Here is a 142,175-nt window from a genome sequence, read left to right on the forward strand (position 1 = left end):
AAATAACTAGAGGCCTGGTGCATGACATTGGTACACTTCGGGGGCTAGGGGGCCCCTTCAGCCCGGCCTGCACCCTTTGCCAGTCCGGAAGCCCTTGGTGGATGTCCTACTGACAGCTTAGGCCAGCTTGGAGGCAGTTGAGTATCTGCCCCCTGATGGTCAGTGCATGTCATAGAGACCAGTCATTCTGCCCTCAGGTCAATTTGCATATTAGCCTTTTATGATATAGGATAGTATTCTGTCAATTTCCTGAAATTGATCATTGTATGGGGACTAAACAAGAACATCAACATCTTTGTTTCTAGTTAGTCATATGTGTAATCTACTCTCAAAAGATTCAACAACAGAAAATAGTAGGAATATTATGTGATATCTTATGTAATATATGTAAAGAAAGATAAAACTAGTGTTGCCGGGAACCTGGAACCAGGAACCAGGAACAGGGAACCAAAACCTAGCATTGTCATTGGAGATAAAATGTAAAAAGAGCTATGCGACCTTGATGGCTCTGAATGGTCAGAGGCATTAACTCTTTGTATAGTTGAGATAGTAGTGCTTGAGGCAACTTTAATCTGTTAATCATATGTAAATGTAAGTTGATTTTCTGCTGTTATAACTTCCTCCTTAAGAGATATCTTTGTTTCAGAATCTCAATAAAAGGAATGGTAAAAGGCCAAAGAGCGGTTAGTCTTCCCACTAGAGGTAGACTTCCCGCCTGGCCCCCATTTTCCCAAATTAACTCTTTTCCAGTCTCTCTCTTCATTTTAGTGTGCGGCCTTCTCCACATAGTGTGACAAAACATTAACGATGGCTGAATCTAGAGTTCCTGTAACTTTTCTAAGAATCTATTTCTTTTTCAAAATAAAAAGTTTAATTAAAATTTTCTTTTGGCTGAAATATCAGAAACTCGATTTCAGGATTTTGGTGGCATCCAGTGGCATAGGCCTATTATTTAGCAACACTGAGGTACCAGTAGGAATGTGTAAACTGGTTCCCTCTGGGAAAAAAGGATAGGTTCAGTAAATGTTGGGAAGAGAGTGTTTATATTTTTTTAAAACACATTTTAAAGACAAATTAAGTAGTGAATCACTGATGAATCCTAAAGCAATGTGGCTGATTTCCAGGGACATGGGGAAGGCAGCCATTACAGGGACGCAACATTAGACTCATGGATTCCAGCCTTCAGACCACCAGGTGGGGGGAGAATGAAGTGAAATAAGAGTACGAGTTAATTCATTATGATCAGAATAGTAGTAAAAGGCCTACGTAAATGCAACTTAATTTCTAAAACCTTGTCTTGCCTCCTCGCCCATAAAGTTTTCCTGTGCCCCAGGTAACAGGCCCTGCGTTTGCAGGCCTGGGCTCTGAACTAGGCTCAGAATCAGAGGTTCCTGCGGTGTAGGGTCAGCGGGAAATGGAGTCTCCCAGCACCCCAGCTCCGGGTGGCGGCTGGAGGGCCTGGCTCCTTCTCATTCCCTGGGCATCTGTCTGCCCAGGACCCTGCACCGTGTGCCTCTCCGGGGCAGCAGAGCTGGGAATACAAGCTCTGTCTTCGTTTTCCGACCTCCCAATTCTGTTCCGATGCCCCAGCTCCGCGTCCAACCCTTACAGACCCACCGACCCAGGGCACGATGGAGCCGAGGGCGGAAGGACTCTCACGGCCAGTGCCATCGCGCAGGCGCGGAAGCCGCTCAGTCCCACCCACTCGGGCAAGCCCCGCCCACAAGCCCGGGAGCGGGGGGGTCCCAGACCGGAAGTGGTGCGCCGGAAGAAGAGCTGGCGGGCGAGTGCGCAGCTCCCCTGCCGGGTCGCCCTAGGAGGTGATGGTGCTGGCCGCGCGCCTCTGGCGCTTTGTACCCGCGAGGCGGGCCCCGGGCCCCTGGCCCTCGGCGGGCGCCGCCGGCGGGCGCGGCGGGCGCGGGCCGGGGCCTGGCCGCGGCCCGGAGGTAGGCGCCGCCCTGCCCGCGCCCGGCTTTGCCAGCCGCTCTGCGCCCGGGAAGGGGCCCCGCGGCCCCGGGGCTGCAGCGGCGCGTTTTGCCGGCAGAAAGTGGAGGACGATGGGGGGCGGATGTTGGGGTGGCCGGTTCTGGCGTTTCTTGGTTTATTTCTGGAGGCGGATTGGTGAGGGGCGCCCTGGTGAACGTGACACTGAGTTTTATTTTAAGCTCTAAGAGCCCCCTGTGAGTGCCCCTGAGCTCGGGCCCTCAGGGTTGCCGGTAATGAGCGGGAGGGGTGGTGTGGGGACGGGAGCCTCAGCCAGGCGGGCCGGGTGCCCGGCAGGCGGAGGGGTTGCCCCGAGCGGAACCGCCGGCCTCAGTGTTGGAGGCAGAGCTGGAAGGTAAACTGCTAGATTACAGTGATGTCTGACATTGACCGAAGGCTTGTTCTAAGCGTGCATTGTCTTCAGGGTTTCCTCATTTAATCTTCATTCCCATCCTACGGAGCAAGTAGGAATGTTACTTAACCATTTTTTTTTAAAGAGGAAACTGAGTCCAGCCAGAGTTGCTCAGTGGTGGAGCCTTGACCTATGGACCCGGAGGTCACAGGCAGGGCACCTGCCAGGTTGCACTGGGTCCCCAGAAGGGGGCCGTGCAGGAGGCAGTCCATGATGATGTTTCTCATTGATGTTTCTATCTTTCCATCCCTCTCTAAAAAACTAAATAAAAACTTTGATTTTTAAAGAGGAAACCGCCGTGCGGTTGGGCATTGTGCCCTGTCGCACAGCTGGACAGATGTGGGTCTGGAGGCAGGCAGCCCTCCGGAGCCCCCGAGCTGCTGTGGCCCCGGTGCTGGCTGCTGGCAGTGAACTCCACGCCAAGCCAAAGGCAGTAATGAAAGTTCTTCCTTCCCTCCTCATCTGTTGGAGTTGTAGGGAGTTGGACCTTTGTATGATGGCCAGTTTTCCAGGTATTCATGTGTTTTCAAGCCTTTATAATTTCAGTTTTTCTTTTATTAGTGTTTTTCTCTAAGCATAATATCAGTAAGTTGAATGGAGCTATTTATTTCCCAGAAGTTTGCAGAGAGTGGAGGCTACTTCTGAGGAGACATTTCTTTTGTCTTCTCTTTAAGTAATTTCTATCTCTTTTTAAATATATATTTTTATTGATTTCGAGAGAAAGATCAATGATGAGAGGATCATTGATTAGCTCTTGCTTGCACGCCCCCCACTTGGGATCGAACCCATAACTTGGGCATATGCCCTTGACGGGTTTCGAACCTGGGACCCTTCAGTCCTCAGGCTGAGGTTCTATCCACTGAGCCAAACCATTGAGGGCTTCTGTTTCTGTCTATAGTACAAAACACCCATTTTGGACACATTTAATTTTCAACAAATTTGTACTGAGTGTGCAGCATGGCTCAGTTCTAAGCTGAGGGTATAGGAACATGAGACAAACCACTTCCGTTTATCTTACAGGTTAGCAGGATGGTGGCCCTTGAGTAAATGCAATGGGTGTTGGGCATTGGGAACAGGCAGCAGAGTTAACCTAACCTGATCGTGAAGGGAGGAAGGGAAGGTGTGAGCACTGAGAGATGGGAGCTCAGAGGATGAGGGGTTAAGCAGGTGAAGGGAAGGTGAGGACAACAGTATTTCAGGAGAGAGCATGCGATAAGGCCTTGAGGTGGGAGAAAAGGGTCTTGTAGGACCTGAGAAGGACTGAAGTCCGGAGTGGGACAGTGAACTGAAATGAATCAAGGCTGAAAAGTCAGCACGTGCGGTTTGTACAGAAGTCACAGGACCTAATGGCTGAACTGAAGCAACAGGTGGCAAGGCGTAGCTGGGCTTGGAGCTGAAGGTCTGTGAGGTCAAATCAAGCTGTTCAGCTGCGGAATCTCATCTGCAGGCTCATCTTGTGCTTCCCTGTGCTGAGCCCTCGGTGTGTGTGTGTGTGTGTGTGGGGGGGGGGGTTTGATTGTTAGGACTGTTCCATTGGTCCTTGGGAACCATGAACATAGGCCTTGTTCTCCACCAGAACCAGATCAAGGGGTGTCCCCTGGCAGCAGATGTGACCCTGGTGACACGGAGCCCAGTGGCTGCCCACCTCTGCAGTGCCGCGAGAGGGTCGGTGTTGGCCCTTCGCCGTGAGATGCCTGCCCTGCAGGCTGAAGCTTCAAGCTAAGCCAATTAACCTTTCAGGCCCTTTTCAGTTGTTGGCTCGGACTGGGCTCTGGGGCGGATGGATCTTCGAAAGTCTTTTTTCTTTCTTTCTTGAAAGAGAGAAAGAAACATCGGGTTGTCATTTCACTTATTTATGCATGCACTGATTGATTCTTGTATAGTGCCTCGACCAGGGATCAAACCCACAATCCTGGTGCATCGGGATGGCGCGCTCATGAGCTGAGCTACCCCGCAGGCTGGGAAAATCTCAGATCGGTTTCTCAGTTTGCTGTGGCCTTGAGGGTCTCGTGGCTGCACGCCTCCTTGGCTTTCTAAGCAGATGTTTTGGGGGCTCGTCTCTCGGGTGTGGGTCTAAGAGTTGCTGTGCCCGGTGTGGGGTTCGAACCCTTTGCCCCTCGGGGAGAAGGCTGTGTGCCAAGGGTGGGATTCCGGGAAGACCGTCTCGGCCTCCAGTGTGGGCTTTTCCTCGCTTCCCCGATGAGAGGAGTCACTTGCCTCGAAGGTGGTTTCTTTGGAGGAAACCATGGTCTGCAGCGGAGGTTTGGTGTGTCTGGCAGGGTCCTCCTCCATTGCCCTCTTGACTGGAGCCTGTGGGGCTGCCAGCCGCAGCGGGTTCTGAACACCTTGTCCACTGGTTCCTTTCTGAGGCAGCGAACCATGGAGAGTTCGGAACAGTTTTTAATGAGATGGGCCAGTGGGTGCCGAGGACCAGTAGGAGATTGTTGCTGTGGGGCAGGCGGGCGGTGCGGGAAACAGGCGGGCGGTGCGGGGACAGGCGGAGGGGGGGGGGCAGGGGGGCGGTGCTGTGGGGCAGGTGGGCGGTGCGGGGGGCAGATGGGCGGTGTGGAAAGGGGGAGGGGGAAGGGCGGGCAGTTCGGGGGTTGGGGTGGAGACAGGCAGGGAGGGACAGGCTGGGGGGGACAGGTGGGGAGGCGGGGGTCGGGGGTGACAGGCGGGGGGCGGGGTGGGGAACAGGCAGGGGGGACAGGTGAGGAGGCGGGGAGGGGGGCAGGCGGGGTGGCGGGGGGGGGGGCAGGCGGGGGCGACAGGTGAGGAGGCGGGGGGCGGGGACCGGTGGGGGGCGGGGGCGGAGGGGACGGGCGGGGGAGGGGGACAGGCGGGGGGGGGGGGGGACAGGCGGGGGGGGGGGGGGGGATGACAGGTGAGCAGTGTGGTCCTTTGTGCCGTGATGGTGGAGGCGGTGGACCTGGAAATCAGTGGGCACTCGGAGGCGGTCACGGAGGTGAACTTAGGAATCCAAAGACAGGTTTGGTGTGGGGGCGGGGAAGGGGCCCAGGAAGAGTTAGGTTGTTGGCTGTCTCAGTGAGTGTGATGGTGGCCACGGGGGTGGAATAGACAGTAGTGGGGGGGTCTGGCGGTCACCTCGGGGGCCTGGCTGCAGATAGGATTCGGGAGACATCAGTCAGGTTCGCCGGGTCACAGCGAGCCCTGAAGGAGGGAAGCAGGCCTGGGACCAGCACACTGAGGAGGAGGCGGCACAGGCGGGCCACTGTCCTTTTCAATCTAGTGATGAGTTTGCGTTTTTGAGGTCTTTATAGCTAGAAGTTAGTGTAAGTAACGGTGAAGGGAACACGTGTCTAAGAGGCTTCTTGCTTCTATTATCCAGAGAACTTCTTTTGAGAATTCATTCGTGCGAGGCGTTGTGCTGGGGGCCCGAGGGGAGAGGCATACTTTGCTGTCTTAGGCTCTTATGTTTTCAGCTCTTGGAATGTCAGAGTCCTGGTTCTCTTAATTGGTTTTAGTTCCAGAAACAAGATTGTATCTACTTTCCCAGGGAGAGCAGGCGGAACCACTGTGGTTTGCCGGAACGTGCCTGCCAGAGATGAGCGGAAAGGTGCTTTGCATTAACCACGCTGCGTTAATAAGACGGTGAATACCAGCTGCCAGCCTGCCTTTCTCTCGTGAGAAAGCCAGTGTGGTCTGCTGGGCATGGCGGCAGCAGGAAGCCCGGCACCTAAGGTAGTTTCCTCAGTCCTCAGCCTTTTCTGCCTGTGATCCCAGCCAGAGCTGGGCTCAGAGACACGGATACAATCTTAGTCTTTTTCCTCTTCTTTTCTAGGGACCACCCCCCTTCCCCCGACACACACACCCTCTGCCCCACCCCATCTTCTCTTTGTTAAATACAAATAAACTCAAAATTTGATTACATCTAATTTAGTTTTCCTGCTCTGCTGCTGATGTGTTTGTTTTGTCAATCCTCACTGAGGATATTTTTTCCATTGCTTGTTGGAGAGAGGGGAAGGGAGGGATAGCGACAGAAACATGCAAATGAGAGAGACACATCCATTGGTTGCCTCCCGCATGTGCCTAGATTGATCTTGCAACCGAGGTACGTGCCCTTGACCCTGCCTTCTGTGGGCTGTAACCACTGCGCCACACCCGCTGGAGTGCTGTTGGTGAGTTTTGAATCCAGTTGTGTGATATCCCAGTAAATACAGCTCTCGACGCTGCAGTGAGCTGGTTCCTCCTGCTGTGGGCGCTCAGGAGAAGCTGTGGGTCCGGTGCGTCCGTGAGAGCAGGCGGAACCACTGCAGGTGTGTGTGGTTTGCCGGAACCTGCTGGCAACGAACAGTACCTGAATGAGGGGGTGAGGATAAGAAAAAGACAAGACAGATGGGGTCCGGAGGGCTGAGACCCGAGGTCTGCCGCCCCGAATTTTATTTTTCCAACCTTTAAATACAATTCTGAAGGAGGAAATATTTATTTCAGGCAATCATGCAGGTGGCCGTTTCTGCTAACATGATGAGTTCCTGTACAGTAAGTTCCTTCAGCACCTGACCTTTTACAACCACCTATCTTCCTCTTAACTCGCAGCTCCTTCTGCGTCAGCAAGTTCCTATCAATTGTTTTACCCTAAAGCAAAGACATCTGCAGTTAGCAGCATTCCTAGGGGTAGTAGTAATTTTCCACTTAGGTTATTGAAAAGGGGGGCACATGGAGAGCTGTGTCCTACACCCACGCCTGCATTCAGGCACATAGGACCCCTGCATTCAGGGCAGCTCCCACAGAACCCCTGCAGGAGTGTGTGGGTAAGCTGCACAGCCAGGAGAATCGGTTGTCAGTTACCATGAAAGGGAAAACAGTGGATTCAGGGACCGTGGCCGCCATGGCTGATGGACGTGAGGTTCCAGTCATCCCCCATGTGCAGAGGCGTGGATTAAGCCGCTGCACTTAGGATTCCGAGGTTTCCAGGAGACATCCTGGCTGGGCCACAGGCAGGGTTTTGGTATGTTGGATGTGGTCAAGTCATGGAAGGAAGTGTGATCGCCCCGGTGAGACAAACGGGGAAAAGGAGGCCGGGCTGCGCTGGGGACACAGCGGCAGCGGGTATTGGAGATGAGGACCCGACAGGGAGGGAGTCCAGGAAGAGTATTTCCAAAGCCATGGAGGGTGTGTCAGGAGCCAGGCTGATGGTTCCAGGGGGGCAGTTCCTGGTCGGACTGATGGTGTGGTGTCTTAACGATACACGTTATGTATGTGCAGTTCATTGTATGTCACGTATCTCGTTTTGAAAGCCTAGCATCCATTCATGCTTTAAGGAAGAAACGGGAGGGAGGGAGCGCTGTCCAGTGCTGTTGCTGGGCAAGTGAGAGGAGACGAGAATGGCACAGGCAGTGTGGGGGCACAGGTGTGTGGGTGTGAGCTCGAGAGAGTGGTGAGGAGGGGGAGGGTCAGAGCGCAGACGACTTTTTGGAGTTTTGAGAAGAGAAGTTGGAAAGCGGGACGGGAGAGGTGACGTCGGGAGGGAGCTGCTTGCTCTTTGCCCTGAGGAGAAGGAGCACCCAGCTCACAGGGGCCAGGGTTTGTCCCACGGGATGGACTGGGCAGCAGGAAGGGCTGTGGGATGTCACTTCCCTGGGACGGGAGACCCACACGTGCCTCCTTTCTTGGGGGTCCTAGGGGTCCTGGCCAGAGTTATGAAAAGTCATTTCTATATCTTGGATATACTCTTCATTTTATTCATTGTTTACTGAAAACTGTGGGTTTATGGATCAGTTTTTTTTAAATGTCATGCCACTTTTATTTTTTTAAATAAAATCTTTTATTTTTTTAATTAAAATCTTTTTATTGATGAGAGAGAGAGAGGAAGGAGAGAGAGAGCATGAGCGTGCAGTCTGCTGGGCACCCCTCAAGCAGGGATTGTACCGCCAGGAATTGAACCGGAGCCTTCGTGCACAGGAAGGCGCTCACCCAGCTGTCACACTGGCCGGGGCTGTGGGTCACCTTTGAAGAATCTTTACTGAAAGCCATTTACACCTTTATGTGCAGAATTATCATATATAAATATATTTCATCTTGTGTGGTCTTAAGACTGATATGATTGCCCTGGCCGAGTAGCTCAGTTGGTTAGATCACTGTTCTGATATGCCAAGGTTGTGAGTTCAATCCCTGGTCAGGGCACATGCAAGAATCAGTGAGTGTATAAGTAAGTGGAACAACAAACTGATGTTTCTCTCTCATTTCCTATCTCTGAAATAAATAAAAAAGAACTAGTTTTTTTTTTTTTCCCCCCCACATAAAAGTTTATAGTTTATTAGTTCTCTCACAAAAAAATCTGCACAACCATCACAGATAGTCACCGAAGAATCTTTACTCCTTCTTTTTGCCAGCACCAACATTGGCCTTAGCAGTCCCCCTGACTTTCTTCATCCTGTTCTCTTGCGTTCCTTTCTCTGTTTTCTTGAGGTCTTCTTCTTCTCATATAGGCCATGTCGTGCAAGTCTGTGTTTGGGTTCATTTTTCTTTGCGTAATCCAAGGAATCATAAATCATGCCAAAGCCAGTGGTCTTGCCACCACCGAAGGGGGTTCTGAATCCAAACACAAAGATGACATCAGGTGTGGTCTTATACATTTTGGCTAGTTTTTCCCGAATTTCTGTCTTGGGTACTGTTGCCTTCCCAGGGTGAAGGACATCGATGACCATTTGCTTCCGCTGAAGTAGTCTGGGTCATGAACTTCCTGGTCCGGATGGTTACCGTGTCGTTCATGATGAAGGTTTAGCTTCCAGCAACCAGAGAGAAAAAGAGAGCCGCTCTTCCTTAGCCAATCATATCAACGCCAAAAAAAGAACTAGTTTTAAAATAAAGACTGACAATTATATGTTGGTGTCTTGTGTATTAAGCCAATACCATTAGAATATCCTGGCTTCCTCACTCCAGCACTTATCAGTGAACGTGACTGAGTTTTAGATAAGCTGCCGCCCTTAGCAGTTGTTTTAAATTTTTCTTTTCTTAACAGGATATGCTCTCCTTATAAAGCAGTAATGTGAAATAGTTGTACTGAAGAATTTGATGAGGCGAATTTTAAGCAGCCAGTACTCTTAGGATTGATTGCTTTGGGTGGGAAAGGGGGATGTAATCTTTGCTTACTGGAGCAGTTGCTTCCCATTTTCTGTTTGATGTTTTCACAGGTGATGGGAAACCCAGGAGCTTGCCAAAGAAGCCTTATGTTCTCAGCCTTGTCTTACTTGGGGTTTGAAACTTATCAGCTCCTTTCTCCAGCTGCTGTGGTTCATGCTGCAGCCAAAGGTAAGTCAGCTAGTTTTTGAGTTAATAACTTAGTTATTTTTTAGTAGATATTGAAACTAATATTATAAGCTAGATTATTTTCTGCTTTCCTCAACGTGTCAGTCTGACATAAATTCTTCTAATAACTATAGTTCCTTCTATGAGAAATATTCTATTAACCTATATCATAAAAGGCCTGCGGTCATGATGCTATCATGTCGTCACAACCAAATACCAGACTCACTAGGAAGTGCATTGAGGGGTCCCGCGGTGGGCGGGTAGGACTTCTGGAGTGTTGCGGGGCAATAGCAGCATCTGTGGAGCGTGCAAGGCTTCGAGGGGCAGAGGACACGGCCCTGATGGTAGATTAGGCCTGGGGGACCCTACATGCACACGACTTAATCCTGAGCTGAGGCTCTGGTATGTTACAATTCTGTAGGATCCTTGGGATAAAAGTGTTTGATATATTTTTAAAGGGCTGAGGGGTTGTGGAGGGAAAGGAGAATATCTCACAGGCCAAATCTGACCCACAAGCTGACAGCGCTTGCTCTCTGGGTCGGTAGAGAAGGTGGTGTCAATCCCTGTTTTATAACAGTGCAGTGATTCATTCGTTCCCTTATGCTGACGTGGCACCCTCTTCCTGGTAAGTTACCAAAGGCCCAGGTACTTCGAGGTGGAAGTATTTAATTTATAAACAGAATGCAATTTGATACTAAATATCAAATAACTGGTTGAAAAGTAAAAAAAAAAAATTACATCAAATTTCTTATTTGGCATATTGTAGATAAGTAAACTTATATTTAGAGTTGCCATATTTTAAAAATTAAATTTAGTTAAGATGTATATGTAGACAGAGCCAACATTTCAGCATATTAGAAAAACTCTTTTAATTGATGGATTAAGCCCTTTTCACAGCCCCACTTTTTAATCGTTAAGAAGGAGGTAGGGAAAGAAGCAGATTTGATTTTGAATAGACATTCTTACTAAAGTTCCAGTAGATACGAAACTTCAGAATATTAGCTAAAAGTTACCAGTTACTGGTTTTATTTACCTGTGACTATTCTTTAAAAAGTAGGTAATTGATAATGCTGTGTTGTTGTTTTTTTTAATCTTTATTTTTCAAATTATTACAGTTGTTCCTCTTTTTTCCCTTTATAGCTCCCCTCCATCCGGTTTCCACTCCACCACATTCCCTTACCCCACCACCCACTGTCCTCATCTATAGGTGTGAGATTTTTGTCCAATCTCTTCCACACTCCTCACACCCCTTCCCCCCTCCCGCCACCCCCAGGATTATCAGTCCACTCCCTTTCTATGCCCCTGATTCTATTATATTCACCAGTTTATTCTGTTCATCAGATTTTTGATTCACTTGATATATATATATATATATATATATATATATATATATATTTATTTATTTATTTTTATTTTTTTAATTGATTTTTTTACAGAGAGGAAGAGAGAGGGACAGAGAGTTAGAAACATCGATGAGAGAGAATCATCAACCAGCTGCCTCCTGCACACCCCCTATTGGGGATGTGCCCGCAACCAATGTACATGCCCTTGACCAGAATCGAACCCGGGATCTTTCAGTCAGCAGGCTGACGCTCTATCCACTGAGCCAAACTGGTCTTGGCGATTCACTTGATGTTTAGATTCATTTGTTGATAGATATTATTTGTTGTTCATAATTTTTATCTTTACCTTTTACTTCTTCTTCCTCTTCCTTTTCTTTTTTTTTTTTTTTTTTTTTTTTTTTTTTTTTTAAATATATTTTATTGATTTTGTACAGTGAAGAAGGGAGAGAGATAGAGAGTCAGAAACATCGATGAGAGAGTCATCGATCAGCTGCCTCTTGCACACCCCCCACCGGGGACATGCCCGCAACCAAGGTACATGCCTTTGACCGGAATCGAACCCCGGACCTTTCAGTCCCCAAGCCGACGCTCTATCCACTGAGCCAAACCGGTTTCGGCCCTCTTCCTTTTCTTAAAGAATACCCTTCAGCATTTCATATAATTCTGGTTTGGCGGTGATGCACTCTTTTAGTAGCTTTTTCTTATTTGTGAAGCTCTTTATCTGACCTTCAATTCTGAATGATAGCTTTGCTGGGTAGAGTAATCATGGTTATAGGTTCTTGCTATTCATCACTTTGAATATTTCTTGCCACTCCCTTGTGGCCTGCATAGTTTCTGTTGAGAAATCAGCTGACAGTCTTATGGGTGCTTCCTTGTAGGTAACTGTTTTTCTCTTGCTGCTTTTAATATTCTCATTGTCTTTTGCTCTTGGCATTTTAATTATGATGTGTGTTGGTGTGGTCCTCTTTGGATTCCTTTTGTTTGGGGTTCTGTGTGCTTCCTGGACTTGTAAATCTTATTTCTTTTACCAGGTGGGGAAAGTTACTTCTTCAAATAGATTTTCAGTATCTTGCTCTCTTCTTCTGGCATCCCCATAATTCAGATGTTGGTATGCTTGAAGTTGTCCCAGAGGCTCCTTACACTACCTTCATATTTTTGGGTTCTTTTTTCTTTTTGCTTTTTCGGTTGGGTGTTTTTTGCTTCTTTGTATTTCAAATCTTTGACTAGATTCTAGCGATCCTCTAGTCCAGTGGTCAGCAAACTCATTAGTCAACAGAGTCAAATATCAACAGTACAATGATTGAAATTTCTTTTGAGAGCCAAATTTTTTATTTATTTATTTATTTATTTTTTACATTTATTTGAAAGCTTTATTGAGATAGAATACACATATTATACAATGCATCCCTTTAATGTATACAATTTGTTGGGTTTTAGTATATTCACAGGTAAGTGCATTAGCACCACAATTAAAAATAATATTTTTATTGATTTTTTTTATAGAGAGGAAGAGAAAGATAGTTAGAAACATCAATGAGAGACATTGATCAGCTGCCTCTTGCACACCCCCTCCTGGGGATGTGCCTGCAACCAAGGTACATGCCCTTGACTGGAATCGAACCCGGGATCTTTCAATCCGCAGGCTGATGGAGAGCCAAATTTTTTATTTTTATTTTTTATATTTATTTATTTATTTATTTATTTATTTATTTTTTTTAGTTTTTATTGTTCATATTATTACAAATGTTCCTCCCCCCCCCACCACCATTGCTCTCCTCCACCAGGTTCCCACCCCACCCTCTGCACTTTCCCCTCTCCCCATTGTCCTCATCCATAGGTGCACAGTTTATGTTCAGTCTCTTTCCACATCCCCCCTCTCCCCTTTTCCCCAAGAATCGTCAGTTCACTCCCCTTCCATACCTCTGATTCTATTATATTCAACAGTTAATAATGTTCATCAGATTTTTTAAATTTCCTTGGTTTTTAGATTCACTTGTTGATAGTTACGAATTTGTTGTTCATAATTTTTATCTTTGTTTACTTTCTCTTCTGAAAGAACCCCCTTCAGCCATTCATATAATTCTGGTTTGGCGGTGATGAACTCCTTTAGCTTTTTTTTATTAGTGAAGCTCTTTATCTGCCCTTCGATTCTGAGTGATAGCTTTGCTGGGTAGATTATTTTTGGCTGTAGGTTCTTGCTATTCATCACCTTGAATATTTCTTGCCATTCCCGTCTGGCCTGCATGGTTTCTGTTAAGAAGTCAGCTGATAATCGTATAGGTGTTCCTTTGTAGGTTACTACCCTCTTTGCTCTTGCTTCTTTTAATATTCTCTCTTTGTCTTTTGCTCTTGGAATTTTAATAATGATGTGTCTCGGTGTGGTCCTCTTTGGATTCCTTTTGTTTGGAGTTCTGTGCGCTTCCTGGACTTGTAAGTCTAATTCTTTCACCAGGTGGGGGAAGTTTTCTGTCACTATTTCTTTCAGTATGTTTTTGATATCTTGCTTTCTCTCATCTTCTGTGACCCCTATAATTCTGATGTTGGTTCGCTTGAAGTTGTCCCAGAGGTTTCTTACATTATCTTCAATTTTCTGGATTCTCTTGCCTTCTAGCTTCTGTGGAGGAGTGTCTTCTGGCTCTTTATGTTCCAAATCTTTGACTTGATTCTTGCGATCCTCCATTTTGTTTTTAGGACTCTGTGAAATATTTTTTATTTCAGACAATGTATTCTTTATTTCTTGTTGATCCCTTATCATTTCTTGTTGACTCCTTATTAATTCTAGTTGATCTCTTTTCATATCCTCATAGGCCTTATCTATCTTTTCTAGGAAATTCTTGAAAAACCTTATAAGCGTAGATTTGAACTCTATATCCAGACGCTTTTTGTCCTCCATTTCTCTCGTTTGTGATCTATTTTGTTGTCGCATTTCGCAGTTACAGATGGGAAGGGGTTTCAGGGTGGAGCCTGCAGCTTTGACTTCCGTCAGCCCTGCCCTATGCGGGTCCTTCAGTGCTCGCTGCAGGCGCCTCTGAGAGAAAGGTGCCCTCGATTTTCGCCTGCTGCCAAACAGTCTATGCTCTCCCCCAATGAACCCGGTATTGGGGTTCAGTTCAGTTGGAAGTGGAGTTGGAGGTGGCGTTCAGAGCAGTCTGGAGCCCCAGTCTCCTTCCAGCCAGGGCAATCCCGCGGCACAGCCGACCGTCCCTTCTCTGCGCGCAGTGTGCGCACCTCCGGGACCTTTTGCCTCTCCCCGGGGTTCCGCCTTACAGCCCGGCTCCCTATGGCTGAGCCTGAGTTCCCGGGGTCTGGCCTAAAACTGGGGTTCAGAGCAGTCGGGGGCCCAGCACAGTCGGAGCTTTTCTCTCCTTTCCGCTCAGGAACGCCCGCCAGGCACTCGGCCTCCCTCCTCTCCGGCTCCGTCCTCTCCGCGCGCTGCGTCTCCGTACCTTGGGCTTTTCCAGCTCCTCCGCGCCTCCTTCTGGTTTTCTCCTTGCTTCTCGCTGTAGAATTTCCAGTCAGTCAACCTTCCTGTAGATCTGGGCAATGTCCGTTTTATATTTTAGTTGTATTTTATTGAAATTGTTGTGTGCGGCTGCGGCTAGGTGTACACCTGGGCGCAGCCATCTTGGATCTCGGAGAGCCAAATTTTTTAAATTTAAACTTCTAATGCCACTTCTTCAAAATAGACTAGCCCAGGCCATGGTATTTTGTGGAAGAGCCACACTCAAGGGGCCAAAGAGCCACATGTGACCGCGAGCCACAGTTTGCCGACCACTGCTCTAGTCTGCTGTTGGATCTCTGTACATTATTTTTTATTTCAATCTGTGTATGCTTAATTTCTAGTTGGTCTTTTTTTATGTCCTCAACTGTCCCACTAAATTTATCAACCTTTTCTAGAAAATTTTTGAAAATTTTCTAGAAAAGATAAAAATGCCGTGGCTTTGAACTTTATATTTAGTAGTTTGCTTTCCTCCATTTCTTTCATTCATAATACATTTCTTTGACTCCAAATTTTGGCTGCTTCCCTGTGTTGATAGAGTGGCTTTGTGTGCTAGGTGTCCTATAGGGCTCGGTGGCTCAGCCTCTCCAGTTACTGAGATGGACACTCTTAGTGAACCCCTTTGTGGGCTGTGTGTATAGTATTGTTGTAGTTAAGCCTTGATTGTTGTTGGTTATCAATGGGAAGAATTGATCTCCAGGCCAATTGGCTTTGAGGATCAGCTGTGTTTATGATGGGAGAACTTCTGTGCTGGAGACACCCTTATGAGGCAAGACTTGCTTCAGTGGGGCTTTGGTGCTCACTGAATCTGTCCCCTGAGTGTGTCCCTTATGGATCTGAGGAGATGTAATCTGGGTGGTCCTACTCTGACCTGTGGGTACACTGGCTCTTGGATCTCCAAGGAGGTGTTAATTTAGCTTCTACCTGAGGCCGCCTAGCAGGAGCTACGGAGGGATCTCCAGATTCCTCTTCTTTGTTTGTGTTTTGGAGGTGCCCAGATGAGGCCCAGCTGTAAAGCAATGCAACTGCTGTGGGGCCTTGGGCCTTCTTTTGGATGTTCTGGTTCTCTCTGACTCAGCTGCAGTTTGTTAGGTATCAATAAGTTTAGATTTCAAAGGAGCAGGCCATTTATATTCAAAAGTCTGTGCACAGCTGGATGGGGTGGAGTCTCAGGTGGAGCAAATAGCAATGGCTTCCTGTCAGCCCTGCCCTAAGAGGCCTCTGGGTCTCAGTGTCCCTTGGTAATCACTGCAAGCACCTCTGAGAGAAAGCCACACTCAAGTTCTGCTGCTGCCAGGCAGTCCAGTTTCTCCCCATATTGATTCTGAGTCCCCAGAATCTTGCCCAAAACTGGAGTTCAGAGCAGTCAAGAGCTTGTGTCTCCCTCCTGCTTCAAAAAGTCAGCCACATACTAAATTGCCAGCCCTCTCTGAGCGCGTGCACCTCCGTACCTCTGCACTTTACTTCCACAGCTCCTCTGAGTCTCAGAGTGCTTTTCTCTTCCCTTCTAGCTGTAGAATTTCCACTCAGCCAGCCTTCCTGTGGTTCTGGATGATGTCCGTTTTGTCTTTTAGTTATAGTTTTGAAGTGGTTGTGTAAGGCAGCAAGTTCAAGTGTTTACTTATGCCTCCTTCTTGGTTTCTCTGCTGTGTGTTTTGTATCTTTTTTGTAAAGTACCTTTTTCATGAAGGACAAAATAGATGACTTGGTTTTGTCTCTGGCTCAAAGACATATTTTGGCAAATACTGGTAGAATAAATTAGTTTTTATTTTTTTTGTTAATCCTCATTCAATGATATTTCCATTGTTTCTAGAGAGAGTGGAAGGGAGAGAGAGATAGAAACATCAATGATGAGAGAGGATCATTGATCAGCTGCCTTCTACATGCCCCCTACTGGGGATCGAGCCTGTAACCCAGGCATATGCCCTTGACTGGAATCAAATCTGGAACCCTTCAGTCCACAAGCTGATCTCTGTCTACTGAGCCAAACTTGCTAGGGCTGCCCCCACTTCCCCAGAGGTTCCTGTCTCCTTTTTAAAAATGCATCATATTTAGGACAGAATAAGTGTTCTAATATTTTTTTCCATGATTTGAGTAAATCACTATGATAGCTGAAACCGGTTTGGCTCAGTGGATAGAGTGTCGGTCTGCGGACTCAAAGGTCCCAGATTTGATTGCGGTCAAGGGCATGAACATTTGTTGCGGGCACATACCCGGTAGGGGTGTGCAAGAGGCAGCTGGTCGATGTTTCTCTCTCATCGACGTTTCTACCTCTCTCCTCCTCTCTAAAAAATCAATAAAATATATTTTTTTTAAAAATCACTACGATAGCTTCATGCCTGTACATTTAGATACAGAGTCTAATTTTCTGTGCTTGTATGTGAAAGTGCTGCTAGCATTGCATGATTTGGGAAGACCTGCTGACTGTTTTGTTTCTAGGCTTCCGAGTCGAAGAAATCCTGCAGCAGGCAGACTACCTGTACGAGAGCGGAGAGACGGAGAAGCTCTATCAGCTGCTGACCGAGTACAAGGAGAGGTGAGCAGTGTGTGGCCTGGGTGGCGGCTGCCTCCCATTCTCCTGTTAAACTCAGCACTCAACGGGAGAAGTTTTCACAGTTCTTTAAAGCTTTTTACTCAGAATAACATTTCTTAGAGTTTCATTTATAGCTATTTCTTTCTTACATTAAATTATTCCAAAATGCTACATTTTGATTTAGAAAAGGTTGCTCAACTTATTCTAGTATAAATTTGAAACACTTTGTCCATTTTATTTTATGATTTTGTTTTGGATCATAAAAGTAAGTAGCTGAATATGTGTTTGTCATCTCTATTGTGTATTTATCATTTCCTTAAGTTAATATCTGATTAGTATAAGATTTAAGTGAATTGGGATAGTTGCATGCCTCCACTGGATGGTATCTGTGTGCCATTTTGGAAGTATGGTTTTTTAGAGAAACTGAAAATACCTCCTTTTTAAAAAAGAGCGTGCTTGTCCTGGCCAGTGTGGCTCAGTTGGCTGTCCCAGGCACCAAAAGGCCACCTGTTGACTTCCTGGTCAGGGCACATACCAGATTGCTGGTTCAGTTCCTGTTGAGGAGTGTACAGAGGCAACTGATAGATGTTTCTCTCTCACATCAATGTTTCTCTCTCTCTCTCTAATAAACTTTTAAAAATACAAAATAAAAAGAAGAGTACATGTTTAGCCCAGAGTATCAGTGTGTGCTTTTTAGGGGGCAGATAGAGGTGGAGTGGGTTCAGACCTAAAGTAAGTCAAGGTATTTCCAGGTCATTGATCAACCTCATATTCTAACTAAAGCTACAACGTCATTTTCTACTGCCGTTCTGCAGTTCCCAAGGCCGATCGCTGTACTTCCTCAGTATCTGCAGGACCCGTCTCCTTCCCTGTCCTGCAGTGACTAAGGTGGCTGGTTTGACATTGCACACTCACTTCAGAAATTACTTGGAAAGTGAGCTGTTAGGTGTTACTCCATAGCCATTGAATTATAAATATGCTATTGCTTCTTGCAGTTTAAAATTTTATTAGTACCATTTTTGTTAACAAATACAGGGTGGGCCCTGGCCTGTGTGGCTCAGTTGGCTGGCCCTTTGCACTAAAACGTTGTGGGTTTGATTCCCAGTCAGACAGGGCACATGCCTGGGTTTGGGCTGGATCCCTGGTAGGAGGCAGCTGCTCCATGTTCTGCTCTCACATCAGTGTTTCTCTCCTTCTCTCTATAAAAATAAATATTTAAAAAGAAGAAATAACACTAGCTGGTTTGGCTCAGTGTAGGGTTGGCACCCATACTGAAGGATCATAGGTTCGATTCTCCTCAAGGGCATGTACCTCGGTTGTAGGCTCAAACCTCGGCCCTGGCTAGGGCCTGTGTGGAAGGCAGCCAGTCGATGTGTCTCTCTCACAATGATGTTTTCTCTGTCTGTCTGTCTCCCTCCCTTCTACTCTGTCTAAATCCATGGAAAAAATATCATTGTGCGAGGATTAACCAAAAAAAACCAAAAAGCACAGGTGGGGCAAAAGTAGGTTTAGAGTTGTTCTTACAGGTAACACAGTTTATTTTATATTATAATTATTACATTATTTACCACATAAGCAACTGTAAGGTAGACTTAAAGGTAGACATTTAATAAAAAAGAATTTAAGGTTTCAAAACTACTTCTGCCTCTTAATTGTGGTTATTCTTTTGTTTAGTGACCATTTCTTAATTTACATCGTTTTATTTAAGTGGCTGTTCTTCAAGGAGTTGAGTGCCCTTCCTTGAGAGGACAACCTCCACATGAACCATCTGAACGAGGCTCCTGGCGGGGACGGCTTGTTCAGATGGTTCATGTGGAGGTTGTCCTCAGTCACTCATTGACAGGCACGTTTCGGTGCCTGTTGATGAGGGACCCTGGGTAGGGCCAGCAGGCTGTGCCGTGACCAGACGCTGTGTCAGGCGCTGTGCCTGTACCGTGTGAGCGCCGGCTGGCAGTTTGGTGGGCAGGTGCTCAGAGGAAGGCGTGTGTTAGGCATGACAGGTAAGTAAATAGCTGTGTGTTATACTGGGCATTTTGTAGGGAATTGTAGCAAATAAAGTCGTGTGAGAGAATAACCAGTGGAATGTGAGAATAATGGCATTGGATGCTGTGCCGCTGGCTGTACCCTCGCTGAACGGAAAGACCAGTGTATTCCTTAGTGATGCCACCTTCGGCCGTTTCCAGAATGCGAGCTGAAACGGTGGTTTTATCCAGGCCGGTGGCTCGGATTCTTGGAGTATCGTCCCAAACTCCAAAAGGTCACTGGCTCTATTCTTAAGTCGGCACATGCCTAGGGGGTGGGTTCGGTCCCCAATTGGGGTGCATAGAGGAAGTAATCGATGTTTCTCTCTAAAATCCATAAAATGGTGGTTTCACGTTTACTTCCAACTAGTGAAGACGCAGAGCTGCTGTGGCGTCTGGCGCGGGCCTCCCGGGACCTGGCCCAGCTCGGCGGGACCTCGGCGGAGGAGAAGAAGGCGCTGGTGTACGAGGCGCTGGGGTACGCCCAGCGAGCGCTGGACAAGGACCACGCGAGCTCTGCGGCTCACAAGGTGAGGCCCTGCGGTCACGGCGGCTGCCTCGTCCTGAGGGCCCGCTGTCTGCTGGCCTGTCCCTGGTCTCCACAGGAGGAGCCGCCTCCCCCGTACATAGAGAGGGACTCCCGGGCTTTTCTTCCCTCTGGAGCACCTCCTCCGAGAGTGCGTGGTGAGGCCTCTGGGTGTGCCCTGTGGGCACCATGGGAGCTGTTCCATGTGTCCCTGGATCTCAGCTCCCAGGAGTGCAAGCACCTGACAGGTCTCCCATTCCCTCACGCTCCGTTTCCGTCTGGGCCGCTTCTCACACGGACCCGCCAGCTCTGCCTCTCGTGCCCGGCCCAGCAGAGGCCCAGTGACGCTGGGACACGGGGCGTTGGTGTTTGCATGAGGATGTCACTCGATCACATCAGGTGTCCCAGTGGAGCCGCAGGCCATTTCTCAGTGCCTCCTTTTGGGGCTGGCCCCTCCTTTTTCCCCATCTCCGCCCTCCAATTCAGGGAAAACAGATATAATTATTTTAAATTTGTCAAGACTTCTTTTGTGGCCCAGAACCAGTCCGTTCATGTTACAAATAACATTCTTTATCCATTTCTGTCTATTGTTGGACACGGGTTGCTTCCATACCTCTTTTTTTAAAATATACATATTTCTTATTGATTTCCTAGAGAGGAAGGGAGAGAGAGAGATAGAAACATCAATGAGGGGAGAGAGCTGAAACCGGTTTGGCTCAGTGGATAGAGCGTCGGCCTGCGGACTGAAGGGTCCCAGGTTTGGTTCCAGTCAAGGCCATGTACCTTGGTTGCAGGCGCATCCCCAGTAGGGGGTGTGCAAGAGGCAGCTGATGGATAATTCTTCTAACTCTCTATCCCTCTCTTTTCCTCTCTGTAAAAAAATCAATAAAATATATATATTTTTAAAAATGAGAGAGAATCATTGACTGTCTCCTGCACACTCCCCACCGGGGACTGAGCCCACAACCTGGGCATGTGCCCTGACCAGGAATTGAACCGTGACCTCCTGGTTCATAATTCGACACTCAACCATGGAGCCATACCGGTCAGGCTTCCATATCTTTTTGATGCTACTGTAATTGGAATTGTTTTCTGAGTTTCACTTTCCTATTCCTTGCTAGTGTATAGGAATGCAGTTGGTGTTTACATATTGATTTTATATCCTGTAGCTTTGCTGAACTCATTTATTGGGGATTCTTTAGGGTTTTGTAAGATCCCGTCATCTATAGAGAGAGAGTTGTGCTTTCTTTCGTTTCTCTGTCCTCCCGGTTCCCTGGCCAGAGCTCCCGCACGGTGTTCCTGATGGGAAGCCACGAGGCTCACTTGTCTCCCAGGTGTCTCTGCTGCCTACTGTGTGGCATCTTGAGAGTCATTATTTCTTATATTTTGTCTGTGTTTTTTTTGTTTTTGTTTTTTTTTTTTTTTAGGCAAGAAAGTAAGTATTACTCCTTCTTGGCTAGAATATCCATTTAAAAGTTTTTTTTTAATTTTTTTAAATAATGTAAACTCAATATAGACAATTGACATTTTGGAAATTAAAAAAAAGAATACAGCCCAGCTGGTGTAGCTTAGTGGTTAAGCATCAACCTATGAACCTGGAAGCCATGGTTCGATTCCCAGGCAGGGCAAGTGCCCAGGTTTTGAGCTTGATCCCCAGGAGAGCTGCACAGGGGCAGCCCATCAGTGACTCTCCTCATCATTGATGTTTCTATTTCTCCCTCTCCCTTCCTCTCTGAAACCAATAAAAAATTTTTAAGAAAAAAGTTCTTGAATGGCCTATCATACATATATCATATACCGTATTTTTCGGACCATAAGACGCTCCGGACCATAAGACGCACCAGTTTTTAGAGAAGGGAAATGAAGAAAAAAAGATTCTGAAACAAATAGTGTCCTAAAATATTTTATGTGCATTAAAACCCAACATCACAGTCATAAACACATGTAATCAACCCTGTAAAGTAAACAGCAGCATTTAGAACCATTTTAGAGCCGGGCAAGCACACAGAGACCACACAGAGCCGGGCAAGTAAAAAAACTTTTTTTTTAAAAGTATATGTGTAGGCTATATTTGGACCATAAGACGCAGGGACTTTTTCCCCCCACTTCTGGGGGAAAAAAAGTGCGTCTTATGGTCCGAAAAATACGGTACATTTATATAATATATGTTATACGTGCTATATGTATTATATATGTTATCTATCTAACATATATGTTATATATGTTAACCAGATCAAATATATACTTTTAAAAAATAAATCTTTATTGTTCATATTAAAAAAGAAAAAGAAAAAGAGTACAAATATAGAAATAAAATCGTCAAGATCACACCTCCTGCCATCATCTCTGGCTAGTTGGTATTCGCTGTGAGTCATAAGACGCAGCCTCACTGGGGGGAGGTCTGCTGTGCGTGTAGGTGACAGTGGGTGCCCGAGAGAAGGGGGTTGTGTTCTGAGCCCTGACATCTGGGAGCAAGTCAGCAGCGTCACCTGGGTTCTTGGGTCTGCCTGGTTTGTGTGTGTGTGTGTGTTTTAACATTACTTGTTTATTGATAATAAGCATTGAAAGATACAAAATATTTTGGTGGAGAGAAATTCTAAACAGAAGTTTGAGCGTTAAAATTATTAAAATCCTACAGAAATAAGCTCAAACAGGAATGGGTATTTATATTGGAACCTGTTGTATTCCACAGACCTGAGGCAGGGCGTTCAGACTGCAGGAAGCCCGGGCTCGGTGGCTCCGAGGCTGCCAGCCCTCGACTTGGTTCACTGCAGGTCGCGTCCGTGACCCCGGGCACTGGGTGTGCGGAGACCCCGAGGCACTGGGAGTGGGGTGTGGGGTCCTGGGTTTCTCTCCTGGGCAGATGCTCTGGTGTTGCGTCCGGTCCTGTTGTCCAAGCCTGACGGGACCCATGGTTGGCAGGAGCGCTGTGCGGACAGGGACCGTGCCGACGGGGGAGGCAGCACCCAGAACAAGGGACGAGGAAGGAAGATGATAGTGGATCTTGGATTTTTCGAAATTCGTAACTCAGACCATTGCCGTGAATCACTACGGTGTTGTGTTGTCGACCATCCCGGGGATTTGCTGTCTCTGCCCTGTGCCTGTCCAGGACACACACGGCCAGTTTCTCCTGGAGCCCCGAGCCCATCCACTTCGCTGCCTGTCCCATGTTCCCAGCCCGGTGCTGACGCGCAGTAACTGTTGTTGAATGAGGAATGAGTACTCAGTTTACCCTGTGTGGCATGGACCAGTATTAAGCGTTGTTATCCTTACACCGCTTTCTGTTTCTAGTGGTGTGCCATCTGCATCAGTGACGTGGGAGATTACGAAGGCATCAAGGCTAAAATCGCAAACGCCTACGTCATCAAGGAGCACTTTGAGGTACCAGTGAGCTGGGCAGGCGTGGGTTTTCTGGGTGGTGGTTCCCTGTGGCAGCTGCTGAGACTAGCGGGCCTCGGAGAGGCGCAGCTGAGGTCTGGCAGCACCGTGCTCTGTGCCGGGTGCGGCGGACTCCCGCGGGCTGTGCTCACCGGCCCCTGCAGGGACGGGTGTGCGGGCGGCCTGTCTCCGATGGTGTTTGTTACTTTACCGCATGGCTGCTGGCTTCCAGGAGTGGGCGGCCCAGGGAGAGTCCGTGTGCAAATCTGCCTCACACCTGGTAATACCCGGCGAGCCACACAAGTCCTGTGGCCAAGGCCAGTCTGGGGGAGTGTGGTCTCTCCTAACAGTCCAGCGTCGCAGCCTCTGCATAGGGACAGCCCCGTGTGCGCTGTGAGCTCTGGGTGTGCTCACATCGCCCTGGCGTTAGTGCAGCATCACCGAGAGTGCTTCCTCGGCTCTCCACGCCTCTCTTCCACGGTGCACGTGCGCGACTCCATCGCCCTCCCGACACGGGCCCTGGTGCAGCATGCTCCTCTCTCCCATGGTATTCCAGACCGTCTCACATACAGAGGAGGCTGGGTGGGGAAACACGTGCAGGGGTAATGGCAGGTAGGCTGGGCAGCAGCTTTCTGAATTTATGGCCATAGACTCAGCTTCTAGGTTTTCTGATGACTAGTTGACAAGAAGGTTGGATGGGAAGTCAGGAGACCTAGCTTCTTCAGGCATCAGTAGTATGTGTGCATGCGTTTCAACTTACTAGGTCTTTTTCACATTTTAAGTCTTTGAAATCAGACTGCATTGTGTAGTCAGTGGTATCTCATACTTGCTTTGTAGTCTTAGTGGGATGTAAGATAGTGTGATGGTGTCTTAGATGCAGTGACTGTGGCATCTTCCTAATGCCACATCTCAGTTACTCTGCCTTGGTGTGTAGAAACACATGACAGGGAACTGCCAATGGAATAGTGAAAAAGCACAGAAAATATATTAATCCTTCACTCTAAACTTCATGAAGGCTATAATTTTTTAAAATTCAGTGTTTTTTATTAGCTTTTTAAATGTATGTTAAGTGTGTTTTAAAATGACAGTGTTTAGTGTTTACTATTTGTACTATTTTTTCAGATTCTGTATTTACCTAAGTCAGAAGGAGTGCCATCATTGGGGTTTTGAAGACACTTAGGTTAACCTGGAGGGCTGCTGGGAGAAGCCGGTGAGAGGTGGGCTCTGGTGCCCAGGGCAGGGGGGGAGGCTGGCTTCTCGCTAGGCCTGCCCGGTTCTGAGCAGGAAGAGAAGACAGTGACTGAGCTGGCTTTTGTAGGGCTCGGTGTTCTGGTGGACTCGGACAGGGAAAGAGCTTGGGGTAGAAGTTGTCTATACGTCAGTTGTGTTTTGCTGGAACGTATCACTGTATTAAGGGAAAGCAGTTTTTAACCACATCAGTGAGCCGGAGCCCTGCCCGCGCACACTGTCCGCCTCGCTCTGGGACCTCTGCCGCTGCCATGCCTGGACCTGAGAAAAGGAAACGGTGGCGACGGGAGACACTCTGTGCCAGCGCCTCTGTGACGGCCATGTCACTGTCACCACAGCCCCAAAGGGAAGTGCACTGTCTCAGTTCTCTGAAAGTAAACCCAGGCGGGAATGTAGAAACATCCCGAGGCCAAGCGGTTAGGAGGCGTGAGCTGCGGTTGGAGCCCGGGAGTCTGGCTCAGAGCCACACCGGCCGCAGTGCAGAGACGTGAATGTGCGTGTCACACCGGCCGCAGTGCAGAGAGGTGGATGTGCGTGTCACACCGGCCGCAGTGCAGAGAGGTGAATGTGCGTGTCACACCGGCCGCAGTGCAGAGAGGTGAATGTGCGTGTCACACCGGCCGGAATGTGCGTGTCACACCGGCCGCAGTGCAGAGAGGTGGATGTGCATGTCACACCGGCCGCAGTGCAGAGAGGTGGATGTGCGTGTCACACCGGCCGCAGTGCAGAGAGGTGGATGTGTGTGTCACACCGGCCGCAGTGCAGAGAGGTGGATGTGCGTGTCACACCGGCCGCAGTGCAGAGACGTGAATGTGCGTGTCTCACACCTGCATGAGCGCAATGGTGCGGGTGTGCACAGAGCGTAGCTAGGCAGTCCCGCTTGTAAAAAGGGTCTTTTGTTTTTAATGGCACTACATCAAACTCTGAAATTTCCTTAGCAGTATTCAACAAAACAATGTATAAAGGAGTAATTTCGTTAAGTCGTTGTCATTTATACTTTACGTTAACTCACACGGAGCTGTCACGTGTAAATAGAAGTGAGGGACACTTTCCTGACATAGTTTACCTGGTGCTTCCGCAGTAAACAAGTAAAGTTCTTATTGCTGCTTAGAAAGCAAGTGATTGATTTTCTCATTTCTTGTTAGAAAGCAATTGAATTGAACCCTAAAGATGCTACCTCGATTCACCTAATGGGCATTTGGTAAGAAAATTTCTTTGAATAAATATTTCAGTGGTATGTAGTATGATCTTATTTTGTAGAGTATAAAAAATCAAGATGTAAGCTATTTTAAAATGTTACTTGGTAGTCAGGAGTGCTTAATCCATTAAATCAACCAGCAGCTGTGCGTGTAGTTAGAAAACATAAGTTTGACTGTGATCCTGTTAGATGTAATTACTTGGATCACTTAGCAACAGGTGCACGGTCCCCCCTCATCCCTGCGCACGTCCGTCCAGCGCCCCAGGGCGGCCTGACACGCAGGAGGTGCCCAGCCCTGAGCATGTGCCTTCTCCTGCCCACGCCTCCCCCAGGAGGCTCCAGGGCTTCCTGTGCTGCTGTCCACCTGTGACCACAAGTTCCCGAGCAGTGTCAGTCACTCCCTGCCTGACTCGTTGTGGATGTGAGCCTGTAGGTTATGTCCAGTACACGCTGCTTAAACAGACAGCACGGGAGTACTTGTGTGTCTGTTAAGATGCTTGATTGTCTTGAAGAGAAAATAGGTGCAGTTCGATTTGTAAACTTTTCCCTGCCCCAGGTGCTACACGTTTGCTGAAATGCCCTGGTACCAGAGGAGAATTGCCAACATGCTGTTTGCAGCCCCTCCCAGCTCCACCTACGAGGAGGTGAGTTCTGACCTCCGGGGGGAGGGGGTATTCGTCAGGGCGGCCACAAGACCTTCACTGTGTCCTTCACTGTGTCCGTGACTCTGGGTTGATTTCTCCAGGGGGCGCTCGTGATGCCCGAGGCAAACAGCTGCCCTGTCTTCTGTTGAAGCTTGTGCCGGCGTGAATCCCAAACAGCGGGAAGCACAGCGCCGGCTCCGCAGCATGCTGTGGGGACAAGGTCTCTGTTCGTCCTTTCCCTGCCAGGCCGGGAAAAAAGAAATTCTTACTGATTTCAGAGAGGAAGGATAGGGAGAGAGAGAGAAACTTCAGTGATGAGAGCGCATCACTGACCGGCTGCCTCCTGTCGGCCCCCCACGGGGATCCAGCCCACAACCTGGGCATGTTCCCTGACCGGGAACCAAACATGACCCACTGAGCAACACTAGCTGGGCTCCATAACGTTTTTGTAAGTGCTGTTGAAAGGATGTTGAGGGGGATTTCTGGGAAAACTTTTTATTAAAAGTTAATGGCATAGCATTCTCAGGTTTCTTTCTTTCTTTTGTGTGTGTGTTTTTAAATATACTTTATTGATTTTTTACAGAGAGGAGGGAGCTGGTGAAGGATAGAGAGTTAGAAACATCGATGAAAAACATTGATCAGCTGCCTCCTGCATGCCCCCTACTGGGGATGTGCCCATAACTAAGGTACATGCCCTTGACCCGAATCAAACCTGGGACCCTTCAGTCCACAGGCTGATGCTCTATCCACTGAGTAGAGCCAGTTAGGGGTGGGCAAACGTTTTGGGTTTGCTTATGAAAAAACGTTCCGAGTGAGTAACAGGCCATGAAATGGCTTTCTGAATCCTCGTCATTGTGAGGGCCGCTGCTTTCCTGACAGCTGTGCTGGTTCCGATGTCAGGTGCACAGAGGTGTGTAATTGCACAACTGGGAAATGCCTATTGTTATTAAAAACTGTGCATTCTGAGAGAAAAGATACTCTGCTCTAGCAGACAGTAGTTTTTAAGAAATCAATTGGCAGGAAGTGTATTATAAAAACTGTGTAAGTGAGTCATAAAGAATTAGCCCTTTTAGACTCACAGTAGCATTTTAGCCCGGATGCCATAACACTACAACTGAACAGCAGGGACCTGAGCAGCTGCAGCTCCCAGTGCCTCCAGCCCAGTGCGCCAGCACACCCACGTGAGCACAGTCACTGGTCAGGGGGCTGCGGATCAGGGGGCGGTGGATGGGGGGTGGGGCTGCGGATCAGGGGGCGGTGGTTGGGGTGGGGCTGCGGATCAGGGGGGCGGTGGTTGGGGGTTGGGGCTGTGGATCAGGGGAGGCGGTGGATGGGGGTTGGGGCTGCGGATCAGGGGGGGCGGTAGATGGGGGGTGGGGCTGTGGATCAGGGGGCGGTGGTTGGGGGTGGGGCTGCGGATCAGGGGGGGCTGTAGATGGGGGGTGGGGCTGTGGATCAGGGGGCGGTGGTTGGGGTGGGGCCGCGGATCAGGGGGCGGTGGTTGGGGGTTGGGGCTGTGGATCAGGGGAGGTGGTGGATGGGGGGTGGGGCTGCGGATCAGGGGGGCGGTGGTTGGGGGTTGGGGCTGTGGATCAGGGGAGGCGGTGGACGGGGGGTGGGGCTGCGGATCAGGGGGGGCGGTAGATGGGGGGGTGGGGCTGTGGATCAGGGGGCGGTGGTTGGGGGTGGGGCTGCGGATCAGGGGGGGGCGGTAGATGGGGGGTGGGGCTGTGGATCAGGGGGCGGTGGTTGGGGTGGGGCCGCGGATCAGGGGGCGGTGGTTGGGGGTGGGGCTGCGGATCAGGGGGCTACAGATCAGCGGGCTACAACACTGGGGACCCAGCTCCAAGCCCAGAGCTTGGCCTCAGGGCTGCAGCTGTGGCTGCGCTGCCCAGCGGGGAGCCCCACAATCTGCTGCACAGACCCAGGAGAGCCAGCAGGCCCTGGGACAGCCTGGGAGAGGCCTGGCTTGGCGCCCTTCACTCTTTGGGGAGGGCCCCGTGGACGGGAGTTGGGGGCCAGGTGTGACAGCGATCAGTGTTTGAAGAGGGAGCCTGCAGCCCCGTGAACGTTCTCGCCCAACGAAGCCCGGCTCCTCCCTGCACTCGGCCCTGCCAGAGGGCCTGCAGGCCTACGTGGCCGCTGCCCACACACCCTGGAGCCTGCAGTCCCACTGGACCATGAGCCATGTCTGAGCCACTCTGAGGCGGAGCCCACGTCCCCTCTTTAAAGTTGTCATTTTTGCTGATCGGACCTTTGCTTTCTGAGGCGTAGAAGCCAGGACAGTGGGCACAGTGGATCCCCTCGGCTCCGAGGGCTTCATTCAGGGAAGGTTTTTCCACACCCCCCACCCCCACCCCCACCCCGGGCACCACTCGCCTTGGCCTGCGGGAGCGGCAGTCACTGCCAGGCATGGCCCCAAAGCTGCTCCTGCCCCTCGCTCTGCCTCCCCCGCTCCCCAAGCCCCGTGCAGCCTGTGGCCAGCCCCGCCGAGGGTTGGCTGGTGCCCCGGCGCCCGCCCCAGGGCCTCCCCAGAACCAGACAGGACCAGGCAGCAAGGAGGTGAGGATCCTGAGCAGCGAGAACTTACCTGTAGGGATGTTTGTGCAGACATTTTACACAACTTCCACTTCAAAACTGAATCGGAAAGCATAGCTTGTGCTCCAGAGAGCAATGCTTCGGCGGACCCCGAGGTCACCGTGGAGGCTAGAACCAAAGCTACATGACAGCAAGTGTAGGCGAGGATGTGGACAAGCCCTCACCCTCACCTGCTGTCGGAATGGAAGTGATGCGGCCGCTCCTCCAGTGATTAATGTCAGCCACATGGGGCCCTGCAACCCGCCTCTCAGAAGTATACACCCAAGTGAGGCAGCCGGTCACCAGACGCCCATTGTGTGTGGTCCCATTCCCATGAAATGTTTGAACAGCAGAGTGCAGATCGGGGGAGGGGAAGGGCGCGCAGGCAGCTAGATGGGTAGGGTGGCATGGGTTTCTTCTAGAAGCAATACAATGTTCTAAAAGTGACTGGTGGTGCCTTGGCTGGTGTGGCTCAGTGGATAGAGCATCAGCCTGCAAACTGCAGGGTCCCGAGTTCAATTCTGGTCAAGGGCACATGCCCGGGTCATGGGCTTGATCCCCAGTAGGGGGCGTGCAGGAGGCAGCTGATCCATGATTCTCTATCACTGATGTTTCTCCCCCTCTCCCTTCCTCTCTGAAATCAATCAATCAATCTATCTACCCGTGCTAATAAAAGGGTAACATGCTAATTAGACCAGGTGACCTTCTGGACAAAGCCATGGTGGCAGGGCAGAGGCATTTAGGGGCGATAAGGCTAGGAGGGGAAGGGCAGTTGGGGGCAAGCAGGTTGGCAGGGGCAATTGGGGGCGAGCAGGTCAGCAAGGGAGATGGCAGTTGGGGGTGAGAAGGCCAGTGGGGGGTGCGATTGGGGTGAGCAGGCTGGCATGCAGAGTGGTTAGGGTTGATCACGCAGGCAGGTGAGCGATTATGAGCCAGCAGTCCCAGATTTTGAGATTGATGTCTGACAGCCAATTTAGGCCCAATCCCTAAACTGGTAATCGGACATCCCTCGAGGGTACAGGTCGGGCTGAGGGACACCCCCCACCTGTGCATGAATTTCGTGCACCAGGCCACTTGTTTCAATAATATACTAATTTAAAAACTCCCTGGTACAACCAGTGTGTCACCAAGAAAATGCAGCTTCGGATTTGTTTAATTTCCAGGGTGCCCTGCTGGGACTGGAGAGAGGAGAGCCAGCTGCCCGCGGCTGCCTTCCCCTGCGCGAGGCTGTGCGGACGCAGGGCTGGCCGGGAACCTGGGGCTCGCGGGCACGCGCTCCGTGCTCAGGGCCTTGAGTGCTATGTGACGCTCACTGTTGATGAATGGGCCATTATTTTAAGGGGTTTTCATTGACTTCCTTGCTTATATGTAATACAGGAATAGAGTTTGAGAAGATTTTTAAATACTGAATCTATTTTAATCCTTACATATGTTTGCATTCTTTGTTTTTACAGGCCTTAGGCTACTTTCAAAAGGCAGAGCAAGGTAAAGTATTTTTTACTTTAGATACTAATACATTTAAAATTATGTGACTGCTTTTATATAAACAGAGGCCTGTGCACTTGGGGGTGTGTGGGTGAGGGGGGAGGAGTTGTCTCTCAGCCCGGCCTGCGTCCCCTTGCGATCCGGGCTCCCCCCGGGGATGTCTGCCCTTTGGCGTAGGCCTGCTCCCCGCCGGGATTGGGCCTCGGCCAGCAGTTGGAAATCCCTCTCGCAGTCCAGGTCCCCTTGTCCTCACCGCCTGCCTGCTTGCTGCTCCTTAGTGATGCCACAGAGGTGGCAGCGGCTCCCGCCACCACTGCTGTGCTCGCCAGCTGTGAGCCCGGCTTCTGGCTGAGCAGCGCTCTCCCTGTGGGAGCGCACTGACCACCAGGGGCAGCTCCATTGAATGTCTGCCCCCTGGTGGTCAGTGCTCATCATAGCAACTGGTCGTTCTGGTTGTTCCGCTGTAACATTCACTGACGCTTTTATTGTATAGACTAGAGGCCTGGTGCGTGAAATTCGTGCACAGGAGGTGGTGTCCCTCAGCATAGACTGCTCCCTCCAATCTGGGACCCCTCAAGGGATGTCCGACTGCCCATTTAGACCCGATCCCAGTGGAATTGAGCCTAAACAGGCAGTCAGACATCCCTCTCACAATTCAGGACTGCTAGCTCCTATTGCTCACATACCTGCCTTCCTGATTGCCCCTAACCACTTCTGCCTGCCAGCCTGATAACCCCCTGCCAGCCTGATTGATGCCAAATTGCTCCCCTGCCTACCTGTTTGCCCCTAACTGCCCTCTCCTGCAGGCCTGGGAGCCTCCAAATGCCTTCCCTGTAGGCCTGGTCACCCCCAACTTCCCTCTTCTGCCAGCCTGGTCACCCCTAATTGCCCTTCTCTGCAGGCTTGATCGCCTCCAACTGCCCTCCCTTACAGGCCTGGGTACCCTCCCCCCCCCCGCTAACTGCACTTTCCTGCAGGCCTGGTCACCCCCAACTTCCCTCCTCTGCCAGCCTGGTCACCCCTAACTGCCCTCCACTACAGGCTTGATCATCCACAACTTCCCTCCCTTGCAGGCCTGGTTCCTCCCAACTGCCCTCTCCTGCTGGCCATCTTGTGTCCACATGGGGGCAGTCATCTTTGACCACATGGGGGCAGCCATCTTGTGTGTTGGAGTGACGGTCACTTTGCATATTACTATTTTATTAGATAGGTTAGAGGCCTAATGCATGGGTAGGGGCCAACTGGTTTGCCCTGAAAGGTGTCCCGGATCCGGGTGGGGGTTCCTGTGTGGTGTGGGGCGGCCTGGGCAAGGGGCCTGTGGTGGTTTGCAGGCTGGCCACACCCCCCGGTGACTGAAGCGGAGGCCCTGGAATTTATTTATCTTCTATAATTGAAACTGTAGCGTTGAGTGGAGCCAAGCCTCCTGCTCACTCTATGCCTGCTGCCATTTCTGTTGGGATTTATTTATCTTCTATAATTGAAACTTTGTAGCCTTAAGCAGAGGCCAAGGCAGGCCAGGGCAGTCAAAAAGCTTGGCTTCCTCCATTGCCGGGGAAACCCAAACCGCCTCCTCTCCTTGGCCGCAGCAGCTTGGTTGGGTTAATTTGCATGCTTGCTCCTGATTGGATGGTGGGTGTGGCTTGTGAGTATGGTCAATTTGCATATTATCTTTTTATTAGATAGGAAGGATAGGCATTTTAAAACAAAAATACTGTATCTTGACACACTTTTGTGCTAGGCATTATCAAACAGTCTAAAGGTTTTATTCTCTTGAGTAAGGAGTAGGCCCTGTGCCCTGGCTGTGTGCTCAGTTGGCTGGAACATGCTCCATGCACCGAAAGGTGGTGGATTGGATTCCTGGTCAGGGCTCTTACTCAGGTTGCCGGTTTAATTCCCTGGTCAGGGCATGTAAGGGAGGTAACGGATCAATGTCCCCTTCTCTCTTCCCCTCCCCTCCTTCCTTTCTCTAAGTCAATCAGAGAAATCCTCGAGTGAGGATTTAAAAATGACGGAGGAGTGGTCCTGCTGCTGTTCAGGCTCCGAGCCGCACGCTGACGTGGCGCCTGGTTAGCGGAGTTTCATCCTGGCCACCCCAGCGTTTCGTGCCTCGATTGCTCTGAGGAAGTACAGCCTTCACACTCGCACTGCCCTCCCGTCCTGTTTTTCCTTTTTGTTACTGGATCTTTTTGTTGAAGGAATTACAGATGTCCCCCTCTCTGTGTCCCCATGGGCCCTCTCCCCACCGCTCTCTTCCCCTCCCCCAGCCTTCTAAGTTTAAACCACAGAAGTCAGCGACATAAGCGTGTTACCAAATACACACAGAAAATGCAAGTGCATTCCTACAAAACTTCCCCAGAAAATGAAGTTTGAGAGCCTGCTCGGCAGGACTCGTCCGAAGGCTTGCATGATAGCAAAGCATCAGGAAGGCGCTGTTTCTGAACAGTTGTCAGAACGTGTCCGTCTCTGGAACCCCGCTACTCCGGCTCGGTTTCCGCCTCCTGTCGATCTCCTCATGGCTTCTCCTTCTCTGCATGGGCGTCTAGGAGGGCAGTTTCCTGAAGGGCGAGAGAGGGGAGGTTTGGGAGAAACCGTGGGCTGGCTCTCCTGGAGCTAAAATACAATAACTCCCGGGAGTGGCTTCTCCGAGTTTTACCCAGAAGCCCGTGCAGGCGGCCTTTCCTCCTGGCCCTGTCTAGGCTGGAAGACCCTCTCTCTGGCACTTGAACTTCCCCTGCCAGGGCCCTGCCCTCAGCAGGCATGCTCCTCCACGGCCTGAGCTACTGCAGGGAAGGGGGCTATCTGGCCTGTTGGGCCACTTGCTGAACGAGAGAGGAAGGAAGAGGAAGGAAGGAGTGCGGGTCCCAGGAGGAAGTTAGCAAAGCCGTCAGCAGATGCCCCTAAGTCTGCAGGGCAGCGGGGTCAGGAGCAGCCGGAGGCCAGCCACCAGGAAGGAGTGGGTGTGCACCGAGGGCCTAGCTGAGAGGGAGCCTGAAGGAAGGAATCCCAGTTCTCGTTGGTAGACGGGGGGTGGGGTTCTCAGCAGGACCGTCTACATTTCCTGCGCAGCCCTGCAGCCTCCAGCCTCCGCCAGGAGTGCTCCTCCTGGGGTCTCCTCGCACCCTGAAACGCACACCTGTTGGAGCCTTCTTCCCTGCTCAAGGCAGCTTCATCGTGCTCACGTTTTTCTTTCCTTTTCCTTATAAATCCCCAAAGAGCAGAGCTTTTGTTTGATCTGTGCTTATGGGTAGCCCCACCCACATGAGCTGGTCCGGCGTGTACTGTGTGTGTGTGTGTGGTGTCATGGCTTCATGCCTGCTGAGTGCATGTTAGGTTGTAGCCTGTAGGGTGAGCAGGGAGCAGGCGCTGGGAAAGGCCTGTGCTGGGCGCCTGGACCCGCGCCTGCGAGGAAAGGCTGCGAGGGAGAGTGCGCAGCGGCAGCCGCACCTGCAGGTGCTCCCGGTTAGCTGTGACGGTCTGGAGGCAGGAACCGGTGGACAGGTGGGTCCCAGTGGGATAGTCATTTATAAACCAGACAGATGATTGGAATTCAGGCCCCAAAAGGAAGCCTTTAAAAATAAGAGCAATACAATTTCACCTGAGATAAATTTTTCTTTCTTTTGAACAGTGGATCCAAACTTCTACAGCAAAAACTTGCTTCTCTTAGGAAAGACATACTTGAAGCTGCAGAACAGAAAGCTTGCCGCGTTCTGGCTGCTGAAGGCCAAGGACTACCCGGCCCGCACCGAGGAGGACAAGCAGGTACGCTGTCTGATGCAGCCTGTTGGGAGCAGCATGCCCGTTTCAGACATGCAGTACTGACATCTGTGCTAAGTTCTGCACAGCAAATGCTCAGTTCTGTGGGCATGTTAGCACTGAGTTACTCAGCGGGTGGGTGTTCTGTGTGGAGTCTGAGCCTCCCCAGGCGCTGCTGAGCCTGTCCCGGCGGCCTGCCGCCCTGGGCGTAGACACGGCGGCTGCCTTCCACGAGCTGATCTCTGCGGTTCCGCCTGTTGTTTCGTTGCAGACACAGAGGGAAGCTGCGCAGCTGCTCGCAGGGTTCAATAGCAGGAACTGAACATTTCAGAGATGCAGCGCACGAAACCTGGGGAGCTGCCCTCCCTGCTGCAGTGTGACCAGGACTGTTCTCGGCTCTCAGTGCCGATGGTGTGACCATGTGACAACTTAAATACACGGAATTCTTCACAACAAGGCAGAAGCAGTGACTGCTGTGAGGTGGTGCGGTGTCCCCGTGGCGGGGGCGTTACTGTGCGTCTGGCTGCCAGCCGCTCCCCGCATGGCATTTGAGAACTGGTCAGTGGGATGGAGGGGAGCAGGAAGCAAAGCCGTGAGGAAGCATGTGGGGCATGTTCCAGTTGGATGGCTCCAGCAGACCCTGCAGAGAAGGGGCAGTGGGGGGAGGAGGTTGGGAGTTGGGGTGCTGGGCATCAGTGGTGTATCGGGAGGGAGCCAGGCTACGGAGAGGGAGCCAGGTCGGTCTGCATGGTGGGAATTTTCTCAAAAGGAGGTGGTCTGTGACGGGCAGAGCTCGAGGGAGGAAGGGGACATGTTTTAAACAGGCGGATGCTGTGTCCTTGGCTGCTGCCCCAGCACCGTTTGTGAAAAGGAGCGTCTTGAGTGCGGGTCCATGAGCAAGTGGACTCCCCAGAGGGCGAGGTGTGGTGTCCCCGTGACCAGCACGCGGTTTCTCATGTGTGTGGTCACACGTAGATTCTGCCTGTGTGTGTGTGTGTGTGTGGTCACACGTAGATTCTGCCTGTGTGTGTGTGTGTGGTCATATATATTCCTGAACCTTGAATTAAGTGCAGACTATGTAGTTCATGCCGAATACTTCATTATCTCAGGACACAGACCCCTTCCCAGTCCATCACCAGCTAGAACCCTAACCCAACCCCCCCTCCTCATCTGATACCCAGCCCTTTGTTTCCTCAAATGTCACAATAATGTCTTACACTTTTTAAACCAAGATGCAAATGTCACACCTTGCATTTGATTTCCTACCTTCATTTTGTGAAATCTGAAACGTTCCCCATCTTTGCTTCGCAGTGATTGTGTGAAGGGGCCAGGCCAGCAGTCTTAGACTATCCTTTGTTCAGTGGGCCTTACAGAACCTGCCTTGAGAACCAGTGGTCCCGTGCCCTTCACAGCCCGGTTGGTTATGTATGTTGGAGCCTCCCTGCCTACACTTTCATGGGAGTGGCTGAGGCTGCTCTTTGGATGAGCCCTGGTGTGGGATTAGCAGGTGAGCAGAGGGAGTGAGGTGTGGGCAAGCTGCCCTCTGCCGAGTGGTCTCTGGGAAATGAGGTATCACTCAGTAATGAAGCCTTTTGCTGCGGGGAAGTCTGTCTGTGGATACTCTGTGGAGCTTTTTAGCTTTTCTTTGTGCGTCTGCCTTGCGTGCCCACATGTGGCTGTAGCAGCGAGTCTGCCCGCCAGCTGGGCACTGAGTGTCCCAGGGAGACCGCCTGCCTGCACTCACAGCTCCCTGGTCCCTGGTGCGCCCCCGGCCTGTGCTCTCGTTTCGCCATTTCGGGAGTCTGGCTTTGTCTGCTCAGTTTCTTTAATGTCCGTTTCCTTTTATTGACTGTCCTAGAGACCCGGCGCATGAAATTCATGCACGGGGGGGGGTGGGGGGTGGGGGGTTGTCCTTCAGCCCATCCTGCACCCTCCAATCTGGGGCCCCTGGAGGGATGTCCAACTGCCCGTTTGGGCCCGATCCCTAAACAGGCAGTCGGAAGTCCCTCTCATAATCCAAGACTAGTGGCTTCCAACAGTTCGCCTGCCTATTTTCCATGATTGCCCCTAACTCACATGTGTCAAACACAAGGCCTGCGGGCCAAATCCGTCCCACCAGGCCTTGCAATATGGCCCGCACCGCGCTGTCATCACTGCACTCCGCTGCGTTTCCATCACAATGACAGTTTATGACTGTTCAGTAAACCATTCGGCCCGTGATTTAGGCTGGATTTTAGATTTTGGCCCCTTCTCTGATTGAGTTCGACACCCCTACCCTAACTGCTTCCGCCTGCCAGTCTGACCGACCCCTAAATGCTCCCATGCCAGCCTGATCGATGCCTAAATGCTCCTATGCCAGACCAATTGTCTTTAACTGCCCTCCCCTCTGCCCTCTGCAGGCTTGGGTCACCCCCAACTGCCCTCCCCTGAAGGCCTGATCGCCCACAACTGTCCTCCCCTGTTGGCCATCTTTGACCACATAGGGGCAGCCATCTTGTGTATTGGAGTGATGATCAATTTGCATATTACTCTTTTATTAGGTAGGATTCACTGTCTGGCTGTTCCTGTGCATTTAACCTAATCGCGTGACGGCACCAGGCCTTTGTGCGGTGAACCATAGGGACCCACATGGCTGGGGTAGAGCTCAGCGGTGACTGCTGGGCCCTGCTTTGCTGAGCCCTGCGGAGCCTGAGGCATCTCCTCCCCGGGACTCAGGGGGCTCCCTCCCCCAGGACGAGGCCCTTTCCGGGCTCGGTCTCTTTTTGACTCGGAGGAACCTGATGCCCACCCTTCCCTCAGGCCAGACCTCTACCTGCTTCCGGACCCAGATGTCCTCCCTGGGTGGCCCTGCCTCGGGCTCCTTCCCCCGCGTGTGTGCACTGGACAGTGTGTTCCGTCTGGCAGTGGTTAGTGACCGCCCTGCAGACATGTGTCCTTCTTTTGAGGCTGACAACCTGACCTTGCAAAGGGTCTGCTGTTCTGTGAGAACCTGAAAGTCTCAACTTCTTGTTAGCAAGCTTTCCCTCCGGTGAGCGGAGACCGAATGCTGCGGGAACGGCTCAGACTCCCTCTCCTTTACAGAGAAGGAGCTGGTGTCGGGGAGCACTTCAGTGCTGGGTCGTCTGTCTGGCCCTGGGCCAGCGCGGGGCGAGGAGAGTGGCAGTGTAGGACACCCCGCCTTGGACACGTTCTGGTGGCAGTTGTGCGATGGTGTGGTGCTCACGTTAGCCCCGTGTGGGCATGGGCCGGGGCATCACTGGACTTGGGCGAGGGCCACGGGGTCACATGACACATGTCCTTTGCTCGGCGGGAGCTGTCTGAGGGAAGAGGGCTTTGCTGGGTCTGCACAGGCACGTCTCTGGGGCTTAGGTGGGCTGGGAAAAGAGTCATTCAGCCACGTGGGTCACTGCCTTTATTGCATCTTTACTGTGAGTTTGAGAAAATGCAGAACACAATCTCTAATATACATAGAAAAATAAAATTTTGGCAAAACAAACTTTGGGAAATTAAATTGTATACTGATATTTTTCATATGTACTCAGCAGTGAAATATATTAACATTCTAAGGTGTTACTTCCGTGGTTATAAAAAATTTTAAGTTAATTTACAGTGCATATTGAAATAATACAAATTTAAATTTTTGTATTAATAAGGAAGCCCCCATATGCTTAAGTAGCATTAATGTCATTCGCATCAGATTTTAATTTGTTATTCGTATTTGTAGTTCAGCAAATGCCCTTGATAATGAAAATAATTAAAAAGTATTTACTTAGGACAAAAATAATGATCTATATAGAAAGGGGGGGAGGACAAAAGACTTCTTTATATGCTTATTTAATTCAGATACATAGAATTTTTCATAAATTTTCAAGGAATGGAGATATTAAGACACTAGTAGGAAATCATTAGACTCATTAGTTGGAAGTCAGATGCTCATGAACTCTTCCGTCCATCTGGTTTTAGGAACCGAAACTTGGGACAGTTTGTGGAAAAGTTGACATTACCTTTATGTCCCTCAGTATCAGATCGCATCCATTTACTGTGCATTCAGAGTAAAGACCATCACGTTTTCAATAGTGCAGGCTGCCCGCTTTAGTCCCACAGGTGCTAGCACCCGGAGGAGCGCGCACCTGCAGGCCCAGGCGCTGGGCCAGGTGTGCTGGTCTGGTCAGGGGACTCCGTCCAAGCTGCTGCCACTCACCCCCTCGTCGCGGCGTGAGCGCGCTCAGCTCTCGCGTTTAATTCCAACAGACTGACGGCTCTAGCACCGTCTAAAGAGCAGCCAGCAGCGCAGCACACATCTGTCAGCTCTGGCCTTGGCTTCAGTGCCTTCCTGAACCACACCGTGTGGAGATGGCAGGGGAGGGGAAGGGGCGGGCGGGCAGAGCTGAGGAGCAGCATCCGGACGTGGGCAGGAGCTGGCGTGGCGCAGAGCAGCTCTATAAAACTAGAGCCGCTAAAGTCTCACTTCCAGAGTTAAGGGAGATCGTTTTCCTGGTCGGCCAGTTCAAGGGAACAATAAATAAAGTAGAAAAGAAGAGTCTTTTGCATATTCAGTGAGAACGGAACCTTTTATGTTTGCAGAGGTGCGGACGCAGAGCCTCCGGCCACAGCTCCTCTATTCTTGTCCAAACCCCTCGGTCTCTTCTATGGCAAAAAGCAGCTTTTCCTTCAGTTGCTCGTAACTCTTATATGGCGGCAGGTCCAGGCGATTGAAACTGGACAGACAGAATCAGATTATTCAGTCAGGTGAGTGGAGGGTCTACCCGGTGCCCTTGAAGCACATTTGAAAAAGGACGGTGAAGTGTTATGGTACCGACTTCCATGTTAACACAGGCACCGTCTGACAGCAGCCTGTCCCCTTGCAGACCACACAGGCCGGCCCTGCAGTGGACCTGCCTGCATTGCCGGCCCCTCCGCCCGCCTGCTCCCACGTCCCCTCACCGTCTGCAGTGGCTCACTTCAGGGGTTTGCAAACAGCCCTGTACACAGCATGTGCTTCCTGCGTCCACCGCCCACAGTCCATCACACTGACAGGGCCCTTCCGAGGTCCCGCAGCGGCTGCCCCGCCTGCCCAGCTCTGCTGCCGGAGCACGGGCTGCCTCGGCCGGCTCCGGCCTGCTCGCCGCTGGCTGGACCTGCCAGGGCCCACGGTGGTGCTCGCTGCATCCCGCTCTGTTCTCCAAACTGCCCTCTGCCCACACTGATGAACTCGCAGTGATAACGGGCCTTACATTTAAAGCAGCTCAACACCGGCTTCCCACTTCCATTTAGGATCCAACTTACCACGTGTGGCTTCTTGGTAACCAGGTGTCTTTCCCAACTTTTTCGATGCAAAACTTTTGAGGCCCATTACTTCCTAAACCAGAAAAACAAGACAACATTTACCCGGTCCTTCAGACCCTTGGGGTTGACAGCTAGTTACCTAAGAGAACATGTCACGTGGTCATGCGGGTGATGGAGCGAGTGCAGTGGGCACAGCAGCAAGCGTCGCATCTGCACAAAGACCAGGATCTGGAGCCGCTGCCGCCTCCACCCGGCGCCCGCCCGCCCGTGACCACGGCGGCCGAGGCGACTCACCCATGAGCTCGGCGAAGCCGCCCAGGGGCAGGCGGCAGGTCCCTGTGACAAACTGCAGCAGACGCATCCTCACCTCGTTGTCCGTCTCCTTCACAAACTGTAACAGGGCAAAGTTGATGTAAATTCCAGGTTATCTTAAGTAATGAAAATAGAAGATATTTAAAATTATTCCTGAATTGCTTAAAGAAAATGAAGAAGAACGTCAAGCCCAGCCAGTCACTCAGTGGTTGAGGGTGGACCTACGAGCTAGGAAGCCAGAGTTCGGTTCCTGGTCAGGACACATCCCTGTTGCAGGCTCCATCCGAGGGGAGGGCGCAGGAGGCAGCCAATCAGTGATTCTCAGGTGTTTATCTCTCCCTCCAAATCAATACAAATGTTTCAAAGTATTAAAAATGACAAGTTAGTTCAAAAGATAAGTGATAAGCGGCTGCAGCATTATGGCTTCTTAGGGCTGGCGCTGTGCCAGGGACACGAGAGAGGCTGGAAGCTCAGACACGTCCCCCCTGGACCAGGTCCTCCCGCTGAAGGAACAGGAGCGCCACGTGCTGCTGGGTGAGCCCTCTCAGTGTGGGGGCCGGCCCTTCCCTCAGCCAGAGACAAGGCCCCGCGGGAAAACGACATGTCCTCCTCCAGGACCTGGGAGGCAGGAGTAACCTCTGAACCAGGGCCTGCCTTCCTCCCAACACTGCCCCCCTGTGCCCTGCAGACTGGACACCAGAGCGGGTCCCAGGGGATCCAGTCCACAGAGCAGTGAGGGGTGGCCGCCTCTTACCAGCGAGCAGACGCGTGTCTTACAGGTGGCTGAGTGAGTGCCAGGCCAGCCCGGACGTGGCCATGCACAGCTGTGTGCTGACACACTCGGCAGATACGGCACCGCTGAGCAGCTGTCCCCAACACCAGCCGCACGAGCAAACAGTCCCGGGCCTTAGGAGGCCTGGGCTCCACCCCACAGGCTTAGACATGTGCAAACTGACCGGCTGGGGTAAGCTAAGGGCCGGGACAAGGCTGCCTGGCACTCAGGGCAGCTCCCCCTTGGCCTCAGTGGCCTGCTCCCATCCCCAAGCTCCTCCACAGGAGGATCCTTTGAGCCAAACACCCACCCTCCCGCCCCCCAGGCTCTGTGCACTGGCCTGTGTCCCTCCCCCCTGCACCCAGGAGGGCTCCAGGCAGAGCAATGAGGGAAAGTTAGTTAATCGCTCGGCCCCTCCCCACACCCTCAGGCCACCTCCTCGCTGGGAGGTGGCGCTTGGCAGTCAGATGGGAGCTCTAAGACCATTTCGGAAGTGCCAGGCCTGCAGTGCTCAGCAGTGAGGTGACAGGTCCTTAGGACGGATAGCCTTTCTCTCGTGCACGCTCCCCGAGACAGCAGCCCAGCCCATCAGCCCGGGCTCGTGGGTCTGTCCCGGGCGCAGACATTTATATTTTGAGAGACATACAAAACAAAAGCCCGTTCTCAAGATCAGTACATGGGACATGGATGCCCGGAACCCTGGACAGGGGAGAGGCCCCTGCCCTGCGGGCGCTCTAACTCCGAGCACACACCACCTCGTGTCACCTAAGTGTTCCCCTAGACTAGGGGTGTCGAACTCAGTCAGAGAAGGGGCCAAAATCTAAAATCCAGCCTAAATCGCGGGCCGAATGGTTTACTGAACAGTCATAAACTGTCATTGTGATGGAAACGCAGCGGAGTGCAGTGATGACAGCGCGGTGCGGGCCACATTGCAAGGCCTGGCGGGACGGATTTGGCCCGCGGGCCTTGTGTTTGACACATGTGCCCTAGACTGTCTCATAAACACACGCCCCCTGCACTCAGCACCTGGAGGAGACTCTGAAGTTGCCGGACCTGTGAGTCACTCCGTGACACTCCTCAGAGGAGACGCACTCATTCTCACCAGGACGCAGCCAGCAAGCTTGGCTGTGTGTCCGTCAGTCACGTCGGAAGCAGGCTGCAGGCTAAGCTGAGCACTGTCCTGGAAAGGGAGAGCATTACCTGCCAGAACCAGATGATCTGCTTGCTGTTCCGGGTGTAGTGCCGGTACACGGTGTTCCGCTGCCAGTCGGCCAGGTCCACCTCCTGCATGCCGCACAGCATCACCTGGGGGCGAGGCTGCGTCAGGCCGCGGGGCCGTCCGCAGCCTGGGCATTTACCCCGCAGCGCAGACTAGTCCTCCACGCTCACTGAGCCGGAGCAGCCTCAAGAACACAAGCAGCCTTGCTACAAGGCACCTCTGCTGTACACACCCTAACCGAGGGCCCAAGTTATCGATGAGTTTCTAACAAATTTCTAATGCTTTCTTTTCTTAAATGCATGCTCTCATTTCCTTAAAAAGTTATTCATTTGTGCTGGCAAGAGCCGACAGACAAGGAAACAGGGTGCTAAGGCTGGGAGGGACTATGGAGGTGATTGGTGGGCGTCGGTTTTTCAGGACGGAAGTTCTGGCTGTCTGCTGTGTACTGGTGAGCGCGCAAACACTGACCCATGGCCAAGCTGGTAGTGTGAGGTATGTGCCCGCAGGCTTCCCACAAGGCTGGCTGCAGCGGAGGTGGCTAGGAGCCCATGGCTTTAAAATCTGGTCCTTGGGCCCTCCCGCAGCCCTTCCCCAGCTCAAGGCCCGTCATGGGACGTGAAGAAGAGCCGAGGCTCTGTGTGTCCTCACTGCTGGCAGGGGGGCTGAAAGGATCCTGGGCCGGAGGTGAGGGCTGGGTGCAAGTCTCAGCTGTGTCCCTAACGGACGAGACATCATCACTTCCTTCCCGTGCAAAGCGTTGGCCAAGATGAACTCAACACGACTCCGCGGGCTGAGATCCAACAGTTCTTTTGGGGGCAAATGGGACCGGGGTTCCTTCTTGCTCTCGGTGCAGCCATTTAGAGAGGGTCTGGAGGGACCACACTCGGAGGTTCGCTCTGGGTAAGAGATCTGTGCCTACACGAACGAAAACCTCAGGTACAGGCTCAGAACGTGGCTTATCATCCCAGAATGTATCTGCAGTCCTATATTCTTTACTAGAGGCCCGTTGCATGAAATGTGTGCACTTACTGGGGGGGAAGGGGTTGGTGTGTGTGTGTTCCTCAGCCAAGCCTGCACCCTCTCCAAACTGGGACATTCCTCTCACAATCTGGGACTGCTGGTACCCAACCGCTCACCTGCCTGCCTGCCTAATTGCTCCTAACCACTCCCCTGCCAGCCTGATCGACACCTAACTGCTCCCCTGCTGGCCCAATTGCCCCTAACTGCCCTCCTCTGCTGGCCTGGTCACCCCAACTGCCCTTCTCTGCCAGCCATCTTGTGTCCACATGGGGGCAGCCATCTTGTGTGTTGGAACGATGGTCAATTTGCAAATTACCTCTTTATTATATAGGATGGCTGGGGTCTTCTTGTTCAGTACTATTCTTTACACAGAAGACAGTGAGCTGTCCTAGGGTGTGTGCTATGCATAGAACACGGAAGGGGGTGCCTCTTTCAAACAGGAAGTGTAAGGAGTGCCTCACAGAAAGGGCCAGTGGAACAGTGACGGGGAGGTCTGCGGATCTGAGAGCAGCAGTCCAGCGACAAAGAGAATGCAAAGGCTCTAAGACACAGGCCTCTGCCTATCTGAGGGGTAGCGCACAGAACCGTGGGAATATACTTGATTAGAGAAATTATTCTGGCAAAAGTCTGGTATGCAGCTGATACAAAGAACTCCCACAGCCCTCGCCGTTTGGCTCAGTGGACAGAGCATTGGCCTGTGGACTGAAGGGTCCCGGTTCAATTCCGGTCAAGGGCACGCCTGGGTTGCAGGTTTGAGGCAGCTGATCAATGATTCTCTCTCATCATTGATGTTTCTAGGTATCTCTCCCTCTCTGTAATAAGTAAAAAAAATAAAAAATAAAATCTGACCGTTGGGCAACTTGCTCCCAAACCAGGCCTCCTGGAGGCCCCCACGAGGCACAGCTGCCCCTGGAGGCCCCTTGGTCTGGCCGCTGACTGCCCAGGCCATAGGCTGGGAGACTCCCTCCCCACCCCCCCGGACCCCCCCGGGAGGCGCGCCCGGTTGTGCCGCGGGATCTGTGGACGCCAGCAGCCTCCGTTTCTGAGGACACCGCCCCGGAGCCTCACCTCCAGCTCCTTCTCGTCGAAATACTGCAGCCACTGCAGGGGCACCACCTCGTTGAAGCCGTCCAGGAAGGCCTGCGTCTGCTCCTGCACGCCACGCGAGAAGCGCCACTCGGTCATGAGGCTGCGGAGACGGTCAGAGGTCACTGTGAGGCTCAGAACAGCGCTTTTCTACACACCGTCTGCGCTCCACAAAACTGTACATGTGCCGTTTTTGAGGTAACACGTGTCCACCTGAGGACATCAGGCCCAGCACATGTGCAGCTGTAAAGGGTGGGGTGGGATTCGAGGTGTGGCCACCACAGGGACAGCAGGGCACGTGCTGGACAGAGGGGTGTGTCCCTGCTAGGAAGGGCTCCCACGGGTTTCTGGGAGAGCCGGAGGGTTCGAACATTCAGAGGGGACACGCAGGAGGAGGATCAGCGCTGGAGGAGGCGGGCGCTGGAGGAGGCAGACGCTGGAGGAGCCGGGCAGCTGTGGAGGGAGGAACAGAGGAGCACACGGCAGAGCTGGCAGCCTCGGCCTGCTCTTCCAGGAGATATGACACGCCGAGGCCAAGCACAGGCCAGCCATCGCCTCGGAATGCTCGCTCAGAGGGAGGGAGGCTGTGAGTGGCCTGGGGCAGGAGGAGGGGACACAGGACCTTAAGGACCGCAGGGTCAAAGAGAGCTCATGGCATGTCCATTCCAGTCCTGGACCAGGAACTGCCCGGGGGAGCTCCCCGGGGGGCGGAGCAGCAGGCTGGGCTTGCGCCTACGTGTGGCCTGCAGGGGCCCGAGCTGGAGCTGATGGGAGTGTTACCGAGGAGCGCAGCGTGGACGACCAGAAAGCGAGGCAGCCGGGGCTCCGCGGGGCGAGCGTCGCCCGGGCACCACATGCTGCGGCTCGCTCCTGGTTGGGGCCGAGGCCCAGGCCGTGGTTCTGACCAGGAGGTCAGGGTTTGATTCCCAGTCAGGGCGCATGCCCGGTTGTGGGCTCCTTCCCCGGTGGGGGACGTGCAGAAGGCAGCTGACCAATGATTCTCTCTCATCACTGATGTGTCTATTTCTCCCTTCCTCTATTTTTAAAAAGAAAAGCAAACATGAGGAATCTGAAAGGAAGGCACCGAGAATCTGAGTCTGGAAGGAGGCCGGGGCGGGGAAGTGAGAAGCACGGCCGTGGCCAGGAAGGGCAGGGGAGGGCTGTCGGCCTGTGAGCTGCTTCGTGCCGCGTGTGAGCTACCAGTCTTCACATAAGAGAATGGTGACCACTTTGAGAGGAAGAGTAGTCCCTGATCTGAAGCCATGACAGCCAGTGGCCGTGCATTCGGGTCTCCTGCCTCCTGGAGGCTGCCTGAGCTCCGGCAGGGCCGCACGGCGGGGGCTGCGGGCTCAGCCTGCAGCCAGGGCCGGTGTTCTATGCCGGGAAGTCTGAGTCCACCTGGCTGCAGATGGAACAGTCCCAGGTTCGGGGAGGACCCGCACAGAACACGGCCTGGGGACTGACGCCTCAGAGCAGCTGGAGGAAGAAGCTGGGACAGAAGCTGTGGTGGGACACGCACAGGGGAGGGGGAAGGGGGGACAGCCAGGGGGAGTTGTGGGGTCAGAGTTCAAGAGGACAGCCTGAAACGGCCGGGAGCACCTGACAGGGCAGAGTGCGAGGGCAGGTGAGATGTCCTGAGAGACGAGCCCTGCTCGTCAGTCAGGGCGGCCCCATCACCCCACAAAGCCTCGCTCTGCTGTGGGAGGGACACAGGAGGAGAGTGACTGCAGGGCGGAACCGGAGTCCCGCTGAGGGCCCACTGGTGCCACGGGGAGAGGGAAGGAGAACGAGGACCCGGGAAAGGGGGTGCGGACGGTTGCTGCCGCGGGAGCTCACCCAATGTACTCGTCCTTGTTGTCCTCCGTCACCAGGATGCTGGCGCCGTCCAGCTTCAGGTCATGCGAGGTCACTTTCCCCAGGATCTCCATGTCCACGGAGAAGTACATTTCTAAGCCACATTCTTCGATGTCGTTGTCTCTGGGTGGGAAACATACAGACACTGACTCAGAGACAGAGCAGCTGGTTTCCAGAAAATGCCGCAGTGAGATCACCCTCCAACCTTATCCAGATGAGGGAGTTATAAAACTCAGGATCGATGGACTCCAGGTCCTTAATCGTCAGCTTTTTGCTCAGCATGCGCTTGTAGAATGGCAAGGAGAAGCCAGTGTCGATGAACTTCCCGTGGAAAAGCGCCTGCGAGAGAACAAAGCGCTGTTGGAAGTTTGCAGACGGCTTCCCCCCGAGAGCACACGTCACCGAGGCCCCAGGCTGCGCGCTCCGCTGCGCCTCCTGCGAGCATCCCAGAGGGACGAGGCCCCCCCCCCAACACTAACGCACTTTCTAACCAGGGCGCCCTGACCCTGCTCTCCCCACTGTGCCGGGGGCTCAGGGCTGCCCAGCACGTCCTGCCTTCCCTGCTCGGGGCCCTGCACGTGGCTGTGGCCCAGCTGTCTGGGCTCAGCCGGGTCAGGACCCGACCCAGGTGCTGCGGGTCCCAGCACCACGCGGGAGCTTCCCGAGCCGGCTCTCGGCCCTTTCAGGGCTGTGACCTCAGGAACCCGCTCAGCACCTGTCAGGGCCGCTGTGAGGGCGGTCCCCGAGATCCCTTAGTCGCCTCGGTGCCCCCGCCTGCACCTGGCTGGGAACCTGCAGCCGTCACAGCAGTGACCTCCACCTGGGCCCCAAGCCCAGGACTGCCGCCTTCTGTCACCTCAGACGTCCCCCTTCAAACCCCACGCCTGGAAACCCGGGGCTCAGCCTCCAGCCGTGGCCTGCCCACGCAGGGCCCCACGGAGCTGCCTGGCACCGGGCTGGCGGGCTCTGCCGCCTGGGACACAGCCTCTGCCGGGTCCCACAGCTCACGCCCAGCTCTGCGAGGCCTCTCGGCGCTCCGAGCCCTGCTGGCCTCTCCTCCTCTCTCTGCACCATCAGCAGCAGCAGAGGGATGCTGGCCCCTCACTCTCCACCCACATCTGCCTGCCACTGCCCACCTCTCAGGCCCTCACACACTTCCCGGCCCTCTGCTCTCTCGCGGGCTCCAGGCCACCGTGCCCTGCTACACCTGCCGCACAGCCCTCCCTCTCCGTTCCTGTCACCAGTCCCCTGGGGCTCAGCCCTCCTCCTTGGCTCTTCCTGGTTCCTCTCAGCTCCTCTCCCTGACACAGGCCCTTGGCTTCCACCGGCCACACCTGCGCCTGGTTGTGCATGCAGACACCCCCTTCCCCACCCCCTGCTGCCCTTCTGCCGTCATCTTCCGCTGCCTGTTCACCCCCGTCCACTGGAGTCTGAACCCAGCAAACCAAACCCAGTCTGATGCCCAGCTCCCAGGCTGGCTCTTGCCAAGACCCTGCCACCTCAGGAAGCCGGCAGCAAGGGGACACACGGGCCTCCCTCGACACCCTCCCTCCTACCCCCAGGCCTCCCTGCCCGCACCACCCGCAGGTCTGGTGCCCTGCTGCCAACCACAGGTCTTCACCAGCAGCGCAGTCTGTGCAGCAAACCGAGGCCAGACTGTGTGGCCTCAGTCCCAGGGGCCAGAACTGCACCCGGAGCCCTGCCTGAGGCTCCCTCTGCCCTGAAGGCGGAGCTACAAGCCGCCCGGCTGAGCAGACACAGGTCAGGATGTGCGCCTGCTGCCTGCGCCCGCCGGCTCACCATGGCGATGAAGCGGCCGATGAAGCAGAAGTAGGAGAGGTGGTCTGGGTTGATGGTGGACGCGGGGTTGATCTGCAGGCAGTAGTTGTTCTTGCCCGCGTACTCGAACAAGCAGTACATGGGGTTCAGGACTTCGTGGGAGAGCAAGAAAAACCATTCCCTGGGGAGACAGGGCGAGTCTGTGGCGTCCACCGCACCAGGGCTGCAGCGCCCGTACGCAGTGCCGCCCCGTCCGCCTCGGTTCCCTCCGTCCCGCTCACACCCACCCGGCAGCTGGGGGTTCTTTCCAGCAGACGACCTGCCCCTCCCAGACCGTCAGTTCCCCGACAGGGAGGCCACCCCGTGGACAGCTGTGTGACCCTCACTCCACAATGCAGGGCAGGGCCTCCTGCTGACCCGACCGCAGCCTGGCGGGCCCTGAGTTTACCAGCAATGCATTAAAACGGAACTAAAATGAGAAGGCAGCCTCTTTAAACGTGATAACCATTCTCTGACTTATTACCTCCTATGCTGCCTCATTTATAGGTGTCTAATCAGTGAATTGCAGCTACATAAAGATTAATAACTTCTATGACAAAGAAAGCTCCATTTCTTCTAAAGTAGCTCCAATGCAGTGGCTGGTGATTGGGCACAAGGGCCACAACCCTCCTCCCCACCCCCCATCCCTCATCGAAGTTTTATCCGTTTAAAGCACAATGATTTCTGGGCATACAATCAGTCCTCTGACAGGCAGAGCGGGCACGGGAGTGAGTGCCCAATACAATCCCTGCAGCGCCTCTGATTCAAACAATCGATGCCACTTGAGAACATCAGACTTTAAAAAAAACAACCCTGAAATCTTTATTCTTAAGCATAATCTAGTAATTGTCTTTAATGTCAAGCAATTTTTAAAATTTACAATAAAAATGGGAGCTAGACCCAGCCTGGCAGCCCATTGACAAATGTTTTTTGACCAGGAAGGAGTCCCAGACAAAATCAGCTCAGAAGTGATAGGAGCCTAGGAGCCACTTCCTACAGCTAATCCAGTCCCCTCCCCAACCGCCCTGGACTTCCTGTGTGCCCGAGGGGCCGGGGCCGGGTCAGGCCAAGAAGGGCTGGGCCCAGAGCAGCCAGTCCCGCTGCTGCACATCACTGCCAGCAAACGCAGCTTGGAGAACACCTGGCCGCTGGCCTGGCTGCACAGCAGGAAGAGGGACACTCTGAGAGCAGCATACAGCACACCCCTCCTCCAGCCAACAACGAGGACACAGAGCTGAAAACCCTGAGTGCAGGAGCCAGCAGAGCCAGAGGAAATCAGCGCAGTAGCAGCAGCAGCAGGCAGCACTGCAAAGGGCGTGGGGCCAGTGGGAGCACCAAGACAGGGGAAAGCACAAGAGAAAGAGCCGAGACCAGAGGAGACCCCCCCCCCCCGCCCCCCCGGCTGGTGTTCCTGAGGAGAACGGACATGGAACCGAAAAGGACTCAGGCACACAACAGAGAAAATGTCCCTACATCAAGGAAGAGCGTGCTACGCTCCTGAAACCACCTTTATCTATAAACCGCAACCCTGACATCACTGAGCGCCAAGGCCAAGGACTGAACCCCGTCCACAGCCACGCCAGAGGGAGGAGGCGCGTCAACATGGCCTTCGTGCGAGCAATCTCCATCGGCCAAACTGCCGTGTGTACACCAAGGCAACAGAACAGCCCTTCTGAACACGCAGGGAGCAGCCACCGTGTGAATTCTGAGTGAGCCAACAGCAACACACCATCTAAACAAGGCGTGGGGAGAAGGAAGCATGGTCCGCGGAGCTGCCTGCCTGCAGTAACGCCTCAGAATAAAACTAAGCCCAGCAGGGGCGGCGAGAGGCTCAGACAACTGAAGTCTGAGCTGTGCAAACCACTGGCTTCATGCCCGAGCGCGCCTGCCCGCCCGCAGTGCCCGAGCCTTTCCCACCGAGGGACACAACAGACGTATACGGACACTTACTCTGACAGGCAGTGCTGCTTTTTCAAAAAACCTTAAAACAAGGAAACATTCTAATTCAACTCCCCCCTCCTGCTGCGCCTGGTGGTCCTGGCCTGTGAACATGTGGTCAGAGAGGGAGTTGTCTCGATGAGAGCAAGTTTAATTCTTCGGAAAGACTTCATCAAAGTATTTTGCTAAAAACTAAATTACTGTCAAACTAGGTGTGCACAAAGCAACTGTGGGAAACACTGATTTCCTACCACAGCTCCCAAGTGTCTCCTGTTCAGTAGAGTGAGTGAATGTGGACAACTGAACTCTCAACAGGACTCCGACTGGACTAACAACACAGACACAGCGGCTGCGCACTGTGGGCGCCATGGGCGGCCTGCAGCTGCCCGTGAGGAACGGCGCCTGCACGGGGGCCAGGGCAGTGCTGCGGAGAGCTGGCTCCATGGGGACGAGAGGAGATGTCCACATGTAAACACAGCGAATACATGCACAGCACACGCAGACACACATGTACACGTGGAGAGAAAGAGGCCATGAGAGCAATACTAGTGGTTACCTCTAGAATTATGCACCTATCGTATTTTAATTTTGATTTTTAAAAAAATATATTTTATTGATTTTTTACAGAGAGGAAGAGAGAGGGATAGAGAGTTAGAAACATCGATGAGAGAGAATCATCGATCAGCTGCCTCTTGCACACCCCTACTGGGGATGTGCCCGCAACCAACGTACATGCCCTTGACCGGAATCGAACCTGGGACCTTTCAGTCCGCAGGCCGACGCTCTCTCCACTGAGCCAAACTGGTTTCGGCTAATTTTGAGTTTTAAAATCACACTGGGTTGTTATTAAAAATACAGCTTTTCAAGAACACATCCATTGCATAAATGGAGACACACTATTAAAAGCAGATGTGGCCAAAGCTGGTTTGGCTCAGTGGTAGAACGTTGGTCCCAGGTTCGATTCCGGGCAAGGGCATGTTCCTTGGTTGCGGGCACATCCCTGGTAGGGGGTGTGCAAGAGGCAGCTGGTCGATGTTTCTCTCTCATCGATGTTTCTAGCTCTCTATCTCTCTCCCTTCCTCTCTGTAAAAAATCAATAAAATATATTTTTAAAAAAACTTAAAAAAAAAAAAAAAAAAAAGCAGATGCGTTAGCTTACCTTGCTAAACCACCATAATCAAGTCCTTCTTCTCCTCTGAATATTACATAGAGTCGCCTCCTCAGGTCATAGGGTTTTAATGCCATAATCTACAAAGAAACAGGGACACTGAAACACAAACATGTAGCACAGTTTCTTCTAAAAACAATGCAACATGCCCTAACCCAGTGGTCGGCAAACTCATTAGTCAACAGGGCCAAATATCAACAGTACAATGATTGATATTTCTTTTGAGAGCCAAATTTTTAAAACTTAAACTTCTTCTAATGCCACTTTTCAAAATAGACTCGCCCAGGCTGTGGTATTTTGGAGCCAAAGAGGTGCATGTGGCTCCCAGGCCACAGTTTGCCAACCAGGGCCCTAACCTGTTTAGCTCAATGGATAGAGCGTTGGCCTGTGGACTCAAAGGTCCCAGTTGGATCCCATCAGGGCATGTACCTTGGTTGCAGGCACATCCCCTGTAGGGAGTGTGCAGAAAGCAGCTGATCAATGTTTCTCTCTGATTGATGTTTCTCTCTCTATCCCTCTCCTTTCCTCTCTGTAAACAAAATCAATAAAATACATTTAAAAACTCCCCAAATAAAAAAACCTAAACAATGCAACGTAGATTTTATCTGTATTTTCAAAGCTACACCCTTCCTTACGTCACGCAGTACCGCCTGCACCTGCAGACCAGGCGGCTGGCTCGAGTGCGGTTCGGCTCTCCCCTTGGTGTCTCCACCCTTGCACTTGCCATGCTGTACCCTGCTCAGCGCCTCTTGAAGGCTGGAGACTATTCCTCCCTCACGTCCCCCAGGTTCCCCCCAGGCCCGCAGGAGGGGAGGAGCCACTGAAGGAGAAGCTGAGCCCTGCAAGTCCACTTTGGCTGGAGCAGGAAGCATGTGAGACGTGCGTGCACCGCGGTGAGTCTTCATGACCGCCGCCGGCCGTGTGCGTGACCCCTGCTGGCTTCCGATCCAGGCCCCAGGGACTAGCTTCCCTTCTGGAGAGTGGTGAACCCCGTCCCACTTCAGAACCCGAGCCGCGGTTACACGCGTGGTCAGGCCCAGGCAGGCACCCGAGCCGCGGCTGCACATCCAACAGGCCGTGCCCGTCCCAGGTGAGCCCAGAGCACAGGCCCCCTCCCCGAACCACGGCTCAGACAGTGCGGACGGGCCTCTGCCTCTGCTAAGCGGTCACCAGCTGTGGCAGCTGCAGGGAGCCCTGCCCCGCCTGGGGAGCGGCCCTGACACCCAGGCCCGGGTCCGGGCAGGATGTGGGAGACAGGACGACTTCCGTAAGGAGCTCTCCCCTCACCACTGCTTCACCCTGAAAGGTTGTGTGGAGGACTCGGCGAGCTTCCCGCCCACCACGGGCTGGCTGCGCTCCGGGCACCGGCCCCACCGGCAGCCCGCCACGGGCAGAGGCCAGCGCCTCGGGAGCACGGCATTCACACGGGCCGGCGCACGGTTAGACAGGCGTACGCCAACGACTGCGTAGCTTACCCCGTCCATTTAACGGGGTAGGTGACCAAGACCTTTGCCAGTCAGTGAGGTCTCGGCTAAGTGTCAATGTGCCCCTCGTCCCAGCAGCTGGGAGGCTCCACCTGCCACCTCGCCCGGACGGAAAGAGCAGCCGTCAGCCCCGCCTGGCCCGTCGGGCGGAGGGTGCGTGGGGCGAGTGAAATGCCATGCCGGCTGCCCTCTGCACACGCCAGTGCCTAACGCCGCTGACCCACAGCCGGCCTCTGGCTTCTGAGTGAGCCTCACCTGCTGGAAGGAATCTTCGAACAGCGTCTGCCGGGACACGTTGATCTTCACGTGGCTGGGGAGCGCGTTGGACTAGAAACAAACAAAACAAACCCCACGGCGGCAGCGTGAGCTGGAGGAGCGCTGTGTGCAGAGGACGGAGCGGGGGCGGGAGACCGGTGGCCCCTTACCTGGCACAGATACCGGAAGTGAGCCAGCTTCCACCGAAAGCTGCGCTCGTAGGCGATCTGCGGGCCGCCTTTCGTTCTGGAGGAGAGAGCGGCGGGTCAGCTCGGCAGGGTGGCCGGACCCCCAGTGCCAGGCTGGGCACCGGCCTCACTGGCTGGGAGCAGCGGCTCGGGCAGCAGGACCCTGACCCCACACACGGACGAGGCTGTGCTGGGACCGGGCTCTGTGGAGACGGGGTTAGAGCAACACCCACACCCACGCAGACTGGTGACCTTAACCCTGAGGTCAGAGGACCTGCACAGAGGGACGGGAGGCAATTCTGCACCTGCACCCAGAGCCGATAGGAAAACAGACGGTAAGCACAGCCAGATGGGAGCCCGGGCCGGCAGCTCAGGGGCCAGGGAGGAGGGCCAAGGGGGCAGCAGGCAGGGCCGTGCCTGGCTCTCCTGCCCAGCGAGCCTGAGCCCAGCGGAGAGCTTTCGCCGCCTGCCCGAGGGGACATTGGGACGGAGGGAGTCCTCGCGCAGCCGGGTTCAAGGGCGTTCGCTCCGCACACGGACGAGAGGCAGGGGCGCCGGCCCCTCCCGGACAGGGAGCGCGCCCGCTGAGCACACGGCTGCTCCCGGGGAGCTGACAGAGGGGACAAGTTTCTTGGTCTCAAGGTGAAGCTGAGCCAGCAGCTGCCCTGCGCCCCGAGGAAACAGCAGGAAGAGCCTGGCTGCCACTCACACGGACGACTTCCCGTTGCGAGGGTCTTTGAAGGTGGTGGTCCGGGTGTTGTGGTCCACGAAGTACCGCACGCCTTCCCGCGTGTACCTGATCTCCCAGCCCTCGGGCAGGGGCTCTTCGTTCTGTAAGCTGAACGACAGGCCATCAGGCGACCCCCGGGCACCCAGGGCATGGGTCAAGGGTCACCTGGTTCTAGCCACACGCGCAGAGGACGGAGGCCAGGCTGGGATACGGACGTACCCTTGAGTTCTTGGGTCTTCCCACTGCGTGGTTTTTGTGTTATGATTCACGAAGTAAACTCTGTCTGTTGAATCTACTCTTTTTTCTAAAAACAGAGTGAACACAGCATTTAATAACCATTTCAATATGCACCCGGCAGGTATTTTTACCACCAACACGTTCGCTTACCCCAGCCTGGAGGCAAAGGCCCGTACGGGTCGCTTTCTGCAGCCAGCACCGAAGCCTGCAGAGAGAAACGACGGCGGGTCTTCACACGGAAGCGGAGACGGACAGGCAGGGCGGCACTAGCCCTCTCTGCAGCCTCCGGACGGCGTGTGAGCAGCCGGCAGGACTCGGAGCGCCGACAGGGACAGGCCGTGGCCAGGGTCCCCGTGTGGACTTTCCTCCGGGACTCGGAGCGTGTGCCCCGCTCCCGTGGCTGAGGCACCAGAGGGAACGGCACCGGGCCGGGACGTCAGGCGGGCGGCAGGATTGGTTAGAAAGCAGAGCGATTGCCAGTTATCTTTAAAACAAGGGCCCAGCGGACCCAGGACCATCATCATGCGGACAAACTACCTGAACATTCTCTCTCGCATAGACTCACACATACATAACGCACTCCGCTTCCCCTTTAGTACAGCCCAGACACGTGTTCTGAAGCAAAGAAGGACAAACGTGGAATTGTGACGGGAGAAGCCGTTTCCCGTGACGGCATGCGTGTCCTGGTAAACACGTGGGCGCTCCAAGCAGGCACTGCCACTATGCTCAGTGCCCCTCGCAGCAGGCCGGGCTCCGAGCTCTCCGTCCTGGCCACAGCAGCAGGGATGGTGGGATGGCCACTGCCCAGATTTGGGGGGGGGGGGGGCAAAGACTTGCCGAGAGCCTCCCTTCCACGTAAAAGAGCGAGCAATTGCTAGAGAGCCATCTCCTTCCCACGTCATGGCCCTCTCAGTCCTTCAGTCCTTCTTCCTCGACTGGAAGCAAGGCCCAGGACAGCAGTGACACAGGATGAAGGTCAGGAACAGGACTCCATGGGGGAGGAGCCAGGGGGAGGAGCAGGACTCCATGGGGAGGAGCCAGGGGGAGGAGCAGGACTCCATGGGGGAGGAGCCAGAGGGAGGAACAGGACTCCATGGGGAGGAGCCAGGGGGAGGAGCAGGACTCGGTAGGGAGAGAGGAGTCATGACACAGAGCCAGATTGGATGGCATGACGAGCCAGAGAGGACTGGCCTGGGCTCCCCAGACTTGGCGATGTTCTTGGACAACCAGCCTCCATCCGTTCCCGGGCTGTCACGGGCAGGGGCACAGTTCTGATGACACCTGTTACCTGAGGCAGCCTGCCCCCAGGTGCTCCTGTGACACCGAGTCCCCCCACACGCAGACACACACACACACACCCCTACAGTCAGACGACATGTCAGCACACTCCTGAGCCCGTCCCAGGCCGCTGCAGCGCAGGAGTGGCCCCCGCCCGGCTGTAAGCCCAGGAGAGCGGCCCTGCACTGCCCGGTCGGCTCACTCTGCACAAGGCTGGCAGCTGGTTTTCCGTCCAGTCTTTCCTACCTCCTGTCCATCACCTGCCTGTAGATTTGGTATTTAAGTTGCTTCATAACACTATCTAGAGATGCCCAGTTCTTAAAATTTACATTTTCTACTTCCTGTGACCAAACCCATTTATAATAACAAAGATTTTTTAGTTTATTTTTTTAAACTTATGAATGTTTGCTTATGGCAACAAATAAATTACCAAATTTTCAAGTACATCAGAGTTTGGGGACAAAATTATCCCCAAGTCCAGGAATATCTCTGGTGGGCTCAGGGAGCCCAGGGCTGTATCAGAACCTGGCAACAGACCAGCAGAGCTCCACCGGGTGAGGCTGGCCTTAAGTGAAACCAGGAGCTCCATGCTTTTACTTACAGCCAGCAAAATGATCGTAAAGAAAGGCAAAAGGCTGGGAGTTTGCAAAGACACAGTATTTTATGAAGAAGCTAGAGGCCTGGCGCAAGAAATTCGTGCATGGGAGGGGGGTTCCCTTCAGCCCAGCCTGCACCTTCTCCAATCCGAGACCCCTGGGAGATGTCCAATGCCGGGTTCAGCCTGATCTCTGGGAGTCGGACATCCCTCTCACAATCCTGGACTGCTGGCTCCTAACCGCTCACTTGCCTGCCTGCCTGATTGCCCCTAACTGCCCCCCCTGCCAGCCTGATCACTCTATCTGCCTCTGCCTGCTGGTCTGCTCGCCCCTAACTACCCCCCCGCCCCCGCTGGCCTGATCATCCCTAACTGTCTCTGCCTGCAGGTCTAACTGTCCCCAACTGATGCTGTCCACTGGCCTGGTTGCTCCTAATTGCCCACCCACGCCTGCTGGCCTGGTCAGCCCTAACTGCCCCCCTCTGCTGGCCTGGTCGCCCCCCTCTGCCACCCCCCAGCCTGGTCGCCCCATGCTGCTTGCTTTTCAGTCCATGCAACCCTCTGTTCAGTCATCCCTCACTAACCTCCCTGCTGACCTGGTCACCCCACACAGCCTGTTCGGTCGTCTTTCTATTGTAGTTGTTTCAGTTGTATGGTTGCTTAGGCTTTTATATATATATATGTTGCATTTATGAAGCTATCATTTAATAAGGATAAACACTGAGTCTAAGTTATATTAGGAAGCTGGAATTCTTAAAAAATGGCTCAAAGTGGTTATATGTATCAGAAACCTTGTCAAAGGTCGAATCCTACGTGCCCTCTAACTGGGCAGAAGAGAACATGGCAGGAGGGAAGGAGGTAGGAGGGGGGAGGTGGGAGGGAAAGTGGCGCCTGGGCTGCTCACCGAGTAGAGGTAGCGCTGGTTGAACTGCTGCAGAGCGCCCTGCAGCTGGCTGCGCTGGGACTGCCACTGCTCGAAGTCCCGCACGGACTCCAGGGTCGGCCGCTGCCACGTGGTGGTCCTGGTGTTGTGGTCCACGTAGTACACCCGGCCCCGGTCGTCCACTCTTCTCTCCCAGCTGCCCCAGGACAGCAACAAAAACAGACAGCCGCTCAGCAGCAGCACTGGGAAGCAGTCATTTAGCACTTCAAGCAAATGACTTAATGATCAAGTCCAAGCCATGATACAATAACTTTAAAGCAATGTAACTTATATTCCTCAGAAAAACAATTAACATGTAACGTGCTATTTATATTAGATAAACACCTCCCAGGATTTCTAAGCTCGGCCTCACAAAGGGGCCACAGACTGAACTGTCCCAGGATCAAGGCCCTTTTCTGGGAAGCCTCACCCACTGAGCACTGACTGCACCTGGCAACCGCCCAGGGCCATGGGCCACGGCCACAGCAGGACACGAACGCCAGGCTTTTGGGGGCTCTCTGCCCACCGACCTGCACGCGCTGCAGACACGCCTTCCCCCTGCCAAGCTCTCAGGTGCAGCTCAGCACGAACCCGTCCAATTCCAGCCTCAGTGCCCGACACCCGACGCTCCTTCTGGGATCACGTGGAGCCACGTGCACTCCCTCCTGGTCCCTCAGATGAGAATGCCCTTCCCCACCTGAACACCTGGACACGCCGTCCCCAGGCCACCTGCAACCCGCTGTGGGCACTAATGACAGGATGCTCTCGAATCCTCGCAGCCGCCAGCCTCACACAGAGAGCACTGCCGGCCGTGAGCTTTGGGACGGGGTGCGCTTTGTACTGGTGGACAGAGCTCCCAGGAGGAAAGACGAAGAGGGGAAATGCAGGCTGCAGGCCGAGTGTGGACACTGACTAGCACCTGAGCTGGCTAGTGGGCGGCATGCTCACGAGATGAGACAGAAAACCAAGGACAGGGGCATGAGTGTAAATGGCCTTTGGGGACAGGGCAACAGAAATGTCTAGGATGCCCACCCCACATGATGGCAGGCCACTGTGACCACCTCTGGACCATCACTGGTTTACGCCTCTACCAGCCCATACACCCCACAAGTAATGGAATTCGGGTCACTATCTACGAGAACATTCCTTAAACAGTTAGGCAGGCTGACATCGGAGCTGCAGTAACTCATGCCAGTGTTTGACCATCTTGTAGGAAGCCCTTCAAGCCAACGAAAGGAAACAATGTGCAGAATGAGTCACGCTCTGCCGCAGGAAGTAAATGCGGAGGCCGGAGTGTGAGAAACACCCGGATACAGTCAGCTGCACCTTACCCTGGGGGTAAAGGCTGTGGCCTCTCCCACGTGGTCGTTCGAGTGTTATGATCCACGTAATAGGTTCTCCCGTGAGGGTCTTTCCTCTGCTCCCACCTTTAAAAAATGCAAAAATGTAAGTAAGAGACAACAAATGAGACAATCTGAAACATGACTCCCCGTTATAACCAAGGAATTACAGGTTTCACTTTAAAAGTCTAAATATATACATATTATTATTTCTTTACTCAATTATTAGTGCTTTTCTTAAGTTCTTACATTTTTCCTTTCATTAACACTGTAAGTACAGTCAGCAGAAGAAGACAGAATATGTAATATTTTTATTTTTTAGGTACATATTTTTATTGATTTCAGAGAGGAAGGGAGAGGGAGAAAGAGATAGAAACATCAATAAAGAGAATCATTGATCGGCTGCCTCCTGCATGCCCCCCACTGGGGATAGAGCCCACAACTCAGGCATGTGCCTTAACCAGAATCGACCCTTCAGTCCACAAGCTGGTGCTCCATCCACCGAGCCAAACCGGCTAGGGCAGAATGTGTCATGTTTTTAAGAAGACACTGGGGCAGAGGAACTTTCAGTCTAACAGCAAGCCCGAGGCACAAATGTCAGGGAAGTGACAGCCAGTTTTGCCTGCAATTTCAAAACCATGCATCTGAGCTACCAGCAGGTGCGGCCTGCAGAAGCCAGGGCCCCGCTCCCTGCGGGCCTCCCTCCCTGGGCACCAGGGTCGCCTCTGTGCACAGCTGTCCCGCTCTGGCCTGAGGGGAGCCGGAAAGTCTGCAGACACCCTACTGTGTCTTCCCTGTTCCACTCGAGACTCTACTCCCCATCTCACACTCTCTTCTGTGCTCCCTGCCTCTTCCTCTCCAGTCTTTCCATATGATATAGAAGAAACGTTTTAAACATCTTTCCTAGTAACAGACAAACATGTAAATTGACCGTACCTCTGCTACACCACTAGCCAATCAGGAGTGATATGCAAATTAACCCAACAAAGGCGGTGGTTAATTTGCATACTCAGCCACAGAGTGACCGGCCTTCTGCCCCACTCCTGGTCTCTCAGGGCCTTGGCAGCGTGGGAAGGAGGGGCTGGAGCGGAAAAAGCAGCTCCCAAAGAAAGAGGTGGCTCCAGGGCCTGAGCATGGGGCTTGTAGTACAAAATAAAGACTTGGTATTCCTGAGTTTTAACATGCTTGTTTCCAATTTGAAAGAATAGAAAGTATTTTTGTCTTAAACACAAGGATCCAGTTAAGTTTGATTTCTTTTTTATTAGGGAGGCCTCGCTGATTTCCCCATGAAACGCCCTCACTTACTGATGCTGCTCCCTGACAGAGTGCACAGGTGCACACACGCACACACACTCTTAACACTCCCTCGCCCCCAGCTGCCACACACACAGGAGGGCAGGGCCCTTCCTCACGTGACTCTGGAGACCCTCCTGGCAGCTGAGCCGGGAACAGGCCTGCTCCCCACCCCTCCTCCTTGTCCTCACTAACTGTGGGGACTCCTCTGCCTGGTTTTGGAGAACATGGTCCTGGGGCTGCAAAGGAAGGACATGGGCAAAAACTCAGGTGAGTCCAGGGCCACCTCCGTGGTGGGCTGACAGGACCGGGCCCGCGGTGGGCGGACAGGACCGGGCCCGCCTCCGCGGTGGGTAGACAGGACTGGGGCCGCCTACGCAGTGACTGGACAGGACCGGGCCCGCCTCCGCGGTGGGCGGACAGGACCGGGCCCGCCTCCGCGGTGACTGGACAGGACGGGGCCGCCTCCGCGGTGACTGGACAGGACGGGGCCGCCTCCGCGGTGGCTGGACAGGACCGGGGCCGCCTACGCGGTGGCTGGACAGGACCGGGGCCGCCTACGCGGTGGGTAGACAGGACTGGGGCCGCCTACGCAGTGACTGGACAGGACCGGGCCCGCCTCCGCGGTGGGTAGACAGGACCGGGGCCGCCTCCGCGGTGACTGGACAGGACCGGGGCCGCCTCCGCAGTGACTGGACAGGACCGGGGCCGCCTCCGCAGTGACTGGACAGGACCGGGCCCGCCTCCGCGGTGGGTAGACAGGACTGGGGCCGCCTCCGCGGTGACTGGACAGGACCGGGCCCGCCTCCGCGGTGGGCGGACAGGACCGGGCCCGCCTCCGCGGTGGGCGGACAGGACCGGGGCCGCCTCCGCGGTGACTGGACAGGACCGGGCCCGCCTCCGCGGTGGGCGGACAGGACCGGGCCCGCCTCCGCGGTGGGTAGACAGGACTGGGGCCGCCTACGCAGTGACTGGACAGGACCGGGGCCGCCTCCGCGGTGGCTGGACAGGACCGGGCCCGCCTCCGCGGTGGCTGGACAGGACCGGGGCCGCCTCCGCGGTGGCTGGACAGGACCGGGGCCGCCTCCGCGGTGGCTGGACAGGACCGGGCCCGCCTCCGCGGTGGGCGGACAGGACCGGGCCCGCCTCCGCGGTGGCTGGACAGGACCGGGCCCGCCTCCGCGGTGGGCGGACAGGACCGGGCCCGCGGTGGGCGGACAGGACCGGGCCGCCTCCGCGGTGGCTGGACAGGACCGGGGCCGCCTCCGCGGTGGGCGGACAGGACCGGGGCCGCCTCCGCGGTGGCTGGACAGGACCGGGCCCGCCTCCGCGGTGGGCGGACAGGACCGGGGCCACCTCTGCGGTGGCTGCACAGGACTGAGGTGCAGGCCATGCCCCGCAGCAGTGGAGGCTCCAGCCACGCCTCCAGCTTTGCGTGTGGTCTCTGAGCAGGTGATGCCGCTCAGAGCAGCTGAGACCTGCTTGCCCCTTTCTAGCCTCTGGTCCCAAATTCTCACAAACGCAAAGGCACGGACCCATTCATGCTAAAGCCTCCGAGCCAAGCAGCCGCATGAGCAGCTGGATGACACGGGAGGGAGACGCCAGGTGGAGGCAGGCTCTTCCCCACAGTCATGCCGTGGGAGATGCAGAGGATCAAAAACCACCGCAGAGCCGTGAGAACCGGGTCTGGAGCTGGGTGACCCCCCACTCGGGACTGAGAGTTCTTGAGTGGGGGTGCTGGGGCGGACCGCAGAGGCTGCAGAGAGGAGGCCGTGCTGGGGTAGCCACGGTCACACTCAGGAAAAGGGGCTCCAAGCAGAGGGTCAGGAGGGCCTGTCGGTGACACAGCTGCCGCTCTGCCCTCTGCCCAAGCTTCAGGGGGACCGTGTGCCATGGCTCACCCTGCACACCATCAGCCGGACTCACACAGGCAGAGCCATCGCCAGGAAGTCTGACACTCGGAAGGGAAGGGAAGGGAAGAGAAGGGAAGGGAGGGGAGGGGAGGGGAGGGGAGGGCACGTACCCGGAGGGCAGGCTCTCTGGGCTGGCGCTCCGCCCGGGCTCCACACTCCCACCTGGCTGCCGCAGCTTGGCTGCTTCCGAGGCCGAGCTGCTTCCGGCGGCAGAGGCTGCAGCGTCCAGGTTGCAGGTCCCGGCCCCGACGGCCGCGCCATCGCCATCCAGGAGGCCGCCGCCACTGCGCTCGGAGGGCACCGGCGCTTCTGGACCCGGGGCCTCCTCCCTGGGGGGCCCAGGGCCAGGGGTGGCCCGGGCACTGTCCTCGGGGGCCCCCGCCTGCCCTGGCGCAGCGTCCTCCGGGGGGGCCGGTGCCTGCGAGGATGACTCTCCGTTAGCTGCAAGGCAATGAACAGGCCATGTGACCGAGGACCAGGCCGAGCACAGCGAACACAGTGGGGCCTCAGGGACTGATGAACATAAAATAGGACAGACTCCATCTTTTGTGCTCCCATTTTAGAGATATAAAAAAGTCCTTATATACAAAAAAAACCCTAAGGAAAGAGAAACTAACGTTAGGATAACAATATTTTTCCTCCAAATGACCATTCTGAACATCTGCATAGGAATAAAGGGACTTGAGGGTGGCCCTTGTCTGCAGACAGTGGCTGGCAGGTGCGGGGAGGGCGAGGGGCATTGACTCAGCCAGCGCTACAGGGACTGCCCAGTGTTCAGGCCCACTCTCCAGTCCAGAGACCCAGCCCAGCACTGGGTCCGTTTCAGCCCCAGGACCTGGAAAAGGAAGTTAATACAACTGGAAAGAGAGCAGACAGTTGAACAAAACTGATGAGATCACACACCACAGCTCTGACACAGGAGGGCCAAGGAAGACTGGGTGCCAGGCCAGCCTGCAGACAGAGTGGGTGAGCGGGCGGGCCCCCAGCGGTCAGACCTCAGTGCACATGGGCAGGTCAGTGGGTCCTGCCGGGTGTGGAGAGAACGGCTTTGGAGAGGACACAGGCAGCGCAGGACGAGGAGCAGCCCCCACGTCCGTGTCTGACACTGGCTGAGAGGACCCCCTCTTCCCCTCCCCGCCGTGCTCTCAGAGGCCGCCTCCTCCATGTGTGCTCCTCCGTGTGAGCCCTCATGTCCACACGAGAAAAGGTGGCAGCATCTTCCCAGTAGAACAAGATGAAATGGTGCCCAGCATGAGCGCGGCCCGGGCCTGGGCCCGTGGAGCAGACGGTGCCCTGCAAGAGCCACAGTGAGGGTGCCCAGCGTGCCACTGCCCGGCCACCACTCCTGCTTAGGTTACAGCAACAGCCCTGTCCTTCGTCCACACGGCCCACCCTCTGACCAGATAACCCATCTTCACGCCCCTGGGAAATGCAATCCACACCTTCCCCACGGCCACACCTGGTTGCACAGTGCTACCTGGCCTCCCTCCCAGGCTAACTGCTTCCCCTCGGGGAGAGTCTGCTCAGGGGCGCCGTCAGGACAGCGTCTGGAGCGTCCAATCCGATGCCGTCCCTGCCCGCCCCACCGGCTCCATGTTATACTGTGGGTTTCTCAGTTGTGAAATATTCTATTTATTTGTGTTTACTTATTTTTAATTAAAGTGCAGAATGCAAAAATTTGGTCAGATTTTTTCACTTTTGTATTCCCAACAGATACAAAACACCTGGCATATGAAAACAAAAAATATTTGTTGAACCAATAAATTAAAGACAAATTAAAAAAGAACTAAATACACCTCTTTCAAAACTATGCAGATAACAAAGCATTAATAGAAATATAATTACTGTTTGAAGTGTAATTAGAATAACTTTGGAATACTAATATAATTAACATATGAAGGATTTAATAACACAATCAATGCCCTGACCTAAATAAATTCCGGAGGTAGAGCGGTAGTTTGAGTTTCTACAATACATATATATATTCCATCCAAACACAGAGAACTTTTGGAAAACCTGACATTTGTAAACGCCAAAACTAAGTCCCCAATTCTACAACCAGGAGGCCACACTCTGACCGTGACTCAAAACTAGAACAAAAACCCCAAAGGCAGCACCATGCCTCCTGAAGCCTGGCATCGAACTCGCGGCATGCCCTCGTGCCCAGCGCTCACTGGTCCTGCGAGCAGCTCCATGGAAGGTGGTGGAGGGAGCAGACCTTCCTGTGCGTCACAGGGACTTCCTGTGAATCGATAATTATTGCAAAGCAAAATGCCACAAACAGAAGTCCAATAAACACGTGAAACCAGTTAGCCATGCCCAAAATTTGCCATATTGAACTACAGTCTGCTTTATGAATAAAACAATCTTCTCTCTATATAAAAGCCTAATATGTCCCCTTTTACTCACTATGACGTGCTGACCGTGGGGCGGGAGGGCATGCAGAACGAAGCCCCAGCAGCCAGCAGCCGGGAAGGGAGGCCCCGGCTGGCAGCCAGCAGCCGATAGGGACCCTACCAATGCATGAATTTTGTGCAGTGGGCCTCTAATCCTATCTAATAAAAGAATAATATGCAAATTGACCACATCATTCCAAGACACAAGATGTCTTCCCCCATGTGGACACAAGATGGCCGCCACAAGATGGCTGGCAGGGGAGGGCAGTTGTGGGCAATCAGGCCAGTGGGGGAGGGCAGTTAGGGGTAATTGGGCCGGCAGAGGAGGGCAGTTGGGGGGAGGGTCCCAGGCTAGCAGGAGAGGGCAGTTAGGGGTGAGTAGGCCTGCAGGAGAGGGCAGTTGAGAGGGAACCCAGACCTGCAAGGGAGGGCAGTTGAGAATGATCAGGCCAGCTGGAAAGGGCAGTTGGGAGGGACCAGACCTGCAAGGAAGGGCAGTTGGGAGCAATCAAGCCTGCAGAGGAGGGCAGTTGGGAGGGACCAGGCCTGCAGGGGAGGGCATTTAGAGATTACCAGGATAGCAGGGGAAGGCAGTTTGGGGCAATCGGGCCAGCAGTGGAGCAGTTAGGCATCTATCTGGGTGGCAGGGGAGTGGTTAGGGGGTGATCAGGCTGGCAGGCAGAAGCGGTTAGAGGTGATCAGGCTGGCAGGCAGGGAATTGAGTGGTTGAGAGCCAGTAGTCCTGGATTGTAAGAAGGACATTCCTTAATGGGTCTCAGATTGGAGAGGGTGCAGGCAGGGCAGAGGGGCATTCCCCTCCCCTGTGCACGAATTTCTTGCACCAGGCCTCTAGTTTATATATATAAAAGCCTAAGTGACTGGCCGACTGGCTAACTGGCCGGTAGCTATGATTTGCACTGACCACCATATGCTCAATGCAGGAGCTGTTGAGTGACAGCAACTTTGCAGAGTGCCCTCTTGCACTCCAGGACCTCTCAGGGGATGTCTGACTGCTGGTTTCGGCCCAATCTCCGGAGACCAGGCCAAGGGACTCCACTGGGCCTCTAGTAATTCTGTATTAGAAAAGGTTATCTGCCACTACAGGCTAGGGACAGAGGGAAGAAGTAGAAAAGAAAATAGTATTTCTCTTAAAGTCTGCCACTGTCCAAGGACTATTTAAAGGAATTTGAAGGAATCCTGTAAGCAGTAGCTTGAGTATACCCTCTTTCAGAAACAGAGGTGCTGAATTTTGGGAAGTCTGGTCACTGTGTGGAGTGGCAGAGCTGGGATCTGAACCTCGTCCTGTGAGAAGCCAGGTCTAATCTTCACATCATGACTGACTCCTACCATTTAGCTTAAAACGACGACCAATGTTCATAGCAGCTAAACATATCAAACAATCACTCACTCAAGACTCAGCCCCACGGGAGCTGGCATGCACCTTCTGACTGGGAACCCTTTGTCTCGAGCCCGCCCATTGGTGTCCACGCCTCATACCTCTGTGGACTCCGAACGGTGACAGGACTCAGCTACACGACATAACACCAAGCACACCGGGGCCCACACTCGTCCTAAGCACAGCAAACTCAGAGCACTCTCAAACCAGTGCTAGCTATTCTGCCAGCCAATGCGTTTACGAAACATACACCCCTCGGCTCTAAAGGTCTGAGGACTGTGGTGTTGAAGGTAAGGGATTAAAACCTGTCGTGTGACAGACACAGAACATGCACGCTCCTGCCCCCATTCTAACAGTGAAACTAATGTTTAAAGGCCTTCATGCAAAAGAGGAATACAATTTTGCACTAAGACCTTAAAAGAAAAAACCATTCCCTGAAAACATGCCTGGGTTCATCCTCCCACTGAGGGCTGACAGACAGAAGGAAAGGCATGGGTCAGCGGCGGCTGCCACAGCGGGTTCCGGAAGCTGCAGACTGGCCAATGGAATGACGCAGTGCACAGTTCGTCAGATGTCACCAACAATAGTCAGAGGTGCTACGTCACTGTGCTGGGTGGAGGCATGTTTGAGGCCATCGAGGCACAGAAGACAAACGGCACAACTCTGAGACAGAGTCCACACCGCGAGGGCAGGCGGAGGCAGAGCCGGGGCTACCCGGCACCCTCCCTAGCCGAGCACTCGGCCTCGGCTCTTCCAGCACTGGCATCCCCCACAGCTACGTAGCCGGTTCTGGGGGGAAACGGGGCGCACATCCAGAACAGGCACCTGGATGGCCTTGGGCTCCTCTGTTTCCTGTGAATGTCCTGGGCGGAGCTTTCATTCCGGCTCCTCACGTGTCTTATTTTCACCTTGGGGTTTCTCACAAGGACAACCAAGGGGAATTATTCCCATGTAAAGTCTCTAAATCACAGACGAGCTGTGGGTTAAAGAAGAGATTGCCCCTTTGGCAGCCACACAGCACGTGTCAGTGCCTGCGGCCAGCGGTCCCTGCAGCACTGGGCTCAGGCAGCTGCGGCAGCAGAAAGCATGCGCTGCCCACTCTGCTCCCAGGTGCGGGCGAGGCAGGCCTTCCGGCGCGCTCACACCCTCCCCCGCTTCGAATTACTCCTGGGAACAGCGGGGGCACCTACACAAGGCGATATTTCCATTTTGTACAACCTCTCTGGAGAGTTTGCAAGGGAGTTACATAGTTTAAACCCCTCTGGCCACAGAGCCCTGGATTCATGCTTCACTGTGAAGGACTGGCACTCAGATAAACCATTTTTCCATGTGCTGACATTTTAAAGAAATAAAATTTTGGTCCTTCCTATAGCTATGTCCTCAGGTAATTTTAAAAACAGTAATATTTGCCCTGGCTGGTGTTGCTTAGTGGATAGAGTGTTGGCCTGCACACCAAGGTTGAAGGTTTGATTCCTGATCAAGGGCTTGTAGCCGAGTTGTAGGTCCAATCCCCCCCGCCCCCCCTCTGCTTCCCTCCCTCCCTCTTTCCCTCTCTCTCCCTACCTCCTTCCTACTCTCTAAAAAACAATGGAAAAAATATCCTCGGGTGAGAATTAACAAAATAAAACAAAACAGAACTTGTACTATTTGAATCAGGGTAGATAACACGGAATGGAATCTAGGGCTGTGGTTGGCAAACTGTGGCTCGCGAGCCACATGCGGCTCTTTGGTTCCTTCAGTGTGGCTCTTCCACAAAATACCACAGCCTGGGCAAGTCTATGTTGAAAAAGTGGCATTAGAAGAAGTTTAAGTTTAAAAAATTTGACTCTCAAAAAAAATGTCAATCGTTGTCTTGTTGATATTTGGCTCTGTGGACTAATGTTTGCTGACCTCTGTCCTAGGAGACTTAATTACTGCACTTACTCTTGGAATCAGCGAGGACGCTGCTCACACTGGTTCTTCACTCAGCTCCGCACCTGGGATCTCATTAACAATCTTAACTGAGCTGTTCTTTGCTTACAGACAATTCTGGATAATCTAAGACGTTCCCTTTCCTCCTCTGCTAGCAGAAACCTGAAACAAATGTTCTTACTAGAAAGTTGGCCAGAATCAGAAAAGGAATGCGTCTCTCTCTGCCTTTACCCTGGGTGTATATCTTTTCTCTCCGTTTCTCAGCCACCTGGAATTTATTTAATTTAACAAAAAGTTCTACCTATTTTTGTTCCGAGGGTCTTTAAGTTTATTTATTCATACAGATATTTTAAATGCTTACCCGAGGATATGTTTTACTGATTTTAGAGAGGCGGGGGAGAGAGAAACATCGGTGTGGGAGAGAAACATTGATTGGTTGCCTCCTGTACTGGCCCAGAGGAATTGAAACTGAAACTGTTTGGTGCACGGAAGAACGCTCCAACAGACTGAGCCACTGTCAGGGCAAGTTTATTTATATATATATATTTTAATATATATTTTATTGATTTTTTACAGAGAGGAAGAGAGAGGGATAGAGAGTCAGAAATATCGATGAGAGAGAATCATCGACCAGCTGCCTCTTGCACACCCCCTACTGGGGATGTGCCCGCAACCAAGGTACATGCCCTTGACCGGAATCGAACCTGGGACCTTTCAGTCCACAGGCCGACACTCTATCCACTGAGCCAAACCGGTTTCGGCAAGTTAATATATTTTTAAGGGAGAAGCATTAATAGGCCAATTAAATTTTTAAAAACTCATGTCAGTTCCAATGTTTACAAAAACTCTGAGGATAACACATGGTAAGTACCCCCCAACCTCAAGTGTAAATGCAGATCGTCTCATTGATAAATCAGCCTGTTTTCATTTAATCACTGAGTCGCTTCTCTTCATGCTTCTACTTTTGAATAACTTGCCATAAACAGAAAACACTGGGCAGAACACAGGCTCTGGGACCAAGAGACCCGACTCCAGCCCAGCACACACGATAGTCATCTCAGTAAGACCTAAAATGTTCGAATTTTAAGAGATCTGTCTGGAAGAGTTAATGTATAAAGAAAATAACAACAAAAAGAATCCATGAAATTTACAGCAAAGTCCACTGAAAAGTAGGATCAGAGGAATCTTCCTTCCATAACAGAACACTTAACTCTTGGAAAACACAAAACTCTCTGACAGCACATTTTCTTACCAGTTTACATGCCAAGAAATAAAATATTTGTAGACTATAGTTACAGGAACCATTCATTACCGACAAGTCCATGAAGTCACTTAGGTCCTTTTAGAAATACATTCCCTATTATGAATCACACTAGTAGCCCTGTGCACAAATCTGTGCACCGGTAGCTCAATGCCACTTTCCTGTAGCTCCGCCCGCTGCCCTGTCCTCCTGTAGATCCTTCCCCCCACCTCCCATAGCTGGCTGCCCTGCCCCTTTCTGCAGCTCTCCACTGCCTGGGGCAGAGATGCTTGTAGCTCACTGCCCCAGCCTCCTGTTGATCCGTGATCCGTCGTTATGCCTTCCGGTGTAACAAATAATTAGCATATTCCTCTCTTACTATATAGGATTGTACTTTTATAAAGCCTAGAAATCTACAGTAGATATCACATACTAGATACAGAATAGAGTGAAAAATTGTACATTTTGGCCGAAACCAGTTTGGCTCAATAGATAGAGCGTCGAACTGCAGACTGAAAGATCCTGGGTTTGATTCAGGTCAGGGGCATGTACCGTGGTTGTGGGCACATCCCCAGTAGGGGGTGTGCAAGAGGCAGCTGATCGATGATTCTCTCTCATCGATGTTTCTAACTCTCTATCCCTCTCCCTCTCTGTAAAAAATCAATAAAATATATTTTTAAGAAATTGTACATTTTGCTTACTGAAATGTGCTGTGATCTCTAAATTAATGTATTTTGGGTGTATTTCGCAAAGTAATCTAGAAAATTCAAAATTACTGCCAAAAAGCTCAGGCCTTGTCATCTGAATTGCTACCGTGGAGCTGAGGACAGGAAAGACTGCACCAAGAGGAGAGTGGGCACAGGCAGTGTCCCGGAATCTCCACGCACATGCGCCCTATCACAGACTTACCAGTGTCACCGACGGGCTCAGCTGTGCGTGGTCTGGGAGCTGGTGTGTTTTGGGGTCTGGCAGCACCTGGAGATGGAGCTGGAGCTGGAGCTGGAGCCGGAGCCGGAGCCGGAGCCGGAGCTGGAGAGGAAGGTGTGCTACCTCCATTCGCCACGCGGGAGTAGCAGTTCTGCACCTCAGCGGGAGCGGGCGCTCGGCTGTCTGCTCCACCTGCACCTTCAGCAGTCAACCTTCAGAAGCAAGATGTCTGACTTCAGTGAACTCAGTACAATTCAACAACTTCTCCTCAAAATGGTCATAAGAAAAACCTACCAAGTTCTTCACATTCAAATAAAATGACAGAGAGCAACGAACAAATACAGGGCACAATCTTTCTTACATAAAGATTTAAATTACTTTTGGTTCTAAGCATATCCCATACTACCAGATAAATCTGTGCTGAAAAATACAACTATACTAAATCAAAATAAATTCTGTCCCTCAAAATAATGTTCAAATTGTACATTTTAAATACTTAAGTCTAAGAATACTAATTTTAAAGTACTGGCCCAATGCACGAATTCATGTACATTGAAAGGAAATTAATTAGAAGAAATATTTTAATATCACTATTTATCCTTTCTCTAAAATAGAAGTGTCAACCAAATTCACAATTGACAGTGACAGTGATAGCTTTATATATAGATAAACTTGCTTAATTAGATCTGCTTTCTGATGTACCTGAACTTTTTCCAGTCCAGTGAAGCACCCAACTTCTCTTACAGGTAACTGCCAGTGAAACAGCAGTAAATATCAACACGAAGCAGATTATTATTGTAGATCACACAGGGAGAACAAAGGGTGAAATATTAACTGCAGCAGTGTTTGACTATATTCTGTGCAGTGAGAAAACCTGAAGTCATTTTCAAGGCCATTTCTTCTTTTCAGTCAGATCAAGTTTCTAAGCTTTCTAAATCTCTGATTTCCAGCTAACGAAAAGAAAATAGGATCCCACCAAGTCTCCTGTCTACCTACTCCATGACTTCTGTGAGGATCAAATGAGATGAGGCACAGGAAAACACTTCACAGACATTTGGTTATACTGTGAAATGATTCCACCTGGCTATAAAGCAAGTCATGCTCCTGAGCTGAAGAAACTGCAAGGAGGCTAGTTGCTAGGGAGAGGAAGCCGAGCGCTGCTATGTGATGTCATTACGCAGATGGAACTTAGCATATTAGCCTTTTATATATATAGATGCTCTGAAATATCTTCAAAATACTTGCGAAACAAAATCAATTTCAAAATATTGTAATTCTATTGATCAGAAAAGTCTCATAATTGTAGAGATTAATGAAGAAAGCCTCCCTTCATTACCATCAAATATAAATTAGTAATAATTTACAATCGACATTTGAAAACTGCAAAAAGCAGAAATTAGAAACATACAGAAACCACAACTGCAAAAGCAGATATTGTGACCCTCCTGGGCAGTAAATTCCAACATGGACACTAAATACGTTCACTCAAGCCAACCACCTCTGCTCAGGCCCGCGGGAGCAGGGAGCTGTGACTGCGAGGAGGCGGCCGTGCTGGGACGGGCCTCTCCCAGCAGCAGTCTCCCTCTGGAGTTCTGGTCGTTCCATTACAGTCCACCTGTTACCCGCCTGCATTCCTATTTGACTGCCACCAGCAGAAGCCTCTCTTCATTACCATCAAACATAAATGAAGCGGATGATAAACGCAGGCTGGTCTCTGGGGAAAGACCACGTGTTCTCTTCCATGGTCCACAGGGAGCAGAAGATGCCCGATCCCTGTACGGCCAGCCATAACCTGGCACGCGCAGGCTGGGAACGCCCACGTGCAGTGAAAAAGAAGGGAGTCCGACACCTCCAGCATGGGCGTCAGACAGAGGGCCCGTGCTGTCCCACTGCACTGATAAAGCACGTCCTCGCGGGACAGCCTGCGGGACGAGCAGCAGGCCAGAGGCTGCGGGCTGTGGAAGCGCCTTATCCCAATACAGCTGGCTTCACACTGCTTTCCCAGGAAGTCAACCGAAGGGACGTTTTAAGTTCCGAGGCAAACGCTAAGCTGAGGCCACAGATGCCTCAAGGCGGGGATGCTCTACCTGCTCGTCCTGGCCGAGGGCTCTCCGTTCTCCCGTAGGGCATCACCGTTCTGTATTTCTCCTGAACAACGAGAAAGAGAGAAAAGGATTTTATACCTCCTGCTGATGGTTCTCTGAATTTTGCAGACACACAGAAGCTTACTGGTTGGGGCTGGGCTGCATCTTGTCAGATTTTCTGGCTCAATCGCCAACCCGTCCAGCACCACCGTCAACTCGCCAGTTTGCACCACGCCGTTCTTGTTCTCCAAGCACAGTTTCAGGTGTTCCTTCACTCTTTCCACTGGAAAAAAAATCCGAAGTTGAAAGCTCCTGCTGCCCACAGAACTGTCTCAGAGACCAGAACTGCAGTGCAGATGACTGCGGCCCCTGGCTGTGCGGGGAGGGTCCTCTGCACCCAGCCTGCAACCCAGGCCGCCCCCTCCCGCCTGCCTCGCCCACCACGGGCTGCCCCAGCACGCCAGAGCCCTGTGCTCGGCATGAACCTCAGAGACAGGTGGGCGGGGCCAGCCTGGTCCGGACAGGCTTCCGGCCCAGGCTCCCACTGGTGCCTGCGCCACATCCCTGCGCGAGCCGGACGGCGTGGCACTGACTCGGCTCTGCACGCCCAGTGGGGCGGCAAGTGAGCAATCAGGCTGCTCCTCTCCTCCTCTCCTCAAGGCAAACAGAGCTATAAGAGCATCACACCGAAGGCCTGCCACAGGTGCAAATGCCAGGCATACAGCACATGTGGCCCACGCCTGACACAAGGCGCTCGGCGGGGGTCCCTCAGTGGCGACACACTTCCTCTGTACAAGGCCACCTCTGTCCTTCCTGCCATGAGGACACCTCGTTCTTCCTGAAACTCAAGCTCATTTCACTGCACCTTCTTCTGTCCCAGAGTATGCAACCCTCTGATAAAAGAAAACCTTACAGAAAATCCACCCCAACATCTGTACCAACGCTCACATCACAAACAACAACAAACATTATAGAGAAACTCGAGAAAATACAAAAGCTAACACACACAAAAAAACCTACAATGCGGCATCATGGCTCTGCCCGGGCTAACGTGCAGACCTGAAGAACCTACACTGGCTCCATTCTACCTCACTCATCACCGCTCTCCACTCCAAGCACCTGCAGTTTGGAGACGAGCTCCTTGTTCCTAACACGCTTAGCGGTTTGCACCGCTGCTCGAGGCACGGCCTCAGAGTCCATCAGGCAGCACTCGGTGCGGGCTCTGCGTGCATTTGCCAGCCCAGGCTGACTCGCACCTACCAGCGTGAAGGCATTCCGCCCCGTCTGCTCCTGGTGCAGCCAATTCCGAATTCTAACTTACACACCTTTGAAATGCCTTTCTCCTCTGGAGCTGCCTCTGTCTTTGGTGTCATGCGTGTCCCTGGCCCGTGTCCAGGCACACTCTCTCGATCACACTGCCTGGGAGAGTCAGGACCTGCAGAGTCACATTTCCACCCGTGCTCAAACCAGCATCGTCCACAGTTCTCCCTCGGTTTGTAAGCTTTGCTTTGCCCCTTGTTTTTTAACGTGTATATTTTATTGTTGACAGTATTACAGATGTCACAATTTTCTTCCCTTTACCCTCCCCCCAGGCCTTCACCACACTACTGTCTGTGTCCATGGTCTATGCATATCCTATATAATAAAAGACCAGAGATGTCATGATCAAAACGACCAGAGATCAGACCACCATGGCCCCTCACGGGCTGGCCCTGCTCCCAAGCAAGCGGTTAGGGGCAATCAGGTAGGCAGGCAAGTGGTTAGGGGCAATCAGGTAGGCAGACGGCCCCTCACCAGGCTGGCCCCACCCCGCAAGCAAGCAGTTAGAGGTGATCAGGAAGGCAGACAAGAGAGGTTAGGGGCGATCAGGCAGGCAGACTAGCAGTTAGGGGCTATCAGGTAGGCAGATAGCAAATTGCAGGGCTGGCCCCGCCCCCCAGCAAAGAAAGAGGAAGGCCCAGGCCACTGGCCAGGACGCTGTGGCAGTTGTGTGGCCAGCCAACGATCGCCCCATAGAGGGAGGCCCAGGCCAGCCAAGCCATCGAACCCCAGCCTGTCGCCTGCAGAGGGAGGCCACTGGTGGCAGGGGAAGGGGGCAGCACTGCACAGATGGCAAGCAGTGGCAGCAGCAGGGGTGGGGCCAGCTGCCTGCAGTAGTCGGGGAAGGAAAGCCCCAATAGCCCTGATCTCAGGCCAGGCCTAGGGACCCTCCCCAAGGCTCCCGGATTGTGAGAGGGTACAGGCTGGGCTGGGACCGCCCCCGCCCTCCCGCCCCCAACTGTCAAGCGCACGGATTTTCATGCACCAGGCCTCTAGCAAGTAGATAAATCTCTTTAGTTGATCTCTTCTCATCCCCCCTCTGAGATCTGTCTGTTCAATGCTTGGGGTCCTATTTTGTTGGTTGATACATTTTGTTCATTAGATTCCACATATGAGTGAGATCATGTGGTACTTGTCCCTCTCTGACTGGCTTATGTCACTTAGCATGATGCTCTCCAGGTCCCTCCATGCTGTCTCAGAGGGTAAGAGATCCTTCTTTTTCACAGCTGCACCGCATCCCACTGTCTTTGCCCCGCTTTTTAAAGAAAGGGAGCCTTGGAGTCACTAGGCCTCTGCAAATATCACCTCTGCTGCAAACACTCGTTGGTCCAGGACCTGTCTGCCCGGCTGTGTTGAGGTGGTGTGTGTGTGTGTGTGTGTGTGTTTAAGTGCCTATGCCTATGTATTTACATCATCTGCTCTCTCACAACTCTGAACATGGAACACTGAGCTCTACCATTTTTGAATCATAAAATTGGGGGCAATCAGAAGCTAATTCCCATCTACACCTGTATCCATTGGGGGGGGGGGGATTCTATCACAGTACAATCAGCCAGCTCAGACCTCTCCACCCACGGACAGTGAGCACCTGCTGTGTGAGGGGCTCCCACTCATCCTCCTCCCTGCACTGAACACCAGCCCTGCGGGGGGGGGGGGGGCTTTCCCTCCATTCATCTCCCCCTGCACTGAACACCAGCCCTGCGGGGGGGGGGGGGGCTCCCCCTTTCCCTCCATTCATCTCCCCCTGCACTGAACACCAGCCCTGCGGGGGGGGGCTCCCCCTTTCCCTCCATTCATCTCCCCCTGCACTGAACACCAGCCCTAGGGGCCACGGGCGTGGGCTCTGCCTGGGGGGGTGGGGGTGCAGGTCCTCCCCTCAGCTACATGGCAGCTCCAGGACAGCAGAGAGCTGGCGGTCAGTGGCGCACCGCAGACTGACTGACAGTGCTGAGTGAAGTGACAGGAAATGTGGAGGGCAGTGCGGTCCTCAGGAACCAGGAGCTACTCTCCAACCTCCCAGAAAGGCCTCCTCAGCGTCACAGGACGGACCGGCCGGGTCTGAGAGCCAGGCACAGACCAGGGATTATCCCCGAATCATGGAATTGTCGAAAACATGCACACTCTGTCCCACAGAAGACAAAAGGTATTCAAAAATCATTAAGGCATTTCACCCTTCAAATTTAGCTCGGTCACATCGGAACCTATTTTTAAAAATGCTTGCACACTATATTACTTATTGCTAAGTATTACATTATCCTAGAACGCAGTCACTTAAAATAACCCAGCACTTCTCGCTTGGTTCCTGCGCTCCGGGCTGGGGAGGGGGCGGGTGCTGCCGGGACAGCCGCTCTGGCTTCCAGGCGCCTGTGAGGAGCCTGAGGCCCAGGCAGAAGCTGCACTGCTGTCCAGGCCACCCCAGCGGCTCTGCCTTGCTGGGCCACATTCCACTTGTCACCCAGACCACGCGCGGGAGGGACACCGAAGCAGGAGGCTGGCTGACACACGTAAATGCGGGGGCACCAGGTGCAGACACAGAAGGAGCGAGCAGACAGCAGGCCCAGAACAGGCCCTCCTAGCACAGCCCTAGTCTGTGTGCACCCACTCCCAGCCAGCCAGCTCCCTGCCCATCAGGTACAAGATAAAGCTCAGAATGTAAAAGAACTTAGAGAAAAAGCAAAGTAATAAATGTGCAAGAAGAAAATAGAGAACTATCAAATATAGGATTAGAAAGGATTCTCTGAGCATACAAATAATGGAAGATGAATTAATTTTTATGATCAACACATTAAACTTCTATAAATTAAAACAGGATAAAAAAAAAGGCAAATAATTAACTGGGAGGAAAAAAGCAAGAGCTCTTTTAAGTTAGTGAATGAAAAGCAACAAACAAACAGAAAAATGTGCCAAGAGTAAGACAACCATGAGTGATGAAAGACAAATGACCAACCAGCATCTGACTTCATTGCTGTTGAGCAGCGCTTGGAGGAGAAAACGCTTCCCTTTATCGGTCAGGTGCAAACATTCATGCGGGCCTCCCGCCCTGGCACAGGTGAGGGCGGCTGGACAGGAAGGACAAGGCACAGCCCGGGCCTGACAACCATCCACTCCCTTCGACCTAATCATTTCAATCCTGAGAGTCTAACACAGAAATGCACTCATCACCAGACATAAAATACTGTCTGTCCTAAACCTCAGCTTTAAAGCATCTTCGTTTGTGCTGACACTGAGTCAATTTCTAAAAAGAGCACTTAAGACTTAGTAACCTAAACAAATAACTAGTATCAGCTGGTAAATAAGGATAAAAGCAAATCTTTTAAACATTTTTTCATTGATTTCAGAGAGGAAGGAAGAGAGAGACAGAGAGAGAGGAACATTAATAACGAGAGAATCATTGACCAGCTGCCCCCTGCACCATGCTTAGTGAAGGAGCCGCCCCTGGCTGGGCTAAAAGCAAATTTTTCAGTAACATTAACTTGGATGGCGCTCTGTCCTCCAGTATGAAGGCCTGCTTCTCTGCTGCTTCCTGCTCTTCAATGTAGGAGAGAATGCCTCTGTTTAAGTGAACTTAATAGATTTCTAAATGGTTTCCTTGACAACTTAAGTTCTTGGTTCTAAGGCACCATCAGAACACTCCTCTCCGGAGAGCTGTGGCTGTCAGTCTCCAAACTGAAGTCCGCCATGTAGTCCTGCCTCTAGCCTGCAAGAACTCGTGCACACTCCTCTCTCCCCCCAGGGACACTGACACACCTCCTGGTCCAGCGCAGGCCAGGCTCTGCGCCACCTGCTCCCAGCAGAGCCGCACCCTCCCAACATAAGCTCCCCACTGAGCCGCCTGCCCCGGAGTAAGCGGTGTGAGCGGATCCCTGCACAGGGCCTCCAGCTCCGCGGTCAGCACCGACAACGAGGCCCCGTCAGGCGGCTGCCTGGGGAAGCTCGTTCCAGCCCACCCGAGAGGCCAGAGCACCCCTTCCTTTACACGTTACCCAAAGGGCTGGCTGCCAGAGATAGGCTGGTCCCTCCTGCCTCGGGGTCCTCCTCCAGGCCCAGAGCACCCTGGGCCATGCTGTCTCTGGAGACCAGGCCCCGCGTTCCAGCGTCCATGGAGGACAGAGGTGCCGAACGCTTTCACCGATGTGTCTGACGTTCCCTCTCCTGGTCCCACTCGCCCCTTTCCTCCTTCTTTCCCTGCCTCGCTCCCTCTGAGGCAGCAGGTCTGTGCACACTGCGAGCAGGCAGGCGGAGAGGCAGAACTCATCTCAGACATAGGTGTCTAATGCTGATGACAGAGAAAAGAAAGCTAACACACCGTGTGTATCTGCAGAGCCAATGAAAGGACTTCCATCATTCAGCCTGGTGTTCACGTGGTCTGCACACACAACTGAAGGTTAACGGGGGCAAAAACGAGGCTCAGGACACAGCGTTCCGTGTAGGAGGCCTGGCCTGGAGCCCCTGGGGTTGAGGTGAAGTGAGGGGCCCTGCGGGACACAGCTCCTGCCGCCGGCTCGGCTGTGGGCTCCCGGAAGCTGTGGCGGCTGTGCTCACATACACCATGACATGACGGCTGAAGAGGTGAGCATCCTCGAAAGCAGGAAATACCTACTCAACCCTCTCCCCTCCCCCACGCCAATACACCAGGAGAAAGGGTGTGTGGAAAGATAAATGTTTGAGAACAAAATATCAGGGCCTTGAGTACAGGAAGGAACTAGCCTCATAAATCTAAAGTGGGCCAATGACCTTGACAAGGACAAACACATTCTGATGTGGAGACTGCTGGGTTCACATCACGGGTGTGTGTGTGTGTGTGTGTGTGTGTGTGTCAGAAAAAGTGTTCTCCGTTTGTTCTATGTTTCTTCTTTAGATTCAATAAGTGCTTATTTAACGAAGAAAAGTCCTAGATCTAAGAAAGCAAGAATATAATTAATTTATGGGCTTCTAACTTTCCTCAAATGACCAGAACCCACAGGTAGAATATGCCACTTCTGGGAAGATGGAAAGCTTTGCACCAAGCATATCAAGAATATCAAAAGAACACAGGCAGTTTTATTTTTAAAAAATCACAAACAACTGGAGGATAAGCTGTTAGCAAATGGAGAAATAAAGAGCAACTCAGGTCTCATTTGAAAGTTTGCAGAGGTCAAAAGAATAAATCCTTAAGTTGCATGGAAAATTTTTAAGATCTTAAGTAAAGGCAATAAGATGCATTGATTAACATATGCTATGAGGAAAGCTAGAAACATATCGGTAAACATCACACCTTAAAAACAACCCTGGAGGCAGCAAAGCAGGAGTCACCGACAGAAGGGAGGCCACGCGGCAAAAGCAAAAAGATGCCCAGGAACAAGGACCTCAGCTGAGCGCATAGGACTGGGCGCAGCCGATGGTAGGGGTCCCAGTGGAGAGGGACTTAGAAGCATCTACATTTGGAATTTTCCTAAAGCAAAATACAGATTTCAGAAGATCACTTAAGAAAATGAATTGAGAAGCTTCCAGAATCAACCCTTACAAGAAAGCCAATCTGATACCGACTGAAAAAATTAAAACTCTACAAAAGAAACATAAAATAAAACAAACAAAACAGGAATGAACTCTGGTTTTGAAACACACATAATAAAAACAGGCCCCAGGGCAGGCAGGAGTGGCCTGGGCCGCAGACCTCTACATGAACTAAAGGAAGTGAAACGCAGAGCCGGCTGCTGAGCTGCACCCCTCGCAGTGCTCACTGTGGCTGTGCCTGGTGCCGCCCCTGCGCAGCACAGCCAGGACCACGGCCTCAACAGCTGCTTCCGGAGAGCCCAGTGAGCGAGTGAGCGAGCAAGCAAGCGAGGCGGACTCTGCACTCTGAAGCCAGGAGAGAAGGACAGACTCCCCCAGCAGACCAGCGTGGCCATCCCCCCCCCCCCCCCCCCCCCAGAAGAGACCAGAGTGTGGGCTCTGCTCAGGACGGGGCAACGGGAAGTGCAACCTGTTATCACGCGGTCCCTCTGCCGCTCCCCCTGCCTGAGTCTCGGAGAGTCTTTGTAGTTCACCCTTATTTAGGTGATTCTAATATAAACATCTGTCCAATGAAAGGCAAAGAGCTAACAGAGAGCATCACTGCTAATGAAAGAATGAGATAAGCAGAGTCATCTTAGCTCCATACAAGACACACAAAAAACAGGATGAGAGAGAGGTAGACCATGATCTATAGAAAACATGACATCCTACTCCAGGAGGACAGTCGGAGTCTCTTCAGTTAGAGAGGGTTATCTCACTTGATGTTTTTATTTGAGAATTGTTTATTATGCCCTATTCCAAAAAGGCTTTAGGGCATGTTTAAATACATGTATGTTGAAAGATAAGGGTAGCTTAGACAAGTTACATTCCAATAGCATTTTGACAAAAATACTGAGTCCGCCCCATGGCCGCTTCAGTGTCTAGAGGGTGCGGTGCTGCTGAGTAAGTGGAACACCACACTCATCCACAATCAGAGATTCAATAGTGCCTCGAACCACTGCGAGCACAAGGAGGAACTCAGATGTGTAAGAAACAGGCTCCCGGCAGCTCAGGGGAGCTGCTGGGGACAAGGGCATGTGAGTGAGCCTGTGTGCTCACGTGTCCAGTGCTGCTCCATGCTTCACTACAGCAAGGCTGCATGTGAGACGTTACTGAACTCTGACCTTTGGCTGAGAACAGTGGAAAGCAGTGAAGACCCAGATGAATAGAGGCCTTCAAGCTGCTTACTCACCCGATTATGTTTGTGATTTACAGTTTTATAGATGTCACCTCCAATATTCCCCACGAGGACACACTGTGTCCCTCTGTCCCTAAAATTACTCTAGGACACCTGGGCCCCGCGGTGCTTCTTCTGGTCCCACTCGCCACCTCTCCATGCCGGCTGCCCCAGGACCATCTCCCGCCTGCCACTCGCTCACGCCAGCTTCCAGGGCCCTGCTAAAGCCCGCGGCCACAGGTCCCAGGCTCCTCCTGGGCGGCCGTTCTCTGCTCCTTCCTCTCAGCTCGCTCCTCTCCGGCCGTACCCTGACCACCTGTTCTCTGGCAGGTGCGAGCAGATGGTGCCCCACAGCCCTGCACCCTCTACTCATGCAGGTGCCGATCATCAGACACTTTCTGGACATAACACACCTCCAAAACATAATTCCCTGGTATTCATAACCTGTTCCCCTAAGCTAGTGAGGGAATTCTCATTTGACTGTGGTGACAGAGGAATGTTTTTGTTGGATTATTTGGTTCATAAGCAGTTTTTGTTAGTTTGATTTTTAAAAATAAATCTGTCTGGCCAGCACAGCTCAGTAGTTGAGCATCGACCTATGAACGAAGTCAATTTCCTGTGAAGGCACATGCCCAGTCATGGGCTCGATACCCAGTATGGGGCATGTAGGAGGCAGCCATGCAATGATTCTCTCTCAATGTTTCTCTCTCTCCCCTTCCCTCTTTAGAATAAATAAAAATGTTTAAAAAAAAAATGAATCCCACAATACCCCCCAAATTGAACTGGAGCTCACTCACTCAATTGTCACGTGTAAACCAAGGGGCTGACGAGGCAGCCCAGGACTCAGTCGGTTATAAGTGTGTGTGTGAAATGTGTCCGGCCATCTAGAGCCCTATTAATGTCCTGTGACTTCCAATCAAAACTCAGCACCGTGGACTCGGGTGCTGTGCTGCCGTCACAGCCCGCAGGCCCTGGTGCCCGAGCAGGCCAGCACCCACACATCGGTGACCTGTGGGCAGTGTTTCCTGGGTCACAGACACCACTCCCAGGCATGACGGACGTCCCTCAGAAACACAAGCTACCTTTTAGCTTTTGGGCTTCAAGATACATTCAGAGATCTAGCACAGACTCATGGAAGAAAGGTGCGAACAAAGCTTACACTTCCGGTTGTGTGTCAGCAGAGCCTGCCTCAGGTCCACAGCTGCTCTTCCCAGCAGGGCATCCGTCCGCAGGGTGTGATGGCTCCACACCCGGAACTCCAGTGTGCTCTGTGCGCTCACACTCCTGCGGGACCAGCAAAGCAAGGACATGCCGTCATTCGAGCCCGTGGCTATGACATCCCTTACCTCAGTTACTTCGTAAAGCCAGGACTCAGCTTGACGAAACAATATGGCATGAGACAGTAAACTACTTGAATTACAAAACCAGCACTTACTTTCAAGAACATCAGCACTTTAATAGCTAAATAAGAATTTTTGGACTTAGGGAACCAAAACACCACCTACACATCAAGGGTCTGAGTGAGGCCTGCCCCAGCTGGTTTGACTCAGTGGATACAGTATCGGTCTGTGGACTGAAGGGTTCCAGGTTCAATTCTAGTCAAGGGCACATGCCCAGGTTGCAGGCTCGATCCCTAGGTAGGGGACATGCCGAAGGCAACCAATCAATAATTCTCTCTCATCATTGATGTTTCTGTCTTTCCCACGCCCTTCCTCTCTGAAATCAATAAAAATATATTTTAAAAAAAGAGTCTGAGGCTTCAGAATATTTCTATTTGAATAAATTTCTCAACATTTAAGATAACTGATGGCACTGGTTCTAATACACAAATTTATAACATTACATTTTAAAAATGCCAAATTTAAGAATAATTGATTTCTGCTTTTTTTTTTTTTTACAAGACAGGAAGAGAAAACATGGCTGCATGGAAATACTTTACTTTATGAAGCTAAAGCAAGGATTGTTATGCCTCTTCTGTAAAGAAAAAGAAACTAACCCACAATTTCTCACTTTAAATTATCTATTCATACTGGAACACCACAGTCATTACTATGAAGCTTTCCTACAAAATAATAATTTTTAAGATTCCAAGCAGCACACTTCTTTCTGAAGACCTCATCCCTTCTGTGCAGTACTTACACGGTCAGCTGCTCATCCCACTTCGGATTAGAAGAACTGCTAGATTTTGCTGTTTTCTTAATTTCTCCATCTACAACTACTTCTGTATAGATTGCTGTTCCAAACCAGTTCTTTTTTCTTTTTAGTTTGGCACTAGAAACTAACAGAAACATGATAATCACTGTGAATATATTTAGCCAGAAAGCAGTATTTATACTAACAAATCAATAAAAATGAAATGGTGCTGCTTGTGCAACTCAAACTCTTTTCATTGACAGGATGAAAAAAAACCAAAAAAAAAACCCACCTACAAGAATATGGTAATACATGAGAACCATTTGAATTTTGACATTATTGAAATATATTTCACATGCCCCATATAGTTAAATACTCACTTCAACTATTTAATTCAATGGTGGTTGTGCAACCACCTACAGTATGTTTTCAATAAGTATATACAGTACTGTATATGTATTTTCTCTTCCTTATGCTTTTCTTGTCTTTTTTCTAGCTTACTTTATTGTGAGAATACAGTATATATACAAATAACATACAAAATATGTGTTAATCTTCAAGTCTACAGTTGGCTATTAATAGTTAAGATTTTAGGGAGTCAACAGTTATACATAGACCTGGCTGGTATGGCTCAGAATTGAGCATCAACCCATTGAGCACCAACTGAACCAAGAGGTCACTAGTTCGATTCCCAGTCAGGATACGTGCCTGGGTTTCGGGTTCAATCCCCAGTCGGGGGGCGTGAAGGAGGCAGCTAATCAATGTCTCTCCCTCATCCATGTTTCTATGTTGCTCTTCCCCTTTCTATAAAATAAAAAAAAAACATATTTTTAAAAAGTTATTTGATCTGGCCCTGCCAAGGCATTAGGGGAGAGTAAATTAAGTGTTTGACCAAATATAGCAGGCTCATTTTTAAATTGATACCTTTGTATGGCCCGAGAATTATGTTATAAATACGTATCCAAATAGACCTTGGCAGAAAAAAGGTTCCTCAACTCTGACTTAAAGCATTGTCCCAATACAGCAAGGTTGTGGGTTTGAGCCCCAGTCAAGGAACATAATACAAGAATCAACCAAAGGCCCTAGCCAGTTTGGCTCAGTGAATAGAGCATCGGTCTGTGGACTGAAGGGTCCCGGGTTCGATTCTGATCAAGGACAACATGCCTGGGTTGTGGGCTCGATCCCCAGTAGGTGGTGTGCAGGAGGCATCCAATCAATGATTCTCTTTCATCACTGATGTTTCTATCTTTCTCTCCCTTCCTCTCTGAGAGCAATAAAAATATATTTTAAAAAAGAATGAACCAATTACACACAAATAAAACAACAAATTGATGTCTCTCTCTCTCTCTCTCTCTCTCTCTCTCTCTCTCTCTCTATATATATATATATATATATATATATATATATATATATAAATAAAACACACCCGGTTATACTTGGATTTTTAGCTACTCAGGAGATTGGCGCTCCTAACCCTCAAATTGTTCAAGGGTCAACTATAGTAACTTACTTTCTTTTTTAAAAATAATTTATTTTCAGTTACAGATGACACAAAATATATTAGTTTCAGGTGTACAACATAGTGATTATACATTTATATAATTTACGAAGTGATCACCCGATCTGACACCATACATACTTATTACAATATTATTGACATATTTCCTATATTTTACATCCCCATGACTTTTTATAACTGGCAATTTGCACATCTTAATTCCTTCCCCCTTTTCATTCAGTCCCCAATGAGCCTGAATTCTGGCAACCATCAAAATATTACCTGTGTCTGAGTTTGTTCTTTTATTTTGCTTTTTAGATTCCATAAATAAGTGAAATTACATAGCTTTTACCTTTCTGTGTCTGACCCATTTCACTCAGCATAATATCCTCTAGATCCATCCATGCTACTACAGATGCAAAATTTCATTCTTTCTTTATGGCCGAGTCATAGTCCGTTGTATATATGTAGCACCTCTTCCTTATCCATTCACCTACTGATGGGCACTCACCTGGCTGTTGTAAATGCTGCAATGAACACAGGGGTGCGTAGGTATTTTGAATTAGTGTTTTGGGTTTCCCCGGGTAAATACCAAGAAATGGAATTACTGGGTCCTTCCTTGTCTTGTAGTCTTTGTTTTCCAGTCTATTTTGTCTGACGGAAGTATTGCTACAAGTTTTTTTTTTTTTTTTCTTGTTCCATTTATATGAAATATCTTTTTCCATCTCTTTCCTTTCAGCCTATGTATATCTTTGGATCTGAAGTGGGTCTCTTGTAGGCAGCATAGAAAAGGGTCTTGTTTTCTTATCCCGTCAGCTGCTGTATGTCTTTTTGACTGGCGCACTCATTCTATTTACATCTAAAGTAATTGTTGATAGGTTTGTAGCACTACCATTTTATTATTCACATTTTTTATCCTTCTTCTTCAAGACTTTAACAATTCTTGTAATACTTGTTTGGTGGTGGTGAACTCCTCTAGCTTTTCTTGTCTGGGAAGCTATGTACCTGTCCAATTGTAAATGACAGCCTTGCTAGGTAGTCTTGGTTATAGGTCCTGGCTAGGTATTCATCAGTTGAATATACCTTGCTACTCTCTTCTGGCCTGCAAGGTTCTGGTGAGTAATCAGCTGAGTCTTATGGGAGCTCCTTTCTTAGGTAACGAACTGCTTTTTTTCTTGCTGCTTTTAAGATTCTTTCTTTGTCTTTAACCTTTGGCATTTTATCATGACGTATCTAGGTCTCTTTGGATTCATCCTGTTTAGGAGTCTCTGCACTTTCTTTTTCTTTTACCAGGTCATAGAGTTTTCCAGTCATTATTTCTTCAAATAAGTTCTTAAGTCATTGCTCTCTCTTTTCTCCTTCTGTTGTAGATGTAGTTATGCCTAATGTTGTCCCAGAGGCTCCTTGAACTATCCTCATTTTCTTGGATTCTTATTTTTTTCTGTTCTGATTGGTTGTTTTCTGCTACCATGATATCAGCACAAACTCAGGATTTGTGCTTGGCTCTCTAAGGCAAGAACCTGTTCATTTTAAACTAGAAACGACTAACCTCACAGTAATGAGAGCCATGGGAACCACAGGATATCTCCTCTTACCCTGCCTGACTCAGACCCACTCAGACCCTCCTGAGGCAAATCTTCTAATGGCTGAGGACAGAGCTGCACACCCACCCCCCACCTGTTTTACATCCATGTGGTAGCTCGTCACACGCTATTCCATGCCCTGCTCTTTCAATTAACAATATTCTCCGAGAAAATAGCTCCTACTGGTACACATACTCATTTCTTTCATTTTATTGTCTACCTAGAATTCCACTGAGTAGAATAGTGTATTTATAAATAATTTATATACATATTTACGTAACATATGCTAAAAACTCTATACATACACATATTTATATATAACATATATATTACAAACTATAAATATATTACTCATAAGAAATAACCTTGCAGAAATTTATATTATTTATATAATTAAATATAAACATACTTAATTATGTAAATTATACATTATAATTATGAAAATTATATAATACTTTCTAAATTATAAACTAGTGTTTATAATTATGTAAGCAATATCAATGTCTACAAAATAAACTTCTAGAAGTAAAACTGCTGGCTTAAGGACCATTCTTCCTTGGATCATGCATTCCAACTAGCAGAAATGAATTATGTGAAGCCCCCTAACCAAAGCTCTTCCATGCTCTTGCAAATGCTGTTCCCTCTAATGCTCTCTCCTGCCAACCTAACTGGAGATGAACTCTGATTACTCCTGCGGAAATTCAAGTGTCACCCTCTGTGAGACATTCTCCTCACATTCGGAATGTCCATAGGCCCCTGCAATCCCACGCAGACCTCAGACACCTTCTTCCAGGTCCTCACTGCATTCAGATAACCATCACTCTGCATGGTAACTGTCCCCCACAGATTCCTGGAGAACTAGGGCTTGCATTTCCACACATGTAACTCTACTTAACAAAAATTTGCCCAATGACTGAATGGATGAAGAAGGCCTTCAGCTTCCTTCTCTATCCAAATAATCATTTAACAGCCAACTCAATGATGCTAGTTCCAGTACCCAAATTCTCCTACCAAAGAGGACATATCTTCTCCACATCCAGCACAGGTTCCATAGATACTTGCTGAACAAATAAAACATCGTTAGAGGGTGTCTACCACGGAGGCCTGTTGCAACAAATATACTATAGCATGAATCTAAAGAAAAGATTCTTATGGAATACATTTGCTGAATTCAGATAAAAAGAAAGATTTACCTGGGACCATTATTTTACACTATTATGAAAGTAACTTACCAGTTACCTGTAACTGTAACCTTCCATTGTGGTTATTAGTAGTGTCAGACCTTGGGGAAGCAGTGGCCATGTCCCAAAATTCAGCTTAAACCTATAAAAAATTTGATTTATTCATGTGTTAAACAAGAAATTGTAATTTTCAATATGATTAAAACTAGTCAAATCAATTAAGAAAACACACCTAATACAATACTATCAACCCATCCCATGCTGATACAGTCAGCTGGCACTGTTTAGAATTGAGACTTAGTACTGTAAGCATTACAGGCGAGTATGGCCAATGAACTATGTCTGAGTCACTGTGAGAGAGGATCCAGGGTCACATGTTCATTTGTCCATTTATGACATATTCTATTTATTCATGTATGTATTCCTGAATCACCTCAGTAGTTTGCTCCATACCCTTTAAAACTATGTGCATTTCCTAATAAAAATATTCTCTCAAATAATAATAGATAAGTTCAGGAATGTAACTAGTATTACCTAATATACACTCTATTGCATCAACCATCCCAGCAATGCTATTTGTTATCATTCTTACACATGGGGTCGAGTTCAGGTCTATGTGCTGCACTAATAGTCATGTCCCCAGTCAATCTTGCATCTTTCTTTCTTTTTAAAAAAAATGTTTTTATTGATTTGAGAGCGGAAGGGAGAGGGAGAGAGAAACGTCATTTGCCTCCCGCATGCACCGACCTGGGATGGAACCCGAACCTGAGCATGTGTTCTGAGCAGAATCGAACTGATGGTCTTGGGTGCACAGGACGACGCCAGCCTGAGCCACGCTGGCCAGGTCTTGCATTGTTTCTTTTTGTAGATTCTGTTTTGCAAGTCCTACTTCACTTCTCCACCCCCATTTTTATCTTTTAAATAAATACAAAGCAGAGCTACTTCATCTTTCTTCTGCGTGACAGTTATTTTTTTAACACAATTTTTTTGGTCATTAATATATTTTTTATTGTTGATAGTATTACAGATGTCTCCCATTTGCTCCCACCGCTCTAATCCCCTCCTCCCAGCTCCCTGATGCCCCCCACACCCGTGTCTTCACTAACATGGATGGGCCTGGAAAACATTATGCCAAGTGAAATAAGACAATCTGAGAAAGACAAATATCACAGGATCTCACTTATCTGTGGAATCTAATGAACACAATGAAGTGACCAGCAAAATAAGACCTGAAACACGGGGGCCTGGAACAGTCTGACCCACCTTGAGGTGGGGTTGGGGGGATGAGAAGAGATAAACCAAAGAGCTTATCAGCTTATATGCATAGTGCAGGACAGATATTTAAAGGCTAACCTTTCATATACTCTTAACTACTGAAAATAAAGTGAAGGTCCTGGGCACGATGGAGAAATATTAATGACTATTAATGTCTATCTTGTTTTCCCCATTTGTAGCTTTTTCCACACTACATTTAGAGCCTTCTCCAAATTCAGGAAACAACACTCCAAAATCATTATTCTCTCTTCACTCATTCCAAGTTGCATGTGTTATGTATCTGCATGTGTTATGTATCTGCGTGCGTGCATGTCATGCTTGTGTGTGTAAAAGGACAAGAGAAACAGCTGCTCACTATTTGAGAAACTGATTTAATTAACAGCGTCTCAGTTCTGGAACCTCTCAGTCCACTCCTGCAGCTGAGCCAGTGGGCTCAGGTGACACCTCCTGCAGGTGCAGCACCTGCACATTCCCGGGGGAACACCAGGGGAAGCCATGAACCTGAGGAGAGAATGGACAGCGAAGGGTCTCCACTTCCAGCAGTCTGGTGGATAGGTATTTTGAAAGGTCTTTCTGCTTTAATGCAATCAATTAAAAATTGATAAATTAAAACCAATGCACTTTTCAAAGATTACTATGTTCTCAAGAAATTATCAAGCCTGTTCTCACCCATATAACAGTATACAATAAAACAAAACAAAACTCCAGAGGAAATGGTGAGCAGTGAGAAAAAACAGAAGTTTAAATCAGAGCGATGGCCTGCATGTGCACGCCGACAGGAGCACTGGGATGGGAGACAGAGCCCTAGGCATGCTGCGGGGTGAGGCCTGAGCCCAGGAAGCCGGCCAGGCCAGCTGGAACTCCACATGCAGCAGAGGCTCAGGCACATGCTTGTAGGAAGGCACCCCAGTAAGCCACTGGTATTGCCCACAATGAAGAAACCAATTATGAGCCGACTGGAGGTCTGGTGCATGGATTCATGCACCTGTGGGGTCCCTCAGCCTCGCCTGCACCCTCTTCCAATCCAGACCCCCCAGGGGATGTCAGACTGCCAGTTTCGGCTCAAGCCCTGCAGGCCTGTGGGGATTGGACTGAAATGGCAGTCCGACATCTCCAGAGGGATGTAGTAGAGAGCGAAGCGGTAGGCAGCTGGGGAGGACCTGAGCCTGGGCCAGTTGCTGTGCTGCTCCTGTGGAGGCGGGAGAGCCTTGCACCTCCGCAGCTGCACTCACCAGCTGTGATCCTGACATCTGGTGCCCGTCAAGCTGGGTGGCGCCCCCCTGTGGGAGCACAGACTACCGGGGGCAGCTCCTGTGTTGAGCATCTGCCCTCTGGTCATCAGTGCACATCATAGTGACCAAACAATCGTTCGGTCACTTAGGCTTTTAAATATATAGACTAGTGGTCCAATGCACAAAATTTGTGCACAAAATTAGTGCATGGGGGGGAGGGTTCCCTCAGCCCAGCCTGCACCCTCTCCAATTGGGGACTGCTTGGGGGATGTCCAACTGCTGATTTTGGCCCAATCCCTGTGGGCCTAAACCAGCAATCGGACATCCGTCTCACAATCTGTGACTGCTGGCTCCTAACCACTCACCTGCCTGCCTGCCTGATCTGCCCTAAACTACCTTTGCCTGATTGCCCCTAACCTCTCTGCCTGCCTGTCTGATCACCCTTAACTGCCTCTGCCTGCCTGCCTGATCGCCCCTAAATGCCCTCTCCTGCTGGCCTGATAGAGCCCCAACTGCCCTCCCCTGATGGCCTGATCTCGCCCCTAACTGCTCTCCCTTGCCTGCCTGATCACCCCTAACTGCCTCTGCCTGCTGATCACCCCTACCTGCCTTCCCCTGCAGGCCTGACCTCAACCCCAACTATCCCGCCCTGCGGTCCAATTTGGTTCTAATTGGTCGGTTTCCATGCCAGAAGTCAGTGTCGAAAGCTCCGCCTCCTAGGCAGCCATTGGCTCCTCACAGTTCACCCAGATTTGGTTCTGATTGGTCAGTTTCTATGCCAGTCAGCATCTCTGGGCCTATCTCAAGGCCTGATCAGAGAGGCAGGGCTGATCAACAGCCCCTGTGGAGGCTTGGAGAGAAATAGAGACATGGCTGCTGGCGAAGCCCAGAAAGAAAGAGAGAGGCAATGGCTGATAAATAGCTGCCACAGAGGCTGAGGATCAGACCCGGCCTCTCTCTCCAGGTCTGTCTGCATCCCCCTTGGCAGTCAGTGCTGGGTCGCCATGGCAACCCAGCACTGACTGCAGGACTGACTTCCAGTGGGTTGAGCCTTTGGTTGTTCTGGATGTTATGGATCCTGGGTTTTTATATATTAGAATAATTTAGAAAATCAAAAGCTTGAAGGAAACAAGCCACCATAAGTGAGTCAGCAGAAACAAACAAACAATAACAGTTTCCAACCCTGTAAGGGTTTTAAGTATTACGATTACCAAACATAAACTTTTAAAAATCAGTTTTAGCAATGAAAGAGCAACTAAAACATGGTCAAGCAAAAAGAGAGTATGAATATGGCATTGCATTATGTGAAAAAGAGCAGTGGCCTGCATGTGCATGCCGACAGGAGCACTGGGATGGGAGACAGAGCTCTGGGCATGCAGATAGAATTTACTTGTTATTTATTTATATTATTATTTTTGTTAATCCTCACCAGAGAATATTTTTTTCCATTGATTTTTAGAGAGTGGAAGGGTGGGGGAGAGAAACACGGATGTGAGAGAGATACATCGATTGGTTGCTTTCTGCATGTGCCCCAACTGGGGTCAAGAATCAAACTTGCAATCAGGTATGTGAAGCTTGGTCATGAATTGAACTTTGGTTTTAGGGCTGACGCTCTAACCATTGAGCCCACCAGCCAGAGCTATTCGATTTTAGAATAGTTTCAGATTTACAGAAATGATATAATTTTCCAGAACTAATGACAGACATTTATGCACAATTCTAAGAAGCACAACATATAAAAGAGGCTGGAGCCCAACTAGTGTGGCTCAATGGATTGAGAGTTAATCCACGAATCAATAGGTTGTTGGTTCAATTCCCAGATGCTCAGGTTGTGGGCTTGATCCCCAGGCAGGTGGCATTTAGGAGGTAGCCGATCAATGTTTCTATATCTTGCCCTCTTCCTCCTCCCTCTTTGAAAAAATCAGTAACAACATTTTTTTTTTTTTTTTTTTAAAGAGGCTAGAGAAACAAAGAAACCCACACCTGGGACACAGCACTGAAACTGCAAGACGGCAGAACAGAGACTGCAACAGCAATGAGGAGTGATGCGACACTGTCTCGCAGGACAGCAGGAGGAGCAGGACATGCACTGGCGGGACCGAGGCGAAGCTGCACCACCACACTCCTCAGACTCTGCCAGGGAGGCCAAAAGTGAAGACCTCTCTTTCCTCAAGACCATCTCAGACGGCCATCCAAGAGTACAACTTCTCCAGGAGAGGATCTGACATACAGGAGGGACAGACCAGTAAAGAAACTGGTAGCACATAAAATCTAAACAAACACTGTGGGAATCAAGCAACTGTAATCTTATTACAATGTAAACAACGTGTTTACACCATCAAAATGTGGAACAAAGGAAAGGAGCACCCAGAGACCAGGGCAAGGCGGAGCTGGGTGTGGACCGGGCACTGCTCAGCGGATGGACAGTCTGTCTAACTGGACACTGGGCAGCGTTCCCACAGATGCCAAGCGCAAGCACAAAGACAGCAATAAGAGGGGGAACCCTTTAAGTAAGTAGCAAGGAGAGAGTAAAACAAGAAACAAACCCGATCCATAAAAAATAGGCTAGAAAAAAGCAGGCACAAACAAACAGGACTATCAGAAAGCACAAAGAGTCCAAGTATAGAGCCACCAGAACCAGGCTTATGGACTAATTCGGGAGATAGGAGACTCGTACAAAATAAAGATGCTGATAGAACGAAAGTAAAAATATGAAAGGGACAAACCAGGCAGATATAAACAGAAAAAACAACAACGAGTTACCGTATTTTTCGGACCATAAGACGCACTTTCCCCCCCCCCCAGAAGTGGGGGGAAAAAGTCCCTGCGTCTTATGGTCCAAATATAGCCTACACATATACTTTAAAAAAAAAAGTATTTTTACTTGCCCGGCTCTGTGTGGTCTCTGTGTGCTTGCCCGGCTCTAAAATGGTTCTAAATGCTGCTGTTTACTTTACAGGGTTGATTACATGTGTTTATGACTGTGATGTTGGGTTTTAATGCACATAAAATATTTTAGGACACTATTTGTTTCAGAATCTTTTTTTCTTCATTTCCCTTCTCTAAAAACTGGTGCGTCTTATGGTCCGGAGCATCTTATGGTCCGAAAAATATGGTAGTTAAAACAGCACACAGCATTATGACAGAGAACAAAGGAAACGATACAGGTCCAAGTGAGGAAGCAGACAAGACTCCACATCTGCAGGCTTAGGAACAGCCACTCCTCGCTCCACCCCGCCCCCTCCAACAGACACCAGACGCCGTCTTCCCCACGGGCTGGGCCCATGTCCCTCGAGAGGAAAGGAAGCGTCATGGCCCAGCCAGGCACAGAATGAGGGGGAGCAGCATGAGGCAGCTCACGCCACTGCCCACCGCTCCGCAGGCTGCTGGGAACCAGTACTGACCAGAGCCAACTTTCCAAACTGCCACAACGTGACTCTTCTGGGAACCCCACCTGCAATGGGGCACTGCCTGACCCTGAGGCGCTGTTTGCAGGACAAGCTATCAGCCTGGCGCATTCACCAGCGAGGAGTACTCCGAGCAGCGTCGCCAACCTTTCGGACCTCCCGGGCCTCGGGTTGGCGGCTGCTGCTCCGGAGATCCGGAAGGCTCCGAAGGTGCCGACTGTGAGAACCTGGACCTCACTCGGCGCCCTGAGCCTCACCCGAGTCTCCAGGTCACAGAGCTACACGGACATGGCCGATGGAGTAAAAACAGCGAGAAAAAAACCAGGATTCCGACCACACGCAGGCGGATCAGCTGCCTCCTGCACGCCCTGGGGATGGAGCCCACAACCCGGGCATGTGCCCTGACCAGGAATTGAACTGGCGACCTCCTGGTTCCAGGGTCCTTGCTCAACCACTGAGCCACACCACAGGGTATTCTGTACGAGGCTGATGAGTAGGTGAGGTTGCAGAGGCTGTGGCAGAGGCGATGCCAGGACACACGTGGCAGTGGAACCAGGGGGGTGACGACAGAGAAAGCCGATGGCAGAGAGACCAGCAAGACAACTACTCTCAGATGCTCGCAGACTGAAGACAGGCCCCCACACCCCGAGTTTAAGCAAAGCCTCAGCAATCCTGGAAGAGGACTGCCCCTCTGGTGCCTCGGTCTGGCCCTCTCCGTGGAGGGCAGTCTGCAGACCCGCTGGGAGGACGGGAAGTGTACTGGTAAGAGCAGCGCAGAGGCCCAGGGGGAATCAGCCTCGGCTGGATGAACGGAAACCAGCACGCCAGCCTCGGCAACGCAGCCTGTCCCTGGAAGGCGAATCCCCAGGAAAGCAGAAGACTGGCCTCTCCACCCTGAGCCTCCAAGACCTGATGGCTGCTCCCGGTGAGGCTGGCCCTCCGGGGGGGGGGGGGGGGGGGTAGGGGGGGGGGGCCAGGCCGCCTGGGCCAGAGCAGAGATCCGGAGTGGGGGAAGGGCTCTGGCTCAGCCATCTCAGGAAGGACCGAACCTGGGAAGATGAAAATCAAGCAGGTGGGGCGTGTCCCCAAAGTGGGACTCCAGCAGGTCCCAGAGGGGTAAGGAGTGTCTGAAAGGAAACAAGGCAGAGGATCAGGACTCCAAACCTGCACCTGAGCCAGCGACACCTGAGAAATGCAGCCTTCAAGGTCAGGGCTATCGGTGTGCAGCCCGCCAAGCTGACCGGGAAGACCAGCAGGAGGGGAAGAGATTCTTCTATGTATTCTTTTATGGTGTTTGAATGTGTTTTTTTAAATTCGCATAAACATTTGTAAATTTCACTGCCCCCCCCCCATAATAAAATACCATTTGTGTAAGTTTTAAAAAGCCCATAAACAAAAATTATAAAACTCGAAACAAAGAAACACATTTGTGGTGACACTATTGCCTAAAGATGAGATTTCAGAGAACAGTCCAGAGCAGCAGTTACTTCGGGGGCTGGGAGACAGGCTGGCGGTCACCTCTACCTGTGCGGGGACTGACCTCGCTCTCTGAGCGGAGTGGCTAGTTCCCAAACGTTTGCTTTAGTGCTCACTTCCCAATATCACGTATAAACCGGAATGCTCCGATTACCAACTTAAAAACCTGAAGAATGACACAAGGCGTGGATGGCGCCGGCGAGGGCGGTCAGCACCTCGGGGGGATGGAGGTCAGCAGGGACAGCTCTTGTGGAGAGTGACACGCCTTCCTGCAGCACTGCAGCCAGCCAAAGACACGCGTGCAGTGGGAGGAGATCGGAAGAGAACCGAGGGTGTGACTAGTGGATCAGACAGAGGGTAATTGCAGAGAGAGGCAAACACGCCCAGGGTCTAAAACACTGTGCAGGTCCTAGCCCAGTGGTCGGCAAACCGCGGCTCACGAGCCACATGCGGCTCTTCCACAGAATACCACGTGCGGGCGCGCAGGGACAGCGGGATGGAAACGTCGTGGTCCATGAGCAGAAGTCGGTTTTCGGCCTGGGAGAGTCTATTTTGAAGAAGTGGTGTTAGAACACTCAAGGGGCCAAAGAGCCACATGTGGCTCCCGAGCTGCGGTTTGCCGACCACTGTCCTAGCTGGTTTGGCTCAGTAGATAGAGCACCGGCCTATGGACTGAAGGGTCCCAGGTCTGATTTGCAGTCAAGAGCATGTACCTTGGTTGGAGGCTTGATCCCCGGCAACCAATCATTTCTCACACATCACTGCTTCTCTCTGTGTCTTCCCCCCTCCCTTCCACTCCCTCTGAAAACCAATGAAAAAACATTCTCAGGTGAGGATTAACAAAAAATAAAGATAAAGCACTGCAGACTGGAAGTCGGGGCCAGCGAGGTGAAGGACCATTCCCTCTCCTGCTGGTCCCCAGCTCCCGCCCAGGCTGCTGCTCCCTTCACTCGCGAGGGCAGCCGCGGTGACCAGGAGCTGTGGTTTTAACTGCCGGACACGACAGACATGGTTCAGAAACGCACCACCTTCCTGGAAAGGGGATAGACACCGCAACTAAAATGGTTATTTCAACCCGGTTCCCACACTCACTCACAACGCCCAGGGGTGTGGCCCGTAGACAGCGGGCCACTGGAGACATTCTGGGATCTGAGCAGGCGACAGCGCTGTGTGAGGGGGCGCTGCCATCTCACCCAGGGGACTCAAGCGCAGAAGCAGTGCAAGTCTACAGCCCTATTTTCCAGGACAAGGTCACTGCTAGGCCCGCACAGGTACAGCTAGACGTGTGGAGTCTTGCGGTTAGACACGGTCACTCACTCTGCACCGGGAACTGCACTGGATGCGGGGGATCTGGAGACGAGTGTGACCCAACTCCTCCTGCCACGGGCCTCATAGTCCAGTGCAGAGATGAACCTGCAAACAGAGAGAGCGTTCAGTGCAGCCGATACTGAAACTGGTGAACGTAAAGCAGCACGTTGGGGCGCCCAGGGAAAGTGGGTAATCCAACCTCAGGAATGAGAAGGCTGACTAGAGCAACAGAGGGCAATCAGGTGACAAATGTACAGGAGTTTCTGTGGCACGAAGGCGCCCCGCACAGAGGGCTCCAGCTCCTCCAGAGGTAGCTGACAGGCAGCGATGGTTTCGACGCCCACAAGCGTGTTCAGAAGAACCTGGCAGCAGTAGGTTACACTGTAGGGAATTCATCTGAACCAGAGCACTGGTGGTGTGAACAAAACCCGAGGGTTTGTACAGACTTCTGACCAGAGACCGGGGTAGCTGAGGGCCAGAGAAGGTCTGAGAGACTAGAATGCCCGCCCACCACCTGGGGGCTGATGGCACCCGTCCCAGAGCTTTAAGAACCAACTCTGGAGTCTGACTACTTGGATTTCATTTCTAATTCTGCCACTTAACAGTTGTGACCTAGTGTGGAAAAGAAAAAACAAAGCCTGAGTTTTAACAGACTTTATGCAAATTGGTTATTCATCCAAATAAATTTAGGTCATCACCTATACCCAGAACATATGGCTATATATGTATAAGCTGATTACATCCAACTCAACCCTTTAAAAATGCCAGAGAAAATATTAATATGCAACTGCAGAGACTAGAGAGCCCTAATGTAGATCCTCACAGTTACAGACGATCAAATCCTCACTTACAGGACATATCTCAATTGCCTGTGTTGTCATTCTTACTATCGATAGTAAGTGAGAAGCAACATTTTAAAAACAGCAGATCTGATCCATTCTGCACACTATGCATAGTGTTAGCGCCTGGAGAAGCCAGAGAAATGCTGTCGCGTGTCTCTCTGCACAAGGGTGTGGCAAGAACACAAAAATGGTGGGAGACCGGTCCGGGCCTTAGGCTGAGTCCAGAAGACAATGCTAATCCACAGGATCCCTCTCAGGAAAGCAACAGGTTGGCACAGCTCAGGTGCTGGAGAAGCTTAGCCAGGTTAGAGCCTACATTTAGGCAATGCTATGGCATCAACAAAATGCAATTTAAAACTCAATGAATGTGGCAGAGAGACGAACCACAGCCTGCCCTGTCCTAGGCACCCAAGATTCTGCAACCTGAAAGCAGAAAGTATTTCACAAAAACATAAGCTCAAAGTAGGGAATTTCATTTTAAACAATACAAGCCTGTTACATCTACATCTAGAGAACACTTCTAAAAAGCTCCTGTTGGTCATCTCAATGAGTTTTTAAAACGGGACAAAAAACAAGAGGGGGCCAGTGTGCCCTGATTCACACAGACCCCGCCCTCCATTCAGCCCTGCGGCCTGGGAAACCCCACAGTTCTGGGCTCAGCGGGTGGGCACTTGGTAGCCCTAGGAACAGTGGAGTGCTCTAACTGAAGACCAGCAGTCGCCAACCTCACGGACCACCAGTTGGCAACTGCTGGGGTAGATAACTTCTGTGATGCATCTCAGAGATGTTTCTAGAACCCCGTTATAATAAAGCATAGTTCTGACAGATTCCCTCAGCTGCATGACCTAAATATTCAGAAGCAGGAACTTTATTGTCACAGCTCGTCACAGGCCTGGATGTCACACGGGACTGCTCGTCACGGGGTCTACGGGACATGTGGCAGGAGGAAGAGACGGCAGCAGGGAGTGGGCCAACACAGCCCTCAGAACCGCCTGCGCTTCCTACAACACTCAGTCCTCCTGTTCTCCGCGGCCCCTGCCCAGCCCGGCGCCCGCCCTGGAGCGGAGAAGCCCACTCATCACCCGCAGGCGGTCACCGCGCCGCACTGGCCCTGCCCGCAGCCCTTAGGCGCCATGGCCCCCGCAGCGCCTCCTGGCGCCACCACCGCCACTGGTCTATGAGCACCTGCTTCCCTCCACAGGGGCCCCGAGGGAGCAGAGGAAGGGCAGTTCTGCGCCATGTCAGCATCCCTCAGCCCCAGCCTCCCTCGGCCTTTCCTGAGCCTCTCGCCCACTGCGCCTGCACGTAGCGCGGGGCCGAGGTCTGTGTGCCGAGGTGTTCGTTCGCTGTCTTGGTGGAAGCTGGCTGACCTCTGCATCATCGTCACCAGCTAATCGTCTTCAGTGCGAAGCGCAGCAGCCCCTCCGGGTAAGCTCCCTCTGAGGGCCCTGGGTGGAGAGCACACCCTCCCCGCAGCGCCTTCTGTGCCTGAGGAGCTCTCGCCTCACTCCCAGGTGCTGTTCGCCTCCGACTGCAGTTTGGGGGGTTAATTTAACCTAAAAATGCCCATCTGACCATAAGACCGAATGACCTCATCTTTCTCTCTCTTTCTACACTTTCAGTCAACTTCCAAGTTCCTTCTAGCACAAATTTATGGCACCTCAAGGAGAATCACAGCAGTATTTTTGATACAAAAAGTGTTCTCTTCAAAATGCCAAATTCCCTACGTCAGCACGAATACCCACTCTTCTGTATCCCGCTCAGTTCCCGATTTACAGCCAGAGGAGGTACCGGTAAGCACTTTTAACTTCCCCAACCTCTGGCTGTTTTCACTCCTCCTCCCGGCGACACAGACCCAGGCCTCGTCTCTGCACCTCTTTTCCAGGCACAGCTCACGCCGTTCTGGCACGGGGGTCCTGGTTCCATTCTAATAGCTTCTGGCTCAAATCAACTCTTAAATTACTTTTTTAAAGAAGGAAATACAATTTATTCAACAGAAGGCAATTTTTCAGATACTCCCCACAGCCGTGGGCTGAGGTTGAGGTCCTGATTGCAGGGAAGGGTGCTGCTGGCGGCTGCCACATGGGCGGACCCCCGCTGCTCACCTCCAGAGTCCCTCCACTTCCCAGGTCCCCAAACTCGCCTCCTGATGGACCCCGGGCACTCGTCAGCAACCCCTCCTCCAATTCTTCTTCGGTGGTTTTGCCTTTTTAAAACTTCATTAGCCATGTGCTGCTCAGAAGTTCCTCCATTCCTCATCCTCAAACTCAGAACCCACCCCCCTTTTCCTTTTTTTTATTTTTATTAATTTTTTCTTTTCCCTTTTGGCTTTTACTTTTTATGAACCTTCTCCTCCCTTCACTCTGTTCTCTCCTCCCGGCCAGCGGTCCCAGCCTCTGCTTTGCTCTGGTTTTATCATTAAATGGGACGGTCTGCGCGGAAGGCCGGGTCTGTGGCATGTCAGCAGGCCCGGCCGCGACTCCCAGGGCCCCGCCACATGCTCCACAGCGCCCGCTGCCGCCGCCCGAACGTTCTTAATGCTCCTGTCGTATCTTTTAGGGGTTCTAAACCTCAGTCCCTTTCCAGATGCACTTTTTACTGCCGATCTTGAACCATTTCCAAACCAGGTGAATTCCTTGCTCTCAAGATTACTCTACAGCCCAAGATTACTCCATCAGTGGTAAAATGAATATAAATTTCTTGCCCTTATGAGATGAACAAACATCTGCATTATCATCATGTGCTCTTCACTGCAATTAAAAGCCTTGCTTATGCTGCCTTAATAATCTACGGTTAATAACACCTTCGTCACTGCATCCACTAACTTCTGGCAGCTAACTTCCTCACTGCTCCTCAACACTTCTCATCCTCTTTGCCTGCAGCTCATGTCAGCTCTCCAGTTCCAGTTTTGCACTCCTTAGCAGCTCTGTTTCACAACACTGAAACCCTGCTTATTTATCTATTTGCCTATTACACTGTACATTTCTTTATTTCGACTCATCTTGTAATAATTTTCAACTTTTAAATTACAGTTGACATACAATATTATATTAATTTTAGGTGTACGACATAGTGATTATACATTTATATAACTTACAAAGTGTTCACCTGATAAGTTTAGGACTCATCTGACACCACAGTTATTACAATATTGTTGACTATATTCCCTATACCGTATTTTACACACCCATGACTATTTTGTAAGCACCAATTTGTACTTCTTAATCCCTTCACCTTTTTCACTCAGTCCTTTAACCTTCTCCTATCTGACAATCATCCAAGCATTCTCTGTAAGTTTGTTGTTTGTTTTGTTCTTTAGATTCCACATATCGGTAGAATCACATGGCTTTTCTTTCTCTGACCCACTTCACTCAGCAAAATACCTTCTAGGTCCATGTTATTGCAGATGGCAAGATTTCACTCCTTTTTATGACTGAGTCATATTCCATTTCTTCTTTATTGATGGATCCCTGGATTGCTTCCATATCTTGGCTATTGTAAATGTTGCAATGAACATGCGGTACACAGGCCTTTATGAGTCAGTGTTTTGGGATTCTTCAAATTCCCAAAAGTGGACTTGCTGGGTCCCTCTTTGTCTCATGTTATAGCCTTTGTTTAAAAGTCTATTTTGTCTGATGCAAGTATTGCTACTACTTTTTTTTTTTTTTTTTTTACCCATTTGCATCTTTTTCCATCTTTTTACTTTCAGTTTGTATAAGTCTTTTTACGAAATGTGTCTTATAGGCAGCATATGTAAGGGTTTTGTTTTCTTATTCATTCAGCCATCATGTCTTTTGATTGGAACATTTAATACTTACATTTAAAATAATTGTTCATATGTTGTTATTGCCATTTTATTATAATTTTTTAAATCTTTTCTTCTTCTTAAAAGAACACCATTTAACATTTCTTGTAATACTCATTTGGTAGTGATGAACTCCTTGAGCTTTTCTTGTCTGGGAAACTCTTTAGCTCACCTTCAATTCTAAATGATAGCCTTGCTGGATAGAGTAATCTTGGTTGTAAGTTTCTGTTTTCATCACTTTGAATATTTCTTGCTTCTCTCTTCTACCTACAAAGTTTCCGTTGAGAAATAAACTGACAGTCTTAGTAACTAACTGCTTTTCTCTTATGTATCCTGATGGGGGCTCTTTAGGTACACCTTGTTTGGGACTCTATGCACTTCCTAGTCTTGTATATCTTTTCCCTTCGTCAGTTTATGGAAATTTTTAGTCATTATTTCTTCAAATTGATTCTAAATCCCTTCTGACACCCCCATGATGCAAATGCTGGTAGGCTTCATGCTGTCTTAGAGTCCCTTTAAACTATCCTCTTTTTTTAAATTTTTTTTTTTCTTTTTGCTGTTCTGACTGGGTGTTTTCTCTACCTTGTCTTCCAAAATGCAGATATGATCCTCTACTTCATCTAATATACTGTTGATTCCCTCTTAATGTATTCTTCACTTCAATAATTATAGTCTTGATTTCTGACTGGTTCATTTTTTCTATCTCTATTTACATGTTTCCTATCTCTTTGTTGAAGTTCACGCTAAGATCATTGAGTATCCTTATAGCCAGTGTTTGAACTCAGCATCTGGTAGATTGCTTGTCTCCATTTTGTTTAGTTCTTTTTCTGGAATTTTGCTTTGTACTTTCATTTGGAACATGTTTGTCTCCTTATGTTGGGGGGCTCTCTGTGTTTGTTTCTATGTATTAGGAAGATGTGCTACATCTCCCAGTCTTGGCAGATGGCGGGGGGAAGAGTAGTCAGTGGTAATCTGCCTGTCAACTGAGTCAGTGCTCCAGATGTGCCCCCTGTGTGGGTTGTGTGTGCCCTCCTGCTGTAGCTGAGACTTGATTACTACTGGCACCTCAATGAAAGGGGTGGTGCTCAGACTGACTGGCTGTGAGGGACAGCTGTGACTGCAGCAGAGGAGCTGCTGTGCAGAGGCTGATGCCAGGAAGCAGGATTGGCTGTGTGTGGGCTCTGATTCCTGCTAACCCACCTCTGGGTGTAGGATTTATCTTTATAATTCCAGCCCCTAGCCCAGTGTTCAGTCTTTACTAACTATACAATAAATGTGTTAAAAGAAGATTCACAATTAATAAAACAGCCCAACAAAATTAGGTAGGGTAATTTAAAAAAAATGTATGTATATAGCATAGAACTATTGTAAAACTTCAATAAAATTAAAATATTATAAAGAAAATCCTGCACAAATGAGACTATAAACCAGCTATACCCTTTCCCATCTGACCTCAAAGTACACTGCCACCTAACCAATGTGATTTCACATCCATGACCCAAAATACATGCTCAATAAAAATATGTCCAGAAGATGGATTGATGGATGCTAGGAAGAGAACCAAGATGGTAGCATAGGTAAACACTGGTACTCGCCACCTCCAAAACCACATCAAAATTACAACTAAAATACAGAACAGCTATCATACAGAACCGCCTGCAAGCTGGCTGAATGGATATCCTACAATTAGAGAAGTAAAGAAGAAAGCACACTGAGATGGTAGGAGGGGCAGAAGCGTGGAATGGGCTGGTCCAGCATCCATGTGTGGGAGAGCCTATGCAGAGGCTGCCTATGAGGAGCAAGGGGTCCAGTCCCACACCAGACACCCAGCTGAGGGTTCTAGAGCTGGGAAGAGAAGTCCCCGCAACTACAGGCTGGAAAAACCAGCGTAGATTGTGGAGGCTGCTGGAATCCCAGGTATTCCTCTTAAAGGGCCCGTGCACAAATTTACACAGTCCTGCTTCTTTCAAGCTCCAGTGTCGGAGGAGGACCCAGACACACTCAGGGAAGAACTGGATTGTCTGGCATCAGGTAGGAACTCAGGAGAAACTTTCTCCCAAACTGGGGTGCTCCCAGGGGCCATTGATCCTATCTTGGACCTCCGCTGTTGCAAGGCTGACAGCCATATACGAGTCTTTATCAGCCTGTAATATACTGTTTGCTCCATGCTGGGGATTCCCTGAGGCCCTACCCCATCCAATTTGCAACCCTACCCAAGCTGTTTCCAGCTGCTTTTCTATATGAATGGATGTCCTGGCTCAGGCCTCTCTTGGGCACTTCAAAGCCCAAAACGAATAGCAAAGAGCAGCTGTCTACAGATCCCTCTGAAGCTCCTGCTGGGTGGCCCCAGACAGTGGCTAACTTTGCACTTCCCTGGAGGCCCTAGAGCAGTGGTCGGCAAACTCATTATTCAAACAGAGCCAAATATCAACAGTATAATGATCGAAATAAGAGCCGAGTTTTTTAAACTTACACTTCTTCTAATGGCACTTCTTCAAAATAGACTCGCCCAGGCAGTGGTATTTTGTGGAAGAGCCACACGCAAGGGGCCAAAGAGCCACATATAACTCGTGAGTCGCAATTTGCCGACCACAGCCCTAGAGTCAATAGACCCAGTGGATAGCTTCAGACCACAGCAGATTACAACTCTACACATCCATAAGTGACACACTCAGTGAGCACCAAAGCCCCACTGAAGCAAGTCCTGCTCTACAGGGGTATTTCCTGCACAGCAGCAGTAGTCGCAGCTGGTCCTCACAGCCAATTGGCCTGGAGGTCAATCAACTCCTCCCAGTGATGCCAACAGCAATCAAGGCTCAACTACAAGACTGTGCATATAGCCCACACAAGGGCACACCTAGAGTGCCCAGCTCAGGTGACTTACAAAAATACAAAGATAGTGTAAGGAGCCCCAGGGACAAATTCAAGTGTACCAACGTTCACATTATGGAGGTACCAGACAGCTACAGGACACCTACTATACAAGGCCACTCTACCAATTCCAGGAGATATAGCAGTTCTCCACAGGTTGGCTGCTTCCCTGTGTATGTAGAAACAAACACAGGGAAGCAGCCAACCTGTGGAGATAAAGCAAAGAAACATGTCACAAATGAAAGAAATGCAAGCAAGCAAACTATTGGATACAAAGTTCAAAACCATAGTTATAAGGTTATCTAAGAATCTTCATGAGACTTTCAAGGATCTTAATGAGAATACCAAAGACATGAAAAAGACCAGTCAGAAATTAAGCATACACTAACTGAAATAAAGAAAAATTTACAAGGATCCAACAGTAGAGTAGATGATTCCAAGAATCAAATCAATGATTTATAATATGAGGAAGCAAAAAACACTCCCATTCAGAAGAGCAAAAAGAAAAAGAGAAAACAAAAAATATGAAGATAATGCAAGGAGCCTCTGTGACAACTTCAAGTGTACAAACATTCATATTATGGAGGTATTAGAAGAAGAGAGAAAGCAAGATATTAAAAACCTATATGAAGAAATAATGACAGAAAACTTCCCCTACCTGGTGAAAGAAATAGACTTACAAGTCCAGGAGATACAGAGAGTACCAAACAAGAGAAACCTAAAGAGACTCATACCATGATACACCATAATTAAAATGCCAAGGGCTAAAGACAAAGAGAGAATGTTAAAAGCAGCAAGAGAAAAACAGTTACCTACAAGGGAGTACCCATACGACTATAAGCTGATTTCTCAACAGAAACTATGCAGGCCAGAAGGAAGTGGCAAGAAATAGTCAAAGTGATGAACCAATATTATTCTACCCAGCAAAGCTCTCATTTAGAATTGAGGTCAGATAAAGAGCTTCACAGACAAGAAAAAGCTAAAAGAATTCATTACCACTAAACCAGTATTACATGAAATGTTGAAGGATATTCTTTAAGAAGAGGAAGATGATGAAGAGAAAGCTAAGAAGAGATAAAAAATATGAACAATAAAATGGCAACAAATACATATCTATCAACAAATCTAAAAATCAAAATAAACGAATAAGAAATCTAACAAAATAGACTGGCGAATAAAATAGAATCAGAAGCATGAAAGCAAGGAAAAGACTAACAAATTTCAGAGGGAAGGGGGTGGGGAAGGGGTTGGGAAGAGAATAATTAAAGATCTTACCTATGGACACATAGAATAGGGTGGAGAAGGCTTGGGGTGAGGCAGAAACCAGGTGGAAGGTGCAGCAGTGGGTAAAACAGGGGGCATCTGTAATACTCTTCAACAAATAAGATTTAAAAATTCAAAACAAACAAAAATATCCAGTAAAAAAGTAAAAGATAAATGTTATATAAAATGCTTGTTTGACTTATTAAATACTCAAATGGCCAAAAGTATATAAACAAGAGAAAATTTCATAAGACATGGGACATTCTCTAGCCTAATTATTCAAAATAATTCAGAAGTCATATACTAATCCCCAAATTCTACATCAATTGGATTTTATAAAAGTCTTGGGGAACTCTGGCTGCTTAGAACATAGCACAAATGATCCCACTGAAACACGGTAAACGCTGGTGAGCTGTCAAGACCAAGCCACAGCAGCCTGCCAGACCCACACCAGCTGAAACACTTGCAGGGTACAAGGAAACCTGCTGCTCCAGAGATGTTTCAGCACTGCCACAAATACTTATGTATGTGCATGTGCAATACTCCCACAAAAATCAGAGCAAAGTTCCAAAAGAAACTTCTGACAGAGAAAAAACACTTGGCATGGGGCCTGACACATAGTAAACACTTAATAAATTATACCTATTTTTATCTAGAATCCCCAATCCAACTTTTGTGTTCATCATTGCATACTAATTGTAAATTTCAAAAGTATAGCACAAATCCTCACCACTGCATCGACATGCCTCCTCACAGCCTGGTGCCCACAAGGGTCTGATACATATCTGCTAATGAAGGACTCCTGGTGCCAACTGAATCTCAAAACAAGCAGGCTTTCAGCCAAAGAGCCTCATTTACTTGTAGGTGGTTTGTTCAATGAACTACTATACTTCTCAAATTGACTTTTTTTGTTTGTTTGTTTAAAATTATCATAAAGATGGGAAAAAGGTATGAAACTCATATAGAAAATACTTCTCCAAGAGCTACCAGCTTAGATAACACTGCTAGGCAAAAGCAGCCTTGTTAACTGGCTGGTAAGGCATCTGAATTCTCAGGCCTGGGTCACCTTATTAAAAGAATGAATGGAGCCCTAGCCGGTTTGGCTCAGTGGATAGAGCACTGGCCTGCGGACTGAAGGATCCCAGGTAGGGGGCATGCAGGAGGTAGTTGATCAATGATTCTCTCTCATCATTGATGTTTCTGTCTCTTCCTCTCCCTTCCTCTCTGATATCAATAAAGAAATATATATATTTTTAAAAAGAATGAATACAGCACAAAGCACATGGTACTTCCTAGATTAGGATTAGTTGACTAAAATCACTGCATGTTTCATGAAAACATGAAATAGTGGCAATCATCCATAATCACACAACTTAACTCACAACTGTTTTCATTTTATACTATGGTCTTCCTCAATACACATTTTTTTCTTACAACGTTGCAATCCTAGTGTACAAATAATTTTATTTTCTACTCCCTACTCTCCATTTACAGTAAGAACTGCTCATTATGAACTTGATTGACCCCTTGGCCAACATCAGAGCAATGTAGGCTTACGGTTGGAAAACACAAGTCGGGCAACAATATTCTAGAAAGCCACAAGATGGTGATGTTGCTCAAAATATGCATCTCTAAAAATATATATAATTAAATACATCGGACCAACTTTCCAAAAAACAAGTTTTCCTTCATTGTAAGTAAGGGTTGTCAAAAATGTCTGTACTTTACCAGAAAGCATTAGTGAGGAGGGAAATATGTTTATCAAATTTAGCAGAAACTACTCTAATTTTAAAAAAAAATATATTTTATTGAGTTTTTACAGAGAGGAAGAGAGAGTAAGAAACGTCGATGAGAGAATCATCGATCAGCTGCCTCTTGCACACCCCCTACTGGGGATGTGCCCACAACCAAGGTACATGCCCTTGACCGGAATCGAACCCGGGATCTTTCAGTCCGCAGGCCGATGCTCTATCCACTGAGCCAAACCGGTTTCGGCAGAAAGTATTCTAATTTTAAAGGTAAACAGATATGGTCCCTAAATACAAAACAAAAATGCAGGACTTGACATTATTATTGTCTTTTATCTTACTAATCTCTCCTTCACTTTCTGCTCCATCACCTTCCTCCTCAGGTCATAATAAAAAAGTGAAATACTATGTTTTTACTTGTCATGCACTCAACTTTATTTTTCATAATTATTGTTAACTTAGTGAGATGATTTCTATTTGTTTCAAAAGGATACTAAAATTTATTTATATCAACAAAGGAGAATAATGCCAAAATGGTATCAGCAATGAGAATCAGATTATTTCATTCTAATTTGCTATAATTTCTTCGATTTCTTATAATATGCAGCACTATGTTTACAATAGTAAAATACCAAAACTTTCCAAGCAAGTATTGTTGCATTTGGTACTTTTCGCCCAGCCTCAGTGATGCTCAGTAGACAACGGTTTCCCACTCTGTGCTGCATGTCAGTTAAGAAGCTTCTAGTAACACCGAGATCCGAAAATGCGGGTTTCAAACACATGGAACCCACTGGAGTGACATGTGGGAGAGCTGTGTGGCTCCTCCCAGACAACGGAGCGCCCTGTCTGAGAGCACCACACACACGTGGGTGTCTGCGTGACACACAAACACAGCCTGCCTGAGCCTGGAGTCTGAGTCAGGTCTCAGACTCGAACAACAGGAGCACTTACTGCGTTCCTACTGTACCAAGAAACAATCTCTAATGCCAACCGTTCCCCTCGGTCTTCAGTGTTCTTACTGACAGGGATACTGGGTTTCAGGAACTCAAAGAGCCCAGGGCCACAAAACTAGCGGCTCAGGATTCTGAACCCAGAATTCTTGGGCTCAGAGCCAACGCTCTTTCCACTGCGTCTGCACTGCAAACAGACTGTCAAACAAGAAATGCTGAGCTAAACCCAGGCCTTACACCGAACTGTTGGCCACATCAGTCACATTCTCTTATTTTCCCACTTAAGGATTCACAGAAGGGTGGTTTTGTGGGGCTTTGAGAGCTAGTCATTGGAAAGGCTTTTTCTTATGGCTGAGAGAGAACAAGTAGCCTTAAAAAGATAATGTGTGAAAGCTGGCGCATGAACAGGGAGAGGAGGTCGGCTGTAGGGATTGTTTAAGAGATCATTTCCATATGTTCTGGGAAAAACACGGGGCAACATACCATACTTATTTTGCAAAGATCAAACTTCATGTAATTACTTTATACAATCTCATATTTCAAAACGACACAAACATTTCCCTAAGTAATGGGTCATTTGTTTCTAAGTTTGGTATTTTAAGGACATAATTTTGCTTACCAGACTTTTTTCCTTCAAATCCCAAGTTTCCAGTGTTTTGATATTCTCAGACACCATGCGGCTGCCTTCGGATGGCAGACAGCAGCCACCGCAGCCACGACAGCAGGGCTAAGGCAGGCGCGCTCATGTCAGGCCTGCGGGCCAGTCACTGTCCTCTGCATGGCACTGGTCGCCCAAACACTTCCTGGCGTTTGCAGATACATTAAGAATTCTAACCTGCCAGCATTAAGTAGCCATGGAGACCTGCTCGCCTTCAATTCCTCGCCCTGGAAGAGCAGAGCGTGCTGTATGAGGTGTCCGGGACACGGCTGTCAGAGGCCTAGCCCTGGGTCCAGGCTCCACCTCCAGCAGCTGCATGCATGCTACCCTGCTGTTGCAGCACGAGGATGCTGACACATGGGGAAGCCAGCACTGCTTCCAACATCGGACGGCGACTCCCATGGCCGGACACCCACTCTGGCCCTAGCTCCTCCCAGCCCTGGCCCCCTCCCCACGCCCACACAGACGGCAGAGCTGGCCACGCTGCAGACCCATGTCTGCAGCAGTCAGGTCCGAGTTACACTGGGCACCTGAGAGGACTACACTACTGCTGAAGTTTTTGTTATAAACACATAATTTCAAGGTATTTTAAAGCTACTCAAGTAGCAGTCATACAGTGTTAATTTACTATCTACAAATACTCTTCCTAAGAACTTTAAAGCATGCTGCTAAGTATAAAATTACATCTTAGAGGCAAATTTATAATTCAAAACACAAACTTCCCAAAATGAGAAAATCAATTAAATGGCAAAATTTTACTCCTAGAATACTTTTTCCCCTCAAGCATTTCTTCTCAAGTTTAAATACAGTAGAGCCCAGCCAGCATGGCTCAGTGGTTGAGCATTGACCTATGAACCAGGAGGTCACTGTTCAATACCCGGTCAGGGTACATGCCAGGTGTGCAGGCTCAATCCCAGTGTGGGGCTGCAGGAGGTAGCGGGTCACAGATTTTCTCATTATTAATGTTTCTATATCTCCCTTCTTCTCCAAAATCAATAAAAAAATATATATATATTTAAAAAAAATAAAGTAGAAATATGAGAACACAATCCTTTAACCACAAATCCAATAAAATCCCAAAAGTTATAAAAACTCAAGTTCCTTCATAACTTATTAGGCGGAAATATATATTCTATGTCCTTATTTACACACCTAAACATTTGCCCAGGGAAGCGCAGGATGCTGCCAAGACTTTGCTGGATGCTAAGTAACACAGCATACGGAATGTGTTCCCTTTCTGATCGTAAGAAATAATAATCTTGAAATATGCCTGCCATCAATGACAAGCTGTTATGAACCCATCCTAGTGAATATTTATTGAGTACCGAGTGCCAGGTTTAAGGCACAACAGATCATTTTACTACCACTTTACTGCCTACAAATGCTAAAACAAGGGCTTTTCCTAAAAAAGTACTTGACTGAGCTCAGCTGAGGGCCAGAACTCACAACTGGGTCTGTCTACTTTAAAGCCTACGCACTTTATTTTTAAATGTTTTATTGATTTTTTTAGAGAGAGGGAGGAAGAGAAACCTAGGTATGTGACCTGATCAGGAATCGAACCAGCAACCTTTCGTTGCACAGGATGATGTAAAACCTAAGCTCTTTTGATAGCCAACACTTTAAAAAAAAATTATCACAAAGAAAGTTTTTAAAAAGTTATAATGACCAAAACTTTTACCCCAGGAAAATGAAATTCCTGAGCACCATTCTGGGCATTCACATTTAAACATCAAACCACATTTCACCACTCACAGGACAGAGAGAGGGGAGTTGATTTTATTGTCTTCTCCCCAGAGCACTGGCCACAAAGTCAGTGTAAACACACAAAACAATGGCTCCTCAAACCAATGCCAACTGATCCTTTCCACTCACAGTGAGACAGAGGCAGGGGTTGGCATGGGTTTTGGTTGTTGTTTTTACCACAAAATGTACTAACGCCGTGAAAACATGGTTGCTATAAACATAGGTTAAGTTTTTCCACTAACAGCCCCAGCTGGAAGATCTGCCATTGCAATGACAGCTGTGATCACGGGACTGAGGGTTTAAGTGACACCAACACAGACTGTCTCTACCACTGTCCTCAGCATGCCTCAGAGAGAGTTTCAGGCTGTCAGGCTGTAGGGCTCCTTCAGTAATGGTTAGAACTGAGACCGTTTCTCCTGACTTTCTCCCAGGCCAGGCCCCGTAGGCAGTGGCGCCCCCCAGCAGACGGAGCACGGCGCCACCTCCTCCCACCTGAAGACGCACGCGGATCAGACACTTCACTCAGAGCCTCCATTTCTGAGGAGCTTATCTTAGCGAAGAAAAAGGCAGATTATCTGCTATCTAATCGCTGTGTCTGAGCTGTGAAAAGCGGACATCAGCATTCCCAGGAGTCTCTCCTGCGGCAGGTGCTGTGGGAGCAGGCCGCCCTCCCTGCTCCTCGCTGAAACCGCCCGGCATCAGGCTGGAGTGGCTCTGGATAGGTCTTGAGCACTCACCTGAAGCCCCTTTAAACATCTAGAAGGTTTAGGTGTTAAGATCTCTTTCTGTTTACGTGTCACACGTGTGCTATAGCTTAGAAAGTGTCTCCGAGAGCACAGAACCGCAGCTGACAGACCAGTTTCTAACAGCACTCTCCAAGGAGCATGCACCCGGGCTACTTGTGAAACGGGAAATTCGTGAGCCCTGCTGTAAGGACCTTCCCGCAGACCCCGAAGGGAACTCAACCATCCCCACGCTCCACACACCCGGAGGACTGTGACCCCCGGAGAGCTGGACACCCGGAGGGCTGGACACCCAGAGGGCTGTGACCCCCGGAGGGCTGGACATCCAGAGGGCTGGACACGCAGAGGGCTGGACACCCAGAGGGCTGTGACCCCAGAGGGCTGGACACCCGGAGGGCTGTGACCCCGGAGGGCTGGACACCCGGAGGGCTGTGACCCCCGGAGGGCTGGACACCCAGAGGGCTGGACACGCAGAGGGCTGTGACCCCCGGAGGGCTGGACACCCAGAGGGCTGTGACCCCGGAGGGCTGGACACCCGGAGGGCTGTGACCCCCGGAGAGCTGGACACCCGGAGGGCTGGACACCCAGAGGGCTGTGACCCCCGGAGGGCTGGACACCCAGAGGGCTGTGACCCCCGGAGGGCTGGACACCCAGAGGGCTGTGACCCCGGAGGGCTGGACACCCGGAGGGCTGTGACCCCCGGAGGGCTGGACACCCAGAGGGCTGTGACCCCCGGAGGGCTGTGACCCCCGGGAGGGCTGGACACCCGGAGGGCTGGACACCCGAAGGGCTGTGATGACGGGTCCGCGGTGCCTCCTGCCAGACTGCACAGCTCCCCTCCCGCCCCTGCCCGTCCTCCACATGGGGTTTCTTTCTCAGATTCACTTCGGCAACGTCCTTCTTAAGAGGTGAGATTTAACGTGCAGCTCTGCTCACGCCAAAGCAACTGTCCTTGAGAAGTGAGGGCATCCCAGAAGAGTAGACTTACTTTAATCTCACCTTATTTATAAGGAGTTATAAGCAATAGAAATGGTCTATGGGCTGCTGATGTTTTAGGGGCCATACTTTCTGCTTTCCGACATTACTTCAATTAACCCTTAGAACAGCCAGCAGGAAAGATGTCCTGACGTTTCCCAGAAGATGAGTGTGAGGCCAGGGCCCGGAGGCAGCGCTGAGGGCAGCACCACCACTCTTTCCCAAGGCCAGCGGCTCATTCCTCAACCGTGAGGGCAGAGGCCATTGGTTTACCTACTTTTAAGGCAGAGTATGTTCTAATTTACAAAGTAAGTTCACTGGACTACCCCTCCCACCGGCCAAACGCAGAGAGCAGGGCTGCTGGCCCGTGGGGCGGCTGCACAGCCAGCACCGCCTCAGCCAGGACTCACCGGGGCTCCCGCCAGCCTTTCCTCATGGCCCTGGCTACCCAACCGCTCTCAGGACTTGTTCTCCTTAGAGAAGCCAAGGCTTCACGCCCAGGACTGTCCGTAACCCTATCGGCCCTGCTCTGCGCCCAGCCCTTCCTATTTACAAGGTCATGTTTCTCAGTCCGTCAGGGCCCTGTGCTCGCTTCCGAAATGGGCAGCCCTGCACGCGTGGGCAGGACGAGCTCCCAAGGGCCCGGAGCTGCACCCATGTTCTGTGCGGGATGTGTAGCCGCATTACTGCGCTTAGGGGTGATGAGAACAAGACACGGTTCCTTCATGCCAGCCAGCCCGAACATCGTTTAGAAAACCTGACCCGAATAAAAGCTGCTACTGAGACTGAAAGAGTGACGGCCACAGGAAGACAAGTGGTGGAGAAGAGGGAGGAAAACCTGGCAGGCAGAACGGGACGGGCACCACCGTATTCCTTGGGTTCCCTAAGGGCCAGGTTCAAAGCACTGAAAGCACAGGCGGCTCAGGTCTGGCTCCCAGAGTTCCCCGCAGCCCCGCTATGGAAGGCGCAGACTTCCTGGATGCACACCCGTCTGGTCCTGTCCCCTGGAACCTGGGCTGGCCCACAGAATGTGGCAGAAAGGATGGTTCTAAGTGTAGGGCTTAAGGAGGTCTGGCTACTTCTGCTGCTGCACTCTCTGAGCCCTAAGCAACCAAGTAAGGCCAGCCATCCTTCTGCAAAGACAGGGGCCTGAGACAACGAGACGGAATGGCACAGGCTTATCCCCTGCCCTGGAGAGCGGTTTGGTAGCCACGGCCGTGAGGAAGAGGCTGGCGGGCGTTCATGTCCTGGTCGGCACATGGCCGGGCTGCAGGCTCAATCCCTCGTGGGGGGTGCAAGAAGGAGCAGATGGATGTTTTGCTCTCACATCCATAGAGAGTGTTTCTCTCTCTATCCCTTCCAATCTCTAAAAATCAATAAGAAATACTTTTTAAAAAACTATATGGTACAAGAGGAAGAGAAGCAGAGAGCAGAGACTGGCACCTGCTGAGCAGCCAGCGGAGTGTGTCCATCAGAGTGACACAGCAGACTGCTTCCCTGGCAGCTTGGACAGTGAAGCTGCGAGCAAAACACAACAACAAACAAGTGGCTGTCTACAGCCATTCGTTTTGTAAAATAGCAATAAATAGATAAACAACACTCATGGGATTGTTATAACGAAAGTATGGGTTATAATGCCTGTTTTTGTATAATTTTCTCAAAACCCAGAGAAAAGGAGTGCATTACAGACACACATCCCTTCACTGCATGGGTTTTCAATGAAGACAAGATCCCCCCCCCCCCCCCCCCCCCTGCAAAAAGCTTACAACTCGATTTACTGTGGTATCTGGAACCAAACCCGCAGACTCTCCGAGCCGGACCTGTCCCTGTAATTGCAAACAGTCCCAGTCCCAGAAGATACAGTCTGTGCTCTCTGCCCTTCCTGACAGGGACTCCCCCAGCCCGAGTCCCAGGACAGGCCTCGTGGGCCACCACCACACCGGGCCCGCACCTGGCAGTGCCCACCTGCAGGGGCACACCAGCCTGTGCTGGGAACCAGTAGGTCTTAAGAATGTTGAGACGAAGACTAGTCTTCCTTATACATGAGGAACTATTTAACTTACGGTTTTACGTAACTTATTCCCCAAAAAGTTGTTTAAACACAAATTTGAAGTATATACTAACACTTTTTATTTTATCTTTAATATATACTTTTATTGTTGAAAATATTACAGATGTCTCCCATTCTCCCCCCCTTTAACTTCTGCTAACAGTTTTTTAATAATAAATCATTTTTAATGACTAAGCTTTTGATATAATGGTAAAAATCATGAAATATGATATAGACTTCTGGAAATCAGATCCTGATTATTTGCTCTAAAAATCCAAATTTTCAGGCTTTTATAAAAGAACAAACTCCACCTGTAGCAACTGCATTAAAATCCATGTTTTCTAAAGGAAACTAATACCTACTTTTCACCAGTATATATTTCCAGATGAGAAATCAACTTTTGTTTTTTTCTTGACAGAAAGATAACTATTTTGTGATAAATTCTTACAAATTTCAAAATTACCTACCAAAAGCGCTGCAACGAGATTGCCATTTTAACACGAAGGAGGAGACACACAAGTTCAGATCCACACAGCACAGAATGTAACGTATTCCACACAGGTAACCCAGATCCTGGCCCAGCCTCCCTCACTGCAGCTGAGTCGGTGGGAAAAGAACACTGGCCGAGGAGCAGAAGCATGGGCTATAACGCTGTTCTGTCTAGCCACCGACTAGCCGATACTCTGAATTTAACCTTTTTAACTTGTTTGAGCCTCAGTGTCTTCTAAGAAGCAGTGACACTCCTACACGCCTCCTCTCCGTGGTCCTGAAAACCAGACAGCAGCGTGAGCGCCCTCAGGAGGCGAGGGGCCGGCTGCACCCACCTCCTGCCGCCGAGCAGAGGGTTCTGGGCGGCCTTCCTCAGTGCTCTTCCCCCTTCAGGTGTCACACCTGGCACGCAGGACGCATACCGCCATCAACACAAACCTACGGTTCTTTCGGAGCCTTGTCATAATTACACATTTTAATAGAAAGGGTAAAAAGACCCCTCTCTTTCTAATAATTATGGAATCAAAGTTTCTAGAGCTATAGAAGATACTAAGTAATCATTTTTTCTGATTCTACCAAGAAGACATTCCTACAGATGCAGAAAAGCCAACTGTTTACTAATCGACTGTGCTGTAACCACACAATGTTAAGGACACAATCCAATGAAAAACGCCCTTTGTTTGTTTTGTCAAGTTTACATTTTTACTTGGTAAAGGCTTCCTAATGGAGGACAGGAGTTATGCAGGGCATACCTGGATAGAGAAAATAAGTTCTTAAAGCTTCTAATTTCACTGACGTCCCTCCCCACCCCTACTCCTGAGTCCAGACAGAGACACAATGGAAATGAGGAAACTGGCCTGATACCTGCTGTCCACACGCCCCCTCAGCCTCAGCCTCCCCGCCGGCACCTGGACACGAGGCAGGCCGCAGCCGGTCCGAGGAGAGTCAAGAGTCACACGCTGTTAGCACCTGGACGGCCCTCTAGTTCTCAGTGAGGAGGTCACGTAAAGGCAATAACTACACCCAGGATGGCGAATCAGTTGCAAACACCTTTACACGAGAAAGAAATCAACTCCCATCCCATCTTATGCACTTGCTAACTGAAATATTTAGGACAAATCGCTTAACCTCTTGGGCTAGTTAGCTCTATAACACGTTAGTGAAGCCCACCTAAACCACAGCACAGTGGCCGCAGGGGAGGCGCAGCCTGCCTCCGCAGCTCTCGGCGGGAAAGCCCAGCGGCTCTGAGGGCTGCTGCCAGGCCGGCCCTGGCCCCGGCGCCACGGCTAAGCTTCAGGCAGCCTCAGAGTCTCTGAAGTTACAACCAGAAAACACAGGTGCACACGGCCGTTTTCCGGCAGATTCCTTTAATCCACGGCAGACTGGAGCTGCTGCCGCCGAGCCGCCGGCCGAAGAGAAAGCTGTGGACGCCCGCCGGTACCACCATTCCCCAGCGGCCTGGATCGGCACCGCAGTTATTTTTACTCTTCATTTTCTCTCATCAGTTCTGTCTAATCTACTTCCTCCCTCCCTTCCTTTCCTATAATTATGGCCACAGCTCAGGCCCTCACTACCTATTACCACAGCAACCAGGTCTTTCTGCCTCCACGTTCTCTCTACTTCTTCCACACCGCACAGCTGCCCTGCTGACTCCCTGAGACAGCTTTACTCCTTACATTCTCAGCTCAAAGTCCCACCTACCGAAGCCAAAGGCATTGGCCTGCATTCAAAACCATCACAAACGGGTCCACGTTTCCTTAGGGCTTTATCACCCTCGCTATGGTACAAATACTTGATGTTCCAATTACTGTGTCTCCCCAAATGTATGAACTCTCTGCTCCTCATCCCTTCTCTGCTTAGTGACCTTTGCTGGCCTGTCAAGATTCTTAGTCATCCTTAAAAAAAAGCTTCCGGAAGCCAGGAAACCCCACCTTCCTGAGGGAGACGTGAGCTCTGCCGCCTGTGTATTGGAATTCTGCAGGTCCCTTAGCTGGCCGTCAGCACCAATGAGGCATGTGTGTGTAGTCTTCCCACCTACCTAGTCCCTGAAGGCCGTGACCATCCTCATCCTTATCTTTACCCACACACCCACAGTCATGCAGTAGGTGCCTACTAACTGTGAAGCAGTAAAAGACATCTCCGACTTCCGGAGTGAACAGCAGAGACAACTCTCCCTTTATCCTGTCACCCAGGCTTCCAAAGCAGAGCCCTTCCTCTCTGCTGAACCAGGAAAACTCCTTGAAAATGTCAGTAAGTGCCCTGGCCTGTTTGGCTCAGTAGGTAGAGCATCTGCCTGTGGACTGAAAGGTCCCAGGTTCGATTCTGGTCAAGGGCACAAGCCTGGGTTGTGGGCTCAATCCCCAGTAGGGGGCATGCAGGAGGCAGCCAATGATTCTCTCTTATCACTGAAGTTTCCATCTCTCTCTCCCTCTCCTGTCCTTCCTGAAATCAATAAATATATATGTATATTTTAAAAAAATGCAGTAAGCTACATTTGAAAGAATGATTCCGCACTACACACTGCTGAGTAGCTCCCAATACTTGGATACCGTGTTTTCAATTTGAAAAAATATTACCTACTTGTGAAAAGTGCTCATTTCCAGTGATAGCTAATTTACAACGTGATGGCTAAAAACCAGTCACACACGTAACAGAATGCCTTTTTTTTAAAGTGCATTTTGCTTGTATAACGCACAGAGACTCAGTGCGGCAGATAAGGCGGATTTACACATGAGTGTGAACTCTTGCGAAAACCTGCATACAAACTGCTCCCTGGGTGTTTCAGGTAAAAACTCCGCAGGGGAGAGACAACTTAGACATCACCTCTCCCCCCACCGCCGCCACCACCGCGAGCACGTAAAGCACCGCCGATCCTGTGCACATCGGGCTGCACAAGACCCAGAACTCACCCACAGCAAAGGAACGCCGCGAGCCGGAGGAGAAGCCCGTCCCAGGACAGACCGCCCAGGCCGGACCCCGGACCAGGCAGGTCCCTCCGGCCCGGCAGAGAGTGGGCCGAGGACGCACCGCCAACCCCGCGGCGGGCGAAGGGAAACGAACGTCCAGGAAGGACGGCGGAGGTCCAGGTCAGGGAGGATCAGCGAAAACTGCAAGGTCACCGGACCGGCGGGTCACGGCGAGGGGTGCGCTGGGGCTCAGTCAGCGGGACGGTGACTCCGGGCGCCGGCACCCTCCCGGGACGCGCCTGGGGGGCAGGAAGTGCACCGGCTTCCCCGGGGCCGGGGCAAGGTGAGCAGCCGATGGCCGCGCTGCGGAGTCACCGGGACACTCCGCTCGGCCCGTGCCAAGGCCGCCAGCAGCCCCGCGCCCCCGCCCGCGGAGTCCGCCCGGGCCGAGCGCGGCCTCGGAGTCCCGCCCGCGCCCGCCGTCCTCACCGGCTCCGGCCTCGCTGCGGCGCGTCCCCGCGGCGGCGCTCAGCCCTCGGCGCCCAGGACCGCCATCTCGCCGCAGGCGCCGTCCCGCAGCCAGGCCGCCCGCAGCCGCTCGGAAGCGCTGCGGCCGCCGTTCCTCCCCGTCCCGCCCCGCCGGCCGCACCCCCTCCCGGGAGCGCGCCACCCCGCCCGCCGCCCGCCGCCGGCTAGCGGACCCGCCGCCCCGAGCATGCGCACCAGGGGCTCGCGCCGCCGCCGGGGAGCCCGCTTCTCGGGTCTTCGGGGGCGCTCGGCGGACGCGCACCGCCAGCCAATGGGCCGTGGGGGCGGGGCCCGGGCCGTGGAGGGCGGGGCCTGGGCGTGGTGGGTGTGGTCTCGCTCGTGGGCGGGCCAGAGCGCGGAGAAGGAACCCGGAGAGGCTCCGCGGGCGGGAGGCGCGTGCCGCTGACGTGACTTTCCGGCTGGGGCGGGACGGTGCGTCACCTCCAGGAGGACCTGGCATGGCGCTCCTCTGGGACGCCCACAGCCCAGGTAGGCTCCACATGAACAGCCCTGGCCTGGGGGGCGCCGGAGAACGCAGTGCCAGAGCAATAACTGCACCAGCGGAGCACTGCCAGCGCGTGGTCACTGTGCACCAAGGCTTGCACGCCCCCATGAGTAGGAAGACAAACACTGAGCAAGTGCTGGTCAGTTCTGTGCGGGAGGGCCTGGCATCCCCATTTGTACAAAACACAGGTGCTGTTGGTTCCGTGTTGCTTTTAGACATAAGGTAAGGTGACCAGACGTCCCGCTTTTTAACAATTTGTCCCGCGTCCGGCGGCGTTTTAAAAAACTCCGCCGCGGGACGGGGGACAAATTGTTAAAAATTGGGACTGTCCCGCCAAAAGTGGGATGTCTGGTCACCTTAACATAAGGCCACCCTGCAAAGGAAGTCTGTGGAGACTACGTTACTCACCAGATGACTGTCAACAGAAGGCTTCTGTCACCCAGCAAGTGCCAACAAAAGTCCCCCGACTGGTAAACAGTTTGCCAACTGGGGAGACAACCGCTGAAGGAAACCAAAGGCGTGCTCCTCCAGACCAGGGAGACACCCCTTATATTATGTTCCTGCCCAGCCGCTGATTGGTCCACTTTTATGCAAATGAAGAACCCAATTTGATTGGTTCAAATAGCACTGGCCTGATTAGTCAGAATTATGTGTTCTGATTGGTTGTTAAAAATGCAAATGAGGTATAGCTGTGCAGTTCCCATTGGACAGGAATACAATACCAGGAGTTCTTATAATTGTGGGCTTAGATGGCAGGAGTCCAGTGCAGGAGACTGGTGGGCCCAGCTTGGTGTGAGAGGCCTCTGTTACCAAACCGTGTCAACCAAACCCGACAAATTACCTACACCCACATCCAAGCTCACTAGCTCCTTCTTTCTCCAGCCTGGGCAGCTCTGCTTTTCCCCAAAGTGACTCTTCACTGTCTGCTCTCTGCTGTGGCACCTCTGTGGCATATTTTTAACCCCACCTTTTCTATTGTCTACAATTCCTTGGCACAATGGCTGTTTAAAGTCCCTTGACTTTAAAATCTCTTTCTAGTTCTCTCTCTTCTTCCAACATAGCTAAACTTGTGAAATAATCATGTACCAAGAATGGCAATGACCCTCCTGAGTTTTTGTAGGGTTCAGTAGACGTCTTGATCAAATGAAGACACATTCTCTTCCTAATCAGTGCAGCCTTGTCATTCCTGGATGTGAGGCACACTGCACCCACGATGATTATTCTGAAATGTGCAGCTGATCGTGTCACTCCACTGCTTAAAATCTTTCATTGGCTCTTCAGAGCTTTCAAGACAAAGATTAACATGATGGTCAGGCCTCTGTGCCTGAATGTCCAGTCACTCCATTATAAAAATGCTTCAGAGCCCCTGATTGTGCTCCCTGATCTCTGCTTTTCCAGTATTGTTTTCTTTAATCTTTCCCTCCCCTGTCCAGGCCCTTTAAAAATAAGTTGAGGAACATGCTTACAGGTGCCCTCCAGACATTGCATGCACATGCCCAATAGAGTCTGCAGTCTGTCTCCTGGGTGCATATAGGTTTCCTTCCACTCCCTGCTTTACTCGCCCTTGCTCAGCTCTCCCAAGTCCACAGTTCCCCCCTCTATTCAGCTCCATTCAGAAGCTCCTAGTACTCACGTAGGCTGCTAAGTCCACAATCAACATTGAACCAGCCTTTTGTTATTACATATTTATTTGGTTTCAAAAGAACATTACTACAAATAAATGTATTTTCATAAATCATTGTCCGTAGTTACTGCCATAGTTTAAATCCTTAAAAAATAATCAAAGGTGTGAACAATTTCTGGCAAGTTGCCTTGCAGAAAGAACATAGGCTCAGATATCCCATTGCTTGGGATCAAAACGCAACTATGCCACACAGGCCACATTCAGGTGTCCATGGGCCCCTGATGCTTTGGGCCTCTTCCTCCACAATATAATATTAAAAATTATATTTATAACTGCATTAATATGAAGATGAACTTATTAGTATTGTACATGAAAATGTTTTCTTCAGCCTAAACATTAACTTCCCATTTTAAAAGAAATAAAAAGAGTTTCTATGGCCTCTTAAAAGTACAGTAGCAATGATTTGAAATAAGTCCTGATGAAAGTGAAAGAAGGAAATACCAAAGAAGAACTACATTTGAACATCAAAAAGACAAAACATCATGACTACAGAAGAAATACACAACTTTTATATAAACAGTGAAGACATCAAAATTGTTAAGATTTTGCTGACCTTGGCTCAGTCATCAATTCCAATGGAGTCTCAGCCAAGAAATCCAGAGAAGGCTGAGACTCAGGAGGGCAGTGATGGAAGAATCAGGAAAGATCACCCAGAGCATAGATGTGTCTTTAGAGACCGAGCTAAGATCATCCATGCCCTCCTTTTCCCAATTACTAAGTATGAAAATTGAATAGTGAAGAAGACTGACAGGTAAAATGGGGTGCATTTTCATTATGGTGGTGGAGAGAGCTTTATGAATACCTTGGACCACCAGGAAGATGAACAAACTGGTCCTAGAACAAATCAAGCCTGAAATATCACTGGAGGCAAAGATGATAAAACTGGAACTGTCCTACTTTGGGCACATCTTGAGAAGATAGGGTTGTCTGGAAAAGACAGCAATGCTGGAAAAAAAAAAAAAAAAAGAAGGCAGCAAGAAAGAGGAAGACCAAATATGAGATGGTTTCCACGAAAGTAACCATAGGCATGAGCCCACAGCAGCTGAGCAGGGTTGTTGAGAACAGGACATTGTGGCAATTACTCATTCATAGGGTCACCAGGAGTCGGAGACAACTCAACAGCACATAACACACAACAGTATGCGAGCCCAACGCTCTGTGCCTGCTATGACAATTGGATAAGTCAACCCTGCTGCTTCCTACAAGCTATGAGATTTGGCCAAATTCTTTAACTTGACTGTGCCTTCCCAGAAAACTAGTATAATGACACCATATGATGTGGTAGTAAAAAGTAAATACTTAGAGTCACACGGCACATAATAAATTAGTGTTGTTCTATTGTTATTATCAAATTCCCATAGCACTCTGTGAGAGTATATGAAGGAATCTGGAGGCTGTGCTAGAAATAAGCGATGGAGATTGTAACCTGGAGACACAGCTGGCCAAAAACCCAGAAATGTTCCAAAGAAGAAAGGGTGGTGGAAAGTTCTCACAGCAAAAAGCACTTTGTTAGAACTGTCAGTCCTGCTGCTTAGCCCAGGGCTGGTCCGGGACGGTGATCAGTCAGGTGGCAGGAGGCGGTGATGGGTGCCAGGAGCTCTGGCTGTCCCCGGGTCTGAATAATGGATGTGGGGTGGATGTATATGTGAGTCCTTCAGGGGATCAGGTGGCCTGGAAAGGTGAGCCCTTCAGGGGACAGTTAGAGGGCAGCCTGGAGGTCCAGGCATGTCCAGGCATTGACATGGGACTGGAAAGTTCAAAAAAGTTTGTTTCTGAATGAGTTAGAACAAGAATGGTCTCTCCTCAGCCTTCCTCCTGTTCATTTTAGCCTCTTGGTTAAAGTGACTCCATTGTACATACTCCCTGTCTTCATTTTTAACTCAAAGTCATAGTGGTATATTTCTTATGGGCAAGTATGGAATCCCATTGTTGGTTCATTGTTGATTTTCTTACTGGGATATTCAGATAAGGCAATTCATATATAATGTAGCTATTGATCCTAGATATAACTATTGGCCTTTTCCATTTTGTTTTCTTCTATTACTTTTTACTTTGCAAGTCCTTTCCTATCTAAGATCAAATCTTTTATCTGCCTTATTTTTTCTACTTGCTTGACAATTTTACTTTTTTATTAAATAACTTAATCCTTTTAGGGCAGTCTCCAATGTAAGAATTAATTGTATCATGATTAACATTTATGGAAAGGGTTGGCAGTGGTGCTAGGACTTAACATGGTGACACAGGGAAGGAAGCGGGGATATGAGATTACCAGATGACACTCCCTCCCGTTCCTTCCTTGTGAGGCTTTGCAGGTTACCTGGGCAGCCTAAGGTTTTAACTAAGCTAACCTTCATGAAATGGACAAGTGACAAAACAAATCTCCACAGAGAAATAGCAGATGAAATTAATAACACAAGTATGATTGGACAAAAAAGATAAAGTCTGAGCTGTGACACTTGTCTTTGTGAGCAAGCTTTTCAACAGCCACATTGTTAAACATGGTCTAATCAGAGCTAATAAAAGCCACCCTCCCAGGTTTAAAGTTATGATGAGCACTGGCCATGTGGCTCATTGGTGGGAGCATTGCCTAGTACACCTTAAGGTTGCGAGTTCGATCCAGGTACAGGAGGCAACCAATTGATGTTTGTCTCTCTCTCGCTCCTCCTCCTCCTCTCTCTCTAAAATCAATAAGCATGTCCTCTGTGAGGAATTTAAAAAATTATGATGAAACTATTTGAAATGTGAGTTTTGTGTTATTGTAATGGAGAACCTCAGCTGCACCTACTGTGCCTTGAGTAATCATGACCAGAAGACATAACAGCTACCCACCCAAACAGGACAGTCATTTACACTTTTTTGAAGTCAAGATTTACTCAATCTGGCATCTAATGAAATTTCGCTAAAGTTAGTAATATGTTTAGAAGTTTACTTACTCATAAAGGTCCCTTAAAGGAAAGCTGTTTTCCTCCCAGCACGATGAAGACTGAATTAATGTGTGAAGCTGTTGGGGCAGCGGGAACAGCCCCAGGTGTCTGACCTGTGGCTCAGACCTGACTGGGTTCAGCAACCTCAGTACTTAGGTTCTGGCTAGGAAAGAATTCAGAGCCAAGACTCAAACTATAAGAGAATGTTTATTGGGTAAATCATAGAGGTGGAAGCAGTAATTTCTAGAAGAAATGGGCTGAGGAAACACGTTATAGAGGCAAAGGAGGGGCCCTTGGAGCTTAGAAATGGGGGGTTGTGGAGCAGTGGGGGTGCGGTGGGGTGGGGTAAGAGCCCAGGCAACTGGGAGGAAAGGCATAGTGTGCTCCCAGGAGGACGCTCACTGGGTCCTCCATCCTATTGGTTTTAGGTGGAGGCTTTCAGGGAGTTCCCAGGGAAGATCTCAATAGAATGTTCAGCAGCTTTCCGATGTGCTCTTTCCTGGGCCTTGGTCTCCACGGATTGATTGGCCGGCACCTGGTGGGGGTCATTATCCAGTGCTGCTGGTCCTGAGGTCAGCTGTGGGGTCACTGGTCTGGTTTTGCTGCTTTTCTGAGCCTGGAGCTGAAACACAACTGAGACCTAGATGTTATCCCTAGAGAGGAAAAGTGTGTGTGTGTGTGGGGAGGGGGGGGGGGGGTGGGAGATGTCTGAACCAAATCACCAGCCATATGCTAAGGGAGGAAAGGTCACCCTGGTCCCTCCTACAAGTGTCCTTTGCTAGGCATCTGGGGCCTTCCACCCTAGTGACCTTCTGTACCTGGCCATCATCCTGGCTCTGCTCATGTCTGACTGCCCACCACAAAGCCATAGTCCAAAACTCATTTGTACCCCTTTGTCACCATGTGGGAGGTACATAGAAAACATTGCTGAAGACTGAGAAGCAGGACTGGGGCAGTAGGGCATGTTAAAAGCTATGTAGGGTTAGAAGTGGGTGGGTTAGCCAGCACTTCTGTCCTAGGCAGCAGGAACAGCCCCAGGTGTCTGACCTTGGGGTCAGACCAGACTGGGTTTGGCAATCTTGGTACTGGGTTCTGGCCTGGAAAGAATTCAGAGCAAGACCCAAATTGTAAGAAAACATTTATTAGGTAAATCACAGAGGTTGGAGGAAGTAATTTCTAGAAGAAATGGGCTTAGGAAGCAAGTTGTGAAGGTAAAGAGAGGGCCCTTGGTCCTTGGGAATGAGGAAGCGGGAGGTGATGTGCCTGGGGAAGGGGGAGGGGGCGGGAAAGGCCTGGGCATGCTCCCGGAGGGAGAGCTCACTGGGTCTCCCATCCTGTGGCTTTAAGGGTGGATATGTTAGGGACCGTCCGGGGAGAACCTCAATAGAACGGTCAGCTGCTCTCCCGTGTGTCCTTCCAGGGCTGTGGTCTCTGATTGACTGGCCGGCACCTGGGCAGGGGTCACTGTCCACAGCGGCTGCTCCTGACGTCAACCGTGGCTGCTGCTGCTGCTGCTTCTCTGGGCCTGGAGCTGACATACAACCGAGGCCTGGATGTTATCTCTAGGGAGGGAGGTTCAGGGGACCGAACCACAGGACCTGCCATATGCTAGTGAGGAAAGGTCACCCTGGGGGCGAGGTCCCCCTGCAATGGCTTGTCCATTGGTAGTAACCAGGGGCTTACAACCCTGGTGACCATCTTACCTGGCCCATCCTTGCTATGCTCACGTCTGTCTAATTGCCTACAACACTTTTACCATCTCAGATTATTTCTGCTAGATTGTGTTTCAAAATGTAAATTCTTAGCAGTAAGAAAATCCTACCTGAATTTCCTTTTGAAACTGTTTTATGGGAAACATGGTGATGGAGCTATCGATTTGCCTGGAATTAAAATCAGAGATACTAGGTAATTGTTTTATTTTATTTTATTTTTTAAATATATTTTATTGATATTTTACAGAGAGGAATAGAGAGGGATGGAGAGTTAGAAACATGGATGAGAGAGAATCATTTATCAGCTACCCTTGCACACCCCCCACTGGGGACGCACCCGCAACCAAGGCACATGCCCTTGACCGGAATTGAACCTGGGACCTTTCAGTCCGCAGGCTGACGCTCTATCCACTAAGCCAAACCGGTTTCAGCACTAGGTAATTGTTTTATGTGAACATTCTTACCTGCATCATTGATGGGCAGGTTTTACTTCTGAGAAATTGAAGACAAGACTTAAATCAACATTGATATTTTTTATTTCTTAAAAACAACCCTTTCAAATATTGTCAGATATTTACTTGACTTTGTAATGAGATAGGAAATAACAATGATGATAACCACACAGAGTTCACAGGTTACTTCATTGAAAAGCACTTAAAAGAGTTGTTGGGTTTAAAGACAAAGTAAGTGTTTCATTTACAAAAAGTTAAACACTTAACATTTGCTGACCTTGTCACTCTCAGAGTGTTCCTTGGCCCTGCCAGCCCGCTCAGTGGTTAGCAGGGACCTATGAACCAGGACCACAGTTTGATCCCTGATCAGGCACGTGCTCGGGTTGTTGTCTCAATCCGCAGTGGGGGGCGTACAGGAAGCAGCTGATCAGTGATTCTCTCCTTCATTGATGTTTCTATTTCTCCCTCTCTCCCTTTCCCTTCCTCTTTGAAATCAACAGGAAAAAATATATTTTTAAAAGAGTGGTACTTAGCAGATATTGTAAAACAAGCACACTTATCCTTTAGTTGTTATTAAATTTTAAAGGGAATTTTAAACAGTGAATATAAAAGAAAATGATTTGGGGGAAATTAGTATTATGGAGAATGTATTTGGCAAACAGATATTTGGAAATATTTCCATTAATATGTGATAATGTGGCTGAAAAATTATACAAGTATGTCAACATAAGAATGCTTATACTTGCAAACTTTAAAACTTTTGAAATAGAATTTCCTATCCCATATAAACACCTTCCAAATAAAGAGTTTTGAATCCTGTGTTAACTTTTTTTTTTTCAACAAAATGTTTGATATAATTGGTCTGTGGGAAAGAAAATGAGGATTATATTTTAATAGCAAAAGATAAAGATATACCTTGTCTACATGTATAGACATTTTTATATGTCTTTTTTCATCTATGATAGCCATTAAAATTAAGTACTGAATCAATTCAACTTAGAACTCAAGCACTCAAAATATTATGTCACTATTATATCAAGATTAAAATAATATGACTTCACAAAGAGCAAAAGAATTTATATTATTGATAAGCATAATAAAATAGCACCTTAGTTTAAAATATTTATTTATTTATTTATTTATTTATTTATAAAATGTCAGTGCAATAATACATTTATGTAATCCTAATATATAAAAATGCTGGGTCATAATGACTAATAACAACCAGAGGCTGACCAAGCAAGTCAGTGCAGGCTCTGCCCCCAAGCAAGAAGTTAGGGGCAATCAGACAAGCAGGTAGAGTGGTTAAGGGTGATCAGGTAGGCAGGCAAGCAGCAAGGGGAGATCAGGTAGGCAGAGGGCCCCTTGTCAGGCTGGCCCACCCCCAAGCAAGCAGTTAGGGGCAATCAGGCAGGCATGCAGAGTGGTTAGGGGTGATAAGATAGGCAGACCAGGGGTTAGGGATGATCAGATAGTCAGGTGAGTGGTTAGGGGCGATCAGATAGACAGACAGCCTCCCTCAGGGCTGGCCTCGCCCCCCAGCAAAGAAAGAGGGAGGTCCAGGCCAGCCAAGCAATTGCACCCCAGCCTGTCGCCTGCAGAAGGAGGCCACTGGTGGTAGGGGAGGGAGGGCAGCACTGCACAGATGGCAAGCAGTGGCTTTGTGGGGGAGGGGGAAGCTGCCTGCAGCCTGGGGAAGGAAAGCCCTGATGGGCCCTGATCTCAGGCCAGGCCTAGGGACCCTACCCGCAGGGTCCCGGATTGTGAGAGGGTGCAGGCTGGGCTGAGGCTCCCCCCCCCCCCCCCCCCCAGTTCATGAATTTTCGTGCACTGGGCCTCTAGTCTATATAATAAAAACCTAAGTGCCATTAAGGTGGAATGACCAGAAAGACCAGTCGCTATGATGAGCACTGACCACCAGGGCCAGATGCTCAACACATGAGCTGTTCCCTAGTGGTCATTGCACTCCCACAAGCAGAGTTCCGTTCAGCCAGAAGCCGGGCTCACAGCTGGTGAGTGCAGCAGCAGTGGCAGGAGCATTGCCCACTTCCGTGGCAGTGCTAAGGAGCAGCGAGCAAGTGGGTAGTAAGGAAGGAGGGTTTCTGGACTGCAAGAGGGATGTGTGACTGCTGGCTTAGGCCCACTCCTGGGGGGCTCTTTGAATGTAAGAAGGTGCAGGCTGGGCTGAGAGACACCCCCTCCAGTGCATGAATTTCATGCACTGGGCCTCTAGTTTATAAATAACTGTGTATAAATGTGTACACAAATTTATTCTCTCTCATGCAGTGGAGGCATGGGTTCAAATATTTTCTACTGATAAAGATATGGAAATATTTGGGTTGTAAAACAGATGGAGAAGGCTTTCTAGAGATAGTTGATTTGATAGAGTAACATGATACAATTGGAGGACAAAAATAAGCAATATAAACAATGTAATACTATAAAATAGAAAAAAATGCAAATAACTTCGTGTAGAGACCAACAGTTCCACATATTTCAAAATCTTCTCACAGCATTATATGCTCATTTCAGTTCAATAGTTGTTGGACACCTGCTGTGCTCTGCTTGGCCCTGCCAGTAAAAAGCTGATTAAGATGTGGACTCCTGTCCAGAGGCCCCACTGGGGGAAACAGAACGTTGTGACCAGGTGAATAGACAGATAATTGTGATAACATGTTGTAAGCTCTATACAAGGAGGTTCTGTGAATAATATAAGAGGGTGTCTGATGGGATAGAGTTAGGTAGGGAAGGCTTCCTGGTGGAGGTGGTCCCCAAACTAAGCTTTCTTGATACAAAATGTAGAATTTGAATACATTAGGAAGTACTCATTATAATCGTTTCATTTTGTTCAATGAGGCAGAAAAATCTATAAGATAATTTGTAAAGGTTTCTGTCTTCATAATCTTCATAAAGCTTCTTAAAAAGTTTTGATTGTGGAAGGGGTAAACTTTAATTGCCTGGAACATTTCTCAGACTACACTAGTGCCAAATCAATAATATACTTTCTTTTCCTCTCCCTCATTCTGTCAGCACTTCTTGAACTCCAGCTCATCAGAGGGACTTTGTAGAAGTTCAAACAGGTCTTGAAGAACAAATAAGACTTTGCCAAGAAGGGGGTCAGTGGGAAACAAACAAACAAAGGGGAGCATCTGTAATACTTTCCACAATCTATAATAAGAAAAGTATAATATGCTAATTAGACCAGACATCCTTCTGGACAAAGTCAGGGCTGTGAGGGAAACCCGGGTCCTGGGTGCCAGAGGGAAGCCATTGCTGGCAGCTGGGGGAAGGAAGGCCTACTCTTGCACGAATTTTATGCATCAGGCCACTAGTATTGTCAGCTGATTTCTCAACAGAAACCATGCAGGCCAGATGGGAATGGCAAGAAATATTCAAGGTGATGAATAACAAGAACCTACAGCCAAAAATAATCTATCCAGCAAAGCTATCACTCAGAATCGAAGGCCAGATAAAGAGCTTCATTAAAATAAAATAAAAAAGCTAAAGGAGTTCATCACTGCCAAACCAGAATTATATGAATTGCTGAAGGGGGTTCTTTCGGAAGAGAAAGAAAATAAAGATAAAAATTATGAACAACAAATACATAACTATCAGCAAGTGAATCTAAAAACCAAGGGAATTAAAAAAAAAAATCTGATGAACAATATTAACTGGTGAATATAATAGAATCAGAGGTATGGAAGGGGAGTGAACTAATGATTCTTGCGGAAAAGGGGAGTGGGGGGTATGGGAAGAGACTGAACACAAACTGTGCACCTATGGATGAGGACAATGGGGGGTGGGGAAAGGCAGAGGGTGGGGTGGGAACCTGGTGGAGGGAAGCAGTGGAGGGAGAAAAAAAAAATGAGGAACATTTGTAATAATATGAACAATAAAGATTTATTTTTAAAAAAAGAAATCTACACTAATAAAAGAGAAAGATGCAAATTGACCATACCTCCACGATGCGAGCCAGCCAATCAGGAGTGAGTATACAAATTAACCAGACAAATATTGTGGGTTAATTTGCAATATGCAGGCACTGAGCAGCCTGGATCCTAGGAACATCCCTGGGACCCAGGCTGCTCCTAGCCTGTAGGCCCGTGCATAGGCCTTGAGTGGCCAGGGTCCCAGAACACCCCTGGTTACTCTGGGCATACGGGCGCTGGCACTGAGCAGCTGGGGGAAACAATCTTCCACATCGCCACAGATGTTCCTGCCCCGTGGACACTTGCGCATGCTCCGGCACCAAGTGGTGGCCCGAGTCCATGCCCCCAGCCCTACACACATGCTTTGGGGCTGCCGGCCTTGGGGGTGTGCCCCCCTTGGACTCAAGACATGCCCTAGCCCAGTGGACACAATGCAGCTGCAGACAAAACACCTTTTCTTTTCTTAAATATATTTTATTGATTTTTTAGAAAGAAGTGGGGAGAGGGATAGACAGTTGGAAACATTGATGAGAGAGAAACATTCATCAGCTGCTTCCAGCACACTCCCCACTGGGGATGTGTCCCCAACCAAGGAATTAAACCTGCCCTTAATAGGAATCAAACATGTCCTTAACAGGAATCAAACCTGGGACCCTTCAGTCTGAAGGCCAATGCTCTATCCACTGAGCCAAACCAGTTACAGGGTAAACACCTTTTCTGACCGCTCATTGGCTAAGCTCCCTGTATTGCAGTGTTCTTGGTAACTTGGGTAATAAGAATCCAGAAAGGTGCTGAAACTGGTTTGGCTCAGTGGTAGAGCGTCGGTCTGCGGACTGAAAGGTCCCAGGTTCGATTCCGGTCAAGGGCATGTACATTGGTTGCAGGCACATCCCTGGTGGGGGGTGTGCAAGAGGCAGCTGGTCGATGTTTCTCTCTCATCGATGTTTCTGGCTCTCTATCTCTCTGTAAAAAATCAATAAAATATATTAAAAAAAAAAAAAAAAAAAAAAAAGGAATCCAGAAAGGTGATCTAGGGTTTTTCCACCTCACTTCTGGAGAAAAAAAATGAAGATCTGATGCTGGAGAGGCTAAGAAATGTCATATCATGCCCTAGCCGGTTTGGCTCAGTGGATAATGCCTTGGGCTGCCAACTGCAGGATCTGGGTTCGATTCTGATCAAGGGCATGCACCTAGGTTGCAGGCTCCTCCCTGGCCACAGCCCAGGTCAGGGCTCATGCAGGAGGCAACCACTCAAAGTGGCCCTCTCACACTGAGGTTTCTCTCTGTCTTCCCTCTCTCTCTCTTCCACACTCTCTAAAAATCAATGGAGACATATCCTCAGGTGAGTATTAAAAGAAAGGAAGGAAGGAAGGAAGGAAGGAAGGAAGGAAGGAAGGAAGGAAGAAAGGTAGGTCATATCCTATGATAGACACACCTTGAAAATGCCTAAAGAAAGTTGTCATTTTTTCTTGGTGAAGGGACTGGAGTCCATGTTGATGAAAACACCTTGGTAGCTGTGGTGGCTGACAGTGGCTGCAGCAGCGGGGTGATGGGGGTGACGTCCTCCCCTGATCAGCCAGGTCACCTCCTGTCAGTAGGACATCCCCTGAGGGCTCCCAGTCTGTGAGACAGGGCAGGCTGGGCTGAGGGACTACCCCCTCCTCCCAGTGCACGAATTTAGTGAACCAGGCACTTAGTCCTATATAATAAAAGCCCAGTGACTGAAATGGTGAAACAACCAGAATAACCAGAGACCAGAATGACCACAGCCCCTCACACAGACCATCCCCCCCAATAGGGACCCTCCCACCCTGATCTGGGGCCCCCATCAAGGCAGTCCAGCTACCCCCACCCATGCACCAGGCCTCTATTCTATTCTATATAATAAAAGGGTAATATGCAAATTGACTCTAACAATGGAATGATCAGAATGACCGCTGGACCAGTCACTATGAGGCCCACTGACCATCACTCGGTCCCTTTCCCTGGCAGGCAGGCTCTGATCGCCTGATGGCAAACGATCTAATGGAGGTAGGTGACGGGGAACACCGGTGGTGCCAAGGCCCCCACCCCACCAGTCACACAGAGATCGACCCATGGCAGGGGCAGGGCTCGCCAGTGGGCAGAAACAACCGGCCTCTCAGTCCCTCCCCCTGGCCATAAGGCACACCCCCAAGGCCAGCAGCCCCAAAGCATGTGTGCAGGGCTGGGGGCATGGACCTGGGCCACCGCTTGGTGCTGGCACACTCACAAGAATCCGCGGGGCAGGAACATCTGTGGCGATGTGGAAGATGTTTTCGCCCCACCCCCAGCTGCTCAGTGCCAGCGCTGAGTGGTGTTCTGGGACCCTGGCCACTCAGGGCCTATGCATGGGCCTACAGGTAGTAGCTGGGAAAGATGGTTCCGATTGCAGGCCAGGCCTAGGGACCATACGCATGAATCTCATGTGCCGGGCCTCTAGTAAAATAACAAAACAAGATTGCCAAGAAGGTGGTACAGGGAGGAGGAGCAGCAAATGTAAGTATGAGAGGCCTGTACACCATCTTTAGCCTCTTGTAAATAATTTTTTATCATCACTCCACAAATTTTTTCTAATTCTGTTAAATCAATATTTACCAAGCGTCTGTTTGAAGCATGGACTCCATCTGACTTGCCTTTGCAGAGGACAGATTTAGGACTTGACCCCCATGGTCAGGCCCAGCTCTCACACAGGTTCAGATCCTTCCTGGCAGTAGGTCCGGACTGAGTCATTGGTAGATGGGTGGTTGTGGGTGGTGACTGGACATCGTGGCTTCCCTGTGCCAGATGCCAATCATCACCTTCCCCTCGCTGTCCACACTCATGGCCACTATGTTTACAGCACAGGATCCTGAAATCCTCACCCCTAGGTGCTCACCACTGCTGACTGCAGAGATAACCCAGAGAACAACCTAAAGCCCAGTTGGGCCCATCAGATTCTTTGAGAATCTGAGGTTAAGATGCTCTGATCATTGGTAAAGCGCCCGCTAGTTGGCAAACAGGAAGTCCACCCATCAGTGCCCAAAGTGGCAGTTGTCTGATGGGCTCAGGTGGAGGACGTCCTGGCACCACAGGATAACCTGCCAGAGACCTAATAGGCCAGGAGTCTGGTCTCTTCATCAGAGTTTGGGGAACCCCAAAATATGTAGCTTTTGCACCAAAGTCACTTGCCTTTGGAGATAAGAAGGACTTTCCAATAGACATGTGTATCGGAGTAAGGAGAGTTTCAGTCTCCTGCTGCAGACAGAACCGCGGGCCCTGGAAACACTGCACATCCACAGACAGAAACTGGTCCTTCTTTTTCTCCAGGAGCGGCACCTCCCTTCCCTGTGCCTCCCCATCTCATCTCCTCCTCCTGTAGTACCTCCCTTCCCTGTGCCTCTTCATCTCACCTCCTCTCCTCTGCACCTCCCTTCCCTGTGCCTCTCCATCTCACCTCCTCTCCTCCTGCAGCACCTCCCTTCCCTGTGCCTCTTCATCTCACCTCCTCCTCCTCCTCTTCCTGCAGCACCTCCCTTCCCTGTGCCTATCCATCTCACCTCCTCCTCTCCTCCTGCAGCACCTCCCTTCCCTGTGCCTCTTCATCTCACCTTCTCCTCTTCCTCTTCCTGCAGCACCTCCCTTCCCTGTGCCTCTTCATCTCACCTTCTCCTCCTCCTGCAGCACCTCCCTTCCCTGTGCCTCTTCATCTCACCTCCTCCTCCTCCTCTTCCTGCAGCACCTCCCTTCCCTGTGCCTCTTCATCTCACCTTCTCCTCCTCCTGCAGCACCTCCCTTCCCTGTGCCTCTTCATCTCACCTCCTCCTCCTGCTCTTCCTGCAGCACCTCCCTTCCCATGCCTCTCCATCTCACCTCTATCTCTCCTCCTGCAGCACCTCCCTTCCCTGTGCCTCTCCATCTCACCTCCTCCTCTCCTCCTGCAGCACCTCCCTTCCCTGTGCCTCTCCATCTCACCTCCTCCTCCTGCTGCAGCACCTCCCTTCCCTGTGCCTCTCCATCTCACCTCCTCCTCCTCCTGCAGCACCTCCCTTCCCTGTGCCTCTCCATCTCACCTCCTTTCCTCCTGCAGCACCTCCCTTCCCTGTGCCTCTCCATCTCACCTCCTCCTCCTCCTGCAGCACCTCCCTTCCCTGTGCCTCTCCATCTCACCTCCAATCCCTTCCCCCTGCAGCCAGTCTTCTTTCACAAGAGCCTTCGCAGGCTCAGATTAGTTCTAGCTCAGTGGCCCTCCTATTCAGGAAATCAGCTCTCTGTCCTGAATTCCAGTCTTGTGCCCACAGGGGTGCCTATTAAAAGGCCACATTCTGGGTTCGTAGGGACAGAGCTCCTCTCTGCCCCCTAGCAAGCCGGGAGCTGAGATATCTTATTTAGAGTCCAATGGAGTTCAAAGCATGACATCTTAACCTCAATTGGTAAAATGTTCCAGACAGTGCAGTTTCTGGCGCGTCTGGAAGAGCAGCATATGCTGGTCCAGGCGAGGGGAGAGGGACTCTGCCAGGACGTGCTCACTGGTCACTGCGGGTATGGCCAGCATGTGGCAGCCTCGTTACAATGGGCACGGAGGCAGCACACTTGGGTGCAGAAGTGAACGGCATCGCGCAGGTGGGATGGCAGAGAGAGGAGGTGAGTGAGGCTCAGGTTCAATGGTATGTGAATCAGCACATCAAGGCAATCAAGCAAATAAGCCGGCGGAAATGAGGGCCTTGTGGCGGGCAGTGATTTCAGTCCAGGAGTGTCTGCTGGAAGCGGTTCTAACTTCAGAGCAGCCGGAGCGCCTGGGCGCCAGCCCTGCTCCAGGCAGGAAGAGCTTCCTAGAGCCAGCACGACCTGGCCAGCAGGTGCCTTCGGGGCTGCCGCTGGTGCCTCCGTCTCCTCAGCCTGGGATTGGAATGGCCCAGGATCCACTGGGGCTCTGATGGGTCCGACCCCACTGGAGCCAGTCTAGGAGGGAATTTCATTCCCCACTCTGTCACCCAAGTTTAGTTTCACCGTCTGAAGATCTTACTTATTTGCTTATTGTCTGTCTCCCCAGTGAAAAGTAAATTCCCTCAGAGCAGAGGCTTTGATCTGATTTCCTCCATTGCTGTGTTTTATTAACACCTTGAACCATGCTTGGTTCTTAGTGTGTTTTCAGTAAATATGTGTTGAATATATAAGCAGAGTCCATGAACTTGGGCACATGGTCATGGGCCAAGGCCTGGACAAGCCCACGTCCTGGAGACCCCGGCAGTCCTTGATTCACAGGTCCAAGCTCTGCTGGAGACAGTGGCAGCCCTGGCACCACTGTGAGGTCTCAGCATCAGTCCACGCTCTGCCCGGAACGCAACCCACATGTGGGGCCTGTTCCACTTAGGAACTCACCAACGAGCTATCCAGAAGGAAGATGTGCCAACTACTGAAAAAGACAAGTTCAAATGTATCCAGGAGGCACTGTCGTGGCCACTGTGGTCTCCCTAGGTATGTGCATCCGCCTACAGCCTGACCGCTCCAAAATGAAGTAGGAGTGATGGTGGCCCACAGAGAGGCAGAGTCCCTAAGACCCACACCAAAGGATTCCGGAAAGTGGCTGAGGATGCCAAATGCTTGCCCCACCTGCTGCCCTGCGGAGGGGTGAGCCGTTTCCAAGAGCACACAAGGAAAGTCACAGTGCAAGGCCGTGTTCACACCTGGTCCAGCCAGCAGTGGCGCTGGAAAGGCTGCCAGGACCAGCTCTGTGGGTGGAGTGTGTTCCTTGTGAACCTTCAGGGATCTCATTCTCTTGAGTGATACGAGGCTCCATAAACTGTATCATGTTGGAAAGAGCCTATTCCTTCTGGAGTCTTATAAATACACTAGAGGCCTGATGCGTGAAATTCATGCACGGGGCTGTGGTGAAGGGAGGTGTCACTAAGCCCAGCCTGCACCCTCTCCAATCTGGGACCCTTTGAGGGATGTCAGACTGCCCTCTCAGAATCCAGGACTGCTGGCTTCCAACTGCTCAACTGCCTGCCTTTCTGATTGCCCCTAACTGCTTCTGCCTGCCAGCCTTAACACCCCCTAACTACTCCCCTACCAGCCTGATTGATGTCTAACTGCTCCCCTGCCAGCCTGTTTGCTCCCAACTTCCATCCTCTGCCGGCCTGGTCACCCCTAAGTGCCCTTCCCTGCAGGGTTGATCGCCTCCAACTGCCCTTCCTTGCAGACCTTGCAGGTCCCTCTCAATTGCCCTCCCTTGCAGGCCTGGTGCCTCCCAACTGCCCTTCCCTGCTGGCCATCCTATGTTGGCCACCTTGTGTCCATTTTGGGGCAGCCATCTTTGACCACATGGGAGCAGCTGTTGTGTGTTGGAGTGATGGTCAATCTACATATTACTCTGTGGGGCATCCTGAGCGAGGGGCCTGTGGTGGTTTGCAGGCCAACCACACCCCCTGGCAACCCAAGCGGAGGCCTTGGTATCTGGAATTTATTTACCTTCTACAATTGAAACTTTGTGGCCTGGAGTGAAGGCCTAGGCCAGCAAGGGCAGGTGGAAAGCTTGGCTTCCTCCATTGCCTGGGAAACCCAAGCCTCACTCCTGCTCTCTGGACTGTAGCCATCTTGATTGGGTTCATTTGCATACTTGCTCTGATTGGCTGGTGGGTGTGGCTGGTGGGCATGGCTTGTGAGTGCAGCAGAGTGGTGATTAATTTGCATATTTGCATAATAGAATTTATTTTTGCTGTGAAAAATAAAAATATTTATTAAAGAGAACATAAAATAAAATAAAATCCTATCTAATAAAAAAGTAATATGCAAATTGACCATCACTTCAAGACACAAGATGGCCATCCCCATGTGGTTAAAGATGGCTGCCCTAATGTGGACACAAAATGGCCAGCACAAGATGGCTGGCAGGAGAGGGCAGTTGTGGAGATGACCAGGCCAGCAGAGTAGGGCAGTTGGGGGAGACAAGGCCAGCAAGCGAGGGCAGTACAAAGGGACCCAGGCCTTCAGGGGAGGACAGTTGGGGGCAATCAGGCCAGCAGGAAGGGCAGTTAGGGGTGACTGGGCTGGCAGAAGAGGGGAGTTGGGGGACACCAGGTCAGCAGGGGATGACAATTGGGGGGGAACAGTCCTGTAGAGGAGAGCAGTTTGGGGGGGGAGGGGACCACCAAGCCTGCAGAGGAGGGCAGTTGAGGGAGACCAGGCCTGCAGTGAAGGACAGTTTGGGAGGGGGGAAACCCAGGCCTGCAGGAGAGGGCAGTTGTGGGGGACCAGGCCTGCAGGGGAAGACAGTTGGGGGAGGCCCAGGCCTGCAGGAGAGGGCAGTTGTGGGGGACCAGGCCTGCAGGGGAGGACAGTTGTGGGAGACCCAGGCCTGCAGGAGAGGGCAGTTGTGGGGGACCAGGCCTGCAGGGGAGGGAAGTTAGGAGTAATTGGGCTGGCTGGAGAACAGTTAGGTGTCTGACAGGCAGAATGGGTTAGGGGCAATCAGGCAGAGGCAGGTGAGCAGTTGGGGGTCAGCAGTCCTGCCTGGATTGTGAGAGGGATGTCCGACCAGTGGGATGGGGCCTAAACGTGTTGTCGGACATCCCTCAAGGGGTCCCAGATTGGAGAGGGTGCAGGCTGGGCTGAGGGACACCCCTCCCCTCCCCCCTTCCTGCCCCTCCCCCCCTTCCTGGATTTCATGCACCAGGCCTCTAATAATAAAAAAATGTTTGTTTAAACATACCTCAAAAAGTTACCTGGGTGTCATCAGCCATCACTGGTCTTCCCCCATCCACACCCAAATTCTGTCAGCTCTGATTCTGCAAATGCTCTAAGGAGATAAAGTGGGACTGTGCCCCCGGACAGAGGACTTGCTTCTGTGGAACAAGCCCTCAGCCATGACTGTTTCCTCTGCCAGCCTGCTCTGCGATGTTGCCCAGCGCCTTCCCGCCGCCTGGTGCTAACATCTTTCAGGGAAGGGGAAGTGAGCATAGTTCAGGAAATGTCTGACATTTCTCCGTGTGCTTTGCTGTTTTGAACAGCAGCCATGTGGCTCAGTATGTGGAGAGCTCAAGATTACTAATTTACAAGTTTACTCCCCCCACCTAGTCTGCCTCCCGGCCCCCTTCCTCTTCCATCCTTAGAAACCAGTTTGAATGAGTGCACACTTGGCTCAACACTCCTGGGCAGGCATGTGGTGCCATTTCTTAGCATGAGCGCCATGATGCTTGCCACATGTGTTTCTTAGCCGGTGTCATTGAGTGGAAACAGCTTCCTTTGAACAGCAGTGCGCTGGGAGACACCAAGGGGAAGCATCTACTTTTGTGCTCACTTTGCACAGTGTCCTTTGGAAGCAAGAAGTTGGAGTGGATTTTACTCAGATGCAGATGACACCATCAACTTTCCAAACCAGCAGTGACCTTTGGTTAAGGGTAAGTCCATGCTTGAACACCTGTGACATGAAGTGACCAGAGGGAATCCATGAGCTACGAGGCAGCATAGTGCTAGGTTTGAAAGATCTGTTTGGTAAGATCAGCTGTATGTTCGTTTTTTTAAAAGCAGGCAGACTACTAAAAAGGGCTCATAGGAAGGACTTCAGAAGTGTCGCTCGGGTTGGAAGGGCAGACAGGCTTTGGAGGTGAGGTAACAGGAATTGTAGTGGGGCTTTTAGGCAATTCTGGGAAACTTGGAAAGATGGCTGGTGCATGTGTTATCAATGACTGAAACACAACAGATTGCAGTTTGAGTTGGGAAGGTTGTTTTGTGATTGAAGATCCTTTAAAAATTGTCATGTCATAAACATTTCTCATCTTTCTCTGGAGATGGACTTCCTTGTCGTGACGACTCAGTGCCTGTCACCACATCAGGCCTGCATTTGGAAGCTTGGAACTACTGCTTCACTCGGCCTCTGACTCTGTGAGCCAGACACCAGAGCAGCGCTCAGCGGGAGAGCTGGCCACACCTGGAGGGACGCCCAGGCCCAGGCCGCCCTGGAGGCTGGGAGCGGAATCAGCAGAGATCCGCTCACGGAGAGGCCAGCTGGCTGATGGCTGAGGTGGCTTGGCTGGAACTTGAGCTGAAATTGTTGGTCAGGACACTTGTCAAGGCTTCTCCCTATGGCAAGCATGTCAAATTCGCAGCCGGCATGCAACCCACAGGAAATATTTTTGCGGCCCAGACAATATAACGGTATGTAAGAAACATTTTAATAGAAATTTCATAACTTAATTTTTACTATGTCCTGTTATGTATAAGGTGCCTGGTGCATGAAATTTGTGCACAGGGGAGGGGTGTCCTTAATCTGGCCTGTATCCTCTCCAATTTGGGACCCCTCATGGGATGTCCAACTGCTGGCTTCTAACCACTCGCCTGTCTGCTTGCCTGATTGCCTCTATCTGCTTCTGCTTGCCAGCCTGATTGCCCCCTAACTGCTCCCCTGCCAGCCTGATCTCTCCCAACTGCCCTCCCCTGATGGCCTGATTGCTCCCAACTGCCCTTCCTTGCCAGCCCAATCGCCCACAACTGCCCTCCCCTGCTGGGACCTTTCTCCTTCGCTCAAGGTGATGGAGATGCCAGGACCAGCCTCCTCCATGCCGTGTGGAGCTGTAGGACCCCCAAGTTTCATTGTGCAGAGCAGGAGCTAGGCCCTGCCTCCACTGTGCGCATGGCCATCTGTGGCAGCCATCTTGTGACAACATTGCCGCGGCCTTCTTGTGATGATGTTGCACAACACCGTTTAGGCTTTTATTATATAGGATTATTAATAATGAACTACAACGTTTGCTAACGAATGATTACTAGAATTGTGCATTTATTTCCCTTATGTGCTTTATATGCAGGCACACCATTTCTCTCCACTAACACCAGCAGTGAATATTTTAGCAGCTGATAGCCACATCATTAGTCTTGGACTGACTTGTTTGGTGTGAGCAACAGGAAATATTTCCCTTTTGGAGAATAAGAAAAATGGGTTTATTTGCATTATGCTTATTAATTTGTGCAGTTATTCAGTGTCTGGTAAGTTAATGCTTAAGAAAAACTACTAATTTTTATTAAAATGTTCTATTATTTTATATTAACAATGACTCATTTATTTTAGCCCTTTGTATTCACCATGTCTCTATAGAAATAAACCTACATTTCTATGAAATTGAAGCTTTTTTTATTTTTATTTTTTGCTGCCCATGTAAACTTACACCTTGTTTATTTGGCCCGTGTTAACCTGTGAGTTTGACATGCTTGCCCTATGGCCTGGGTTTCCTCATGTCACAACAGCCTCGCTCGCTTGTTTCACGGTGGCTCAGGGCCCCAGATGAGTGTCCAGGCCTCCAGGGTGGCAGCGATATTCTGCCTTCTCCGGCCTGTTCTCTTCCCAGCTCCCAGGCTCTCCTCACAGCACCTGACATCGCCCTGATGCCCAGAAACTCGGACCCGCACTGTGACGAAATCTTCCGTCGCTAATTAGGCTGTAAACTCCATGAGCCTGGCCTGTGCACGTGGCCAGCCCACCTGGCCTCTTCCTCGTCCCTGTCTTCTTCATGCAATCACTGTTTTCTCCTCCGTCTCCTTTCCCTTGAGCCCCACTCTCAGCCACTTTTGTGTTGATGACCTCGGGGCTTTCATTCTTTTTTCCCCTCTAAGCCTTTTAAAACGTCAACTCTTCTTCCTAGGACCCCTTTCCTGACATGTTGGTTTCCTGTATTTACCCCCATTACAGATTACCCTATTTCCCCAAAAATAAGACAATGTCTTATATTAATTTTTTCTCCCAGAGTTGCGCTAGGTCTTATTTTCGGGGAAACCTGGTAGTCTTCACTTAAAACTGTATGTGAAACCCAGGTTCGTATTCCCAACTGCCAAGTCAACGTTTCCTAGTTCTGCAGGCACTTCCAACTCCACGTGTCACAACCGGAGCCCACCAGCCTCTGCCTGCACCCCGAACCTGTGCCTTGTCTCCAGTCCCCCGCAGGGACCCATCCCGATGCCCTGAGAAGCCCCGAGTTCGCTGTCAGCTCTCTCCTGCCTGCCTGCACCCATGGAGCAATAACTCATGCTTCCTCTTCTCCTGCCGAGCTCTGGCGTCTGTTGGTTTCTCTCTATGCCCACTGCCGAAGGCCAGACTTCTGGTGTGTACCAGCAGCTTTCTAACTGCTCTCTCACTTACCTTCTCCCACTATCCTCACTGCAGAGTAAGCTTTCTGTACACAACGCTGACCGCAGCCCTCGCCCTCCGCAGGGTCTGACACTGAAATGCCTCCTCTTTGTGGAGCGGCAATCAATGCTGTTGTGGTCACGTCTAGCTAGCAAGGGTCTCCAAGCTCAGGAGTGCTCTTGGTGTAATGTGTTTATGAGTGGATTCATCGAGGTCGGAAGAGGACTGGGTAAGCTATGCAATAAGGCGATTACACCCTGATCTTGCCATAGACTGATTGCACAATGGCCTCAGTTTTCCCACTCTTCCCCGTACCCACACCTTTTACAGTTTGAGGCACAAGAGTCAGTATCTCTACTTGCGTCGGGTTGGCCTTGTAGTGTGCTTTGGCCAATAGGATGACAGAAGTGACCATATGTAAATTCTGAGTCTGAGTCTCAAGAGGACACACAGGTGTCTGTGAGGCTCTTTCTCTGGACCTCTGTGGCCTCCTGAGAACAAATGTAGGCTATCTCGTTGTGGGACCAAAGATGTCTTTTCAGCTGGGGTCATCCTAATCCCGCCAGCCCCATGCCTGGCTGCAGGTGACCACAGACAGGTGAGCGGCCCACCCCCGATCAGCCAGGCCATGGGACTCACCTGAGAAAGAAACACTGTGGTTGTTTCAGCCATTAAGGTGTGGGCTGGTTTGTTATGCGGAATTATGTGGTAATAGCAACTGTTTGTCCCCGCAGTGCTTGGCAGCACATACACTTGACCTTTTCCAACATTTGATCTCAAACATGTGACTTTTCAACCTCCGCTTTTTTTGTGTTAATAAGTCCCTGCTATGGTATCCAAGATCTCTACACCACAGTTACAGTACTTCGTTCTTATCCATCTGTCCCCTCCCGTATCCTCTCAGGGACATGCTTAGATTTTATGACCCAACATTAAAACATATTCAGAGCCAAAACTTCTCCATCCCCTTCTTTCCTATGGTAACTGCCTGGCAAAACCTCAGCCCAAGCCAAATGGCTATTCATGCTCTCTTTGCTTATAAACAAATGGCAGAATATGGCAGAAGAAAGTCCACAATTGCCTGACCTCACCGCAGTTCAGGACGCACGTGGCCCGGGTGACCTGGCGTCAGCACCCCTCTGCACTGCTGTGGGGGGGGGCTGCCCACTCTCCTCTCGGGGTGACCACTATATGCCTACCCTGCTCCCCTCAGCGAGTGACCTTCCTCAGGAGTCACTGAGAAAGCAGAGGGCGCTGTGCGAACACATCCTCATTTCTGCTCTGTGGATCCTGAGTCCCTTTTCATTTCCTTCTTTCCTGGGTCACGATGGAGAACCGTCGCTCTCCTCCCGAAGCCCACGGGTGAACAGGGCCTCATGTCCTTTCTGATTCAAAGACGTTGCCCTTCAGTGTGCCCCCTCTCTCAGGCTTTATCTTCCTCTCTGTCCACTCTGCTGGCCCAGGAGGGTGCTAACACAAGCATGCCTCCCATAGCAACGCCTCAGTCAAGGACAGACCGGGGGACAAGAGGCCATAGGCTGTAATGCTGCGAATGGCATCGCGGGCTTGCCTGAGTGCACCAGGACCTTTGCTGCCTCCTTGTCCTCTGTCTTATCGCTAAAGGCTGAAATTCTCTACAATCCAGTCTGGAAATGTAACCTCTTAGCTACCTACACACTCTCCCTCGGTGACCTCAGCTGCTTACACTGACCGTATTTCCCGAAAAATCTCTTTATTTCCCTCTAATATCCAGTTTTATGCATTCCAGCTCCTTTTTAGCATCTTTACTTGAGTACCTCATGCTCATCCCAAACACAAGTGCAGAACTGAACTGCTCACGTCCTTATTAGGGTCTTTCTTAGTGTTCCTTATTTCAATACCTGGTTTAAACTCTAGTATAAAAAGTAGGTGAAAACAACTTTTAAGCAACACTATTAGTGTGTTAATAGAGTTAGCACATGGTGTTCTAGGTATTTGAAGAGATATGTTTATGGAACTAAAGCAGTGGAACCTGGAATTCAATAAATGTGAGTAGCAGTGGCGTACTCAGTTTTGAACTCGGAGAGCCACTCTGAGTCCACTCTTACTCCTTCCCTCTGCCCCTGGCTGCCCTGTCCCCGACAGGCAGCTTTTGAGCGTGATTCCTGGAAAGAAGAGGACCTGGTGCAGAGTCAAAGCTGGACTGCAGAGAGCGTGTGTCGTGAGCAGAAAATGTGCCTGTTGAGTAAGGCCCACGCTGGCTGCTGTGAAATGATGGTGCTCATCTCCCAATTCTGCATGATGTGATAGTGCCTCAGTTAGCAGCCTAAAACCAGCTGAGGCGGGAGTGCTTACCACCTGTGGTAGGTATCAATGGGCCCAACCAGAACGACATTACAATAAGTGTCCATTGAGGCACAAACAGGACTTATGGGTGTTAGGGACTATGAAGGGTTTGAGATTTCTACCCTACTTGGAGCTCACAAATTTGCCTGCCAGTTTCAAGGATGCTGGCAGGAGACGGGCTCCCGGGAGCAGAGACACGGACTTGATTACACACAGCGCAGAGGGCGGCACAGGCCTCATGCTCCTGTCTGCTCCGTTCGTCCCCAAGGCCACAGGGGCGGAGGGCCCAGGAAAAGGCTGCACATCCATGAATTGGTGCCGCTGCTGGAACTTCAAGCTCAGGGCCGAGGCTTTCTTAACGCACGGCCAGCAGAATCCGCCACCCTGCCCTGGCGGCCGTCATTGTCCTCTTTTTACTGACAGAGCAAACCGCCTTCTCAGGGGCCGCTCTGCCTTCCAACACGCTGAGGAGCAGGCAGAGGTCAGCGCTGCTCACAGTGAGGAAATTCAGCGGCCCCTATGGGTTATCTCCCCGAATGGATGGAGCCCTGGAGCAGCCCCCACCGGGACGGGAAAGCGCCCTGGCTCCCGCTTCTCCATCTACCGAGAGTCTCCCCTGAACGCCGGAGAGGGCGTTTCCTCCCCCTCTTTCCTCGGGTGCCTGTGTCCGGGGTCTTTGGAGGGAACCCCTGTGGAACTTGAGGAAATAAGAACGGGGAGTGAACAGTGGTGCTCCCTGAGTGACGGTACACGGAGTGGGAGCTGAGGGTCTGCAGTCCGTCCTCCCGAGGACCGTCCGGGCCGTTACCCCTCCCTTAGCCTGGGACGAGTGGCGGAAGGTGAGGGTGTGCAGGGAGAGCGTCCCGTGGCCGGTCACAGAGGCGCTCTTCACTCCTGGGATCCCGGGGCTTGCCCTGGGCTTTCCCCCTCGGAATCAGCGTGGAGGCAGAGACTCCGCCCAGAAAATGGATCTGCTTCTCTTTACGTTCCAAAGGGAAGTTAACATCGCTGCGGGAGTCGCTGACCGAATGCCTGACACCCAGCTAGAACCCAGCTTGAGCAGTGGGGCAGGTGTTGGGGGCCCATCCTTCTCTCACTTCTACTCCATCACATCCCCTCACCCCCTCTCGCCAACTGAGATTAAATTCTAAATGTGTTTCATTAAAGTGCCGGAAACTTCTTTGGGGAAGTTTATATGCCCCTTAATCAGTGGACGTTCGTATCATGAACTTATCTGTGTTCGGCTCCAGAGAAATGAAGGCGGCTTGGAGCCAGCAGAGCCTTCTGCGAGTTCGGCCCCGGACCCAGACTGCTTCCAGCTGCGTTGTTGGGCTGCTAACGGTATCACGTGCATCCCTTTGCCGTGCGCCTGGGAAGGTTTGAAATCCGTCTGGGGTGCACCTGCTTAGTCCTCTTCTCCTTTTATGTTGTCTCAGATCTCACTCCCTTATTTAGTAACTAATTCTTTCTAAAGTGTTAATTGATAGATTTGCTGTTCCCAGGAATATTTTCAGTTGCATAAGACAACCAAGCACAAAAGCCCTTCAAGACCTGTGATATCTCTGAAAATCAGTCTTAGCTAAGAACTTAATGTTAGCTCAGTGTTCCCCATTAACTGTTGGTTCCTATACTTTTGCAGGAAGATATATAAACACATAGCTGAATATTTAGGGATAGCATTTAAATATGTTTTTATTGTATTAGCCAGAAAGACATACTTTCTGCTAAACTTGGATCCCAACGATCAAGCCTCCACCAGTACATTTAATAAATGTTCTTCTCCTTTCTCCAGAGGAAAAAGTTTGTTTTTTTAAAATATATTTTATTGTTTTTTTACAGAGAGGAAGAGAGTTAGAAACATCGATGAGAGAGAGTCATTGATCAGCTGCCTCTTGCACACCCCCTACTGGGGATATGCCCGCAACCAAGGTACTAGCCCTTGACCGGAATGGAACCTGGGACCCTTGAGTCTGCATGCCGACGTTCTATCCACTGAGCCAAACTGGTTTCGGCAGGAAAAAGTTTTATGGTAACGAATTTGAATGTGCTTTAAATTTTACTCCATTTAGTTTGAAATAATCACTAAATATTTAAAATTACCACTGTACACTTTCCTCTCTGAAGTGTACATACATAGATTCTCCAAATTCTACATAAAACAAACTTTGGTAAACCATCGGTGTAAAAGTTGAATACACCTTTATTTTTTAAGAGTGAGATCATATATCTACATACAGTGTCTAGCATATGGTAGGTAATGGGTACATTTTAAAAACTGCACAGAATTTATAGTTAAAAGCACAT

General features: G+C 50.5%; 2 protein-coding genes and 1 pseudogene across 14 annotated transcripts; 1 reads left to right on the forward strand and 2 right to left on the reverse strand.

Annotated features, from left to right (window-relative positions):
• Positions 1–1,763: 1,763 nt before the first annotated feature.
• RMDN1 (regulator of microtubule dynamics 1) lies at positions 1,764–34,322 on the forward strand. Of its 2 annotated transcripts, none has more exons than XM_036437351.2 (10): positions 1,764–1,946; positions 9,550–9,667; positions 16,946–17,042; positions 19,431–19,590; positions 22,878–22,967; positions 25,358–25,413; positions 25,967–26,054; positions 30,086–30,116; positions 33,781–33,875; positions 34,141–34,322. In XM_036437351.2, exons 1-10 carry the CDS (start codon positions 1,824–1,826, stop codon positions 34,189–34,191), a joined length of 909 nt encoding a protein of 302 aa, XP_036293244.1. In that variant the 5' UTR covers positions 1,764–1,823; the 3' UTR covers positions 34,192–34,322. The 2 variants fall into 2 exon arrangements, with proteins under 2 accessions (XP_036293244.1, XP_036293243.1); XM_036437350.2 differs by having other exon boundaries at positions 1,767–1,946; positions 33,742–33,875.
• Positions 8,656–9,142, reverse strand: LOC118718498 (annotated as a pseudogene).
• A 2,942-nt stretch (positions 34,323–37,264) lies between the features above and the next one.
• On the reverse strand, positions 37,265–115,342 carry WWP1 (WW domain containing E3 ubiquitin protein ligase 1). Of its 12 annotated transcripts, none has more exons than XM_036437347.2 (26): positions 115,186–115,341; positions 93,663–93,758; positions 85,007–85,097; positions 80,700–80,838; positions 79,720–79,844; positions 70,677–70,814; positions 70,535–70,595; positions 68,545–68,659; positions 68,430–68,508; positions 60,688–61,018; positions 57,363–57,458; positions 56,014–56,188; positions 53,387–53,441; positions 53,219–53,303; positions 52,979–53,107; positions 52,252–52,327; positions 52,082–52,153; positions 50,334–50,422; positions 47,219–47,378; positions 45,624–45,757; positions 45,401–45,541; positions 43,547–43,667; positions 41,440–41,544; positions 39,450–39,546; positions 39,156–39,228; positions 37,265–38,587 (listed from the first exon to the last, which is right to left on the reverse strand). In XM_036437347.2, the coding sequence occupies exons 3-26, from the start codon at positions 85,074–85,076 to the stop codon at positions 38,488–38,490; spliced, it is 2,766 nt and encodes a 921-aa protein (XP_036293240.1). In that variant the 5' UTR covers positions 85,077–85,097; positions 93,663–93,758; positions 115,186–115,341; the 3' UTR covers positions 37,265–38,487. The 12 variants fall into 12 exon arrangements, with proteins under 12 accessions (XP_036293240.1, XP_036293238.1, XP_045437530.1 ...); XM_036437345.2 differs by having other exon boundaries at positions 68,539–68,659; XM_045581574.1 differs by having other exon boundaries at positions 68,430–68,493; positions 68,530–68,659.
• Between the last annotated feature and the right edge of the window lie 26,833 nt (positions 115,343–142,175).

The sequence above is a fragment of the Pipistrellus kuhlii genome, unplaced genomic scaffold (assembly GCF_014108245.1).
Source record: "Pipistrellus kuhlii isolate mPipKuh1 unplaced genomic scaffold, mPipKuh1.p scaffold_m20_p_14, whole genome shotgun sequence".
Classification (NCBI taxonomy): domain Eukaryota; kingdom Metazoa; phylum Chordata; class Mammalia; order Chiroptera; family Vespertilionidae; genus Pipistrellus; species Pipistrellus kuhlii.

Bases quoted from the DNA above. Each gene is read 5' to 3' on its own strand.
- WWP1 (XM_036437344.2), bottom strand. From the start codon at position 85,076: ATGGCCACTGCTTCCCCAAGGTCTGACACTACTAATAACCACAATGGA. The intron at 61,019-68,429 runs GTAAGTCTGTGA...ATTGCCTTGCAG, and splicing joins TGAGCCCGTCGGTGACACTG to CTAACGGAGAGTCATCCTCG. The intron at 39,229-39,449 runs GTGAGTCGCCTC...TTTCTGGTTTAG, and splicing joins CGGCTTCGCCGAGCTCATGG to GAAGTAATGGGCCTCAAAAG.
- RMDN1 (XM_036437350.2), top strand. From the start codon at position 1,824: ATGGTGCTGGCCGCGCGCCTCTGGCGCTTTGTACCCGCGAGGCGGGCC. The intron at 19,591-22,877 runs GTGAGGCCCTGC...TTCTGTTTCTAG, and splicing joins CGAGCTCTGCGGCTCACAAG to TGGTGTGCCATCTGCATCAG. The intron at 33,876-34,140 runs GTACGCTGTCTG...GTTTCGTTGCAG, and splicing joins GCACCGAGGAGGACAAGCAG to ACACAGAGGGAAGCTGCGCA.